This window comes from Acartia tonsa, chromosome 13 (genome assembly GCF_053477335.1).
Source record: "Acartia tonsa isolate MP-2025a chromosome 13, ASM5347733v1, whole genome shotgun sequence".
NCBI lineage: Eukaryota > Metazoa > Arthropoda > Copepoda > Calanoida > Acartiidae > Acartia > Acartia tonsa.
This window is the reverse complement of record NC_137272.1, coordinates 29,193,249-29,317,709: the sequence shown is the minus strand read 5'-3', so window position 1 is coordinate 29,317,709 and position 124,461 is coordinate 29,193,249. Positions and strand designations below refer to the sequence as shown.

Here is a 124,461-nt window from a genome sequence, read left to right as displayed (position 1 = left end):
TTAGAGCCTCGCTTTTGTGGATGTTGCTATACTTGTTTAAGAAAAGTTTAGCAGCCTTTCTATAAACAGCGGAGAAAACACAAATTTCCTATAAAAGATATGTTTTGTTAAGCAGTACCAATAAACCGAGTGCCAGCCCTAATAAGTGGACCTTTATTACACCTTGAAATTGAAATTTTTAAAAGCGAAGCTTTTCTATAATTAGGGTCGGTCCGTCCGTCCGTAACGGATAGCTTTTTTCGTCAATTTAGGCATGTTAGAATTGTCCTATCGATTTCAAACTTTGCATGGTGATTCCTGTAGAAGTTAGGTACAAGTTAGAAAGCGTAGCAACTCTATAATCATTACCAGAATGTCCGTACGTCCATTTTAAACATGTTGATTTTTTTTACATTTTTAACAACAAATTTGCATGTGACCTTATATTCCGATTGGTCTGATTCTTGGTATACTGATTCCTGGGACAACAAAGTACAATATTATAAGCGAAGCAACTCTATGATCAAGTCCTAAAAATGTAAGTATGTCCATAAACATTATCCTGTATCAAGCAGTTTTTAAACAAATTTACTTACAATTTTGCTTTGACTCTTTTACATTTACATTCTGATTATTCAGTTCTGACATTATACAAGTGTTAATGTCCGCTTGTCCTACCGTTTCAGATCTTCGCTTTTATGGATGTTGTCATCCTTGTTAAAATTAAATTCTTTTTTTTGCTTATTTCGATATTTTTTGATATTCTAAAAGAATGTAATTTATTTTTGTTCCTTTTTTATTTTGTAAAATACCTATTAATCTATCAGCCATGTAGCTACTGCTGTTATGTCAGATGCACGACATTTATTATTTGTATTTCTACCGAAATTAATAATTTTATCATCCATCAAAAGTATTAGTAGGGTAAATGCCCTGGCCCAAAAATGCAATAGTTGGGACCTACTTTACAAGAAGCTACAATGTAAAGAAGAACCATATCGGTTTGGCGGTTAGAGATCCTTCGAAACAGACAGACACAGATCCTGTTACTTCAATATAATAATAATACAGTATTTTGTTAATACAATAACAGCACATTAAACTGCCAGGGTTGTAGCAGGGGTTACGGGGTATATCCCAAAGAATTTTTGATATTCATATTTTGTGTGTCTAGGTATTTGGAAAACTATTTCGACAATTTTAGTGTGCAGCGAAATACACTTCCAGTTGTACACTGTAAAAAGTTTTTTCCCTGGATCTAATGGCCGTTACATTGATGTACATCCCCAATGATGATACACAAAATTACCGCGTTTGTAGATTAAAATTAGTGGTTGAAGCGTTTGATCATTCAACTTAAATAATCAACCAATAAAAAGTCTTCAAAGTTGCTAGGCCAACGAATTAGAAAACGTTATTATTAAACTTTGGGGACTGGTGTAATAAACAGCCCATTGTCATAATCCTTTTTTTACTGTATGGCTTTGAAACCGATTAATATCCACTGAATTAGAACCGGTTCTTGGCCATACTGAAAAATCATGTATAGCATCGTATTTCAGACAATTTTCTACGTATATTAAAATAAAAATCATAAAACTATCTGTATTTCTTTCTTTGTATTTCTCTTTCATTTTCTTTAGTGTAATAAAATAAATCTCTCTACTTACATTTTTTAGAGTGTACCTAAAAATACCTTGCTAAATTTTTTACATCAATTTTTGGGATCGTTTAATCGTACACACAAGAATGACGTTCTGGCATTGCAACTAATATTATATACCAAAGTAGTTGGTTGTATGTTTTCAAGATATCTTAAACGGCTAAACATAGCATACTGCGCCACTAGTTTCTAGAGACAGAAAAATAGCATAAAACCATTCCAAACGTTTGATATAAAAATGAAACAGGCCAAAACCATCAAAGGGCCTAAATGAAAATCGATTCAGTAGTTATTAAAATCTTAAGCTACAGACAGAAAAAGGTTAATACTTTATATATAACTATTGTCTTCGCCCCTAGCCTCTAGGGGCTTCGCCCCAAGAGGTGATAAAAAAAAATTTGGGCGAAATACGTAAAAGGACCAAGGAAAAAATAATAGGGGGGGATTTTTTGTTTTTTTGGGGGGTTGGGGGTGTCCCATCCCCCAATAAAATAGCCTAAAACCACCTCAGGACCAGTAGGTATATTTCCTGAAGAGTAGAATCCGATCGATTCAGTGGTTACCGAGATCTTAAGGGACGGACAGACAGACGGACGGACAGACAGACGGACGGACAGACAGGCAGACGGACAGACAGACAGACGGACAGACAGACATCGTTCTACTTTGTATTATAGATAGGATGTAGCAATAAATAAAAGTAGCTGAATTATTATCGACACACCATCACTTTTATCAATATTATTATTCACCTTTAATTAAAAGAACCCATGGCTGACTTTATATCGACAGAACACTATTCTAATGAAATTATGACGTCATAATAGTTATTTCTTGCATCGTATTATAAACAGCTTTCCGTGGATATTAAATGTACAATTTTTATATTCGTAGAAAGCTGGATATAATACGATGCTAGACATAGTTTTTTCGTATGGACGAGAACCGGTTCTTATCCACCGGATTCGAATGAATACGAGAAAAAGTTATTACAATATTTTTAGCTGTTTTCAGTGAACTCCTTAAAAATGTTAAGGTCATGGTCGTTGCAGGTGCTGCTTCCCTGTTAAGCTTAGAGCTATCAGTTGACATTCTGCAGATTATGTCTACACATAAAAGTGGTCATAATTGACAAATAACTGACATGAAAATTTAAATATTTTACATTTTTGCCAACATAAGAGAAACATTAAAAGTTCTTATAGAAAACAATAGCTACAATTCTTCTATATAAGTAACAGGATATTGTCTGTCTGTCTGTTTGTAGCCAAAGATCTCGCTTAACTCTGGACTGATACGGTTCTCACTTACAGCGAAGCTTCCAGGAAAGGTTTATAACTATTTTGGGAGATCGTACCTCCCCCCCCCCCCCAGTCCCGTTAGTGGTGAGCCACCCTGATCTGGCTCACCACTAAAATGATTTAAAGATCCAGCTGTAGTACGAAAGGCCTCTATGAGCTTATTTGCTACATTCTCACCGACGTACGTTATTATGATTATAATCTTAGGTTAATACCAGCACTAAAGTTTAACATGTCTGCCAAAAAGTAAAAATGTGAAAAATTTGTAGAATCCAAGTTATGATCATTAGTTTTATTTATACTAGCGGCTACGCCCCTAGAGGCTTCTAGGGTCACTTAAATTGGGGGAGGGGGGTTGAATTCGATTCACAATTATAAGGAAAGCCTATTAATGGTTTTATTAAGGGGTAAATCATTTCTTCTATATTACTCAAAAAACTTGGACTCAACGCCGCGTCATAACTAAAGACGTTAAAAAAGGTTGTTGCTGCTGCTATGTCAGGTATATGACATAAATAGCTAATAAAGGGGGGGGGAGGTGATTAAAATAGGCGCAACTTATTACCATGCACGGTAAGGACTTCCATGCAAGGGTTGTGCAATCAAAGGGTTGGTTGTCTAACGGACGTTTTACCATATAAGCATTATAATGCACAGCGCATAGCTTGTAGGAGAAAAGACACGACCTGCAAGAGAAAAGACAGAGGTTGTATTACAAGCTGTATTTTTTCTCTTATAAGCTCTGTCTTTTCTCTTGCAAGTCGAGTCTTTTGAGAGGCCAAAATCCACAAAAGACAGAGCTTGTAAGGAAGGTTTGTTTGAGAGATATAGCAAAATTAAGATCTCGTGGAGTATCCCGTCCTAAATAAGCTATCTGAGGCTTTGCATTCTATGAGGTTATATTCTTTTCAGGGCTTGGCAGCCGCCTGTAAGCCTCAGGGAAATCAACATTTTGCAGTTTCAAAATCAACGATAAGCGTAAATTGGTACCAAAAAAATGACGTCATACAATAAAGTTGACCAATGAGAGGCCAGTATACACTGTAATTGACCAATGGCAAAATATATACTCGCCTCTCATTGGTTATTTTATCGTATGACGTCATTTTTTTGGGTGCCACTTTACGCTTTCTCACGTTAAGTCAAAACCTGACCCAAATATACTTATTCCTTGATCTTTTAACATTATTGGGGAGAGAGAATCATCATTTATGATGGAAGGGGGGGGGGGGGTTAAGTGAACGAACATTACAACCCCCAAGAAAATTGCTAGTTTAATTAAGTAATTGATCTAATATTTCGCGACAGAAAAATATTTTTCTTAAAAATCACCAAACTTTTATTATATATAGTTATATTATTGTTCGCTAGGTGTCTCTGTTTTAAATTACAAAATAAAAAAAAATCATTGTATAATAATTCATTAAAAAATGTATTACAATTTTATTATAACAATTATTTTTAAAACCTTTTTCTTAATTTTTTTTCTCTTTTTAATCAAAACAAATTAGAAGTAAGGCCCTGGTTATTTAAATAATTAGTTATTTATGTATGTTTCGGAACGCAATGCCTAGCCGTTCTCGAAATCTTATACATCTATTTATGTAGGTGGTAGAAATAATTCTACTACCAATTAATGTTTTGTCACAGGGAGGGAGGGGACATTGGGCTAAATACACAAGTCCCCACTCCCCAAAGTTTTAAAACTTTGTTCTATTTCTTGCCTTTTTGTGAATTTTTATTGGTTGGTTCCAGGGACTGTGATTCAGCCAATTAATTCCATTTGTAATTGCTGAAAATAAAATAATTTGTTAATTTAAAACTTTTATGTAGCTGAAGGGAAGGGGGGAGAAATAAGGGAAGAGGATTGTGGGTAAATTTTCAGTTAGAATTGTTTGTCAGAATCACATTCCCTAGTCCCTGGTTGGTTCATAAAGTTGAGTGTTCAAAAACGTTTCTATCATTATAATTATAATAAACAGAAGGAGTAATTTTATGTATCATCATTGGGGATGTACATTCAAGAATTATAGCCATTGTCTTATCCCTTTAGATCCTTGGTCAGTCCGTGAATAATCTAAACATATTACTTCGATTCGCACCCAAGCTGTAAATTCAGCTTTTAGTTGTCTAAAAATCACATATTCTATATCTTTCTGTCTAATTATCTATCTCTCTCTCTCTATCTTTATATCTATCTATCTATCAGAATGGGTATTGTTCTCTTGTGTATAGGTGTCCATAAACCACATATTCTCTATCTTTCTGTCTAATTATCTATCTATCTCTCTCTCTATCTATATGTCTATCTATCTATCTAGAATGGGTATTGTTCCCTTGTATATAGATGTCCATAAACCACATATTCTCTATCTTTCTGTCTAATTATCTATCTATCTCTCTCTATCTTTATGTCTATCTATCTATCTCTCTATCTATCTAAGATAGATATTGTTCTCTTGTGTATAGGACTGTGTGTCCATAAACCACATATTCTCCTCTTTCTGTCTATTTATTTATCTATCTCTCTCTCTATCTTTATGTCTATCTATCTATCTCTCTATCTATAGGATGGGTATTGTTCTCTTGTGTATAGGTGTCCATAAACCACATATTCTCTATCTTTCTGTCTATTTATCTATCTATCTCTCTCTATCTTTATGTCTATCTATCTCTCTATCTATAGGGTGGGCATTGTCCTCTTGTATATAGGTGTCCATAAACCACATATTCTCTATCTTTCTGTCTAATTATCTATCTCTCTCTCTCTCTATCTTTATGTCCATCTATCTATCTCTCTAACTATAGGATGGGTATTGTTCTCTTGTATATTGGTGTCCATAAACCACATATTCTCTATCTTTCTGTCTATCTATCTATCTCTATTTAACTATCTATCTATGATGGGTATTGTTCTCTTGTGTATAGGTGTCCATAAACCACATATTCTCTATCTTTCTGTCTAACTATCTATATCTATCTTTATGTCTATCTATCTCTATCTCTCTATCTATAGGATGGTTAATGGTTATTGTTCTCTTGTATAGAGGTGTCCATTAACCACATATTCTCTATCTTTCCGCTAAATATCTATCTATCTCTCTCTCTCTCTCTATTTTATGTCTATCTATCTATCTATCTATCTATAGGATGGGTATTGTTCTCTTGTGTATAAGTGTCTATAAACCACATATTCTCTATCTTTCTGTCTACCTATCTATCTATCTATCTAAGATGGGTGTATTGTTCTCTTGTATTTCAGGTATCTAAAGGGATACGTCAATGGCCAGTTTTTTTTTACGTGTAACTACAATTAGTGGTTGAAACGTTTGGACACTCAACTTAATGAAGCATCCAACCAAAATTCAATAACCAGTGTAATAAACAACAGTTCATTGTCTCCTTTCTTCCTGGTTGTATATACATAGGTGTCCATAAACATACTATTGTTTTAAAACAAGGATGACAACATCCATAAAAGCGAAGAACTGAAACGGTAGGACAAACGGACATTAACACTTGTATAGTGTCTAAACTAAATAATCAGAATATAAAAGTATAAGAGTCGACGCAAAATTGTGAGTAAATTTGTTGAAAAACTGCTTGATACAGGATAATGTTTCTGGACATACTTACATTTTTAGGACTTGAATATAGAGTTGCTTTGCTTGTAATATTGTTCTTTGTTGTTCCAAGAACCAATATACCAAAAAATCAGATCAAACGGATAATTAGATCACATAAAAATTTGTTGTTAAAAAAGTAGAAAAATCAACATGTTTCAAATGGACATACGGACATTCTGGTAATGATTATAGAGTTGCTACGCTTTCTAAATCATACCTAACTACTACAGGAATCATTATGCACAGTTTGAAATCAATAGAACAATTCTAACATACATAAATTAACGAATAAAAGCTATCTATCTCGGACGGACGTACGAACCGACCCTAATTATAGAAAAGCTTCGCTTTAAAAATGTTCCTTTAAAACTGCAATATTTTGATGAAATAAGATTCCTGACCATCACCAAGAAGTGCTGGAAAGTGTCATGTGTGACGTCATCATAAAAATATGTCTATAATGGAGGTAAGAGAGGAAGAGGGAAAGGAAACCCCTAAAAAAGAGATTGGACTTATTTTTATGACGTCACACATGACACTTTCTAGCGCTTCCGTCAACAATTTAATTTAACCTGAAATGAATTTTTAAAGTAAAATATTTTGTCGTTGTAAATTTTTGGGATGTAACCAAAGGAAAATGGGTATAAAAAGAAAAAGGTTGCAAGAAATATTTCACTTGTAGTTGTTTGCCACAATGCTTTTCATCATTTACTTGAGATGGACTTACAGACATATTAGTTTAGAGAGTAGATTTGCTAAATTAATTTGATAAAACCCAGAGAGAGAGGGGACAATGGGCTGTTTATTACACTAGTCCCCAAAGTTTTATAATAACGTTTTCTTATTCGTTGGCTTAGCAAATTTGGGGACTTTAGTGAATTTGAGTTATTTGCTTCATTGGGTTGAGTGCTAAAATGTTTTAACCCAGGAATAAGGTATAACCAACAAGGGAATTAAATCTAAAATAATATTTGGGGGGCAAATGGAGAGGTCGTAAATTTTACGGTGTGTTGCCCCCCAACGACAGCTGAAAAACACTTATAGGTTTCGTGATTTTTTTCCGAATTAATTTCGTTATTGGTATGGTTTTAATAACAAATTTTAATGTTAGGGGATTTTCCTCAAAGTTCCTAGCCATCACAGAAAATAAACCTAATTATTTTGAGAAAAAAATGAAGATCAGTGGGATATTTTTTGTTTATGCCTGACCCCTTCAGGGCTATCCTTTACCAAATATAACCTAACCTGACCTTAAACAAAACACACGAAAAACTACTCCTTCCTTTATTTTAAATAAATTAATAATAAGGGGAGGGGTTGGGGTTGTGTGTACAACTATTTATTCCTTTTTCACAAATCTTAAAAGTACAAGACGCCTAACTTATTGACGTACAAACCATTATAGTTATAGAGTAGCTTCGCTTTTAGAAAGAGAACAAGGATGACAACTTCCGTAAGTAATGAAGCACAAAAAATGGAATGGACAAACATGAAAAGATAAAATGTATTTTGAAGCATGACATTCAGACAGGCAGACGGACAAAACAATATAAAAAGTATGCATATGTCATAGGAATCATCACTAAAAATTTCAGTTGTCTATCTTGAATAGCAGATAAGAAGATCACATTTCCCTTTTGCGTTACGGACAGATAAAGTAAATTATAGAGTAGCTTGGCTACTAAAAAAACGAAAGAAAAATGTATTTAAAAAGATATAACAAGATTTGTTGGTCAGATAATGTCCAATTGTCGGTCTCTCTTTACAAGTCTATATTTAGCTTTGCATCTCAGGGATCTGAGGGGATAAGACAATAATAAATATGTTATTACTTAGGTCCTACCCCAGATTTTCATATTCTCTAGCAAAGTGAAACTTGCAGTGGGTCAAAATAACGATTTCATCCTTTACCCCATCACCTCCCATTCTAATGGATAAACGAACTGACCAATAAATGAGTTTCATGTTAGCAAACTAAAATGACGACAATTTATGTCATACTATCCACATCCATCAAGACAATAACTTGATTTACACCCTGTCTATTATGGTTAACAAAATTACCCCTTCTGAAGATATATTATATCCATCCAAAGTTTTAACACTGGCATTTTTGGAACAATAAAAAAACTCAAAGTTTTTAAGCAATAAATTAGTAAGTCTGCTCACAAAACTTTGGGTACAAGTATAATTTATAGTCCAATTGTATCGTAACAGATAATACAACGGCCAATTTATTGACGGACATCCCCAGTGATGATACACAAAATTACCCCATCTGTAGATAACAGTTAGGGGTTGAAATGTTTGTACAATTAACTTAATGAAACAACCTAACGCCAATTAAAGTCCCCAAAGTTGTTAAGTCAAAGAATGAGTAAAAGGGTTTGAAAAAACTTTGGGTACCATTATAATGTTCAATGTCCAAGGGATCGGCCAATTTATGAACGAACATCCCCAATGATGATACACAAAATTACCCCTTCTGTAGATTACAATTAGTGGTTGAAACGATTGAACACTCAACTTAATGAAACAACCTAACGTCAATTAAAGTCCCCGAAGTTGTTAAGTGAACGAATGAGAAAATGTGATTTAAAAATCTTTGGGTACCATTATAATTTAGAGTCCAATGTCCAAGGGATCGGCCAATTTATTAACAAACATCCCCAATGATGATACACAAAATTATCTCTTATGTAGAATTAGAAGTTGAAACGTTTGTACAATTAACTTAATGAAACAACCTAACGTCAATTAAAGCGTCCAAAGTTGTTAAGTAAACGAATGAGAAAATGTGATTGAAAAAACTTTGGGTACCATTATAATTTAGAGTCCAATGTCCCCTCCCTCCCTGGTTCCTCCTACCCTTTGTATCGAATGCTCATTGTCTAAAAACTTTTAATATTGTATAAACTTTGGTATTTTTGAGGGTTTTTTTGGTTAGTAGCAATGATACTCTTCAAGTGACGCCTGTCTGTCATTTTATCTGTCTGTCTACGTTTAATGTAAATCAGAAACCTTTACATGACCTATAAACAATAAGAAGCTTTAGTGTAAAGGAGGTCTATTTTAGTGTTCTTTTATTACACACAGACATCCTGTTATTTTATGTAAAAGGATAAAATACTTCAAATGTTTTTTAGCAGCGCTTAATTACTAAAGCTGAGCCATCTAAGATATATTAATCAACAATGAAATAATTTTAAATATAATTAATATTGAAAGGTTGCGTGATTTTTAAGTGAAAAAAGTATCCTATATTAGTGTTTATGGATGTGTGTGTTGTAAAGTTTCCCCCTTCCCTCTGCCTACTGGATGAACGGCCCGACCAATAAATGACAGAGGAAATAGCAAGCTAAATTGACAAACCCTCTGAATAAACATTAACAACCCCTTATTTATAGAGTAGCTGCGCTAATATAAAAATAAGACAATTAAGCTTATAAATATTATTGATTTTTACATAAAAATAATGAATAAGATACAAAAATATTAACATACAAATTTTAATTAGCAAAAAAATACATTATTATATTAAACCTATAGGGGGGGGGGGGCAATGGATTTTATGTAAAGGATACTACACCACTAAATTCGTGCCTTCCTTGGTTAGCTTAAAAGATTATGATTGGGTGGTACAAAGTAACCATTTCCAAACTTTTCCACCAATAGTTTTAACCAAAAAAAGGGGCACTTTAGCTTAAAATCAGAAATTTAGGGTGAGATTAAATTATAAACCATTGGTACCGAGCCTAGTATTATGTAAAGAAAAACACATTTTATAAATTATTTTAAAAATGTAAAATTAAGACTAGACTTTTTTCATACCAACATGAATAGTGTAAAAAGGAACTAAAAATTGGAGGATTTTTAAAATTGGATTGGCACATTTATAAATTATAAAATAATAAGTGTATAAACGTACAATATTTTACATAAGTATAAAGTCTTTTGAGATATTAATATTTTCCAATAAAACAGAATTTTTTTGATACCTATCAAATTATTTAACAATTTGTATAATCATTTTTTTAACAGTTCAAAACCGGTTTATTTCCAATGAAAAATAATCGGTTACCACGAGCTGATGTGCAGCATTTGATATTTTGCACAGGCTAGTCAGGGCAGAATTTGCGGCTACCAGTCACCTTCATCCGCCAAATCGTCGACCTGGTTTCTTCGCAAAGAACTCATCATAACGTCCTTCACCTAAAACAAGAAAGATCATGTGACGATTGGGCATAACATAGATTTAGTTTTAACACTATATAAGGTCTTTTTTGACAATAACAAACGTTTTTTGACACTCAGCCTTCGGCCACTCGGGGCTATCAAAACTGATTTGATCTTAATATTTTTCATTTTAATATCCGCGGAATGCTGTCTAAGACATGATGCGAGAAATAACTATTATCTCACCTTGGGCTTAGGGTCATCCTTGATCTTGGTCTCGATGGCGCCCTTCTGTCCGAGCAGGTATTCGAACTCTTGTTCTGTCAGGTTAACCCCACGGAACTCGAAAGGTCCTACCATTTGTGACTTAAGAGTTCCCTGAAATAAAGCATTTATTTCATACTAAATAGTTTTTTTTGAGAACTTACACTAATGAGGGAAGAAAAATAGCCTAACACCATCCAAATAATCCTTATATAAAAGAAACCGCTGAACCAACATGGTTCTCCTTTACAGTGTAGCTTCACATAGGTACTGGACGGGTTCATGACCATCCAATTTTTTTTTCTTTTTAAAACAAAAATTGAGTGGGGGTCCACTTCCCCCCTTCCTTGAACCTGTAGCACACACAGAGTCATATAGGAGCGTAGCCGCTAGTTTAAAACTAAAATAACAATACCATTCTGGAAACTATGTGAACTTTTTATAAAATATAGTTAACGAGATCTTAACAGACAAAAAGAAAAAAAACCTTACTGCTTTATTGGAAAAGGAAAAATCTACTCTTATCAAACAAAACCTTACCGAATTGTAAACAAAGATGGTTGGAAGATTTTTGTCAGGATAATTGGGTATACATGTTGTTGAAATAGCCCTGAAAAAATAATCATCATCAAAGTTTTGGGTCTTAACTTGATGGAACGATTCTACCTAAAAATGAAGTAGAAGGTACGTATTTAAAGATATTTGTATTTAAGTTAAGTTTTTAAGACTAAAAATAGACCGAAAAGTTAGTAATATGTCCGAGTACAACAAAGAGAGGGGTAGGTTTCTGGTAAAATCTGTAAAGGTTATGTGTTATAAGTAAAAAACAGTAGTAGAACGATAATAATTTAAGTTACCTTTTCAAAAAAAATTGTTGTCTATAGTTCTTTTCAATAAGAAATGCACATATTTAGTGAATATTATCGTTCTACTACTATTTTTAAGCCTTAAAACACACACCTTTACGGATTCTACCAGAAACCTACCCCTCTCTCTTTCCAAAATAACCAACCCTTTGGCTAACAGCAAAATACTAAGCAGTACAAAGTTATGAGTTGTAGGTAGGTACTTACTTGAGAATTAAAAACACCCCCTAATAGGTAGGTATTTGAGAACTAAAAACACCACCTAGTATATAGGTACTTACTTGAGAATTAAAAACACCCCTAATAGGTAGTTACTTACTTGAGAAACTTGACTTCAGGAAATCTTGGAGCTAATCTGCCCATGTACTCGTTGATTAAGGCACAGAGGGGTATACCCTAAATATATGGATATTATATAGATCTATCAAGTAGATAGATAGAAATAAATGTAAGTTTATGAAAACAAAAGGTAGATGGATAAATTAAACCTTTTAGTCTTGACAAATTAACCATATCATTCAGGATTGAAATTGCTAGGACGATTCTAACGTACCTGTTTATACAAGTGAAGTACAACCATGATTCCCTCGCCTGCCTTGTTCACTTCCTAGCAAAACGGATATATTATTATTAATTTTTTAGTAGCTCAGCTACTCTTCTATTCTTTTGTACGTAGGTCCTTCAATGAATAACTTAAAATGCCTGTCTGTTCTTATCACAGTCTCTATGTACTGTGTAGGTTTGTCTTTCAATCAATAGTATGTTTATCTGTCTATTTGTCTGTCTGTCTTTCTGTCCATTTGTCTGTCTGTCAATCCATATGTCTCTAAATCCATCTCTCTGTCTATCAATCTCTCTGTCTATCCATCTATATATTTATCTATCTATCTATCTATCCATCTGTCTATCCAACTATATATTTATCCAATTATCCGTCTATAATACAGCTGTAATTTCTCTAACAGTACTAAATCTAGCTCTATTCATTTTTTACTCTATTAATAGTATGGATTTTTGTCTGTCCATCCATCTATCTATCTATCTATCTATATCTGAACATAGTCAACAGCTGTAATTTCTCTGACAGTACCAAATCTAGCTCTGTCCATCTAAGTCTTCATTAATAGTATGTCTATCTGTCCGTGTGTCCATTTGTCTGTCTTTCCATCCATCTATTTATCTATCTATTTATCTATACCTGAACGTAGTCAACAGCTGTAATTTCTCCAACAGTACCAAAAGAACCCTGTCCATCTTAACCTCTATCAATATTATGTCTGTCTATCTGTCCGTCCATCTATCAAACTATCTATACCTGAACATAGTCAACAGCTGTAATTTCTCTGACAGTACCAAATCTCGCTCTGTCCATCTTGGCCTTCATTTCTGCTATTCTTTGCTGCCTACAAATATTTTAGTATACTTAATATTTTAGTAGCGGTGCTCTTTATCTTATATAATACTAGCGGTTGTGCTCCTATCATCTAAGGGTTAAGTAAGAGGGCATTAAAATAGCCTAAAACCAACCTCACGAGATTGTTTAGTCCTTTGACACTGTACATAATTATTATTTGATTGATCTGTCCTTAATTTTTTATTCATATTAAATTTTTTGTTTGTATATGAATATTTAATACCTGTATTATAATACTGTTATTTTTTTTACTTGTTATGTGTGTCATAAAATAAATATCTAATCTAATCTAAAAGAATTAAAATCCGCCAGACGTTAGCCTTTACTTTTCCAACTTTATGTTCGATTCAGGGAAAATAGACCTACCAAGGGTTACTCATGCCAAGTAACATGCCATAATGAAATTCGAATTCTAAGTTCCATTAGCGCACTGATTACGAGATGGTTGCATTAAAAAAAAACCTATAGAAGCTAGAATTAATAGAGCGAGATTTAATGGATGGACATATAGACAGACAGACATTAAAAAGATAGATATGCAAACACATTAAAAACAGACAGGCATTTTAAGTTATTCTACGTGTTAACTATTGATGCACGTAAAAAAGAAGAAAAGTGTAGCTGAACTACCTACTAAAATTAGAAATAAAAAAGTATTCATTTTACCATTTGCGCACTGATTACGAGAAGGTTGCATTAAAACTCCCCCCTTCCCCCTATCTATCAATCCATCTATCTATTACCTCATCTGCAAGAGTATTTTTTCTTCTTCCTCGTCTTCAAGTTCATCCAGTTCATCTAGGTCCATCTCATCAAGATCTTTGGCTACAAACAGATAAATATATAGATAGATAGATAGACACTTAGATTGATAGATATAATATTAATCACAATTTGAAAATAAAAGGTAAGATAATTTGATAGATAGATAGTTTGTAAAGTTCATCTAGGTCCATCTTATCAAGATCTTTGGCTACAAACAGATAAATATATAGATAGATAGATAGATAGATAGATAGACACTTAGATTGATAGATATAATATTAATCACAATTTAAAAATAAAAGATAAGATAATTTGATAGATAGATAGTTTGTAAAGTTCATCTAGGTCCATCTCATCAAGATCTTTGGCTACAAACAGATATATATATATATATAGATAGAAAGATAGATAGATAGATAAACACTTAGATTGATAGATATAATCACAATTTAAAAATAAAAGGTAAATCATCAAGATCTTTAGCTACAAACAGATACACATATAGATGGATAGTTTGTAAAGTTCATCTAAGTCCACCTTACCAAAATCTTTTGCTACAAACTGATAGATATATAGATAGATAGATAGTTTGTAAAGTTCATCTAGGCCACTCTCATCAAGATATTTAGCTACAAACAGATAGACATATAAATAGATAGATAGTTTTTAAAGTTGATCTAGGTCCATCTCATCAAGATCTTTGGCTACAAACATATAGATAAATAGATAGATAGTTTGTAAAGTTCATCTAGGTCCATCTCATCACGATCCTTGGCTACAAACAGATAAATATATAGATAGATAGATAGTTTGTAAAGTTCATCTAAGTCCATCTCATCAAGATCTTTAGCTACAATCAGATACACATATAAATAGATATATAGTTGTAAAGTTCATCTAGGTCCATCTTATCAAGATCTTTAGCTACAAACAGATAGACATATAGGTAGATAGGTAGTGTGTAAAGTTCATCTAAGTCCATCTCATCAGGATCTTTAGCTACAAACAGATAGATATATAGATAGATAGATAGACACTTAGATTGATAGATATAATCACAATTTAAAAATAAAAGGTAAGATACTTTGATAGATAGATAGTTTGTAAAGTTTATCTAGGTCCATCTCATCAAGATCTTTGGCTACAAACATATAGACATATAAATAGATAGATAGTTTGTAAAGTTTATCTAAGTCCATCTCATCAAGATCTTTAGCTACAAACAGATAGATATTTGTAAAGTTTATCTAGGTCCATCTCATCAAGATCTTTAGCTACAAACAGAGAGACATAGAAATAGATAGATATAGTTTGTAAGTTCATCTAGGTCCATCTTATCAAGATCTTTAGCTACAATCAGATACACATATAGGTAGATAGATAGTGTGTAAAGTTCATCTAGGTCTAGATCTTTAGCTACAAACATATACACATATAGATAAATAGTTTGTAAAGTTCATCTAGGTCCATCTTATCAAGATCTTTGGCTACAAACATACAGATATTATAGATAAATAGTTTGTAAAGTTCATCTAAGTCCATCTCATCAAGATCTTTAGCTACAAACAGATAGACATATAGATAGATAGTTTGTAAAGTTCATCTAAGTCAATCTCATCAAGATCTTTGGCTACAAACATATAGATAAATAGATAGATAGTTTGTAAAGTTCATCTAGGTCCATCTCATCACGATCCTTGGCTACAAACAGATACACATATAGATGGATAGTTTGTAAAGTTCATCTAAGTCCATCTCATCAAGATCTTTAGCTACAAACAGATAGATATACATATAGATATTTGTAAAGTTCATCTAGGCCACTCTCATCAAGATCTTTAGCTACAAACATATAGACATAGAAATAGATTCTTGGATTGATAATTAACTATTAAATGGTAAAATAATTTGATAGATAGATAATTTGTAAAGTTCATCAATGTCCATCTCATCAAGATTGACATACATAATTTTTTCGACGGGCTATGCACCCATTTTACCACATTATGGAGAAAGACAAGAGCACAGAAGTCCATGTGGGGGGGGGGGGGAGGAAGAAAAGAATGTTATAACCCCCTCAAACTTTAAAACCTTTATTTAACCCAACTTCAAATTTTAAAATAATATTTAAAAATCTCTCTCAAACGTTTAAACCCCCCGCTTTACTCCCCTCGAAAAAAAGCTTAGTCTCAAGAGTTAAACTAAGGCTTTAGATTTGTTTTTAATGCGTCTTACGATTTTGATTCAAGCATTGGCGTAAAAAAAAAAGATTACCTCCAGACTTCTTTTTAATAGTTTCTTCCAACATACTAATAATTTGGTCTTCTGTCATCTCATCCTTGATAGATAGATAAATGGATAGATAGATTATTAGATATATAGATGGATAGAAAGATAGACACTAAAACAAATAGATAGATAATTGGATAAAAATTGCACAGTATGGCAGGTGTCATATGAATAAATCCTTTTCTTTGAATAGGGTCTAACATAAACGAATGAGGGGAACTGAAATCATATACTTCTTATTATAACATGAACCATCTATCCCATTTTCCACACTGAAATCTCTACTTGTATTATCTGTAGTTCTAAAATTGTCCGCTAGGCGGTGCAAACTTTTTATTATTCTTTAAAAATCTTACTAATCTAACTGATTTTCCAATAGTATTCTGTATTTACATTAATGAAATTGCTGTTTGTTAAGTTATAAAGGGTTTAATCTAATGCTTAAACTGTCTAATTTTCAAGTATAAATATTATTTTAAGTTAGAATTTCTAATATTTATGCTTTCATAGCCCAATCATGCTGAAATGATACACCATGGCGCGTCAATTCTAGTTCTGAACTCTAGATGCGACAGTCGTGGAGTAGAATTGATAAAAATATAACTAACATACTACAGAAGGGAGCCCTATTTCAATGTTCAGTAAGAATTGGGCCAATATTTGAAGCTGACTTTTGATCAGCAACTTTACTGCAAATAAGACCTTTTGATAGCTATTGATTTAAATGCATTATTGACAATTTTATTTGGAATTATCTTAAAAGATTTTGATGTTTAGTCGTGGGGCCATATCTGTTATTTGTGTGTACCTTAAAAATCCTTTCCCCTCGCTCCTAAGAAAGTCTAAAACCTGCCATTAGTGACTAGTATTTCTTATTTTATTGATAATTCACAAACTTACCTATGAAAACATAGTTCTTTTTAAATTGATAACAGTTACAGAATGAATAGAAACAATACAATTTGTTGCAATGATGCTTATTTTGGACTAGTTGAAAATGACAATAAAATTTTTTTATTGAAGTATTTACCAAAAAAAGTTATAAAAACTTGGTGAGCGGAAAAATTGAATTATAGAGTAGCTCCTGTTACCTTTTTCGGCTTTTCTGGGATGATTCCCTTGGCTCTGAGGATGTCATTCCACTCAGTGTCTTCATTGGGGTCCTGCATTTTGTGGCTTAGGTTATGTTCTGAAAAAATGATAACAAGAATGACAACATTAAAAGCTCGTCTATCATAAAAAAAAGAAATATTAAAAACGAAATTAATGTCAATCTGTAGAAAATTTTAATTTTATATAGATGTAATTAAACGGAGATGCTAAGCTTACAACATTAAAAATATGTTAGTGAGATAAGGGGGGGGGGGGAAGTTTGTACAGTTATAGGAAATGAAAATTCAGTACCAAATTTTGCCTTGGCCGTTTGGGCCTGTTTTTAAAGTTATCAACCTAATTCTTTTTGTAAGCTCTCTTATATGAATGGATCTACCTGTAAAATTTTGAAAATTGAATTTTGGGACTTTCCCTCTAGGAGCTAGTGGGGCAAAAGACCCCCCAAACACTAAAATATTGAACTTATGAGCTTATTTTTAAAGATATCGAGCTGATTTTTTAAATGGAACCTTTTATTACATAGATGAGTTGAATAGCCACCCCATATTTCATTTTTGCACTTTACTTCTAGAGGCTTTTGGGGTAAACCCCCCCCCCCCCAAATACAAAATTTAGAAGTTTTGAGCTTACAAGCCCCTAGAGGTAAAGTGAAAGAATGAAATATGGGATGGCTAATCAACTCATTTATGCAATAAAAGCTTCCATTTAAAAAATCAGCTCGATATCTTTAAAAATAAGATCATAATTTAAAATTTTAGTGTTTGGGGGGGTCTTTTGCCCCACTAGCCCCTTGAGGGAAAGTACCAAAATTCAATTTTCAAAGTTTTACAGGTAGATCCAATCATATAAGAGAGTTTACAAAAGGAATTAGGTTGATAACTATAAAAACAAGCCCAAACGGCCAGGCCAAAATTTGATACTGAAATTTCATTTCCTATAACTGTACAAACTCCCCCCCCCCTTAGTTTATTACCTATGGAACTAAAAAATAAAGCTAGACAGACGTTCTTATAAAGATTATATGGTTACTTAGGTAGCTTTTAAAATTATATCTCAATGATATAATCCTCAATCATAAGCATAAGCAAAGTTTTAAATCTAAAGGGGAATTTTAACTATCCCTGATTTTAAGATGCCTAAATTTTTTCATTTAGAAGATCAGTTACTACTTCCAGACAAAAATCGAGCAATTAGAGTTTAAACTATAGTAAAATTTTGCTTTAAAATTGTGTAACTTGCGTGAAAGTCCTCCGGCCTAGCTTAGGTAGCTGGGTTCATAATAATGCTATGAGTCATCATTACTAATTATAATTATATATTTATGTTTTATAGTAATACAATCTTATTTTACTATTAAATTAATAAAGTAATCACTTCTAGATTTAAAAAATGATGTAAACATTATCAAAACAAAGAAAAACTGAAATCAAAATCATTCATTACATATATATTTCCCCCCTCCGCGCTCTAGTAACCCTTATCAAAATTAAATGGAAAACGCCCTTATTTTCATGTTTTTAGGGGCGTGCAGGGGCAGGGTGGACACCCTCCAAGCGAAAAAAGTGCATATATCCCCCACATACAATTTCAATTTTAATTAGATTTTAAGGGGGGGGGGAGGGTTCATAAAAAATTGCACACTCCTCAGTAAAGCAAAACGCAATTAAATGCTTCTAACAAAATACATAAAATAATGATATACCAAACTAATATATACAGAAAATTACAATAATAACTAAAAGAAATTTATTCTAGAACAATTTACAGTTTTAATTTAAATGGCAAAAGTCCAAAATTGTAATTCTAAAATTAACTCATGTTTTTAGGCCGATTTTTGTCTGCTATAGTAAGGTTTATAAATAAAGGGCTTTCCCTTTCCTTTCATAGACTATTAATAAATATAGATTGTCTACAATATTAATAAGTTTCATAGACAATTTATTCATACAATAAAAAAATAATTCACAGGGGAAAAATTTCGACATGCCAAAACTTTTTTATGTTAAAATTTTTTTTTTTTAATAATTTAAATAATTGAAAGGCACTTATATGGGCGAATACCGCTATTCATTTTTAAGGGATAGTTAAACTCTTGCAAATTATCCAATTTATGTATTTTAAAAAACAGATTAATCATTAGATTAAAAATTTAAATGAGCAATTTTAAGTTTAAAAAAATATTATTTTGTTTTATCTTTATTTCCCCCTTATTTACAAAATGGCTAAATATACATAATATGGTCATAAGTTTTACTGTAAGTTAATCCCCCTGAATCCAATTTTTTCATGTGTTTTGGGGCAAAATATTACTTCTGATATGAATAATATATCCTAACATAAAATAACCAGTTTCTTTGCCTCAAGCTTCTCAACCATTTTTCACATCGAAATTGCGCAAAAAAATTTGGGAACACAAAAGAAAAAAATCTGGGAAAATTAATGCAGAGAAAAATTTGCCGCAAAGGGCAAAGTGTACACTTGTCTAATGTCAACCATCATCAGTCCCAAAACTTGTAACTTCAAAACAGACAATAATTTTATAATCACGTGTGGCGTAATAATTATTATTGTTGCCTTATTATGCGTATTGTTATTGCGTAATTATTAATGCTGTACCTGCTGCTGCTATGTCAGGCACCTTTGTGCCTGAATAGTAAAATTGATGTTTACTCAGTGATTGACAGTTTTTAGTTTTGTGATACTTTTACATTTCTCGAAACCTATAGCTACATCGAATTTTAGTATTATTTGTTTTTAGGTTTAACCAAAATTCTCTTTTATGTGATAAAGTATTTATATATTGTATAAAAGTTTAAAAAAGAAAATACGTTTTAAAGTTAATATTAGTAATTTAACTTACATTAATGATTATATATAGGTATAACCTGTTTTTAATATTTAAAGATTTTCTGTTGTTGCTAACCTGGTCTTGTTAAATGAGTGTGTGTAAGGTAGTCATTGTTATTGCTTTAGAACAGGCATTCAAACTTTAATATTTGTACAATCTAGCTTCATAAATTTTTCAGACATCAAAATGAGCTTAGCCAGGTCCAAGGTATTTGGACTGACTAGACAGTATATACATCAACAGGCCACAACTTCAGTTCTTATTTCAAGGTTTGTGTCGATCTCTCAGTTGTTAGACTATTATTGTTGATGTCTCATAGAAAAAAATGATCGTTGATTAGGTGCTTATATTGAAATATAAATAGGTTTTAGAATTCTGCACTAGTACCTAAAGTCCAAGAAAGCCATTTTCCAATCCCAATATGCCTTGACATAAATTCACTGAAATATTTTAAATTGACACATGACCGTTTGCCTACTTGATCTTTAGTTATTGCTTCCCTGTGGGTCTACATAAACTATTAGATTTACTTAATGTTATGCTTATAAGATATTGAATTATTGTCTTAGAAATCATCATTATGGATATCAAATCAGATCGATAATTTTTAATTGTCAAAATATCTTTATCACAACATGTCTTACATGAATGATGATTGTTATATAATTCAAATCATGCACTTGAATTAGCTATCTGCAATCGACAACCAAATGAATAAACGGACGGAGGGATTGTCGCTCTTAATGCAAAAAATCTTTGCTTCTCCTGAGGACAAGGGTTTGACAATATTCTTTATATGATAAAATTATAAGGACATACATGAATTAATATTAATGCCTAACTTTATAGTTCTGAAATTTCGTAATTATTAATAAATGTTTTCTTTACTGTTTAGAAATTTTTGTGCTGCTCCTCCATCATATCAATACATTAAAACAGAAAAGACAGGAATTAATAACTTTTCGTTATTATTTCAATAAAAAAAGGGATTTCCATAAAAACAATGTCTTTTTTTATAACTTGTTTTAATTTTTGCACATTTAAACTTGAACACACATAGATAGACCATGTAATTTTCAAAATATAATATTGATAATACCCAAACTTAATCGTCCCTAACTTTCTAAATATGAATTACTTATGTCATTTTAAACAAAAAACTTTTTAGTCTGACTGTCTGTCAATAATCAAGAACTTATAGTTTTACTTCATCTGCCAACAATTAAAAAAATAGTAATGCTTTGAATTCCTTTGCATTGTTTGGCCCTTAAGGCCTTTAAAACTATGGTCTGTTTGTCTTTTTATTTCAATTTAAAAAGACATCATACAGTAATGTTGTATATTTTATTATGTGTTTAACAATTTTTTAGTAGATGTTGAAACTAACCCATGATATCCTATTTAAAACTATACATTATACTTGACAGCTTACTTCATTGATTAAATATATTTTTTATTTTACTCTCTACCAAAAATATGATAAAAAGTAAATAATAAAGTTATGTTAAACCAGGAACTGATGGAAGAGTGGCTTTAATCCAACTAAACAGACCCAAGGCAAAAAATAGTTCCAATAATATTTTCTTTTGAAGTATAGATGATAATGAGGTTGGGGACATTTAAAATTTTGTAGATTATGAAGGTACCTAAAGATTAAAACATGTTTTCTCATTTTATAGCTTAAAAGTGCTAAGTGGTAGTGGTACTCATATGTAATCTTAATTGGCTGGTACAAACTAGAAGTGTTCAATCTTTTTCACCATTAATTTCATTCAACATAAGGGTTAATTTTGCATATAATGATTATAATCCAGGTTCCTGGTACATGTTAATTAAGAACTTTATTTTGAAAGGCTTTGAACGCTCTCTGTGATGGACTTATGACTGAATTAACACAAGGTAATTAGCGGAGCTACTTTGAATATTTTAGGGCCTGCTCTACCTATTCTAAGTTTAACCAAACAATTCTTCTCACCCTAGGAATCATGATTTTAAAAATCTAGTTAATACGTCATAATATGTGCAAAATAACTTAAAAGAATCAACATATTGAACATTTTCAAACGCTATCTTTACAATCACAAAACTACTAAATTCGTATCTTCCATTGCAATAAATAAGTTTTATTTTATTTTTCAGCTTTGACTGCCTTCAACAATGATAAAACCGTTGGCGCCATTGTCATTACTGGAAGCGAAAAGGTTAAGTTTTATTTTATTTAATACTAGCATCTAGTATTCGAATGGTCTGAAAAATAGCCTAATACCATCCCAAGATTTAAATTCAGAATATGAACTATGTGAAGATTATCTAAACTAGTGAACCCAATCGGTTCAGTAATTTTCAAGATCTGAACCTTCTACAAAAATTCCTTACTTTTATGTAATAAGATTGAATCTATAATTTTCTTTGATGATTTTCTTGAATGAAACATTAATTCTTAATAATTGCTAAGATAACAATTTTGAATATTATTTGCATTAAGCGAAGATAAAGATAAAAATCAAGTTTGTAACATAATTGCAAGAAAATGAAGAAGAAAAACTTATTGCAGGGACTTTTCATCTTTCTTTGTCCCTAGGTCTTATCTGAATTACTAAAAGAGGGAAGGTTGGACCACCTGAATGAATTTTAGTTTTAAAAAAGAAAATATAAACGTGGATTGGGGGGGGGGGGGGGTAAAATATTTCTAGGAATGATTTCTCTCTCCAAAAATAAGAAAGAAAAAACTTAAAGATACAAGCGGACATCCTGTTACTTTTAAAATAGCATTTCTAGAACACCTGCCATATATAGGCAAAGGACTATGTAATAATGATTAAACTTTGGTTAATGTGTTTTTGACATCCTCTGACAGAGATCTTATGTTTATCAACTACTAGAACTTAATATCAGTTTATCTTTTAATACTTGTGTAAATATATGAAAATATACTGTAATAATTCTTAGTATTTTTTCCCTGTTGTTTCAAGGATTAGGGGATCAGGGATGAGAATATTTAAATCTACAATCCTTTTTTCCTCCAGAAGTTTTTGCATCTAAACAAAGAATTTCACACAAACTCAGATATCTAAAGGGATAAAACAATGGCAGATAAATTGATGATGATACATAAAATTACCTACCTTTTTGTAGAGCACAATTAGGGGTTGAAATGTTTGGACATTCAACTTAATAAACCAACCAATCAGAATTCAATAAAAGGCCCCAAAGTTGTAAAGCTAACGTATAAGAAAACGTTATTACAAACTTTGAGGACCAGTGTGATAAATAGCGCCCAATGTCCTCTCCCTCCTTGCACAACTTAAGAATGAGAGTAAGATTGATTTACCGTCCATTGTCATATCCCTGGGATTAACAGAATTGCATTTATCCCAGTTCTTGAGAAAACAAGGTCATAGTGTAAAACAAGGATGATAACATTTATGAATGTGAATCTTAAATTAAAACGGTTAACATTTCCACAATTCAAAAACAATGATTTGATGTTTTTTTGGTAAAAGGGTAAAAGCTGAATAGCTGTCTTGCATTTACTGTCAAAGCTGTAAGAGAACGGATTTGTTTTATTATGTGTTTTTGTGCAAATTGAAAACCTCTCGGATAAATACTAGAGCAGCTTTCATTGCTATGCACAATACTTTTCGTTCAAAAAATAATTGCAACCCAATCAAGTTTTAAGTTCTTAAAATATATATTTTTTACTATACTCGTATTAGTCATGTGTTCAGTATGATCCCGTGAACGGCTGTAAAGTTAAATTGAAGTGTTTACTACACTTTCATCCCCAATGATGATTTTTTAGATTAATATTGGCTTAAAAGTTTAACACTGCCAAATTTCCCTAAGTTTGTAAGGTGACAAACATGAAAGTGTCAAAGTCAAATTGTTGGCTTGAGAAAAAAGAAAGGAACAGACCAATTATTTATAATATCTGCCGCAGTAGACTGAAAGCAACCTTCTGTTCTGGCTCGACCTAAAAATGGACAGCCGTTAGATTGGACTGCACAGAGAGTGTGTTAAAGTTAATTAAGGTGCTACTAGTATTATATACAGTCCAATGTTTCTTCTCTAAGTCTATCCCAAGGTTGAGAATGACTAGTGTCCTACTTTCAATTTGATTTAAAATGTACAATTTAGTGTATAAATTATGATTATTTCTGTGTTTTTATCAATTTTACGCAAATTCTACATAATAAATGATAACAAAAAACAAGCATGATTATATTCCCAAAAGTATTGTAAAAATAACTTGCCTTTTATCGTTCTTAATAGTTGAAGTTTAAATCTGATTTTGATTAGGCACTTGAAATGCTATTTTTAAAGTAGTAAGGTTTGTTGGGTCTTACCTACCGATTGTGCTCTTTTTTTATTGAAGGTTTTAATACCTCTGGGGATGGTTTTAGGCTATTTTATATGTGAGTAAATGTAGGCTATTTTTACGCCCTCAATCCACCCAAATGCTAGTGATTTATAAAATAGCTATTCTTTTTGTGGAAGATAAGAAATTTTGTTCCTACGCCGTATATACTGTTTAAACTCGTAATCGTTAGATAAAAGTTATTTATCGCATCGGTTAAAAGACTGTTTTACGCGGATAGTAAAATTAAAATTAAAAGATTAATTCCAGATTTTTATTTGTTAAGCCGTTTGAGCGACCCTAAGTAACATTAGATGTATTTTAGGCGTTTGCAGCCGGAGCCGATATCAAAGAAATGCAAAATAAAACCATGGCGGAGAATTATACAACTGGATTTCTAGGTAGGTAGCCATAGCGGACGTATGGACGTGCGGATATATCTTTTTTTTATTAGAGAGAGGAGACACTTTAATGTTTATTTCACATGTCCCCAAAGTTTAAAAATAACGTTTTTTATTTCGTTGGCCTAACAACTTTGGGGAATTTTATTGAGTTTTAATTAGGTAGTTTGTTCATTAAGTTAGGTGTCCAAAATTTCCAACCATCAACTTTTGTGTATCATCATTTTAGATGTACATCAATTAATCGGCCATATCTTATTTTTTAGATCCCTGCTATATTTAGACAAAATTTGGTACCCCAACAATAATATTTTTATTTTCCTAGGGAAGGTTACGCCTCCCTTCTTGCTCCAATTTCTCTATAATAAGCTCAGAGCCATAACGAGCTTTGTTTATCGGCAAAATTGTGAAGCCATTGGTCTGGTCAAGATATTATTATCATTTATACTATAAGCAACGCCCCTAGTGGCCTCCAGGGGGCCTTAGAAGGAAGGGTCACCTTCTACTTTTAATTTTGATAGGAAAAAGTATTGGTTGGTAATTTTTTTCAAACTCTATTTGGGGGTTGGTGGCACCCGCCCTAAAAATAGTTATAAACTTGCCCGGGACTTATGAGAAGCAACACTGTAAAGGAGAATGATAACGGTTTAGCGGTTAGCGAGATTCTTTGGTACACACAGAAGACGTCCTGTTACTATTTTTTATACGGATGACAACACACTTAAATCTTGATTATTTTAGAATACTGGGAGAATGTTTCTAAGATGAGAAAACCTGTGATCGCTGCTGTGAACGGTTATGCTCTTGGTAAGAATATATATAGTAGCGAAGCTACTCTTTAAATCACTTTGTCTGTCCGTCTAAAACCCTATGGGTGTGATATGATTTTCTCGGCTGCTATTCAAGATAGAAGGCTGATTTTTTGTGAAGATTCCCTATACAAATAATAATCCAGTACATAATTTTCTTTGACCGCCAGTCTGTCATTTATGGTACAAGAAATATAGATATTTAACACACAAAAAAATGAAAGCATCAACAAATTCAACATATCCATCTAAGGGATAGTTTTGAGGTAGTTAATATGTGTGATTTTATCTATCTATTTATCTGCCTGTCTGTCCATCTGTCTGTCTATATTATCTATCTATCTAGGAGGTGGTTGTGAGGTAGCTATGATGTGTGGTATTATCTATCTGTGTGTCTATCTATCTCAATGTTTCTATCTAATTATCTGTCTATATTATCTATCTATCTAGTGATATTATTTATGCTGGTGAAAAGGCCAAGTTTGGTCAACCTGAAATAACTATCTGTCTATCTATTTGTCTATCTATTTATATATCTATCTGTCTATCTATTTATCTATCTATCCATCAAGGTGGAGGGTGTGAGGTAGCTATGATGTGTGATATTGTTTATGCTGGTGAGAAGGCCAAGTTTGGTCAACCTGAAATCACCATTGGTACAATCCCAGGTAGTTATTTCAACACCTTTTACTTAACCTCAGCGATTCGGCTTGTTTTCGAGGAAGGATCTAGGTATGGTATTACCCCCCCCCCCCCCCCCCCCCCCCCGACAGCGAACTATGAACTCTGGCCGCAGCGCTCGGCTCCCTAGCCTGCCTAGCCGCAGCGCTCGGCCCCCTTGCCTGCCTAGCCGCAGCGCTCGGCCCCCTTGCCTGCCTAGCCGCAGCGCTCGGCTCCCTAGCCTAAAACCTAACCTAACCTAAAATAGTTGTTCGTCGGTAGTCGGGGGGGGGGGGGGGTACAAAATTGAAAAAAATTGATAAAAAATTTTCTAAGAGGATAACGCCGAAAATGTTATTATAAAACTTTGGGGACTAGTGTAATAAACAGCCCATTGCCCCGTCTCTCTGTTTTAAAGTGGCTGGAATAAATATAGGATGTTTGGATCCCAAGTCCCTAAAATGGACCCACAGGAACTCAGTGAAAGAACATTCCAAATATATTATTAATGGGATAAAAAAAAATTTCTGAGGAAAAAGATAACTCTAAAGTAGTTATATCGTAATAAAGTTCCTCGCTCGTATTATTGGAAAAGTCTCAAGTTACTCAATAAATATGAGTAAATATCTCAGTCTGTCAGAAATTACTTTTAAAGTTGGACAATTATTGTGTCTGAAAAACCATCTAGGGTAATAAACCTGTTGTAGGTGGAGTTTGTGTATATGCATGTCCTCCACTAAGATCAAGTAAAAACCTTCAGGCTGAAAACTTTGGTGTATCATTTTTCTCCTTAAGGCTCTTCAAATCTATTTTTTGTATTTAGGTGGTGGTGGCACCCAGAGACTTACCAGAGCTATCGGAAAATCCAGGTATTTGCAATATATAGAGTTTGCTTCGCTCCTCCATATTTTATATTGTATGCACATCTTACAATTTTTGTAATTAGTAATGGTAGTATCCTAGCTTGAAAAATATCCTTATATAAAAGTTACAGGATAACTGTTTGTGTGTGTGTGTCTGTCTGTCTGTCTGTCTGTCTGTATCAAAAGATATTGCTAACCGCTGGACCGATATGGTTTCTCTTGTACAACGTAGCTAATGATCCTGGGAAGGTTTATGGGGAGGGAAGGTTCAACCTCGCAGGAGAATTCGCCCCTATTAAAAAAAATACCTTACCACCAAAAAAGTGTTAATTTAATAAAAGTAAAATTGAAAGTTAGGGAAAGAATCGTTCCTGTAGTCTTAGTGATATTTATCAGCATACAAAAATTTGACCTATTTTTTTTTTACAAAATTGCTATTTGTATTTATTCATGGAAATTTGAAACTGTATGTGTATGTATATAATATTACACCTAAATAATATATAATCGTCCATTATCTTATCACTACCCTGCTGCATGCAAAATTTATAAAAAATACTTATTTAAATAAGTATTTTTATTATAATAAAACAAGTTCTCTTTTGTTCGTTTAATTTTATTTATTTATACAGATGTTATGATTATGACAAATATAAAGTGACGTAACAAAAATACAAAAAAAATCTAACAATTTTAAACATATATCCCAGAGAAATTTCATTTCCGCAAAATAGACTAAAACATGCCCAATTCACTTGTTCCTAAGAATTTTGATTAGACCCCTTGGATCAAACTTCATTACCTCACACTAAAAAAAGATTACCTACACATTAGAAAATTAAAGTTTAATAAATCCTCTTATTATTATATTTTGAAATTGCGATTGTTATATCCTATTATTAATAGTGGTAAGGTTTTTTGTTCGAAGCTAAAGATCTCGAGAAAAAAACTGGTCTGAATTTATTGTACTTTCAAAGAAGGTTTATAAACGTCTTGCGGTGGATTTAGGCTATTTTTTCGAGGCATGGGGCGAAGGAACTAGATCTTTTATACATTAATATAGACTAAAACACTTGAATATATGAGATGAAACAATATTATTATTTATTTATCTTTTATTTTGGTAAAAAAAAACAGTTGTGTTCTGTGATTTGTTTTAGTAAAGTGTTACTTAGATTGTACATTAATAAAAATATTATTTCATTAGCAATAAAGCTACAATTTAACTTTGTTTACCTATGTAAGAAATGTGAAATAACCAATTCTCTGATGGACAGTATACGCGTGGTATATCTTTTAACGAAATCTTGGTAGTGGAGTGTATGATTCTGCGGCCAAACGTTATACAGACCCAACCCTTTGATTGAACGACCTTTGTCTTAAAATCATTACCTATTTAGCAGTGCATAGTAGTTAGTTGCGCCTATTTTGGCCCACAGCATTTCCACCATTAATTCGCGTACCTTACCTCCAGTAGTAGATAGAAGATAAGGTACGCGACATTAATAGTGTTAATGCTGTGGCCCAAAACAATCTAAGATTAGCCAAAGGATTCTCACTTCTAGTCTCCGTGTGCATCCGAGTCCTAACTTCAGAGAATCATGGCTACAACAACAACAACAACAGTAGTAGATAGAATCATGTTAAAAGTCTTTGCTCGTGTGATTCACTCCGTTGCTAATAAAGATAGACAACAGCTGAAATATTTCTGTTTAATCCTCCAACCGCTCAACATTTCAAAATTTTGTCCTTCCATAATGCTAAAATGGAAATTCTTGTTTTTGGTAAATGTATCATAATCAGTGTGTACAAAGTTTGAAAATAATATGAGAATTTTAACATCCTTTAAAGTACTTTCAAAGCTGTCTCTTCCGCCTTCAAGGTGGATTTACGTGGATTTACTGCCACGCCCTAATAAAAGGAAAAAATTTATTTTGCAAACGCAACAACTTTTTAACTAATCACAGGAATGTATCTTCTGCAAGGGATCCCCTTTTAAAGGATGGTGGAAAAAATTAAATAAATACCTATGTAGCAGGGGGGAAAAAAACTCGAAAAATGTTTGTGAAGTGCAAAAAATGAATGAAATAAAGAGTACTAAAAATATATTTCCTTTTTTAACCCCTCTTTAGGGTAAAACCTGGGGTGGGGTGAGGGTTAATGAATATTTTGCAGCTGGGGAAAAAAGAATCTTGTGCAGAATATACATTATACACCCTTGACTAACCATTTTTTACCTTAGGGCCATGGAAATGAACTTGACCGGAACCCCTATTTCTGCCCAGGAGGCCTCTGACTGGGGCCTGGTTGCCAGAATCTTCCCTCCAGGTACAAATATTAAACCTTATTTTCCAATATTGAAAAAAAAAATTATGAAAGAGTTAGGTAGTCTGTTTCTAGGATAATTCTTTTAGTAGTTACCCTCCCCTCCCCCCTTTAACAATTACAAATTAGCCCTAGTCTTACCCAAAACCTTTTTAAGTTGTGGACTCTCAGTCTAGCCGTTTACGATATCTTATTGGACACACGTACATTGAAATTGGTTTACAAAATCTGTTTCTTTTTAGCATCTAGATGATATTTATAGAGACTTTGTCAAAGCAATTTCTAACCCATCTCTATTTGATTACTAATCTATTTATCTTTTATTAAGAGTCTTTAGTTGAAGAAGCCATCAAAAAGGCTGACAAAATTGCTTCCCACTCCAAAATCATTGTTCAGCTGTGCAAAGAAGCAACTAACGCTTCCCAGGAATGATTTATCAAAATAATATTTTTATTTAAAAATCCGTAAATTGATATAGAAAATCTTTGAATTTTTAAAATACAATTATTTATAGTTACCTATCCATCGTATTATACCTAAACAGTTTTTCGCTGATAGTAAATTAAATAAATATAAAACTAATTCTTATTTTGTTAGCCCCGAACGGCTGAGGTAAGGCTTAGAACCGGTCCAATCAAGTGAATCAAGTGGATATTAATCGGTTTGCAGACTCTTAAATCTGTTTGAATGACGACCTCACGTAAAATAACCAAGTTTTATTATAGCTGCGCAAATATTTTTAAGATGTCTAAATGATAAAACATAAAAAAAATCAGGAATTGCCACTGCAAGAGGGTTTGAGACTTGAGAAAAGGCTCTTCCACGCCACCTTTGCCACCAATGACCGCAAGGAGGGCATGACCGCTTTCGTAGAGAAGAGAAAGCCCGCCTGGACTGATAGCTAAAATGGTCATGCCCGAGATGATTAAATAAAACTCATATTGTGCCTCCATATTGCTAAGAGATAGGACAACGGATAATGAATTAATCTACCTCCCCCAATTTTTGTGCCATTTGGGGCTATTCAATGTTTTTTGGGGGATAAAAGGGACTTGGATTGATCACCATTGTTCTATCTCTGTCTGTTTATCTATTTTTTTAGTTTGTTCAATTTTATGGCCATTCTGTTGCTAGTCTTATATTCAAAATAGGGATGACAATCCGGAATCCGAATGTTTCGGATTAATCCGTTAAACAAGAAGCTCCTAAAAGGATCTCGGATTGTTATCCCTGATTTAATCAATGTTATTATGTGATATTTGTAATGTAGAATCCTGTTTTAAAATCATCAACAGCATTTTAATATGAGAAAAATGAATTTTTAATTCAAAAGAATTCGGTGGTGCTATTTTTATTGTGAGAATGATTTTGTATTAAAAAATGAACATTTGAAATACTCATTATTTCAATTAATACCTATTTAATTTTAATCATTAAATAATAAATATATTTAGGTATTTTCTGGGATTGCGGGACATCGGGCTTTTAATTACACTGGTACCCAAATTTTTAAAACAACGTTATCACAATCTTACTTATTGGCTCAAAAACTTTGGGTACTTTTATTGAAATTTGATTGGTTGGTTCAAACTTGTACTGTCCAAATTTTTCACCTAATAATTTTAATTTACAGAAGGGGTGATTTTGTTTATTATCAAAAATAACTATTTTGACACTTAGTTTGGAACCAACCCATCAAAATTCAGTAAAAGTCAACAATAAGAAACCGTTAATATAAAACTTTGGGTACCACTGTAATTTACAGTCCATTGTCTCCTCCCTCCCTGACCTAACCTAAACATATGTGCAACTATTTTCAGACAGAAGTGAATATAAATCTAAAGACCTGTGTCTGTCTACTCAACTGAACACAAGGAATGGGTATAATCAACACAGATTAAATGTTATTTAAACAAGAAAGGGGGGGGGGGAAATGTGGTGACTCGTCACACGACATACCAGCAATTTTATTTTGGATGCTACTCCCTTAGTTTTAGAGATAATTGGATGAAATCTTTTGGGCTGGGTCACCAATTACCCCAACTAGTGGTATCTTTAAAAAAAAACGGCGGCGGGACCGCCGCTCCCGCCGTCCGCCGCCGTTTTCCGCCGCCACCAAAAAAAATTTTTTTATTGCATTTCTCGCCGAATTAGGCAATTTGGAATCATTTGAGACCATGTTATTTTTTTCAAAAATTTTCCCCTTACAAGCAACCCTGCGGGGGGACTTAGTCATTTTTTTCAAATTCTCGTTTATGAAGGTATATCTTAAATACAGTATGCTATTCCTTTAGTTTTAGAGATAATTGGATGAAATCTTTTTGATTGTGTCACTAATTACCCCAAGTTTTGGTATCTTTAAAAAAAAAACAGCGGCGGGACCGCCGCTCCCGCCGGCCGCCGCCGTTTTCCGCCGCCACCATAAAAAAAATTTTTATTGCATTTCTCGCCGAATTAGGCAATTTGGAATCATTTGAGACCATGTTATTTTTTTCAAAAATTTTTCCCCTTACAAGCAACCCTGCGGGGGGACTTAGTCATTTTTTTTCAAATTCTCGTTTATGAAGGTATATCTTAAATACAGTATGCTATTCCTTTAGTTTTAGAGATAATTGGATGAAATCTTTTTGATTGTGTCACTAATTACCCCAAGTTTTGGTATCTTTAAAAAAAAAACGGCAGCAGCACCGCCGCTCCCGCCGTCCGCCGCCGTTTTCCGCCGCCACGAATTTTTTTTTTTTTATTGCATTTCTCGCTGAATTAGGCAATTTTGAATCATATGAGACCATGTTATTTTTTCAAATTTTTTGGGGGCGGTGGCGGAAAACGACGGCGGCGGATGGCGGGAGCAAGGTTGCTTGTAAGGGGAAATTTTTGAAAAAAATAACTTGGTCTCATATAATTCCAAATTGCCTAATTCGGCGAGAAATGCAATAAAATTTTTTTTTTGGTGGCGGCGGAAAACGGCGGCGGACGGCGGGAGCGGCGGTCCCGCCGCCATTTTTTATTTAAATATTTACAAAAAAAATTTTTACTGACCTACCTAAAAAGATTTTGTTTCAATATCTTTAAAAGCACAGGAGTAGCACTGAATGTACCTTGATAAACGAGAATTTGAAAAAAATGACTAAGTCCCCCCGCAGGGGTGCTTGTAAGGGAAAAATTTTTTGAAAAAAATAACATGGTCTCAAATGATTCCAAATTGCCTAATTCGGCGAGAAATGCAATAAAAAATTTTTTATGGTTGCGGCGGAAAACGGCGGCGGCCGGCGGGAGCGGCGGTCCCGCCGCCGTTTTTTTTAAAAGATACCAATAGTTGGGGTAATTAGTGACCCAGCCCAAAAGATTTCATCCAATTATCTCTAAAACTAAGGGAGTAGCATACTGTATATAAGATATACCTTCATAAACGAGAATTTGAAAAAAATGACTAAGTCCCCCCGCAGGGTTGCTTGTAAGGGGAAAAATTTTTGAAAAAAATAACATGGTCTCAAATGATTCCAAATTGCCTAATTCGGCGAGAAATGCAATAAAAAAATTTTTTTTGGTGGCGGCGGAAAATGGCGGCGGACGGCGGGAGCGGCGGTCCCGCCGCCGTTTTTTTTTAAAGATACCACTAGTTGGGGTAATTAGTGACCCAGCCCAAAAGATTTCATCCAATTATCTCTAAAACTAAGGGAGTAGCATCCAAAATAAAATTGCTGGTATGTCGTGTGACGAGTCACCACATTTCCCCCCCCCCCTTTTCCATCGCTTCTCGGGGGGGGGGGGGAGGGGGGCGACCACCCTCGTTATATAGTTTGGCTTACAAATTAAGATATTCCTTTATTGGAGCCACTTTTTAGGAGGTTTTTATTACCCTCTCATAATATAGTACAAATTCTTCCCTGGACCTATGAGAATCTTCACTGTGAAGGAAAGCCATATCGGTTTATAGGCTAGTGGGATCCTTTTCTACTCACAGACAGACATCATGTTACTTTATAGTTCAGGATTTAGTTTTTATTACACACTATTATCCCCACCCCCTTAGGATCTGAAAGCCTCTCCGACAGTACGATGGAGGACAATGAGTACGAGAGGTTGGAGGGTGTTGGAGTCGTGGGCTCCATGACGGCTGGCGCTTTGGCCGGCACAGCCGAACATCTTGTCATGTATCCTATAGACAGTGTTAAGGTAAACAGATAGATAGATTGACATTATAGATTAAGACAAACTTATTATTTTATAATAAAGTTAACCTTTTATTTGCTCTGGACACTTGTGATTTTTTGGATTTTAATATTAAGCGCATGTCCCAACTCTACCAAAAAAATGTCAGGAGAAAATATAGGTAAATTTTTTTAGAAAAGAAAGTTTGTCTCAAATGATTCAAAATTGTCTAATATAGCGAAAAATCGCGGGAAAAAATCGGTGGGATCGGCGGTTCGGCCGCTGTTTTTTCACAAATCTACGTGATTCCCCATTAACCAAATTTTAGAGTTCTACTCCTATTTTAAAGTCTTAAAACACATACCTTTAAGGAACTCTGCGTAAGCTACCGCCCCTTTTATTTTTTGTTACAGAATAGCCATAAGTTTGAGATATTAATGAACTTATTTTTAGACCCGAATGCAGGCATTGATGTGTGAGAAGAAGGTGGCCCGTGGTATCATTAACAATGTAGCCATCATGGTTAGGGAGGAGGGAGCACTTAGACCCCTGCGGGTGAGTTTTATTCTAATGGTTAGGTAGCTGTGGTATCATTTACAATGTAGCCATCATGGTTAGGGAGGAGGGAGCACTTAGACCCCTGCGGGTGAGTTTTATTCTATTGGTTAGGTAGCTGTGGTATCATTAACAATGTAGCCATCATGGTTAGGGAAGAGGGAGCACTTAGACCCCTGCGGGTGAGTTTTATTCTAATGGTTAGGTAGCTGTGGTATCATTTACAATGTAGCCATCATGGTTAGGGAGGAGGGAGCACTTAGACCCCTGCGGGTGAGTTTTATTCTTGTGGTAAGGTAGCTGTGGTATCATTAACAATGTAGCTATCATGTTTAGGGAGGAGGGAGCACTGAGACCCCTGCGGGTGAGTTTTATTCTTATGGTTAGGTAGAAGGGCTTTGAGACCCTATACGTGTTACTTTTATCTTTATGTTTATTTAAGTACCTCTCTGATATTTGGAAATTGTCATTCTAGAATTTCCATCTATCTAGGGTGCCACAATTGTTACAGCAGGAGCTGGCCTGGCCTATGCACTTTATTTCTCTTGTTATGACAAGTATCTATCTATCTAGGGTGCCACAGTTGTTATAGCAGGAGCTGGTCCGGCCCATGCACTTTATTTCTCTTGTTATGACAAGTATCTATCTATCTAGGGTGCCACAGTTGTTATAGCAGGAGCTGGCCCGGCACATGTACTTTATTTCTCTTGTTATGACAAGTATCTATCTATCTAGGGTGCCACAGTTGTTATAGCAGGAGCTGGCCCGGCCCATGCACTTTATTTCTCATGTTATGACAAGTATCTATCTATCTAGGGTGCCACAGTTGTTATAGCAGGAGCTGGCCCAGCCCATGCACTTTATTTCACCTGTTATGAACAAGTTAAGGTAAGATTTTTGGAATTTTTTCCGAATTTTTTTTATTAAAAACTATTAATATTATTGAAAGATTATTTACCAAAGCTACTCTAAATGGAAATTTGAAAGAAAAAATCTTAAATTGATTGACTTTTTATTTTTTATTTTAGGAATGCAGTTCTTAAAATACTCTATGACATTTTATCTTTCAGAATATGTTCTCAAATAAAAAGTTGAATAAGTTGCCAGACTGGGTTGGCCACGGTACTGCAGGCGCGGTGGCAACACTTTTCCATGACGCCATTATGACACCAGCTGAAGGTAAGCCCGAATTTTAATGGGACACCTGCCATATAATACTTACATAAACTTGGAATAGTGTATAATAGAGAGATCTCATGAGAAAGTTAAGCAATGATGATAAACAAAATTAACACTTCTGTATATTGAAATTACCATTTAAATATGTTCGTTAAGTGTGTCCTTAAAATTAGATCCTACGTGAAAGAAGTATAGTACACCATTAAAAGCTGTGATGTTTCAAGCATCTACGCAGTCTATCTATGTCCCTATCTTTATATACACAACTATCTAAAACTCATTATTTATCTATTTTTTAAAGAATGAAACAGCTGTTTCTTGGGTCACAAAATATAAAACAGCTGATTCTGACGTCACCAATTATAAAACAGCTGATTCTGACGTCACCAATTATAAAACAGCTGTTTCTTACGTCACAAATATTAAAACAGCTGATTCTGACGTCACAAATAATAAAACTGCTGTATCTATTTCAGCTGTAAAGCAGCGGATGCAGATGTGTTGTTCCAAGCATCTGCGCTGGTCAGCCTGTGCAAAATCCATGCTGAAGGAGGAGGGAGGCCGGGCATTCTTCAGATCATATACAACACAGCTCAGCATGAATATTCCTTTCCAGGCAAGTTCTACCTTAGTAATAGTCATTCTTGAATATTTAAATGATTTTTGTGTTGCTTCTTAAGAATAAGATAGGTTTCTCATTTTAGTGATATTTTTTCGAAACTTAGAGGATTGTATATTTTTTCAGTAGGTAGGGGAAATTTGATTTTCTTTGCTGCTATGTAAGAAAAATGGCTGAAATTGTTTAAATCTTTTGACTACTTTTGTCTTACCTTAGTGATATTATTGGATTTCTAAAAAAGAAAATGTTTTTTTACTCGGCTAGTGTTAAAGACAGATAGATGAGTTTTGATAAGATTCCTATGACACTGTCAGTACATTTATTCAGCTTTTCTTGACATTATATTTCCTTTTACTAGTGGCTGGAACTCTAGCAACATTTAGGGGCTTTGTTTTTGAAGTAGTAAGAATAAGGCAGAAAAGTAGCTTAAACCATCTTAAGACTAATTTTAAAAAATGGCCTAAATATCCCGGCACCTATGTAAAGCTTCCCTAAAAGGCATAACTCAATTTGTGCAGTAGTTATTAAAAACTTAAGCGTCAAGCAAAAAAAACTTATTCTTTTACATATTATTATGACTCGTCAATAAATGATGTTGTTTTATTTTTTAGGTTGTTGTATTTATGACATATGAAAAATGTAAGAAAATTTTAAATCCAAGTGACACACACGATCCAAAGTAAGTATGAGTTCATTAAGATCTATGTTACAGTTAGGGAGGGAGCGGACATTGAAATATAAATTACACCAAGTTTTATAATCACGTTTTCTTACTCGTTGTCTTTGGAGTCTTTAATTGAAGTTTGATTAATTGGTTCATTTAGTTCAGTGTCCAAAATGTATGATCTTTGGGGATGTACATTAATTTATCGCCCATTGTCTTATCCCTCTAGATTCCTGGGTATACTTCGAAGCAATCTAATGGAGAAATGCTAACATATATGTTTATTTTTAGATCTCATTTGATATCCGGCGCCATTGCAGGAGCTGCGGCCGCAGCGCTCACAAATCCACTGGATGTTTGTAAAACACTTTTGAATACACAAGTAAGTTGGATATATCTAAGCGCTCACAAATTCTTATAGTTAATGGGTCACAGTATTGGAAATAGGATACGTAGATATTGTATAAAATTCTCGCCTACCCTGATAAAAGGTTACTTCTAGCTGGATAAAATAACAATACCCCCATCCATCCTCTATACTCCAACCCCTCCCCTACTAATGGAGGAACGTACTGAATAATAAATCAGGACAATAGTAGCAACCTTAATTGACGGCAAAATTAACCCTTTCATTATATCCAAATATTATAATTAATTTTCATAGCGCTTATTGATACTCATAGACTGAAATACATTATTTTTTTTTGGACGGCTAGCCGTTTACGAGATCTTTTTGTTCTAGGAACCTCAACTTTTGCGGGAGCTTAACAAGCCTAAGATTGTGGGTATGATGGCAGCTATGCGCACAGTTCATCAGGAAATTATATGCATTACATTACAAGCACTAGACAGACGGACCAATAAGGTTTTACCGGCTCTCAACATTCCATTTTTAAAAAATTGGAACGGTATTTTTTTATATGGTCGATTTTTCTGAGGTGGGAGGAGTATCTCAAAATAGTTCAGAACCTACCCTGGGCCTATAAAAAGGTTATTTGTAAAGGACAACCATATCGGTCCAGTGGTTAGCGAGATCTTGCAACACAAACAGACAACATACTTTTACTTTTCTTTAAGAATTCCAAATATAACGCATATTATAAAATGAACAGGTTGCTGGTATGCAAGGTTTCTTTAGGGGCGTGAGGGCCAGAATTCTTTTCCAGGCACCTTCCACTGCCATCTGCTGGTGTACATATGAAGGTAGGTTGCAGTGTCAGCCCATGACTTACAAAAAATTTAAAACACTTAAATATGCACCAATTGGGTGAGGTGATTGCAAAAGTAAAAATATCGAATTAGTGTGTAGAGTAGTTCCGCCACTTCTATATTTCTTTTCTATTAATGGATAAGACAATGGAAGATAATAAAATTACCCCTTTTGTAAATTATAAATTTTGGTTGATAAGTTTAGATACTAGGTACTACTTTGATAAAAAATATCGTTTTTAATACAAAGTAGCTTGATGTCTGTCTGTTCGTCTGAAGCTTAAAATCTCGGTAACCGCTGAACCAAATTACTTTTCAGGGAATATACCTATTGGTCCTGTGGTGGTTTTAAGCTTTTTTCTTGGGGGATTGGACACCCCCCCCCCCCCCAATTAAAAATTGATTAAAAGATTGAAAAGAAAGCGTTATGGATAACCCATGAAATTATGGTTCGCAGCAGCAAAATATGTTTTTTTTTAAATTACCTCTTGGGGCAAAGCCCCTATAGGCTAGGAGCGAAGCCGCTAGTACGTCTATAAACCAATAAATAAGATAACCTGTGGATACCAGTGTAATTTACAGTCCAATGTCCCATCCCTCCCTGATAACATTATTTTGTTTCTAGGATTCAAACATTTGTTAACCCTGGAGAAGACGCTGGAGTCCAAGTACGAGACATTGCGCGAGATTAAGGGGGTGGGTCCACTGGCTACCTCCCTCCCAGAGGATCATGGACATCATTCTTCTAGGGATGCAATGGATACTTGAATAATCTAGTAACTTTGTGGCGTGCACAGGAATTAAACCATATTGGTACAGGAACTATTATTTTATGCAAGATTTTAAATAGACAGGGCAATTTTATCACTTTTCAACCTAAGATAATAACCAACCAATTCTTACGGACGTAACACCCTAATTTCAGAAAAGCTGCGCTGATAAATTGGCTGGATCTAAAGGGTAAGACATTGGCCGATTAATTGATGTATTTCCCAATGATGATAAACAATTGGGTAGATTACAATTAGTGGTTGAAATGTCTGGACACAAAACTTACTGAACCAACCAATCAAAATTCACAAAAAGACCCCAAAGTTGTTAAGTCGATGAATAAAAAAGCGTTATTACAAAACTTTGGAGACTAGTGTAATATACAGCCCAATGTTCCCTCCCTCCCTGAAGATTATTTAAGTATCCTTACTACAGAGGTGGAGTTGGGGGCGACAGTAGTAGTAGTAGCAAGGGGGAGACTGGAGGCCCCCGCCTTTGGGAAACCATCACAGATAGACCCAGACCTTTGAAGGCATTGGAGGTCAGTATCAAACATATTTTACTATTGTTGGAAGGTCCTCTTAACATACATCATACATGAAAGGTACACTTTTGTCATTTTTAAATGTTAAAGTGTTTGCCTGAAGTTAGCTTTATATAGTAAATAGGTAGACCAATTAAGTAGTGCTTTTCATGGAAGCTTTATAATTGTAAAGTTAAGTTATTGTGCAGGTAAGGAGGTAGGAAGCGCTAGGTCTATGTCTTATTTTATATTATTTTAGCAAGGTATAGTAAGTCATGAAATTATCATATCTATTGGACAATTTTTTAATGAACATATCTTATGTAGGTATGCAGTCAAGTTTCAAACGACCCTTTACAGTATTTATATTTAATTTCTATCTTTCTTGATACCTACCTATATATATCTATCTATCTTTCTATGTTAGGTATGGAGTGAAGATTCTAGCCCTCCCCTAAAGTATGCAGATGGATCTATCTCAAGAACTAAATGATTTACAACCAGGTATACATATAATCTCTCCTTCATGGACGGACGGACGGACAGACCAAGATAAAGATTAGATTCTATTAATTTTAGACATCTAGCCAAAGTATATTTAAGTAGCTATCCTTATTCTATGCATCTATCTATCTTTTTTAGCAACCGAGATGATTTATTTACACAAAGGAAATCCAAACTCCACCATAGGGTAATGGAATTTCGGACATCTATCTATAATAACAGCCAAGAAAATAAATTTTGTTTCAGGTGAAACAAGTAGTTTTATCTTGGTTGTGAAGAATTGTAGACACTGAGAGACTGTGAGCACAATGAATCTTTTCTTGATTGTTTGATTGATTGATTGATGGCTAATTAATCAATCAATCAATTAATCTTTTCTTCAATATTTACATCAGATAGTCATCCTACAACATAAATACAGGTTCCTATGGATTATGATTCTGCAGTATCACAGTACATACCAGCCTAGTTATGTGCTGTGATTCTTCTGTGACATTACTCCTCAAGGAACCATAAGCCAAGTTAATCTAATGCTAATTTAAAGGGAGACTGGATTTATGTATTTTTTTCTTGATCTAAGATTCTAGTTCACTTAGAAACAATCTAGAAAGATAATACATACATGATCTGCTTTGCATATTTAAAAAAATTACACTTTTGGAAATAAAATTTTAATGGGGCTTTTGAAGACCTTTAAACTTTTTCTAGGAAGTTTCTTTATAATCCAGTTACTTTGATTATGAGATGCCATCATAAACCCAGTCTCCCTTTGTCAACAATCAACAGTAAAAAATCACATGCACATTCCTCCCAAACATAACAAAAACATTGGATAATTTAATTGTAATGTTCAATCAGCCAAAACATGTTGTTTTCCCCAAATATACATAAAGTAAAAATAATCACATTAAGTAATATAAAATGAAGTTATCAAAATGTTTGTAAAAATTTTCTACTGCAGATTATTTTGATACAAAATATCAAAAAAAATTATTAAGATCTTTTTTTTTAAAGTGTTAATAACTATTATAAGCTTGATGCATCCTCTCTTCTTGGGTCCTCCAACATACATTTTTGTTGAAAAGGTCAATTAATGTCCAAATTAAACATGAATTATTAAAAAAAATTTAATAGGTACATAACACTACATTCAAAGGATAAGTTTAATTTAATTACAATTGTAATTTGAACTAAATTATTAATAAAAGCCATTTTTTTGAGGCCCGACAAGATATTGAAAACCATGTAACCTCAATCTGTACATAAATAGATTCAAGTGTCCTTAGTGGTTAAGACTTTTATAATTATTGTTTTTGGGAGAATTTTCATTTTTTTTCTTAACACCTGGGCTAAAAAAAATTTATGATTTTTTTTTGCAGCAATCACTATTTTTTATGAATCTATAAATTTTGATTCTTATGTTGATTTATTAGTTTTTTGGCAGAAATTGTTGGCTTTTGATGTTAGTAGTTTGTATAATGTAGGTATGCCCCTTTGATTGGAGGCATATTATTAACACACCTGGCTTCAATAGATTATAGGTTTTCAAATAGGGTATATCACAACTTAACTTTTGTAAAAATTAGGAAATTTAAGGTGATTCTCATGAAAAACAGCCATTAATCTTCATTTTGGATGTATTACTGTAAAAACTTTTTATCAGAAATTTCAATTTTGTTTTATCTCTTGATTTAAATTTATCAAACAAGGATTTGTACATTTTTTCTTCCTTTTTCAAGATTTTTATCTGTTTTCATACTTAAAATGTAAGTTTTTGTGTTGGGGTTCCCTTAAATTGTCCAGAGTACAAGATTTAGAATTATTAAGTAGGGTTGCTAAAACAAATTAGGGAAAAACCTATATGTTATTGAAGGTAGGTGTGTTGTGGGCTCAATGTGTAATTATCATTACTATAGTCATATAGAAGGTTGTAATACAGAGATATTAAATCTTGCTGTAAAATGTACAAGAAAGAAAAATTACATGTTAAAGTTTTTATTTTAAAAAATACTGTAAATTATGATCCTATAAACAAATTCTATGAAAATTAAGATGTTATCATCCTGGAAGGTGGAATAGTTATATATCGCATCGTATTATAGACAGCTTTCCGCGTATTGTAAAATGAAAAATTAAAAGATCACTTTCAGTTTATTTGGATATGAGGGGCCGAAGGCCCGAGCCACATAAATTAGAATTGAATTTACGATTTATATATTTTAATATTCATGGTAGATTAGTTATGATACTATACGATATATGACTTTCCAATATGGCTCAGAACTGGTTCTAATCCAGCGGATAAAAATCGGTTTCTAAGATGTAACTGGAATAAAATATTAAGGCTTTCCAATAAAACCTATAACAATTTTGATGTAAGGTAGAATTTTGTTTTACATTATAATCATTTTATATCAATTTATTGATGATTAATTTGATGTACATAATCTGAATGATTATATTTAGCACCTAGAATTTAAGTAATATTTGTAATAATAACCTTCATATTATATGTATGGATACTGGAATTTACACACAAAAAAAACAGGGGAGATGTTTCGTCTGAAGTAAAACTTTTTTGCCCCTATTTTCTGTTTTTATTTTTGACTGGCAGAAAAGTTGGAGAGAATTAAGTTTTTCTTCAGATAAAACAATCCCCCTCTGCGAAGAACATTCACTCTGATGAAAAAAAATCAGGAAACCTAAAAAAAAGATTTTGCATCAGAATTTGTTGGCGGATTTTTTTCTTAAATAAATTGTTATTTTTGGATCTGATGCAAAATCTTTTTTTATTCCTGACCGTAAGATGAAGAAAGACATTTCTAGATATTGTTATGATTGTTATGTTGTTATGCCAGTGTGCAAAAATATTTTAGTCATGTACAATTAATGTCCTTGTCATGTGGGCCTAACCATGACACTAGACACAGCAGGTTAGGTGTGGCCAGTTGTTTTGGTCATGTTGTTGTCAAAAATTGAAGATTTTTCAGCCAAAAAAGCTAAAAAAAGATATCAAATGCTATCAACAAAATGATTTTCTTTTAAAATGCATATGAAGTCCGTTAGTTTTTTTTATGTTTGATCGTGTAATTGACCATAACTTTGTCAAAAATGCTTAAAAAATTTTTATTTCATATTTTTCCTTGAAATATAAAGTTTAGTTGGCTAAAAAATTCTTAGTTAAACTGGTGAATTTTTTCTGTTCTAGTGTCATAGTTAGTACCACATAAAAGAACAAAAGTGACACTTTTGGAGCTCTTAAGGAACATTTTTGTCTATTTTAATCATATTTTCTTACGAAAGTATAAAATATAAATATATATACAGGGTGGGGCAAATAAGACCGGACAAATTCTAACTTCTAAACAAATGATCATAAAATCGTCCATTTTAAGGATTTTATTGAATTTTAAAAACTGTCAAGCAAAATAGGTATATAACTATTAGATTATTCAATAAAATCGCCGCCAGCCTCAATCACCGCCTTCAACCGCCCCCTGAACCGCCCGCAGGCCCTGGTCACCATGTCCCTGTCCAAGCTGGCGAATTTCTCCTTGATGGTGGCAATGAGGGAGGTCTTTGTTGTATAGGCACGTCTATTGGTGCATGCTTCAAAGTAGCCCCAGGCCCAAAAGTCCATTGAATTAAGATCGGGCTGCTAGGAGGCCCCATTTTCTTAGGAACGTGAGTAATTGCAGGATCCAAATTCACCCAACTTTAACGCTAACCTTTGACACGGAGGCTCTTATTTGGACCACAGTAGAGCTGGAACGACGTTCTATACCTTTTTGGAAATGGCATGAAGATTCAGCTACGGTTGTCAGCGCAATCCATAGTCTAAAATGAGTTTTTAAGTTCCATATGGGTCTCTAACGTCGAGAACCGAGAAATTTTCATGATTTCACACAACTTTTAACATCTCAAAATCTGCCACGTTTCACTTTGCCGGAGTACTACAGCCAAGCCACTTTATATAGAGAGCTCTAGTATCCCCAGCAAGTTGCATAACTCTACCTCATCTACAGATGTGCTGAGATCCGATTTAGTGGACCCTAGTCGAGGATCCAGATTATTCCACCGGCGCATTTCGAATCTGCCTTGTTGAACATAAGCGCGGCCAGCTCGGATTACGAGCCCATAATCGTCCAAAGATTTTTTTATGCTAAAAGGTAATTACCTAAGCTTTTTGTAGTGGGGTAAAACGTCCTGATTGGTCAAGTAGTTTTGTTGCCATGGCCGTTTAAAGTTTGTCCGGTCTTATTTGCCCCACCCTGTATAGTTAACAAAAGGTTGTAAAAATAGATAAAAGGTTGTTAATAAGTTAAATTTAATTTTTACTGTTAAGAAACCTGTAGACAAAAGTTGTCCTGTTAAAGTTCCCAAGTTGTCCGTCTACCAAATTGTGATCCAGTACAAGATTTTTAACTTATTAAAAATTATATAATTATTAATTATGTATATTAATGTATTAAAACACACTTATTTTTTCAGCCAATTTAAGAAGCATTAGAAGACATTTTTTTATAAAGTAGTGAAAAAAGTAGCATTTTTTATATATATATTTAAGTTTTTTGGTCAAGATTATATCGTGCTTCTAAGATTGACGTCTAAAGGGAGGGGGGGGGGGTCAAAGGGATGTTTACCCCCATCAAATTTTTAAAAAATACATCAGCAAAACCCTTCCTTAAACTATTGAAAACCTTATCCCCCCCCCCTCTAAATAAAGCTTGGACGTCCTGGGTGCTTCTTGTCCATTTTTAACTGTTATCTCTTCTATTGGCTGAGAAATTGTGTAATGGTTAGTCCAGATGTGATATCACATATATGAACACACACACATGCATGCATTGTAGTAGACTTACAGATACACCAACCTTTAGCTCATATAACTATATCATATATAGTTTGGTAAACATGAAGATGCATAAAAATTATAAGATACCCCAAAATTTAAAGGAAGTCTACAGGAAGTACACCGCTTTAACTGCTGTAAGATGGCCACAAATAGACATAATACCAATTCATCTCTCTAAAATGTCAATAACTTTTTTGTTATTGAAGCTTGGAGGCTTCTTATTTAGGGCATTGTGTCTACTTGTGGCATTCCTTCAGGAGTTAGGGTAGTTTTCTGCAGGCTTCCTTTAAAAAGCAACTTACAGTTTTTGTTAATTTTCAATTTTTATGCATCTTCACTAGATACTATTTTGTATGTATGCTTTATAGCACATGTATATTATATAGATATATGGACTAATATATATTTTTTAAAGAATAAAAAAATGTTCTTGATACTAAAAGGAGCATAAATATTTCAGAAGAAAAGAATTTACTATGTGTGCTTGGTTTGGTCAAGTTTAGACAAAAATTTAGGTAAGAAGAATGATAAAAGCTGGGATAAGACAATGGTCGATAAATTGTTATACATCTTCAATGATGATAGACAAAATTCCTTTTTCTGTAGATTAGAATTAGTGGTTGAAACGTTTGAACAATAAACCCAAAAAATAAACCAATCAAAATTGAAGTCCAAGGGTGTATAATGAAACGTTAAACATCTAACCTAATGAATCAACCATTTAATTAAATTCACCAAAGTCTCCAAAGTTGTTAAGCCAACGAATAAGAAAACGTTATTATAACTTTGGAGACTAGTGTAATAAACAGTCCATTGACCCCTCTCTCTGGATATAAGAAGGGAAAATTATCGCATCGTATTAAAGACATCTTTCCGCGGATATTAAAATGAAAAATTATAAGATTAAAATCTTCGGCTCCTTTGTGCTTACAAAATAGGTATTAATATTATGATTTTATTTATATGTGAATCTATAATACAAAGTAGAATGATGTCTGTCTGTCCGTCCGTCCCTTAAGATCTCGGTAAACAAAAAATACCCCCCCCCCCCCCCCCATTTTTTTTGTTTATGGGGAAGTTCATCACATAAAACTACTAGCAGCACTGCAGTAGTACTTATTTTTTTTTAAAAATTTTTAATTGCCTCTTGGGGCCGCTAGTTCATAATAAACTTTCCATAATAATTTTAAAACTTGAAACTTGTTCTAGTCCATTGGATATTAATCTGTTTCTAATCCATACAGGAAATGTTTTTCTGTTTCTACTTTGCTAGGGTGCCTTAACAATACTAAAAAACGCAATATTTGAATTAAAATGTTAGATTTACCCTTTACGTGGAGACATAAAATAGTAATTATGACTTGTATTTTAATCTGCAATTTATGTCTCTTTGAACTAAGAATAGTGTTCGATAATATTTCTTGCTGGGTGCGTACAGTACATAATCCTTAATAAATATATAAATGATACATTTTAGTATGAATTAACAATATTTTTATAATCGGTGCGTTCCCTCGAAGTGCCTTGCGAGCACAGAAACACCTCTTCTCCCCAATATTTAAAAAAAAAAAAAAAATTTGGAGGGGGAGTTCGTTCTTGCTATTATGCTTATCCCCATCCCCTGCCGGGCTACCCTGGTCAAAATGTAACCTATTTAACAAGATCAAAAGTAAAATACAAATAATTCCACTGTCTTTTGATCTTTTTGTTTTGAATACAAAGTAGAACGATGTCTGTCTGTTTGTTTGTAGCGAAGGAAATCGCTAACCGCTGAACCGATCGGGTTCTCCTTTACAGGGTAGCTTCCCATAGGTCCCTGGAAGGTTTTCTTCGAAGTGGGACACCCCCAATCCCCCTAAAGAATGAAAAATACCCCCCCCCCAAAAAAAAAAAAAAAAATATTAAAATAGTGGGGTGGACTAACCCCCCCCCCCCCAAAAAAAAAAAATCAAACCTCTTGGGGCCCAGGCCCATAGAGGCTAGGGGCGAAGCCGCTAGTTTACGATATCCCACTCAGAAAACTTATTTTTTAAAGGAAACATTGAAGAAAAGAATTGATGAACGAAGACAAAAAAAAGATAAAACTTAAATAAAGAAATCATATCAATCCCAAGATGAGCTTTGTGAAGGCTAAGTCTACATCCAAGTCTCGATCCCGCGAGCGCAAGGGCTGCTGTTTTCTCTGTGATAGAGAGACCAGTATCAAGTGTACGAGCTGTAACCAGGCATTTTTATCAGCTGATTTTAAAAAGTAATCTCGTTATCAGAAAGATTTAAAAGTATTTTATGGTTTTTATTATGGATCTTAAGGGATAAGACAATGGACGATAAATTGACATTAATGTTCAAAAGTACAATCTTCCTAGAAATAATAGGAATTCTTTGTAAAGTTTGGAAAACATAATCAAAATTCATTAAATGTACCTAAAGATTTGAAGCCAACGAATAAGATAAAACTCTTGGTACCAGTGTACCATTCAGTCCAATGTCCCCGTCGTCTCTGGGATTTAAGTTTTTTAGTAGCGAAGCTACTCTATAATTCACTTTGTCCGTCAGTCCGTAACGCTATGGGGGAAATGGGATTTACTCAGCTCCTATAAAAGATAGAATGCTGAAATTTTTTGACAACATTCATATTAATAAGGAGCACAATTAACTATAAAACATTAATGGTGGTCGGAGCGCTTTTTAGCAGGTTTTAGGCTATTTTTGTATTTTTCACATTTTTCTCCATATCTTTGGTGTTTATGGTCTGATTTCCAAATTTTTTCAGTTTTAGAAATTAAATTAAATTTCCTATCGTTTAAAGAAAACAACTATGACGGTCAGACTACCTCTAAACAGGTTTTAGGCTATTTTTGTATTTTTCACATTTTTCCCCATATCTTTGGTATTTATGGTCCGATTTCCAAAATTTTTTCATTTATAGATATTAAAATTAAATTTTCTGTCATTTGAAGAAAACAAGTATGACAGTCAGACTACCTTTAAACAGGTTTTAGGCTATTTTTGTATTTTCACATTTTTCTCCATATCTTTGGTGTTTATGGTCTGATTTCCAAAAATTTTTCAGTTATAGATATCAAAATTTAATTTCCTGTTGTTTAAAGAAAACAACCATGACAGTCAAACTGCCTTTTTGCAGGTTTTTGGCTATTTTTATTTTTTCCCTTATTTTTCCATTTTAATTATGTATATAGTCCGATTTAAAAAAAATTTAAGTTAAGCATATAAAAATTGAATTTCCTGTCGTTTTAAGAAAACAACAGTATTCCCATCCATGAATTTTTGGGCTTCGCTACTTATGGATGTTGTCATCCTTGTCTTAATTCAAACGTCATTATGTAGTTTTTATGAGAACTAATATTGTTTTTATTTGTACATTAAAAATTATTTAAATTCAACTGATCTATAAAATCCTAGGTGTACTATTGCTCCCAAGAACATTACATATATCACAGGAAAATTACAAATAAAAAAATAATGAATTTATTATGTTAATAAATGGTTATATGTATATTTTTTTTGTGTGTGATAAAACTATTTACAGAAAGGTAAACATAAATCAACGTCATTAACAACTATTTTTTGTGGAATAATTCATTATTAGTGATAAAATATCTTACTTTTTTTACTTATTAAACCATACACATCGTTAACCTCCCCCCTTTTTCAAATGAAGAAACTTATTCTTCAGAGGGTATTACTAAATATTACCTTAATGCATCACTCAATGACTGACTTAATCAGTAGTCTTGTAGAAAAGCTTTGCTTAGTAAACTAGAAAAGGCTAAAAGAAATAAAAATTTATTAACAATCATAAGCAAATATAAAAATATATACAAATACCCATTTGAATTAAGCTTTACTTTTTCTTGTAGCAAAAATCTTGTCTGACAAAGCATCAAGCTTCTCTATGAACTTGTCATGTCTTTGTAGATTGGCATAGTCAATGGTTGACAAAGTATTTGATATAACTTCACAATGATCAATCTCTAATGGATCTTTCCATTGTAGCAGGATGATTAAATATGTCAGGATGATTCCTCCAAGAGCTGTAAAGGTTGTGCAGTCTACTGTGAAAAATCCTCCAGCTTTAAAACCTAGAAAAATTTGCTATCTATTTGTTAGGATTGGTACTCAATTTGTCCGTCTGTTTGACTGACCTACTACTTCTAAGCTTTCAAAGATAGAGATATGTTTTTATTCTGTGCAGATTCCAGAATTATACCTGTTTCAGTTTCTATCTCATATATAGCTAGCATCAGCTTCTTGTATTCAGTCTTATCTGTGTCTTCAACATCTAGAGCTTCTTTCCTACAATCAGAATGATTTAGATTACCTCAATTTCTTGAGATATCACATATAATATAAAATTCCACCATTACACTTTCCGTATTGAAAGTTACCCAGAACTACAGATTCACAGAAGCCAATTAACAAATTTCTCAGAAAAATCTTTTTTTGATGGTGAAGAAATAAAACATATGCTTACCTGAGAGTGATTGCATGTGCTTTGAATTGATAGTATGTCTGTTCTGCCACCAGGGCTATGTAGTACAGAATCAGCAAGGCCAGGATGGAGTATGTCAACATGAAGGTCGTTGTTGGCCAGTAGTATTCATCTGGGCTGGTAAAATTATAGAATATTAAAAGCCCTTTACAAATAGATTAGAAAAATAGCTAGAATTTATTTTGTTATAAATTTTTACCTATGTTCAAAAAGAATGGTAAGAGCAGTGAAGTACATTGTTCCAATCAGCATGAGGCATTCTGTGATAAACAGCATCAGCAACATTGGGCTCCACATTGTTTTCAGCTGCTTAAATCTTTTGATGTACTGGTTGCAATCATCACTCACCATCCTAAAAGACATTTTTTGTAATATTTTCTTGTAAAAGAAAGCACTGACGATTTTCTTAGGTTTCCAATTTTAAAGTTTCTTGTGGTTTTGGTTGCAGATTTTTTTACTTTTCGGAGGTTTAGACTGGTGATATTTGCCTTACTTTCAACTTTGGCCAGAGATTGTCCAAAATAAGATTTCTTTTGTAGAATATGTTGCTAAAGTCTTATAAATCAAGATTGATTAATGACAAATAAACACTATAAAGTAAACACTTCTCACTTACCCCAAAGTCTGATTGCAGCTGCTTGCAAAGGCAGTTCCAGGTAGCAGTGAAACAATGGTAACTATAGCATCTGTTATTATTCCAAATATAAAACCCAGCATGCCTTCTGGTGTGTAGGATAGGGTTCTGTACTCACAAGGACAGAAAAAGTGGCTGAATATTATTAACAGCACTGACACTGATAAGTTAGTCAAGATTATAATTCTTTATGATTTAGATTTTTTATTAAATAAAAGTATACAAGGAGGATTTTGCAGCACATATTTTTGTCAGTTTGTTTTGAAGTAAAGAAAACAAATTAAACATTTTAACATTGTTAAAATCGTGGTAACTTTCCTACAAGAATAAAGCTGTAGGTGAATGGTTGGGTTACAGGTGCGAATGGTTCTTGAATAATTGAAAAATCTGCATAGCTGATGTAAAGTAAGGAAAGAATGATTGGAACACACTTACTCACTATCAATACATGAGCTACGAACAGCACATAGATTTCAGTCATGCTCTGTTAATGATATATGTTAAATGGTAAGAAATTAATTTCAATTTTAAAACAAATAAGGTTAGTGTTACAGTTATGTTTGAACAAAAATTTTATTGTGTGATGGTGTTATGGGTAATTTTAACATATTTTCCTGGTGTCCAATGAGGTATTCCAAATCTATTGGATAAGCAGCATATTTCATTGCCAATGAAACAGCCAGACACTCTAAAAACAGTAACATTTATAAGTCTTGAAATAATCCATGTAAATAATATAAGATAAATTCACTGCAGTGAAAAAGTGCTTTCTTCATGATTATTTATTTGAAATATATTTTGATGAACATGGCACCTTCTTCAGTCTAAATAAATTAATGTATATGCTACTATTTTTCAATCATACTGCAGAAACCTGACCAAGACATTGTACATTCTACAATTAACACACAGAAAACTATTTAATTCTTAAATTACCTATAATTAAAACAATCCATCCCAGGGCACACAATTCATTTAACAAAGAGGATCTTCCATGTATTGGCAACAGTCCTGTTCTTTGATAAAGTAGTAAAATATAGGGAGAATGACTTTCCCCCAGTGAGGAATAAAATCTTCTAACATATGACAATCCTTTGTGGATCATGGTTTTTCTAAAACTGACTTTAGTTTAGATACATCACAAACCATAAAAAAGCTTATCGCTGAAACTGACTTTAGCTTTGGTACGTGACTATCTATAAATAAAAGCTTATATAAAATGATTGAATACATTTGTAGGTTGATTAATGCTTGGGTTGTGCTAGAATTTTACAGGAATCATACAGACCTAATCTAAAATCCTTGCTCAATAAATATTATATCAAGTTTTTTAAGATATAGTCACACTGAAGTTTATAGTTTTAGGTTAGTATATCTTACTGAACACAAAAAGTTTTTGTGACAACCCTTCTGCAATTTGCCTTTATAAATGATTTATGGCAGAGGTTATAAAACATTATTATATGTTTGTTGTGAATGTTATGTATATGTGTTGATATAAATAAATTGTTGATTTCCTACATATTTGATTTGGCTCTTTATAATAATCATCAAGTTTTAAAGGCTTTGTCAAAGAGGTTACAAAGTAATAGGGTCTCTCTGTGTCAGTCACAACATAGCTGAGAAATGACTTAATTGGATGTCAAATTCCCAACTGACATCATGCACACTACTATTACAATTTTCACGTTTTTCCTTTCATCTTAACATCAGATACTATTGTGTAGTATTGATTACTTGTAGCTCCCTTGAGACAGTAGGTCAAGACATAATGTACTTGAGCGTAGAGCTTGATAGTCCTTGTTGCTATACAAAAGGGTCTCGTCCTTCTCCATGACTACTTAGGTTCAAACAATGGCTACACACACACACACATTTACTACTGATTTTAATGTAGATTTTAATAGTGATAACATAGAAAGAGCACAATTACAATTTGAGCCTAAGTTTCGTGTTTTAAACTATAATTCATCTATAATTCTCTCAATGAAAGGGGTGTTGTTTAAAGACATTAGGAAGCTAACATGAAAAGTACTTGACATAAGTGGATAAAAATATCCTTCATTTATTTTTACTATTTACTTTCCAACTAGATATTTTATTATTTGTCGTTCGTTCAGCATGTACTCATTTTTACACCTGAGGTGGATTCTTAAAAACCTTTGCCCCACTAAAATGAGTTTCCCTCACTAAAATAAGTGGAGAAAACTAAAATTTTAGAGGGGATAATTTTGCCCTACTAAAATTTTAGTGGGGCAAACTGATTTTAGTGGGGCAAAAGTTTTTTTTAAGAATTCACCTCTGATAACAAGGATGATAAAATCCTTAGGTATTTTTTGTAATACTACTTTAATAAGATTCATTAAACAAAAATAATCTGTGAAGAAAAGATATGTTTTATGTCTTATTCTATTATTTGTTGTGTAAAATAATTTTATTTTATCATCAATAGAAGATTGGTATTTGTACCAGTCCACCATACCCTATATTGTATCTTCTATGTCTTAGTTATGTTTTTTTATTGTTGATGATATGAGTCTTGCTGTATACTAGATCTTACAGGACAAGTAAATACATACTTTAATATGTAGGGCTTTAAATATTAACAAAAAGAGCGTTTTTTCCCCATATTCCAGTCAAATGCGCTTGTTAGGTCAAGCTGTACTTAATTTTGACTAAATACATAGTTTAATTAAATGCATAATTAAGAAAGGTTTGACATTATAAACACATTTGACTGGAAGCTTGCACCCAATTTAAAGGCGAAAAAATTACCTTCTTATTGTGTTATTGCCTAGAAAGAAAAAGTTATTCACAGAAAGGCTTGATAGGGCTGTAAAAATGTTACCATGTTGATTAAAAGTACACAAAATAACTGATAAAATCTGCTTATATAAGAGAATTGTAATTGTTCATACTTTTCAAAATGGTTTTTATACGTATTGATTTATTGTGTTATACCTGTTTTATGGGCCAAGGCATTTCAACAACCCTCATTCTTATTTAAAGTACTAATTTAGTTTCCAATGATTACAATCATTGCATTGTAATTGTTCATACTTTTCAAAATCAGATAGACCAATCAAAGAGCTATTTAAAAATTAAGATAGTGTTTAAGCCAATCAGATTCTTTCAGACAAACTTACAGTTACCAGGGAGCTATTTTAGAACCAGAACAGTACAATTGATATTTAACCAATAAGAATTAATAAGACTTGTATTTTAATTTGTAAAACTTTGGACAGGCAACAGAACTATTGCTTCCCCTTCCGTGTTGTTTGGAAACCAGGTATGATTTTGTATTTAGTGGCACAGCCATTCTACAATTGGGAGTGTCTTTACCTCTGTGATGGAGAGATATGATTTTCAATTTAGACTTGTTAAAATCATCCTATCAAACTGTGAGTTTAAAAAGAAAAGTAAAAAAAAAATTGGGAGAGGTACATTTCTTTGAAAGGTCGATTTTTCTTATGAGGGCCGTCTTATCCTCCCCTATTATTAGTTATAAACCTTCCCTGGACCTATGAGAAGCTTCGCTGTAAAGGAGAACTATATTAGTTCAGCGTTTAAAAGATCCTTCTGTACATGAAAACAGACATAAATTCTATTTTATTTAAGGCAGGGATTTAAAGGAATAAGACAATGGCCTATAAATTGATTTACAACTACAATGATGTTACACAAAATTAATTTTATTGTAGATTTGATTTAGTGTTGGAAATGTTTCAACACTCAACTTAATTAATCAGCGAACCAAAATTCATCGAAGTCCCCAAAGTTGTCGTGCCAACGAATAAGAAAACGTTATTATAAACTTTGGGGACTAGAATAATAAACAGCCAATTGTTCCCTCTTTCTCTGATTTAAGGAAAAAATGAATCTTATCTATCTAGGCAAGGGAAAATGTACAGTGGCCAGCAGAGACATAGAAGCTATGGAATTAATCCTATTTGATTCTGCCTTGGTGGTTGGGCCTCGCAACATCACGGAGCCTGTAAGTTTTTACCATTTAGTGGGCCCCGCACAATTCGTTTTGACTAGCTACTCTATAATTGACCTTTTGGTTCTTCTTACGTTTTTCAATAATGGAAAGTTAGCTATGTTAGTTTGTCCATATATATCTCAATTAGACATAAATAAATCAGTTTCATCAATATTTAATTGTTAATTTTAAAATTTTTGTTCTTTACAAAGCTTCTTAATATTTAAGGTAAAATTTTTAATAAGGGGGGTGGGGTAGATATACCACACTTTTCTGGGATCTTGCTGGGTCAAGTATCAACTGTTGGGAATATCAAAGGATGACTCCATGCAAAATTTGAGCCGGATCCGGCCAAAACCGGCCGTGAATTTTATGAAAAACCGGTTTTTTCCGGTTTTTAGGGGGTATCTGTAAATCGATTCAGCTGGAGCAAAACCGGTTAGAGGTACAAAAAATTTTACTTCACATGAAATTTAGCCAATGCAATTGCCTACAAAAATGTACTTCATCATAAACTTGATTGGACAACTCTTTCCCCTCCTAAATGTCCATTAAAACCTCGGAAACGGCAAAAATCGCCAAAAATCACGCCTTCGGCGGCAAATAACGGCTAAACGGTCAGCCGGAGGCGAATGAAACATAAATAAAGAAATGTCTGCCTCAAAAAGTTGTTCAACATCAAAAAAATGCTTGAAGTCTCTAAAACGACTCCTTCCCCTCCTTTAAGGGGAAAAACTGAAAAAACGTGATTTTCAAAAGTATGCCCACTTCGTGGGTGTGGGGGGCACTGAACCCGTCACCCCAGGGTCACCAAATATAAAGTCTAGGCGGCCCACAATGCTGAATTTTCACCAAGTGAAAGTCTTGTGTCATTATCTCTTATGAGAAAAAAGTTATTAATTAATTAAAATTTCAAATTGTGATTTTTTGATGGATTTCTTTGATGAAATGACAGGCCGGTCAATTTTTAGGCCATTTTTTGCGGTTTTTGGGCCGTCACGCCCAAACGGTTTGAGATAATCTCACGGGACCTTTTGCCCGACCTAAGCCTGGTTATTTGTAAGGTCTAAGAGAAAAAAAATCCCGGATTGGATGAAGCACGACGTCGCTGTGTGCCGTCAAAAATCGCTGGTCGGCTCATTTTGCCCCCTCAAACCCTCACCTCGTGCCATTTTTCTGTGTAAAGATAATTATAATCTTTTGCGTAAGTCTGTTTTTTTTTCCTAGACCTCACAAATAACCAGACTTAGGTTGGGCAAAAGGTCCCGTGAGATTATCTCAAACCGTTTGGGCGTGACGGCCCAAAAACCGCAAAAAATGGCCTAAAAATTGACCGGCCTGTCATTTCATCAAAGAAATCCATCAAAAAATCACAATTTGAAATTTTAATTAATTAATAACTTTTTTCTCATAAGAGATAATGACACAAGACTTTCACTTGGTGAAAATTCAGCATTGTGGGCCGCCTAGACTTTATATTTGGTGACCCTGGGGTGACGGGTTCAGTGCCCCCCACACCCACGAAGTGGGCATACTTTTGAAAATCACGTTTTTTCAGTTTTTCCCCTTAAAGGAGGGGAAGGAGTCGTTTTAGAGACTTCAAGCATTTCTTTGATGTTGAACAACTTTTTGAGGCAGACATTTCTTTATTTATGTTTCATTCGCCTCCGGCTGACCGTTTAGCCGTTATTTGCCGCCGAAGGCGTGATTTTTGGCGATTTTTGTCGTTTCCGAGGTTTTAATGGACATTTAGGAGGGGAAAGAGTTGTCCAATCAAGTTTATGATGAAGTACATTTTTGTAGGCAATTGCATTGGCTAAATTTCATGTGAAGTAAAATTTTTTGTACCTCTAACCGGTTTTGCTCCAGCTGAATCGATTTACAGATACCCCCTAAAAACCGGAAAAAACCGGTTTTTCATAAAATTCACGGCCGGTTTTGGCCGGATCCGGCTCAAATTTTGCATGGAGTCATCCTTTGATATTCCCAACAGTTGATACTTGACCCAGCAAGATCCCAGAAAAGTGTGGTATATCTAGGGTGGGGGGGAGTTTGTAAACTTTCACGCAAACCATTATCGCTGAATGAAATTTACAATATTGAGGACTAATACTTTGTATTTGAGGTAGAGTAAAAAATGCAAAACTTTACACCAACCTTTAAATTGGCAGTTTGACGGCTGACCGGCGGCTGCCGAATTGCCGTCAGGTGCAATTCCTGATTTAATTTGCAACTGTAGTTTCACTTTATACGTGAAGGTCTACAAACTTCCCCACCTATCCCAACCATGTTACTTTCATTTTAATCTGAATATTTTAGCATAGAATATATTAGAAACATAATAATATAGAATAGACATTATGATACTAGAATAAATAATTAAAATGGAAATTGATAATACATAGACAGAAAATATTTACTTTAAATAATTTTTGCTAGGGGTGAATTACAACTAAAAAAAAAGTTTTTTAGGGACAAATGTTTAAAAGTCAGTCTTTTTTTTCATTTCGAAGCTATGTTTAAATAGGCTTTCCTATTATTGAACTCAGTCGCTCAAGAAACCCACTCAAAACTAAGAAGTAAATATTTTCTGTATATAAAATATCCAACACATCAACAAAGAATAACTTATTTTGCAATTGGATCACCAATGACACCACCCTCCTAATTTATAATAGTAACAGGATGTCTGTCTGTCTGTGTGTACCGAAGGATCTCTAAACAATTAACCGATATGGTTCTACTTTACAGTGTAGCTTCAGATAGGTCTTGTGAAGGTATATAACTATTTTGGGTGAGGGTACTACCACCCTCCAAAGAGAAATAAGTACTGCTTGAGGGCTCCACTATCATAGAAAACATTATAGGCCTCAAGGGGCGCAACCGATAGTTATATACTAGGGAGGAGCTTTTAGATTATTGGGGAGGGGGGGGAGGGGTGTTGGCTGATATTGGTGCTCCAATTACAAAATATGTAATTTTTATACTAAAAATAGGTTATAAAAAATGCATTTTATGTATTAGGTGGCTGGACTAACTTTAGAACCAGTAAGTCAGTAAATTTTGGTGGAAGTCGAATTTTTAAAACACACCCTTATGGTGGAATTAATTACTATTACACTTGGTAGGTATGGGGTAAGATTCATTTATTGTCTTATGATTCTGTGGATGCGAAAAAGGTGCATGATATTATTGCATGTCATGGCAAATAATTAGCGTGTTTTTAATGAAAGCTTTTAATTTCTATATTTATGGTTGATCTGTTCATACGTCTACGACAAAAAGCTTTAATTGTTTCAATTAATTTGATGATTCCTGTAACAGTTTGGTACAATTTAGACAGCTTAGCAACTTTATTATTTTTTTTGTTACATTTTACATATGATGTAATTATCGAATACACTAGACTTTAATAGAACATGGATTCCTTGGACTGGACAGCTAGGAATAATTTTTCAAAAAAAGCACCTCTATTAAAGGTGTAAAAAGTTCCATATTAAGCATTTAGGACTTAAGCAATATATTCTGAATATTAAATGTAATGTTACTCTCCGTTATTTGTTCATGTCTGATTTGTCGAGCTTCGCACTTATGGATGTTGTCATCCTTGTTTGACCTGAACATATTTATATTTTTTCTGTCCCCATAGTCTATTATTTCGTCACGATATTAAGGGGACATAAATTTAACAAATGTCCCTATAAAATGTATTTAAGTTTCGTTTAAAAAACATTTGGGATACCCAAATTACCCTTAAACATTTATATTCATTAGTCTTCTAGTTTTGTCTTTGTAGTTTGATGTAGTTTTGTTGTATTTAGTTATTATTGCATGAAAAGTTTTAGGGGGGGGGGGGGGGGGGGCTTGTGTATATTTTTATCCCTAGTTTTTCCTTATGTATTTTATTTTTAATATCTGTTTTTTATCCATTTATTTTATGTTACTTTACTTACAAGAAATGAAAATGATTTTTATTGTTTTTTACTCCACTTTAAGTATTACCTAAGTATTTTATAGTTTATTGATTTCTGTATTGTAAAAATAACAGCATGCTTTCTAGGGTTGTCAAATTGGGCATATTTTTGATTTTGGGCGGCCCAATTGCCCAAAAGGGTTTTGGGCGCCCAAAAGTGGTTTTGGGCACCCTTTTTGGGCAAATGTCGTAAAAAGCATATAAAAAGAATATAAAATAGCCAAAAACCATACCGAGACTTATTATTAGAAATAAAATAGCCTAAAACCATCTCAGGACCTATAAAAGCTCCACTGGAAAGGAGAACCATATCGGTTCAGCAGTAAGCGAAATCCTTCTGTAGGAGTCTAGATACAAAAAAAGCTTACTAAGGGGGGAGGCGGATGTGCCACTTTTTAAAACCAAAACTAAAAGTCAACAAAGGAACTCAACTAAAAAAAGAGTTACAGGTCTGAGATTTTGCATGGCAGTTGCTTTATAGGGGTACAATATTATATGGAACTGTGAAGAAACGGCGGCGCAACCAACGAAAACCGCCGTTTCCCGCCGAAATTTTTTTTGCAATTTCTCGGCGGTTTTCGGCGGTTACGCCGCCGTTTCTTCACTGTTCAATATTGTAACCCTAAAAAGCAACTGCCATGCAAAATCTCAGACCTGTAACTCTTTTTTAGTTGAGTTCCTTTGACTTAGTTTTGGTTTCAAAAAGTGGCACATCCGCCTCCCCCCTTTGTATAGTTAACTAGCGGCTACGGCCCTAGAGGCCTCTAGGGGCACTTGATGAGGGGAGAGTCAAATTTGATAACCCAATTATCATATTAGATTTGAAAAGAAAAAGTAAAAAAAGTTTTGGGGGATAATAATATTTTTTTTTTTTGGGGGGGGGGGGTTGCCTCCCCCCATTTTTATTTTTAGTTTTAAAAATCTAAAAAAAAATTTGGGGGGGAGTGTAATTTTTTTCTAGGGGCGATTTCTCTTAGGAGGGTTGTGGTACCCTCCCCCAAAATAGTTATAAACCTTCTCAGAACCTATGAGAAGCTACACTGTTAATGAGAACCCGATCGGTTCAGCGATTAGCGAGATCCTTCGGTATAAACACACAGACACACAAACAAACAGACACACATCCTGATACTTTAGTGTAAGGATATCACCCAAAAAATAGGCCCGCCTCCCTCCTCTTTTTTCACACCCTCCCCTTTTTCTCTCCCCCCAAAAGGACCTTATTGGGCGGCCCAAAACTGCCCGCCCAAAATGACAACCCTGATGCTTTCGTATAGCAGCAAACTACATTTTGATTAAGGGGGGGGGGGGTAAAATGTGGTGACTCGTGCCACGACATACCAGCAATTTTATTTTGGGTGCTACTCCCTTAGTTTTAGAGATAATTGGATAAAATCTTTTGGGCTGGGTTAGTAATTACCCCAACTAGAGGTATCTTTCAAAAAAAAACGGCGGCGGGACCGCCGCTCCCGCCACCCGCCGCCACCAAAAAAATTTTTTTTTTTGCATTTCTCGCCGAATTAGGCAATTTGGAATCATTTGATACCATGTAATTTTTTTCAAAAATTTTTCCCCTTACAAGCAGCCCTGCGGGGGGACTTAGTCATTTTTTTCAAATTCTCGTATATCAAGGTATATCTTAAATACAGTACTTCTCCTGTGATTTTGAAGATATTGAAACAAAATCTTTTTAGGTTGGTAAGTAAAAAATATTTGAATTAAGAAAACGGCGGCGGGACCGCCGCTCCCGCCGTCCGCCGCCGTTTTCCGCCGCCAACAAAAAATTTTTTTTTTTGCATTTCTCGCCGAATTAGGCAATTTGGAATCATTTGAGACCATGTTATTTTTTTCAAATTCTTGTATATCAAGGTATATCTTAAATACAGTACTTCTCCTGTGATTTTGAAGATATTGAAACAAAATCTTTTTAGGTTGGTAAGTAAAAAATATTTGAGTTAAGAAAACGGCGGCGGGACCGCCGCTCCCGCCGTCCGCCGCCGTTTTCCGCCGCCAACAAAAAAATTTTTTTTTTGCATTTCTCGCCGAATTAGGCAATTTGTAATCATTTGAGACCATGTTATTTTTTTCAAAAAATTTTCCCCTTACAAGCAGCCCTGCGGGGGGACTTAATCATTTTTTTCAAATTCTCGTATATCAAGGTATATTTTAAATTCAGTACTTCTCCTGTGCTTTTGAAGATATTGGAACAAAATCTTTTTGATGGGTCAGTAATAAATATTTGAATAAAAAACAGCGGCGGTACCACCGCTCCCGCCGTTTTCCGCCGCCAAATTTTTTTTTTGCATTTCTCGCCGAATTAGGCAATTTGGAATCATTTGAGACTTAGTCATTTTTTTCAAATTCTTGTATATCAAGGTATATCTTAAATACAGTACTTCTCCTGTGATTTTGAAGATATTGAAACAAAATCTTTTTAGGTTGGTAAGTAAAAAATATTTGAGTTAAGAAAACGGCGGCGGGACCGCCGCTCCCGCCGTCCGCCGCCGTTTTCCGCCGCCAACAAAAAAATTTTTTTTTTGCATTTCTCGCCGAATTAGGCAATTTGGAATCATTTGAGACTTAGTCATTTTTTTTCAAATTCTTCATCATATTATAAATATCTTAAATTCATTCAAGGCTTCTCCTTTGCTTTTAAAGATATTGGAAGAAAATTTTTTATGGATCAATAGAAAAATATAAACATAAAAAACGGCGACAGTAACGCCGCTCCCGCCGTTCACCGCCATTATCTGCCGCCGCCACAAAAAAATTTTAATCATTTGAACCATGTTACTTTTTTAATATATTTTTTTCCCTTATAACTATCCCTGCGGTTGGACTTACTCATTTTTCAGATTCTTGTTATCTAGGTATAACTTAAATTCAGTACTTCTCCTGTGCTTTTGAAGATATTGGAACTAAATCTTTTATGTTTGGTCAGTAAAAACAGATTAACATAAAAAACATTTGGCGATCTAAAAAAAAATATTAGGAGGCGGAAAACGGCGGCGGACGGCGGGAGCGGTGGTCCCGCCGCCGTTTTCTTAACTCAAATATTTTTTACTTACCAACCTAAAAAGATTTTGTTTCAATATCTTCAAAATCACAGGAGAAGTACTGTATTTAAGATATACCTTGATATACGAGAATTTGAAAAAAATGACTAAGTCCCCCGCAGGGCTGCTTGTAAGGGGAAAAATTTTTGAAAAAAATAACATGGTCTCAAATGATTCCAAATTGCCTAATTCGGCGAGAAATGCAAAAAAAAAAATTTTTTGGTGGCGGCGGGTGGCGGGAGCGGCGGTCCCGCCGCCGTTTTTTTTGAAAGATACCTCTAGTTGGGGTAATTACTGACCCAGCCAAAAGATTTTATCCAATTATCTCTAAAACTAAGGGAGTAGCACCCAAAATAAAATTGCTGGTATGTCGTGGCACTAGTCACCACATTTTACCCCCCCCCCTTTGATGAAAAATACTATTTTCTTGTATATTATACATGAATTCTTTGAATTTTTTATGTGATAAACCCAGGGATCTGAAGGGATAAGACAATGGACAATAAATTACAACATCCCTAATGTTGGGTAATATATTACCCCTTCTATAGATTAAATTATTGATTGAAAAGTTTGGGTACAAATGTAATTGATAGTCCAATGTCCCCTCCCTCCTTATGTAGAGACCCCGTAAAACTTGGTGTTTTGTACATTTTGAAATATTCAAGAATGCTAAAATACCATGTACAACCAGTTAATTACTTCAAAGCGTTTGATGTGAATAAATAGATAAAAATTGTAAAATAAGTTTTATAAATGAGTTATTAGCTTTCATGGGTGTTTATAAATGGATCTCTACATTAATCAAATCTCCCTCTTAATGATTTGTTTATATGCATTTCTCCAGAATGGCTTTGAAACCGAGTAATATCCGGTGGATTAGAACTGGTTCTCATGCAGCCATACTTAAAAATCATGTATAGCAGCGAATTACAGACAACTTTTCATGAATATTAAAATAAAAATTATAAATTGATACTGGTTTTGTTAGCCCAAGCCTTCGCCCGCTAACAGAACTGGTTTTAATTTTATGAGTTTTCATTTTAATATCCACGGAAAGCTGTCTATAATACGATGCGATAAGTAACTTAGAAATATGAACATAAACCTTTTTCTGATTTCAATCGTGTGTATCTATCTTCTATATTGAGATTCTACGGGATAAGACAATGGACTACAAATTGATGTACATGCCTAATGATGATGAACTTATTATCCATTCTGTAGATTAGAAATTATTGGTTGAAAAGTATGGAAAGAGTCAGTTTGTACAGAAACATTTGATAAAAGTATCCAAAGTTTTAATGCTCATTCAGGAAAGAAGGTGCTTTTAAAACTTTGGGTACCAGTACGATTTACAGTCCAATGTCTTCTCTCCCTAATCTATATTATATATAAGCAAGGGGTAAAGAAATATATAGGGTAGCCAAAAAAAATATTAACAATATTCAGAGAATAGAATATGAATTATTAACATCTCTTTTCTTACCTGAATTCCAATTTTGGCTTTCTTACATATTTCTTTATCCCAATAATGATTTTATTAAAGTCAAGTTCTTATTAGGTTTGTTTGGAGTGCGGAAAAACGGCGGCTAATAATTATTTTTGCGGCATATGCAAGTTCCCCATGTGCGGCGAGTTGTGTCAGGTATCTAATTTTCTATTTATCCCCTGACTTTTTTTTTGGGGGGGGGGGGTGGGGGAGGAGGTACACCTAATAAGATTGTATATGAAATGGCAAAATTCTACCTTATTTGTAATAATATGCAGGGCATAAATCCATTTTTTGTGAGTTTTAGAGGTTAGGGAGGGGTTACACCCCCATCTCATCCTCATAACTTTTTTGTGTTAACATTAGGCTTGTACCACTTCTCCTCAATGTTTAACACCTATCTTGTAAAGAAACATTGACTTTCAGCACGCCTTTTTTGATTAACACAAAAAAATGTGGCATTTGTGTTATAATAAGTTACCATTTTATAAACAGGAGTGTTGGCATAAATCACAAGATTAAAATATTAACAATATTCTAAAAACAATTTAGCACCACTAAAATTGTTCACTTGCTGATTTGGTGACTTAAAAAAATAAATAGCCTGAAACAATCCCAGAACCGTTGTAGGAAATTCCCTAAAATCATCAATTTAATCCTTTATGTGGTCAGCGAAAACTTGATGGACCAACAAATGATTAAAAAATCTGTATATTACATTAATTTTCAGGTTGGAAAAATGCACCAAATGGAGTGTGAGTTACTGAAGAGCTTTTCTCCCTCCATCGATAAAGCTAAGGTATAAAATTGCCTTACCTAATTGTAAAAAAGTACAAAATGTCAGGTATATAATAAGAGATATAAGTTTTCCGGAATTTTAATGTAGGGAGTAGATTTGAAATCTGCATCAAAGGGAACTATCCGCGAACAAGAGCAAGTGATTCTAAGCACCTTCCAGCATTGATCCATAGTATTTTTTTAGTGAATATACTAGGTTTATGTTTAATATTCGGTTTATTGACTATAAAGTTGGATTTTACCATGGTTTTATAAAAAGGAACTTTGAAATGTAATATCATTAAATGCTTTGTTGAGTTCAAAGTACAAAATAAAATAACACGACAGAAAAGCATCAAATGCTGTATATTGCAAAAGTACTTTAATTAAACTGTTTACGATATTACAAGTTATAATTTTTTTTCTAAATATACATTTTTAATCAAATTTTTGTGTCAAGCTTTTTTAAGAACAGTTTGAACTCATCAAAACATTTAATGATATTGCACCAAAAAATGCTTTACTTTTCAAAGTTTTTTTTTCATGTAAAATCATGGTGAAACCTAATTTTCTAGTCTATAAACCAAATATTAAACATAAACCTAGTATATTCACTAAAAAAATACTATGGATCAATGCTGGAAGGTTCTTAGAATCACTTGCTCTCGTTCGTGGATAGTTCCCTTTTAAGGATTTTTTTATAAAATTCGTTTTTTTGTAAAATTCTGTATCTAAATGCGAAAATACATTTTAAGTTAATTAATTTTGACCAATAGGATAGGTGGATTTTAAACTACCTGCGCTCTAATTGGTTGAATGATGTACGACATCTGTGCAACCTGGGAATTTGTAGGAGGGTTGCATCCGCCCTGCTTCAGCAGGCAGCTCCGATGGACAAGGAACAGGCATGGTTAACATAGTCTGTGGACAGCATTTTAACTTTGAAATAGAAGAAGAACATCTCAGCTATGCTTTCACAAAACTAAAAAAGAATTTATGTTTTGTAAAAGGATAATATAAAAATTAAAATATAAAATTTTAAAAGAATAGATGATAAAATAAGTTTGTAAAGTATTACACTATGGAATAAACTTGGAGCTTAAAACATAAAATACATATACAATAATAAATTTACCTCTGGGGGTATATTAAGTTGCCTGGGTTGGTAATTTTACTCAAACACACTGCGCTCGTAATGACTAAAAAGGAAAAGAGCATGCAGTTATAAAAAAAGAATTTTTTTTTAAAAATTAAATATTTTTTCTTTTCTTTTTATCAAAATTTAACTATCTCTGGGTATTTGAATTTGAATTTTTCTTTATTAAATATTTACCAGAGAAGGGTAAGAAGGCTGCTATGCCAACATAAAATATCAGGTACAGCACAACAAACATCTAAATTGAATAATATGTTTAGGCTAAGATTTTAATGATATAAAATTAATGATAAAAAAAATACATTTTTGTTTGATTATTACCTAATAGGTACACAGTTAACAATTATTTGACCAGCTTTTCAGGTACACAGCTTGTAGTCTAAATATTGATTTCTTTAAGGACACAGTAACAAATTATTAAAAAGTTTATAAATGTTCTTTTAGGTAGGTACTATAGGTAGTTACCTTGATTCTTATGCAACCAAGCACTTCTTGCAATAAGATAGATTAATTTAATGCAGCTACACAATCTTTCATATGGCAGTCACATTCTAAATTAATAACAAAATTTGATAATTGATCAATTGAATTAAAAATTAAGGAATTTTTGTATTACATTTTTTTATAAGAAAGCTTACTTTTCATTTTCCTCCTTAGTCTTGAGCCAGCTATGGAACATGAGGTGGCTACACGGAGTTAAAAATTGAATTATCTTTCTGAAATGGTTTGATAAGTTTTAAAATTTTGCTTAATATTTTTTGTAATTTAAACAGAAAGAAAGAAAATATATAAAATAATTTTACTATAACATCTTCATGGTACAGGCAGGATTACAGGTACAGATGAATAGTTGACCAGGAGGGGTACTCGTTTTCTTTCCTTAACATTGAATTTTTAGGTTTGTGGCTTAGCCAGCACAACATCCAATCAGAGCGCAGATTTTTTAAATCCACCAATCACAGATGCCAAAATTAATTAACTTAATTTGTATTTCCGCTTTTAGATAAAGAATTATACAAAAAACGAATTTTATAAAAAATCCTTAAAATTTGATGCAGATTTCAAATCTACTCCCTACATTAAAATTCCGGAAAACTTATATCTCTTAGTATATAAAGGGATAAAACAATTGTCGATTTATTGATGTCCAATACATAAAATTATTTGTAGATTACAATAAGTGGTTCAAACTTTGGACACTCGACTTAAACACAATCTCTTATCGATGGCCTAAAACTTTTTTAAAATTTTGATTGGTTGCTTTAAACTATCAGTATCAAAAAATCTATTTTATAAATTTTGCTCATTCATGATTTTTTTGTGCTTCGCTACTTGTAGATGTTATGATCCTTGTTGTTTAGGTGTACCAATGGATAACTCCACTACGTCTGTTGTTAAGAATGTCTGCTAATACCAGGGTTCACAGGTATAGAAGCTTCTGATTTTGATTGAATAGCCATAGTTTCTTTTAGAGTTTTTACCTTAGACTCCTGGAGTAGAACGAAACACTTTTGTATTGTAGAATATTATTAATTTCATGAGAGCTTCTTTTTATTACATCACCTTCTGTAGCAACCTGTTATTTTTTGCTTGGGTTCCATGTAGTAGACTATTAATCTTTTCTTGTAGTCATTTTGATCTTTACTTGTTCTGTAAATATAAGAGCTTTGTGTTTGTGACGCATGTGATGGTAACAAATTACCTACAAAAGAAAAAAAAGGAATTAATTGTAGGTAAAAAAAAATAAATTAAATGAAAATTTTTAAGTGTAATAATATTTGCTTAAAAAGGGAATTTATTTTTACAGTGTGAAATTACTGAGTTGAGTGAAAATATTCAAAAGTGTAATAAAAATTTCATTAATGGGGATTTATTCTTACAGTGTGAACAAAATAATTTAAATGAAAATATTTTGAAAGTGTAATAAAAATTTCATTAATGGGAATTTATTTTTTACAGTGTTGAATTGACGAAAATTTTAAAGAGTAATAAAACTTTTAACATGGGATATTATTTTTATAGTGTGAATAAAATCAAGTTTAAAATGGAAAATGTTAAAAGTGTAATAAAATTTGATAAAATTAGGAAATATTTTCTTACAGTGTACAACGAATTTCTACAGTGTATGTTAGGATGGCCGTAATTTGTAAAAGCACTGATTTGAGAAATAAAGTTAAAAGGAATGAAAAAATTAAAATGGTTACATTAATTAGAAATAAAGCTTTGGTCTATTATTGGTTTCGGTTTCTTTGACTTTTTAAAATGTTTATGGAAAATGAGTAAAAAATAACTTACATGGCTCTCTCTCTGTGTAAAGATTTGTTCCCAGATTTCTTAAGAATAGCAGTTCAATTTTCCCCCACAGGGCGTTGCGTGGGTCGGAGATATTTCCTTGATGATGGTAGCTTAGATGTTAATCTTGGGGTTCTGGAGAAGCTTGATCTAAAAAGATATCTTATTAGTATTTTAAAGATATCATTGTTATCTCTTTAAAGTATAGATTATTAAATGGCATTGTGGACATTTCTTGAATCTTTCTTGTTATTTTAAAGATAAGTACCTTCATTTCTTAGTGTGTTAGCTATCCTTCCACAGTAAGGTACACTAATTATAGCTTCAACTTGGTGTCTGCTTGATAGGCTTGTTTTCCGCTCATATCTCAGATTGGGTTGGTTGGTTAGTTAGGGGACTTTTGCCGTTAGGGGACTTTTTCCGTCATAGACTTGTTTAGCCTGTTTTGGTCACCACCTAAACAAGGATAGTATTATTTAAGCCAGGTGTAAGTTTTGTAGGTTAAAATAAGAATTACATTTACTCAATTTCCCGAAATTACTTCACTTTTGCTTTCCACTAAATGTTTCTCACTTTTCAGTTTAGGTTTATTGTTTTTCTGTTGGTTATATCCTCTTACTTTTAAACATTTATTATTAGCAGTTTGACTTTAGCAAAGTAGTAGATATCAATGTATTTTCTCTAGTTTCAGTTACATGAATAATAATACAAAAACGTACCTTTTTTGGCCACCCTAATTATAATTGTATATTAATTTTTCATTGGTTAAAAAGTTTAGTCTGAAATTAAAAAGAAAGCTCAATTGAATTTCATTTGATTTGACAGTGCATATACTTTAGACATTTTAGAGACAATTATTTTCATTTTAGAGTACTAATATAATCATACATTTTCTGCTGTTAAGGGGAGTAGGTTAAAAAGGGTAATAAAAGATGGAATAAATACTTTAGTAATTACAAATTATAATCGGTGGCATGTAGAGACTCTTCTTTGTAGACTTAATAGATATTGTAGACTTGACTCTTTCTCTAATCAGATTCTCTTTGCCACTTAAACTCAGTTAATACTGTTGACTGGATTCACTCTCATCGGCTTCGCCCCTTTCTTGCTAGAGTATTCCAGTTTCTTCACCCCTTCTTCTATCTTCACCCCAATTTATTAATTCTTGGACTTGTGTAGCTCAACTGTTCCCAAACGTGTCTAAATAACAATATTTATGACACACACGTTACACCTTCGCCGTTTTTGTATATGGCAGGTGTCCAAGAATAAGTCACCTTGGATATAAAAACTTCCAAGGAATCTCTATTCTTATGCAATTAGGGGGATATAAATGAAAAAAACAGTAAAGTTCCCCCAGGATAAAAAATATTCATACGGTATAAAATTATCTATCTAATTCAAGTTTACTTCAAGTCTTTAACATAACAACCACAGTAAACGAAGATAGATAGTAGACATAGATACAAAGATAGCAAGACATCTAATTATCAATCTATTTCAGACAAGTACAATTCTTACAAGATTGCAACGCGACCACAGTAGCGGAGGACGAAGCTGTACTGGCTGAAAATACAGATATTCTCACTTCTTTACTCAAGGAATACATGAATACCAACATTGTCCTATCCCTTTAAGACATAGAGAGTAGGAAGGGTTGGGAAATAGGGCTGGTAATTACTAGTCTCCAAAGTTTTTAAATGAAGTTTTAGGACAACAACTTTGGGGACTTTTAATGAATTTTGAGTGTCCAGACGTTTCAACCACTAATAGTTAAATACAGAAAGGTTATTTTTTTGTATCATCATTGGGGTTGTACATCAATTTATCGGACAAAAAAACTGAATTTTCCATAAAGGGGGGTAGTTTTGACACATTTGCGTGAACGGTGAGTACCCTAGTGAGTATAGTCTTAGACGTACGAGTTAAAGGTTAGGTTATCTGGCCAAAAGGTTTTCATTGGGTATAGGTTTCGCGATTTATTTCGAATTTATTTCGTTGTTGGTATAAGCTGATTCAAATGTCGTAATATACAAACAAAAATCTTCGTCTGCTAGATAAACCTCTTAAAGTTGAATGGATGGAGGAAAGTGTCTGATTGGACATCTAGGGCAATACATCTATTTCATGTTAAAACTACCAAAGGCCGAACAGTTGAAACAGTTTACAGAAGAAGATTTTCTTTGGGTCAGAGGCAGGATAAAGATTCTTATTTTCAACTATCTTATACTAAAAAGTAGTAAGGTTTTTGTCTTTCCATTGAGATCTCGCTAAATGCTGAATCGATTAAATTATCTGTTTTAGGCAAGCTATACATATGACCTATAAGGTCAGTAGTGTCTGTATATTCTGCACGGGTTATCCTGCTAAATGGGGGGGGGGGGGGGGGGTAAATAAAGAGTTTTGACAACATTTTTTTTCGATTTATTTCACCAGCATTGGGGAAAACTTATGGAAATATATTTAAATTTTTCCTTCAGCTTTGTTGAAAAAATAGGAGGGGGGGAATAAATATTTTGCAGCCGGGGAAAAAAATAAATCTTATGTAGAATATACACCCCTGATAAAGGTTTTAATCTATTTCATTCATTAATGATGATAAGCCATGGGGAAGCCTTTAGTTTAGTAAATTGTATAGAATCTTTGCTGCCAAACAGGTGTTTTGAGAACGAACTGTTTGATGTTTGGAGAAAAACGGATGCGAGCCCTTTTCCCCCATTTCAGCTTAATCAACCACAGCTGCAGAGCAAATGCTAAACATACTGTTTACATACAGGTTTGAATTGTAGAGCATCTTTTTATTAACTAGAACATGTTTGTCTGTCTGATAGGGAATGCAAAATTCTCCCAGTTGAAATTTGAACAACCATAGCTGCAGAACAAATACTAAACATACTGTTTACATACAGGTTTGTATTTTAGAGCATCTACTCTTAGAATGGAATATGTCAGTCCATCTGTCTGTTAGCGCGTGAGTTAACTGTTCCCCTACTACTGTTTCATTAACTTCTTTTTAAACAACAATTTTTGTCTCAAAATACCTCACATACGGATATTTTGATAGGGTAGTTCTTATTAGGAAAGCTTTTTATTTTCAATGGAATGGTTTTAGACCATATTCCTTGTCAATTTTCTTTCGGAGCAAGTCCTAATTTTTATAAACACTTAAATTTTATTTTATTTTTTTTATTTTAGAACAAAAGAATTGCTGTAACTGCTCAAACAGACATTAAGGAGGGAGAAGAAATTGAAATAAACTATGTTGCTTTCATTCAGGTATGAAGATAGATAGAAATATGGATATATAGATAGATAAGATAAATAGAAAATGAATTAGGTAAACAGGCATTAAGAGGGGAAAGAAATTTAATTAACTGTGTTAGTTTCTTACAGATAAATGAATACCTAGTTGGATTGACAATTATTTTTTAGACAGACATCCATTTTGTAGGAGTTAGAAATTAAATTGATAGCCCAAAACATGCCCTTGGTTGAAGATCGATCCAGCTGTTACAGATAACAGACAGACAGACAACATCCTGTTCTCTATGTTAAAAATACCAGGGAGTAAGGGAGGGGACAATGGATCGAATATTCAATTTTTAGGAATCTCAGGCTTTGGGTACTGGCTTAAAGGGAATGTGCAAGAATTTAGCAGTTTCTGAATGACTTAATGCCGCTAACTCGTTAATTAATTTTGAATATTGCAGACAAGTATTAATAAACTTAATTTGTTATGGTGTGGCTGGTTTTAACATTTTTTTCTCTCCAGAAAATATCATTTCATAGATAAAAACTTTATTGTGATATTTGTTTAATAAAAAATCTAAGAATCCAATTAAATTTTGGGTTATGGGGCTATGGGTTGAACGGGTTCCAGGGAGATTTTCCTAGTTATTAATTACATAATGGTTACATCAGTCTGATGTGCTGGTAATATAATTTTCAAATGAATGCTTTTTTCTTGAAACTTTCTTCTTATTTTATTGTTTTCTGTGTTGTTTTAACTCTCCCTTTAAAATTTCCTCCATATTTGCTGGATTAATCTGGATTTCAAGGTCTTTCAGCAAATACTCTTAAATTGAATTGATTGCCCATCGTCCCCTCCCTTACTCCCTGTAAAAATACACTTAAAATATTTTTTGATAATTATTCATGTTTTAGGGAACATATAAAAGAAGACAAAAGCTGAAAGAAATTTGGAACTTTGATTGTGTTTGCACTCGTTGCAAGGAACCAACTTTTGAACATTAAAACCTCTAGAATTGCATGTATATTTTACAACTAGGTTATGTCAGTATATCTGACCAACATATTGGCTTTAGGTAATAGGGATCTATAGAACGGGAAGGCTATTAAACTTTAGGACATGTCTGTATATTTTTTTCTCGTATTTATTCGAATCCGGTGGATAGGAACCGGTTCTCATCCATACGAAAAAACTATGTCTAGCATCGATAATATCCATCTTTCTACGAATATTAAAATGTACAATCATAAGATTAAAACCACCTAAATAAAGCCTCGGGGCTAAAAAAAACTAGTGTTAATCTTATATTTGTACATTCTATATCCACGGAAAGCCGTTTATAATACGATGCAAAAAATAACTATTATCCACATGCAAATTTTTATCAGCGGGACTGTTATAACATATCTAAATATTGTGCTTTTTTAAAAATAATCTAAAGTTGGTAACTGGTATTTGAAGGACTCTACTGAATTAAACTCCCATCTGAGCACACTGAAATGCCCTAAATGTGATGAGGGAGGAGGGTATATGCTGATGGACAACCCGCTAGCTGATGACCCCTCTTGGGAATGTAAGGTAATTGCTATCTATCTATACATCCTTTCTTATCGATAACCCATTTGCAAAACGGGATAAGACAATGAATGCTTAATTGATATACAAAAACATCCCCAATAAATATACAAGATTACCACTTATTGAGATTAAAATTGAAAAATTTGGACACTGCTTGTTTGAAATTAACCAATCACAATTAAATAAAAGTATCCAATGTTTTTATCCAGTGCTTGATCTTTAAATCATTTCAATGGTGATCTAAACCACCCCGCGCGAAATTTCAGCCAATCACAGCGGCACATTTTTAAAATACGCTGCTGTGATTGGATGAAATTTCGCGCGGGTTGGTTTAGATCACCATTGAAATGATTTAAAGATCAAGCTCAGCAAATAATATATCGTGGTTATAAAACTTTTTGTATCAGTAAAATTTATATTTATGACCCTTCCCTCCCTGGTTTTATATGAAAAAGGTCACTTGGACGGCTAGAGAGAGAAGAATTGAACACTAATTTGCCTCCCAACTTTTCTGCCTGTCAAAAATCATACTTTATTTTAGGTGCATAAGTTTAAGATCTCACAAACTGCCTATCTGGAGATGACACTTGCCATTAAAGATCACTTGTACGGCGAGAGAGAAGTGAAAACTATCCAAGATATGGAAAAAGATCTTAAAATGTACCAGGTACTTTCTTCTAGTATTGAAGCCTCTCTATGATACGAGTCATACGTGTGGGGTTAAAGGGGTGTTTACTTCCCTCATTACTCCCGCAAAATTAAAAAGAAAAAAAACATTAGATAACCCCCCTGAAACCTTTCAAACACCTCATTTTACCCCCCTCAAAATAAGAAGCTTGGACTTCTTAGACCACATTTAAATGTTTAATTCGTTCAACATATTTGTCAAACAAATCAAGTTACATGTTCTTTAAATAGACAAATAGAATAATATAAATCTTCCAAGGACCTATGAAAAGCTACTCCACAAAGGAGAATAATAACGGTTGAGCGGTTAGCGAGATCCTTCAGTACAAACAGACAGATGGACATCCTGTTACTTAATTATCAGGATTCAACTTTTTCAGGAATATTTGCACCCCCAGCACCATTTGTGCATGCTGTTAAAAAGAGACATCATCAAAGCATACTCCAGATTGGGACTTAAGGATGTTGACCGTCAAGATTTCCTGCGCATCAGAGAGTTATGTCAGGTTAGTCTATGTATATTCAGGGATAAGGATGAAGTCACTCTAATTTATATTAGTATTTGATTTCCGTTTGATTGATTAGCCATAGTTTCTAAGGGTTTGTATTAGGTTGAGACACATTTGTATAACATCCAGGGCCAGGTCAAGCTCCACGTTCAAGTGCATTATGACTTGACCCGCTATTTCATGACAGCTACTCATTATTACCTCACCCTCTCCAAATAGTTTGTATGTTATCTTTCATCAAATTACTGTTAGGTTTTCATTCAAAAGTTAAAAATTTTATGACAAATAATCTTATTTCAGGAAAGTTTAGATGTACTTGGACTAGTGGATCCTGGTTACCCAATCTGGAAAGCTGACACTTTAAAGGTAAAATTATATAAAGTAGTTTCATGGGAGGGGAGAGGGGTAATAATACTCCCAAAAATCATTGCACCTCTGTATCCTGATTACTCAATCTGGAAAGCTGACACATTAAAGGTAAAAGAGGGGGTAATAATCCTGAAAATCATTGAATTCCACAAAATAACTTTAACCCAGGGATCTAAAGGGATAAGACAATGGCAGATAAATTGATGTACATCCCCATTGATGATACACAAAATTACCCCTTCCGTAGATTAAAATTAGTGGTTAAAACGTTCTAAAACTCAATTTAATTAACCAACAAATCCAAATTTACTCCCCAAAGTTGTTATTCAACGAATAAAAGAACGTTTTTATAAAACTTTGGGAATAGTGTATTAGAAAGCCAATTGTCCCCTCTCTCTGTGACTTTAAACCATTCTTTTATCCATTTTAAATCTATCCTAGGATCTGGCCGCCTGTGAGATGAACCTGGCCCGTGTTGAGTTTGAGGGGGGCCTGATCCCCCGCCCCGAGTTTTTGGAGAGGGTTAAGAACAGCATGAAAATAGTGGAGGAGGCGAGCAAATGTAAATCTAATGTCACCATTAAAAGGTAAATTATCATTAAAATAAAGTATCAGGATCTGTCTGTACCGAATGGTCTCGCTAACCGCTGAACCGTTATGGTTCTCCTTTACAATGTAGCTTCTTATCGGTCCTGAGAAGCTTTACATCTATTTTTGGGGAGGTTACTACCACCCTCCAAACAGATATTGCTCTTAGAAAAAATAACTCCCCAAAGAAAGCGTAGCCGCAAGTTATTTAGATAATTGTAGAGTAGTTGCGCTTTTAGTATTGTGTTAAACTCTTTATATATTTAGAAAATTTGATAATGGTGAACCGCTAACTGAAGAAACTACAAAACTCAACAATTAAATAGTTAGAAAATACTCATAAATTGGCCAAAGCCTTAAAAGAAGATATTAAAAAACACTCTTAATTTGTCAAGAGGAGATGACAATGAAAATTTAATAAATCTACAACCTTTCTTCCCCTAGGTAATTATTTACAAGATACCAAACATGTGTCTTTTATAATCATTCAGGGAAGATTAAATTATCTCCTATTGTCCTATCCATGAAATGACCAAAATTTACATTAACGTAAATTTCCTATGGTAGGAGTTATGTCTTTGGTAGAATTTAATAATTAGGGGGAAAAGAAAGGATTTTGATTAATTTAAATGCTATTGCCACCCGGCCCCCACCCCCTCATAAGAAAAATAAGTCAGTTTTTAGTGATTTTAGCTACCTAGTCAATTAAATCAACGTAGTAACTCTTACCTAAAATTGGTTATTATAGGCTATGTATTCACCTTCGCATATTGTCGCATCTACATAGTGTTTCATATTCGCTAAAAAAAACATACAAGGGATCTTTAGGGTTACGACAATTGAAGGATTAACTCTGTTCACACTCTAATTACGATAAACAAAATTAAACCTTCTTTAAATTAAAAATATTTTTAAAAAAATTTGGACATTAGAAGTTTGTACAACCCATTCCAGTACTCAAAAGTTTTCTAGGCGATTCAACGAATAAATACTTGTGTTCATAATACTTTAGATTGCAGTTTGAATTTAAGTTTAATGTCGTTTCCCTTACTATATACCTAATATATGTCATGAGTAAAGGAATAGGGCAATAACAAGTTTGTGCTGTTGTAATAATATGTCTTTTCTGATGATTTTATGTGAGGAATTGAATACACACCTTACAAAATTTTAAAAATCCAAGGAGAATTAAGAAAGTTGTTTATCTTTCATTGATGTTTTCCTGTTATTTGATAATACATTTTCCAGTATGCCTTCGAAACCGACCTATGTTCATACTGGAAAAATATGTATCGCTTAGTTTTATATCCAATTTTCTTCGAATATAGAGAAATGTACTATCATAATATTAAAATCAGTGTTTTAGCCCGTGCCTCTGGCATCTCGGGGCTAAACGAACTGGTTTTAATATTATAATTGTACATTTTTATATCCGCGGAAAGCTGTTTATAAGACGATGCGATAAATGACAATTATGTAAATACATAAGTTTCTAGTCATTATTGGTAGAATTATTTATTATTAGAATGGATATAGAGAATACGTGGATATTGTACGAGATTCTTGCATACCCTGATAATATGTTTCTCCATGCTGGCTAATATAACGATATCCCATCCCCCCTCCTCCTCCTTATAACTTCCCTCTCCTGATCATGGAGGAACGTATTGACCAATATCCGAGGACCATATTATCAACCTAAATTGACGACTAAAATTCCCCTGTCACAATATCCACCTAGTTTTTATCCATTATTAGACTGAAATAAATATTCTATATTAAAAAGTAAATTAAAAATAAAATTATCAATGCAACGAATTTCTTTGTTACATAAGCCATTTACCTACATAATTTTTTGTAGAAAAATATTTAGTTAATTTCTAGTCTTAGTTTTTCTAAAATGAATTTTGTATTGTTTTTTTTTTTTAAATTCAACTTTTCTTTGTATCAGAGTAAAGTATATTGTTTTTTATTGTAATAGTTTTAAATAATACTCATTTTGAAAACCCTTTTTATATAAAACCTAGAATCTCTGATTTTTATATTTATTTCTTATTAAATTCCTTTTTTTCAAAGTGTTTTGAGATATTTATCTTTAAAAAGTTCGGGTATAGTCCCTTTCGTGGCAACGCCCCTTAAGGGGCGATTCTTTGTTTTTTTACAGTAGCTTTTCGTCAATTTATAGCCCCTGCCGGGGGCTTTAACCCTGCGGGGCCTATTGCCTAACCCACAGGGGCAATCACCTAACCCAATATAACCTAGCCTAAAATAATCTCTAAAAAGTCATTTTAAAAATACGACGAATCGCACCTTAAGGGGCGTTGCCACGAAAGGGACTATTCCTAAAAGTTCTTGAAAACTTCACTTTAAAATTAATTTAAGTGCCTTAGTCGTAAAAGATACCTAATTTGTGAATTGTAACTTGATGGTGCTATATACAGTAAAGTCTTCAAGGAAAGGTTAATGCATGATAAATTAATCTTCGTCCTAAAATGCTAAATGTAGTTTTAGATTATTGTTAGGAAAATTTGGACTCTGTAGTTTATATTATAATATTTAATAAAAGTCCCCAAAGCCAATGACTGTGAGAACTATGGGGGACCAGTAGAATTATCAGAAAGAGTGGACTGTTTATTACACTAGTCCCCAAAGTTTTATGATAATGTTTTCTTATTCGTTGGCCCAACAACTTTGGGGACTACAGTAAATATTGATTGGATCATTAAGTCGAGTATTCAAACGTTTCAACAACTCATTTCAACCTACTGAAGGGGTAATTTTGTGTATCATCATTGTAGATGTACATCAATTTATCGGCCATTGTCTTATCCCTATTCCTCTAGCAATGCAAGAATTTTTGGAAAGATTAATTTATCATCTATTGAACTATCCTTGTATGTACTTCTACAGGGTGGGGCAAATAAGACCGGACAAATTCTAACTTCTAAACAAATGAACATAAAATCGTCAATTTTTAAGATTTTATTGAATTTTAAAAACTGGCAAGCAAAATAGATATATGACTATTAGATTATTCAATAAAATCGCTGCCAGCCTTAATCACCGCCTCTACCCGCCTCCTCAACCGCCGGCAGGTCCAGGTCAAAATGTACCTGTCCAAGCTGGCGTAGTTCTCCTTGATAGTGGCAGTGAGGGAGGTCTTTGTGGCATGGGCACGTCTATTGGTGCATGCTTCAAAGTAGCCCCAGGCCCAAAAGTCCATTGAATTAAGATCGGGCTGCTGGGAGGCCATATTTCCTTAGGAATGCGAGTAACCGCAGGATCCATTTTCGCCCAACTTTCAAGCTACCCTTATACACGGAGGCTCTTATTTGGACCACAGTTGAGCTAGAACGAAGTTTTTTACCTTTTTAGAAATGGCATGAAGTTTCAGCTAGGGTTGTCATTGCAACCCATAGTCTAAAATGAGTTTTCAAGTTCAAAGTGGGTCCATGAAGTCAAGAACCGAGAAATTTTTACGAATTTTCACGGTTTTTGATGTTTTTTACATCTCAAAATCTGCCTCGTTTCACTTTGCTGGAGTACTACGGCCAAGCCATTTCAGATAGAGAGCTCTAGTCTTTTCTAGTGTCTTACTTATGTATCTGAAAGTATCCCCAGCAAGTTACATAAGTCTACCTCACCTACAGATGGGATGAGGTCCGATTTAGTGGGCCCTAGTCGAGAATCCAGTTTAAACTACCGGCGCATTTGGAATCTGCCTTGTTGAACATATGAGCGGCCAGCTCGTTGTACATGGCCATCTTCGTCCAAAGATTTTTTTGTGCTAAAAGGTCATTACCTAAGCTTTTTATAGTGTGGTCAAACGTCCTGATTGGTCAAGTTGTTTTGGCGCTATGGCCGTTTAAAGTTTGTCCGGTCTTATTTGCCCCACCCTGTATATTATAAAAACTATGCCAAAGATTTAAAAAAGAAATCTCATACCTACCAAAGAAGAAAAATATTTTGTAAAAATTTTGTTATTATTATTTGATACAATTTTATACCGTTTTTTTTATTAATAAATAAAGTAAGTTTGTTTTATAAATCATATATATTATTTTCTTTTTTTTCAGACATATATAAATGTTAAAATGGAGAATAATTTCTGTAGCGACGCTTTACAAAATTAATTACCAACCTGCATCGGACGGACGGACGGACCTTTATTTTAAGTGGATATAGAACGCGTGGATATATTGACGGGGGAAATTTTGTCGTTAATTTGAGTTGCAAGTGAGGATCTCATTTATTGGTCAGTTTGTTTATACAATAGGAGGAGAGTTGTACAGGGGTGTATATTCTACATGGGATCCCCGGCTCAGGGGGGGGGGGGGAATAAAACTAAAAACATTTTTTCCATTCCCCCCCCCCTCCTTGGTGAAAAAAACTAAAAAAAATGTGTGGTAGGAGGGATAAAATAAATAAAATAGAGTTCTTAAAATATTTTTCCATTTTCCCCCTTACTTGGTGAGAAAAAACTAGGGGGGGGGGGGGGAAATATAAAAATTTTAGCCGGAGAAAAAAAATAAATCTTGTGTAGAATATACACCCCTGGAGATGTACCATCTTATTAGAGTACATGAAAATCTGGTGCAACATCCAAATAATAATATATCGATTAAGATATGACTCATTTAGTACATCTATTGCACCATAGTGAAATATTAAAAGGAGTGTTGCAGACATTTCTTTTTTAGTTTCGTCACAGTGTTAATAAAAATAATAAGCACAAAAAATAAAGTTAATATTTGTATTTAGGGAAAAAACAAGGATAACAATATCCATAAAAGCAAAGCTCAATAAACTTAATATTCAAGATTAGTTAGAAGTATTGACAAAAAAATCGAATTAATCCATTTCAAATAATTTTTCAAATCTTAATTGGATGGTTCATATAAGCAGTACCAAATAATTTTAACCTCCAAGGGGGAATAATTTTGTTTATTATTCATTGGGGATGTAGAATAATTTATTTTTAAAAGCGAAGCTTTTCTATAATAAGGGTCGTACGTAACGGATAGTTTTTTCGTTGGCATGTTAGAATTGTCCTATCGATTTCAAACTTTGCATGATGATTCCCGTAGAAATTAAGTACGATTTAGGAAGCGTAGCAACTTTATAATTGTTGCCAGAATGTCCGTATGTCCATTTTGAACAAGTTGATTTTTAACTTTTTTAACAACCTTTTTTTAATCATCTGGTTGATCTGATTTTTAGTGTACTGATTCCTATTACATTAAGGTACAATGTAACTGTTATAAGCGATGCATCTCTATAATCAAGTCCTAAAAATGTCAGTATGTCCATAAACAGTATTCTGTATTTAAGAAGTTTTGCAACAAAACGTATTATATATTTTTGTCATACCTTATATATTTATATTTTGTATATTCAGTTCTGACACTCTACAGGAGGTTCAGAGCTTTGCTTTCATTGATGTTGTCATCCTTGTTTCAGATAGAAAGATAGATTTTAAAATGTCAAAAAATACTGTAATGGATGAAAAAATGTCCCAAGCGACAGAAAAATGCGTAGAACAAACAGAACAATCTGCAGCCAAGTTGACAAAAAGATCGTCGGAATCACCCAAAAAAGACAAGAAAAAGAAACCAATAACAAGTTTTCCTCTGTTTGATAAAAAATTGTCATCACATTATTTTAGGTAACATATGGATAGGTTAAGGGAAGATAAATGAATATTTTTTACCCCTATTTAGTAGACTCATTGATATAATGTGCGTTTAAGAAAGACGGGTAGACAAAAAGAGTTTTAGAATACCTAATAAAATCTCATTTCTATTGAATAAATATCTCCCAATAGTGTAAAAGACGAACTTACGGACAAAGTGTCTTATAGAGTAGATTCTAATTTATTAAGAGAATCCTCACAAGAATTTTCAGCCGTCTATCTGAAATAGCTACCGAATGATTAACATTTCCATAAAAAAAATCTCCTTTCTATATGACAAACCAACGGCAACAGATGCATATTTCTTGAAGAAATCTTCACAAAGAATCAGCTTTCCATCCATAAAACAGCTACTTTAAATCAAATCTATATTTTTATTTTAGGAATGCGAAAACAATATTAAGCCTAGCCAATTCTCAAGAACCAGGCGCGAAATCAATCATTTTAGAATATATTTTCAAAGAACTTGGAATTATTAACAGAGTCGACCCCCTCCTGTTAAAATTTTTGCTTTAAAGAGAAAAGTGGGGGGAGGGTAATTTTTTTCTAGGGGCGTTTTCTAAAATAGTTTTAAACCTTCCCTGGACCTTCAAAAAACTAAATTGTAAAGGAGAACCATATCGGTTCAGCGGTTAGCCTGATCCTTCGGCACAGACAGACATATAGACATTCTGTTATTTTATATTTGGATGATATCAAAAGAGCAAATATAGTTTTCTTCAACCCAATATGGAAAAAATCCGCAAATATAAAATTGATTGTTCTAAAGATGACACAGAAAATCCAAATGTTGAAGATATAAAACCTACTACCACTACTACTACTGAACAAAATCCTGCTGACAACGAGACAAATCAAGATTCAGGCTCCCTGTTGAAGGTATTTGATTCAGTAGCGAAGCTACTCTGTAATTCACTTGTGTCTGTTCGTTTGTCAGTCAGTCCGTAACGCTATGGGGGAAATTGGAAGATTCTTATGACAGTAAAACTGTGTTTATGACAGTAGTAAAGGTGTAATTTTGGCAGTGGATAAAAAAATATTGCCATAAATACAGCTAAAAACGAAATTGACAAAAACACACCCACTTTTTGTCAAAAACAGTGGTTGTATTTTTGATAGTGGTAAAAGTGGCAGCACCGACCCCTTATGACATGTGTGAATCTGCTGTTATACAATGCAGTGTTGTCCGTCTGTCTGTTGGTTATGTTAAAAAATCATGGACTCCTTGTCGTGAATTTTTTGCATTTTGCATATAATCTTTCTTTTTTTCTTTGTTATGGAAACTGAGCAAACATCTGCTTTATAACTCACTTTGTCCGTTTGTCCATTCCATGTTTTTTTTGTGCTTCGGCTTCGCTATGGATATTGTCATTCTTCTTTATCTTGCTATTGCTGCGCTACTTATTAAAATAACCATTCTTGCTTTATTCATCTCATCGCATTTGATTCCCACGTTCTCTTATTCGTTGACTCAATAACTTTGGGTACTTTTTAAAACCTGGATTCCCATTTGGGATGCAATGTACATACATTAATTTCACGTCCTTAACCTTATCCTTCATAATCTCTAGATTCATGATGATAAAATTGATCAATGGACAGGGGTGTATATTCTGCACAAAATTCATTTTTTCCCCTGCTGCAAAATTTTTTATTTTTTTCCCCTTTTAGTTTTTTTCCAGCAAGGAAGGAAATGAAATGGAAAAATATGGATATAGAATATGTGGATATTGTGAGAGATTCTCGCATACCCTGATAATGTTTCTTTCAACTGGCTAATATAATAAAACATTACACCCCACATCCCCTACCCAGACCATGGCGGAATGTTTTGACTAATATATGAGGGCTATGTTAGTAACTTTAATGGCGATGCTACAAAAGACAAACTCTACAAAAAACCAACACCTACAAAAGACCAACTCTACAAAAGACCAACACCTACAAAAGACCAACTCCTACAAATGACCAATGCTGAGAGAGACACAGATCTGTGGAATAAGCCTAAAGAAGTGGCTTCATTCCTGCAACTTAATAACGAGACTTGATGACAATCCTGATACAAGAGAGAACGTGGCTACAATCATCATCAATGACCAATGCAACTCTACAAAAGACAAACACCTACAAAAAACCAACATCCAAAAATTTGTAATGCTAGAAGGTCTAAAGCTGCGAATGGTCTACTGTTATATATGTATTTATCAAATGAAAAAAATGATTGCTTTAAATAGATTATAAACGACACAATTACGAGAATAAGCAGAAAATTAGTTTTTTTTTGTATCAATGTAATGAAATAATTGCATGAAAATCTTCTAATTTTAATGATACAAATCTTAAATCTTCTAATTTTAAGGATTAAAAATCATTACATTCCAACATTCTGCAACGAATGGTAATCTTTTGATGAAATGGCAGAAATATATTGCTTTATTAATAAATTTGATGTTTATATAACAATATAGTTGTATCAATTGATATTTTGTATGGGTAGACCTTGTGTAGGTGATGGTCTTTTGAAGGTGTTGGTCTTATGTAGGTGTTGGTCTTTTGTAGGGGTTGGTCTTTTGTAGAGTTGGTTTTTTTTGTAGCAACGCCACTTAAATTGACGACAAAATTCCCTTGTCACAATATCCACGTTTATTATATCCATTGATTTAACCTGTTTTAGTGCTCATACTGTCAAGTTTCATTTGAAGAAGCTGCTGAACACAGAAACCATTATAAACAAGACTGGCATAGGTAGATATTTTTTTGTGAAGATTCCCTATACCAATATGTAATCTACTTTGTCCGTTGGTCTGTCACAATTAAGTAATGCTACAAAACATAAATTTAAAAAAAATACATGAGAAAGGTTCGTGATGTTTTCCTTATACTAAATCTATGCTTATTTTTACAAATGCTCATTAAATATAGATCTCTTTTTGTTTTTCCCATCCATGATTTTTTTTTATTTGAATAAAAATAAAAAATCTCAATTTTGGGGGTTGCAAATTCATTTGCTAGAGGTAATCACCCCTTTACCCCACCCCTCGGACGATCCTGGCTTCGCTAATTATTGATGTTGTCATACTTGTTTACTGTTTAGGTACAATTTGAAAAGAAGTCTGGAGGGAAAACCGCCAGTTCAAGAGTCAGAATTCGACATTTTGATTGAGGTAATAAAAAAATCTTCAATTTTTTTAACTCCCCCCCCCCCCAAAAAAAAAAATCAATGGCTTGAACAGCAATTCCCCAAGAGGAGAGTGTGAGACAAGGGGATTGCATGTATTCACCCTACCGCATGCCACTGTTACTGACTTATAACAAACTCAAAAAAAGTTCATATATCAAATGACTTTTTAAAGTCTAAAAACAAATCCTACCCATATGATATTACGAGATGAGAAAAATATCTATTATAATAATCTTCAATCTTTTCATCTTCCAAATCACACGCCAGTGTTAATGACTGATAAACCAACTCAAAAAAGAAAGTTTTACAAGCAAATAACAAAGGCATTTGTTAAGTCTAAAAACAAAATTCTACCCATAATACGAGGAGGTGAGAACAATGTCTGTTGAAATAATCATCAACCCTTTTACCCATAGACGTTTATACGGTGGGAGAGGGAGGTAAAGAATGTTTACCCCCTCTTAAACTTGAATATCTTTTTATCCTCCAAAAAATAGCTTGGACGTCCTTGCTTTAACCCCTTTATATTTACTTTGTTGTTTAGGGTAAAGATGCTGATACACTGTCGATTTCTGGTTCAGACACAGACTCAGATCAGGTATTTAAAATTGTTAAGGGGGGGGGGGGGGGTGTACTACACCCTGCATTTTTGATTGATTGATTAGCCATAGTCTCTTAGGGTTTGGACCTAAGTAGTCATGGAGTAGGCTGAGACACTTTTGTATAGCCACTAGGGCTATCAAGCTCCACGTTCAAGCACATTATGACTTGACCCGCTATCTCATGAGAGCTACTCATTATTACCTCACCCTCGCCGAGTATGGCACCCTGCATTTAATATATTTTGGTTTTAGAATCAGTAAGCAAGGGCATCTTCTCAATATCTCCCTTTTTATATATTTTAGTCCATTCTCTGAGAAATTCCTCTATATTTTTTTGTGAATATTCTCCTGAGTAATAAACAGAACTTCTATGTATATAATATGATTTTTAAATCTTATTAATGTTACCATCCATGATATTTTTACTGAAAATTATTACAGTACAAACTGCATCGCTACTATTTTTTTACATGCTACTATAGGTGACTCACCTAGAAGAATCTAAGGGGACGTGAGGGAGGAGAAGTCGCCCCTCTATTTTCCATACTAGTTAAAATCCTACTTAAAAATAGTTGAAATAACATGCCTGTCAAGCTGTTTTCAAGATCTTACATCACAGACACAAAAACAGACAGACATCATATCCAGATACTTTTATATAAGGATTGTACCTAATTGTTTTGATGATGTTTCAGGAAGAGGATGGATTTTTAGAGTTGCAACGAAATCCAAAATTCTTTTTCCAAACCGGTTCTGGAGAAATTCTTTCAGTATATAAAACTGCTTTAGGTAATGCATAAGCTTTTTAGCAGTTCAACTTCTCTTGTAATTAAGGGATCTAAAGGGATAAGACAATATGACCGATAAATTGATGTAAATCTATAATGATACACAAAATTACCCTTAGTAGATTAGTAGTTGAAAGTTTGGACCTTCTTATCAAGTCACCAAAGTCGTAAAGCCAGCGAATGATAAAATGTTATTATAAACTTTGGGTATTAGTGTAATAAACGGCCCAATATTCCCTTCATCCCTGCTAAAAATACAATATAGTCGTGTGTCTGTCTGTCTGTCCGTCCGTAACAAGTCTACATTAACATGAACCAATTAAATTAATAAAGAATGATTATTTATTATTTTTTTATATTTTTGTGCTTTGCTTCTTATAGATGTTTTCATCCTTGTTACTTTTTAGTTGACCCCAAGAACAAACTTGTCCAACCAAGCGACGAACAGCTTCTGTCTTTAATAGGTACTAGTTATTTATCACATCGTATTATAGACAGCTCTTCGCAGAAAGTAAAATGATTGATTTTTGTTTTGTTAGCCACAAGGGGCATAAGGCCCTGGATAACAAAACTGTTATTAATTTTATGATTTTTAAGGCTGAGAACCGGTTCTAATCCATTGGATATTATTTGGTTTCGAAGTCATACTGGAAATAATTATTCTATCCTTACTATTTATCTATTAAATTAAAAAAACGAATTTAAGTTTCGCTTTTTTATTTCATCTATCTATTCATCAATTTATCGTTTTTCTGTAAATCCATCTATCTATCTACTATTTTCATCTTTTTAGACAAAGAGGACTGCAGTTGGGCAATTTTTATGGTCGGTGGGGGACATTTTGCTGCAGCTATTTTTAAAGGAATGTTCTTACTTTAATTCTTTTTGTTAGGTTAGGTTCAGTTAAATAAATAAAACTCGAAGAGCTGTTAGTTATTAGCCAAAAAGATACTTATTTTAATTTGTAGTTGCGTTTTCGTGGGCTATTTATAGGAAGCCCATACTATTTTTTATTTATCTAAATCCGATTTTATATTATTATTTATCCAAATCTGGTTCTGAGCCATAAATAGAAATCACGTATCGCATTGTATAATAGAGAATTTTGCAAGCAAATTAAGATAATAATCACAATACTGTAATCAATCTTAATCTACTTTCAATTATAGTTTTAACGAAAAGGTTTTTTAAAAATATTTTTTGGGTGGTGAGTGGATTTCTTTTGAAGGATGTGTGTCCTTCCTCCAAATAGCTATACATTTTCTGTAGACCTATAAGATTCACTACAAAAGACCGTATCGGTTTTTGCCGCGACAGAATCACAGACAGATAGACACACAGAGACTAACTTATAATTTACTAACATCCTGTTATTACTACACAAGAATGAACATTGCCTGCACAAAACAGGCGGCGAAACGGTTGTCCACAAAACCTTCCACAGCTACACAGTCAGGCGCAAGCAGGGCGGCAGCCAGGGAGCTGCGGACAACAGGTTTTAGACCATTTTTTTTAGCGAAGCTACTCTATAATTAGAGCACAAATGAAACCAAATGTGACAAAAATTCTAAGAAAGATTTTATTCAGACTTAGTGACTGCTTAATTTGTAAAGGTTTGCTGTTATGGATGTTGTCATACTTGTTTTGAAACCATTTCAGGCCATTAATATTGCTAGTAATAAGAGATAAGACAAATCCCCATTATGAATAACAAAATTACCCCTTCTGTAAATTAAAATCATTAGTTAATTTGCATAAAGACCAAAACAGTTATAAGAAGCCAAAGATTGAATCATCATATTTTTAAAACTTTGGGTACTAATATCTCCTCCCTGCCTTGCCTGAAATCCACAATTGACCTATCCCTATTAAGGTCCGGGGCACACAAGAGCGCTGGAGCCAGCCTCAGAAGATACAATGAACAAATGCACATTCAACATATACAGGTTAGCTTTGCTTTTAGTATCTTTTTAGTTCAGAATTTGGTCGTTAGGTTTCGCATTTTCATTCTTATGTAGGTATTTAGTTGCGCTGCGACTCTATAATTAAAACATGTCCTCACGTTTGTTTGTTAGTCTAAGAACGTTTTTTTTATGTAATTGAACACATACAACTCATGTAAATCCCCGTCACAAGGTAGGTTTGCGCTGAAGTTCAAAATTTGCCCGCTAGGAGTCTCGCTATTATAATAGATTTTAAGAGAATGTCCCAAATCCCATCCTAATTTAGAATTTTAATCAATTGTTAGTGGTTTTTATTTAAATTAAATAATTCAAGTTTGATTCTGATTCTTCTTAATGAAAATTATGTTTAAGTTTTTAAGATTTCTAAATAAAAATAAATTTATTTTTTATTATAAATTGGGCCGTTATGCTGAAATGATATATCACAGCTACCCTGGCTAAGGTCTGGGCCCCTAGCAAGGAGGTTGTGAAATAGATATGAACAGATGATTGAATTCATAAAACCTTGCGTCATCGCCTAAGCCCAGTAGGACGTTTGACTTATATTTGTAGCTGGCATTTTAAAGGCTAGCATTATATCTCTTAAACGGCTGTTCTATGTATTCCTGATAAAAAGACTTTCCAGCCGTTTGAGGGATCTTACTTGCCGTAAATACAGTCACACCTCATGTTTCTTTAGTATCTAAAAGCGGTTACGCACCAAGGGTTACTTTAGGGAAGAGAGATGGGTTGGGGTAGATCCACCCCCTACTTAACATTTCAGACTTTAAAAATCCAATTAAAATATTTTTTTTTGGGGGGGGGGGGCAATTTTATCGTCCCAGCATATGTGATATCTTATGCTACATTCAGGCAGAAAGTTAAAAATCCTGTTACTTTTTTCAAAAGGATGTTAAAAGAGTCAAGCCGTTTAATATATCTTAACTAATCATAAAATTGTTCAGGACATAACAAAACAATGGGAGAAAGAGTTGCTCGCGTGTAGCCTGATTTTTGTGCGCGCTTCCAGCTACTCGAGAGCCACACTCTTCCAGGGAAAAACACCAGCCCTAAAAAAGTAAGTTTTTTTTATGAATTTATTTACATACTAGCGGCCTCTAGGGGCTTTGCCCCAAGAGGAAATTTGGTGGTTCTGCGACCACCAAATTTTAGTGGATTCTTTGTTTTTTGGGTGAGTTGTAGCTAGCTTAAAACCACCAAAGGACAAGTAGATGTATTCCCTGAAGAATAGAATCCATTCGGTTATGTTGTTACCGAGATCTTTAGCTTTAGACGGACCGACAGACAGACATCAAGTTACATACCTTACTGTCCAAGAACATTCCCTGGACCAATGAAAAAGTCTCTCAATGTCTAGTCCAGTCGTTAACGAGATCTAAACGGACAGTTAGAGAGACAGACATCATATTACTTAAGTATATTGGATATGAAATCATTTGATAAGTATTAATTTTCAAGCTGTCTTATTAAATTGAACGTGTTAGTAAATAATGCTTTTTGACCGATTTTCAGCCGCTTTTTAGACGCTATAATATTTTTTTTATAGATCAGACCCGCGGCTACGAAGTGTACCATTTCCAACCAAAAGAGCAACATTTAGGTGAGTTATTGTTTATGCTTAGTATGTACGTCCCATTTGAACAAATATTTCGTAAAGAAGGATGACAACATCTATAAAAGCGAAGCTCTGAAATGGAAGGACAAACGAACATTAATACTTGTTGAGTGTCAGAACTGAATAAACTGAATATTAATGCACATGTCTATACAAAATTATAAGTAAATTTGTTGCAAAACTGATTAAATACATGTTACTGTTTAAGGACATACTGACGTCTTTAGGACATACTGACGTTTTTAGGACTTGATTATAGAGATGCTTCGCTTATTGTTGTAATAGGAAGCAGTATACCAAAAATCAGTTGAATCGGATAATTTTAACATACAAAAATTTGTTGTCAAAAAAGTAAAAATCAGCATGTTTTATTAAAATGGACGTACGGACTTTCTGGTAATGATTATACAGTTGCTGCGCTTTCAAAGTCATACCTAACTGTTAAAGGAATCACCATACAAAGTTTAAATCGATCGGACAATTCTAACCTGTTTAAATTAACGAAAAAAGCTAACTGTAATGGACGGACGTATGGACCGACCCTAATTATAGAAAAGCCCCGCTTTTAAAAATATATCAAATTTCAAGAACCCCCCTTACTAAGAATTTTGCTACACAAGTTCATGGGGGTTTTACTATATGATGGGAGAGGGGTTGTCAAAATATTTTAAACAAAAATTTGGATCACGTCGGATATACAAATGATAGTGTTAAATAAATGAATCCGATTTATTTCCGTTGGATTATAACTAATTCTGATCTAAATAAGTTTTTGTTACCCCGAGGAGCCAAAGGCCCGGGTTGACAAAACTGGTTTTAATTTGATAACATTTTCATATTTTATCCACGGAAAGCTGTTGTCTCGTTGAGGCAGGATTCACCTTCGTTTTAAAGTCATCTAGAGAAGCCAGAACATTATCCGATTATTATGGGATAAGTCCTAAATGTGAATAGTAATGGGTTACTCTTGTTCATGCGGCAGACATAGCAGCCGTTAGTACCACGTCTAACGTCTCTAGTATGATTTACCAAATCTTACCTCTCTTTGTACATTCATTAGACTTGATCCAAAATTTTCTTTGTGTGCAACTCCCCCCCCCCCTCTTTTTTACCTCTACTTCTTAATTTTTCAAACAATTACCTCTATTAACTCCCCCCCCCCCCCACACACACACACCCTCCTACCCCTTCGCGCAATAAATCTGCTACTTTCTGAACCCCTCTCCCCATGTAGCCCTTAGGCCAGCAACTTTATTTTTATTACTTCTTTCCTTTAAATTTAGTTTTAATTTTACTCAATAGGGTGTTTAAACTTTCCTATTTTCGGCAATGAACTATATTTATAGGCAATTTAATTATCCTTATTTCTATGTTTAAGTGAGGTAAAGCGGGTCTACGAAGCCCTCAGCAAAGTTGAAATTCTTCAAACCATCCCCATTGAAAATTTAAACAGTAAATCCAAGGTAGTTATGTTTTATAGTAGCGAAGCTACTCTATAATTAGGAAAAGTCCGTACGTCTTCTGTCGCGAAGTTTTACTTATCTGCTTACCCTATAGCTTATTACTATAAGGTCTGTCGGTTTGTCTGTCTGTAATGCTTATATTTATAATATGCTCATATATTTAAACATGTTTTTCAATGTTACTACTCTTGAGAAATGATACCTTTTAAGATATCTTTATATAGCAATCATCTTATTTTTTATTGCTTCTTGTGTTGAGTTTAGCGATTTTAGACTTTTTTTATTATTAAATATCCTTTGATTTTATGCAGAGATGGGAAAAAAACCAGGTTTTTTAAAAAAGATCAAACCAGTGTGGTTTATTTGGTTTAAACCGGTTTTTATTGGTTTTTATTAATAAAAACCAGGTTTTTTTGGTTTTTTTAATAATATCCAAATTAAAGTATTCTAATTTAGTATAAAGGGGTAGTTTCACGAAATGCATTTGAACTTAATTTTGTGAACCGCATATTTTATCCTGGTTAAATGGTTAAACTACATTTATATGGCATATATTTGAAAAAATTTCAATTTTCTACCACATAGTTTTTGAAATATCAAGATTTGAAAATCGTCTTTTTAAATTGCATATATCACAAAAAGACAATTTTCAGGTCTTGATATTTTAAAAACTACGTGGTAGAAAATTGAATTTATTTCAAATATATGCTATTTAAATGTAGTTTACCCTATTAACTAAGAAAAAATATGCGGTTGACTAAATTAAGTTCAAATGCATTTCGTGAAACTACCCCTAATTAGTATAAAGATTTAAACTATTAAAAGAATTTTGAATTAGGTATTTATGTTTTTGACTGTATTTTTTACATTATAAAAAGACTAGCGACTAGGCCCCTAGAGGCCTCTAGGGGCACTTGAGGAGGAGAGAGTCGAATTTAATAATTGAATTTTTTATTTTATATTTTGTAAGAAAAAGTAAAAAAAAAAAATTTTTTTGGGGGGGGGGCGAACATTTTTTTTTGGGAGGGTTGCCCCCCCCCCTCATTTTTAAATTTAGTTAAAAAGTTTTAAAATTTTTTTTTCGGATGGTGGGTTGGGGGTGTCTCACCCCCAAAGAAAATAGTTATAAACCTTCCCGGGACCTATGAGAAGCTACCCTGTTAAGGAGAACCCAATCGGTTCAGCGGTTAGCGAGATCCTTTGGTACAAACATACAAACACACATACAAACATCCTGTTACTTTATTATAAGGATATAACTGGAAAGATAGACCTTTGTATTAAAAAAACCATTTAAACCATCCCACCTTGTTTTTTTTTGGTTTTTTTAGCTTTTTTTTTTGGTTTAAACCACTTGATTAAAACCACGTGGTTTTTATTTTGCCATCCCTGATTTTATGTCTTAGAAACTAAATATTATTATACTATTATTCAATTTAGTTTTAAAGCAAAACATAATCAAATTTGGGGGGGGGTCACTTGAGGTGGGGGAGGGAGGGGGGATTGTCTGAATAAAACACTCTGCTATTTTCAATATTAGTTTTAAAAGAAATAAAAGGTATAAACTTTCCCTGGACCTATAAGAAGCTTCATTGCAAAGAAGAACCATGTTGGTCCAGCGGTTATAGCGAGATCTTAAGCTGCAGACAAACAAACATCCTGGTACTTTTATAAATACTAGCGGCTCTAGGGGCACTTAAGGTAGGAGGGGGAAAAGTCGACCTCATCCCATTTTAAATTTGAGTTTCAAAAGACTAACATAAATATTTTTTGGGGGAGGGGGGTGAAGACACCCTCCCCAAAAATAGTTTAAAACCATCCCAGGACCTATAAGAAGCTTCACTGTAAAGGAGAAGAATATCGGTTCAGCGGTTAGCGAGATCCTTCGGGACAGACAAAAAACTTTTACTACTTTATATGATAGGATACCTAATTAATATTATTTTAGAAGGCGGCGCCAGTAGCAAATGTTGTTAGATCAAAATCTAGAGAAAGTAAACAGCGAGAATTGCCTGGTTATGATATTGTACAAGGTAAAGACTGTTATACTTCTGTATTACTATTTACTGTTCTTTTTTAAAGGCTTTCCTATGATTAGAGTTGGTATGCCCGTATGTTTTTTTTTTAAATTATTTTAAGCATGTTGAAATTGTTCTATTGATTTTAAACTTTGCAAATTATGATTCCTGTAACAATTACGTATAATTTAGAAAGCGTAGCAGCTCTGTAATAATTACCTGAAAGTCCATGTTGATTTTAACGTTTTTAACATCCATCTACATAAAATGTAATTATCCTACTCCTTTGAGTTATGATATTTAATCCTAAATATGCATGTCTTAATTTATTAGTCAATTTGCAACAAATTTAAATATTCAGCTCATAAAGTGTTGAACTCAATTTTGTAATGAAAGAATAAGTCTTTACAGTATGGCTTTGAAACTGATAATTATCCCTTGAATCAGAACCGGTTCAGAGCCATACTGAAAAATCATGTATCATAGTGTTACAGACAATTTTTCCATAAATATTAAAATAAAAATAATAAAATCAATACCAGTCATTCTTCTGAATTTTCATTTAAATATCCGCGGAAAGCAGTCTATGATACGATGTAAGATAACTATTCTTGTTATCTATCCACATGGATTTACATTTTATATTTCCCGCCTTTTTCTCACAATTTGTACTTTGTCCCCCTTCCCCTTTTTTTGTTCCCTCTTGATTCATCTCCAAAAGCTGCACTATAACTAACGGCTGCTTGGTAGGTATATTTTCATAAAACAGCGAATTTTTCGTTCTTAATTTTTGCCAGCTTTTTATATATTTTTGTGTTTAAAAATAGCAGTTGCGTTAGAAAACTGACGATAAAGTTAGTATCGACTGCTGTATTATGTTGCTTCTTGAAGAAGTATATGCAATAAAAGGGTCGGTTGTCTCTCAAATTGACTCTTTTTTTGTCGGGGAAAATTTTCTAACTTGGTCTTTAAATTAAATTCTTAACCAATTTTCATTTCTACCAGTCATAGTCAACAAATATTTCTTTTTAAAATACTTTAAACAAATTGCTATAAATTATTTGTTTTAAATCATACATTGTTGTATGAACACTCGACATTCCATTGAATCTCGTTTGTGATTGGCTAATTTTTTGGTAATGCCGCTCTCTGATTGGTCAACTGTTTTTCAGTAATTTGGTAGATTTTAGTTTGCGATTTAAACACTAGGTGGCAATTGTGTTTGTCTCATTTGCTTACAATTCTTATATATGATATTACTTTTGTATTTTTATTATGTTATAAGTTTTGAAAAGTATATTAATGCAATTTACAACATTTAAATGGCCAGTTATTGAAATTTTAAATGCAAAACTAATCAAAATCTTTTTGCAGTTTAACTGTACATTTTCCTACCCTCTTCTAGTCAGCTCAAGCCTTCCACACATACCGAATAAATCTTTCGCCTTTTACTAAAGATTTCCGTGTATGGGGGGCAATAATTGAGAATACTCATATTTATCTTAGGCCATCAGCAGATGGCTACTTATACAATTGAATTCCTCTATAAAGATTAGAACTGTGTTGTTAATGTTTCTTAAAATAGTTTAAAACCTGCTGCACAGGACTAATTTAAACATTTCGAAACTAGATCTAAATATATGCTCATTATTCAGATAATAGTTTATTTAATTAACAAGTATCCATAACTGTGCGTTGTTATAGAGTTAAGCATTTTTGGGGCCAAGGCATTTCCATTATCAAAAGCGTTCATGTCTTATCCATTAAGATACCTGGTAATAGTTTTTTTTCCTTTTAGAAGAAACTGAGAATGCTGAAAGACTTGGTGAAAAATTAGAAAATTTATCTGTTGAAGAAAAAGATGCCTTTGAGCAAAACAGAAGCCCTAAAAAGTAAGTTGTTAGTAGCGAAGCTACTCTATTTCCAATGTCCGTCTGTCTGTCTGTCTGCCGACTGTGTTTAGGGGCTACGTACAGTGGCGTGCGAACCGAAGGGGGCATTTGGGGCAATCGCCCCCCCCCTAGCCACCGCCCCTCCTGCCCCCCCCCCTAAATGTTGAAAATGCCCCATTTTGCCCCCCCCCCCTGGTCAACAAAAATGCCCCTTTTTGCCCCCTACCCCACAAAAAGCAAAACTATCCCAGTTTCCCAAAAAAAGATCAAGAAATACTCAACAACAAAAAATTTTGGCGCTTCGCGCCAAACAGACATTTGCTATTCATTTAACCTACCAAATTTTTAAATTAGTGTAGAAATTAGGTTATAATCTCTTTTCACTGAACATAACAAACCAGGTAATAGGAAGTATTTTATTTTGTATAATATAAACTTTTTACCAAAGAAATTTTGTACATCCCCAATGATGATACACAAAATTACCCCTTATATAGATTACAATTAGTGGATGAAATGTATGGAAACTCGACTTAATTAACCAATCAATCAAAATTCCATTAAAGTCCCCAAAGTTGTTGAGCCAACGAATAAGAAAATTTTATATGAAATATTGGGGACTAGTGTAATAAATAGCCCAAAAACCCCTCCCTCCCTACATATTTGAAGAAAAAAATTTGCGCTTCGCGCCCTTCCAAATGGTTTCTGCTTTTTATCACATTGTATATTTGTTTTTATTTCTATAAAAACATGTTTAAACAACAAATATTTAATCAAAAAGTTATTTTGTATAAAAAAGAAACAGCGTTGATATTTATCTAAGCCTTTTTCTCAACACTCTATGTCTGTCTAAATGAATAACTATATATGATGTCATTTTATTTTCAGGATAAGTTTATCATTTTTTTTGTGTACATACCCTTACAAAAAGACATGTTTTTTATGGCAATTTTCATTAAAAACCCTTAAAACTAACTACACTCTATATTCCTAACTTGATAAAATACTCCACTCTTGTTGTCTTTAATTGATTTTAGTTCAAAGGGGGAGTAAATATTTTTAGGTGCGCTTCACGCACCGCCCTTATAAATCCTTGGAAACACCACTTAATCAAAAATTAACAGAGTTTTAAAGTGCCATTTAAAGAGGGTAGGATATGTTGATATAACTTTTTAGCTTCTCTATAATTCACTATGGCTGTCAGTACGTAATGCTAAGGGGGAAATGTGATTTTTTTTAACTGCAATTAAAGATAGAAGGCTAAAACTTAATGTTAACATTCCCATCATTATGGAGTATAATTAACTATTAAAAATTCATGGAGGTCGGACTGCTTTTCAGGGCGTTTTTGGCTATTTTTGTATCTTTTAAATTTCGGGTATAGTCCCTTTTGTGACATTGCCTCTTAAGGTGCATTTTGTCGTATTTTCACAGAAGCTTTTCACCTATTTATAGCTCCTGCGGGGCCAATTGCCTAACCCTGCGGGGAAATCACCTGACCTAACTTAACTTAGAATAACCTATTAAAAGCTTTAAAAGCTATTGATCCATCTCAACCCAAGACTACTTTATCAAACTAACATCTTTGTACAGGCCATATATATATTTCAATAACTAAGGTTATCATTCTCAATCGTCCTGTAAAGGAAAAAAAACACAAATCAGTAAATAATACATACAAAAAGTCTATTTTTAAGAATCTGAATAAGATATTTAACGTTTCTTTTTTTCTTTTTGATTTGAAGAATTTTAGAGATGCATCGCATCTTTATAAAGGGTTATGTAATTAGAAATGCTGTTGAAATTAAATTTTCATAATTCATATTAATAAAAACACATACCTATAAACTTTTTTGACATTTTAAACATATTTACACTCCCGCTACATATCTATTTATGGTCTAACAGCAGACCATTTCAAAACAAACAAAAAAACAGCTGAAAGAAAGGTTGAAGATTTTGAATGGGCGTAGCAAGAGGGGATTGTGGTGTGGTTGTTATTTTCATTTTTTTAAAAACATTGCAACTGCATTTTACATTCTAATATTTAATACAGGGTCAAATTTACGAATATAATATTTTTCTCTAGATAACAAAATCCAAGGGTCATTACTCTGCACTTGCTCTAATGGCACCATTTGAAAATCATTGGGCTGGTGTCCATTAGAAGAAAAATGAATACCTACAGCTTGGTTGAATTTGGTTTAATGGAACTGTTATGGGCATTAAATCTATCACAAATACGATTTTTTGTTTTGCCAATGTACTGTGGTTTTAGTCTACAATTGCCAGATTGTTTAACACATGTTATACAATAAATTACATTAGAAGATAAACAATTCATACTAGAGAGAATAGGAAATTTTTCATTTGTTGTTGATGATGTTAAATAATTTGCAAATCTGGGTGAATGTTTACAAAGATTACAATTTCTATTACAATGTTTAAAACCAATCTTTTTTCTCTCTGATTTTCGATCATTTAAAACAGGAAGTTTGGCTCGAATTAAATATTCTCTGAGATTTTTTGGCCTAGTCCAAGTAATCATTGGTGGGTGGGGAAAAATTCTTTTTAGTCTAGGATTTTTTACCATAACTTTCCAAAATCTAAAAATTATATTTGAAATAGAGGGTAAACGGGGGTCATATTGTAAAGATAAAACTGGGCGTTTTATTTCAGATTGCTTAGCAACTTTTTGTAAAGCAACATTTCTATCAATAATTTTCACTTTATCAAAAGCTTTTGTTATATAATTAACTTTATAACCACGTGATAAAAGCTTTATTTTCAAACAATCTAATTTGTTTAAAAAATCTAAATTTTCACTGCAAATACGTTTTAAAAGCTACTATGAAAATAAGACGAAATGCCCCTTAAGAGGCGTTGCCACAAAAGAGACTATACCCCAAAGTTTTCCATATTTCTAAGAGATTTTTATATCTGTGGATGAAAGGACAAGTAATTTTTTTTTTATTTTTTACATAGTTCTTTATATCTTTGGTTTTTATGGTACGATAAATTTTTTTGTGGATTATAATATTAAATAAAATAATATTTCTCGCTGCATGTTTCGAACATCCAGTATGTAATTTACTTTGACTGTCATCACACAACATACAGGAAAAAGGATTTGTGACTTTTTCTACCTAAAATATATATTTATTTCAACAGATGCTCTTTAAATCTACCTGTCTGTATTCTTATTAATGATTTTTTGTGCTTTGCTAGTTAAAGATGTTGTCATCCTTGTTGTCATACAATAAAGAAATATTTAAAATCAGTTTTACATATTAGGTTAATTTTTGGTAAATTATTTCCAAAATGAGTGTTTTTATCTCCCCCCCAAAAAAAAATTTTTAATGGGGTTATTCATCCTTACTGCTGAGATTTTATAACATCCCCTTCCACCCATAAAAAATGTTTTGTGGTGGGGGGGGGGGGGGGGGAAGGTTAAATTATCTTCTGTACTTTTTTTTCGAAGATGCTTTTTAGCTCCCTTCCCTTCGGTCATTGCAGGGTGGGGAGAAGGGATGGGGGAGAAGAGATGGAGGAGGGAAGAGATGTGGGATATAAATGGGAAATAGGGATGGGGAAGAAGGGATAAGAACTAGAAGGCCCATAATCATATATCAAATAATCATAATCCCACCCCTTAAAACGCCCTTATTTAAAATTAGTATATATAATCAAAATGCCCCCTCCCCCCCTAAATCAAAGTGCCCCCCCGGGGCACTTTGATTTAGGGGGGGGCAAAATTTTACAAAATCTTCAAAATGCCCCCCCCTAGACAAAGTGCTTCGCACGCCACTGGCTACGTAATACCATATATATAAAACTAGTGGCTGCTGCCTAGCATCTAAAGGCTTTGTATTTCAATATCTAGGATATGGCAAAAAATGGCCTAAAACCATCCCAAGACATAAATCCGGAAATAAAATGGCCGAAAACCATCCTGGGACATATTTGAAGATTCCTTGAAAAGGAGAACTAAATCGGTTCAGCAGTTAGTGAGATCCTTCGTTACAGAGAAAAAAAAGCTTATTACTTGATATAATAGGATATAAATATGTTGATTGTCCGACTGTCTGTTTGTCCAGTAAAACATCTCTAACCGCTGGATCAATTGGGCTCTTCATTTTATTCACACAAAAAGTTTGTCATATACAGTTGAATTTCTTAATTTATTTTTAATGCTTGTATCATTTGATTTAAAATAACTAAAGATTAATAAAATCGTTGAATGAATAAATGTGTCTGATATATTTATTAGGAGATAAGGACTTAGGCTTTACACCCTAAGAAATACTTTTTTTGTGGGTCTTGTACAAATACATACTATTAGTTCTTTATATATATGCAGTTCAACAAGGGTTATTATTATAGAAATTTTGAACAAAAAATGGTGCACCTTTTTAAGGCAAATAAAACAAACCTTTCCTGTAAAGCATAAATCATTTAGTAATGCCATTTCTGAGTTATTAATGTCCAAAAATACATATGTGAGTGAGTTAAGGCTCTGTATCTATCTATTTATTTTGAAGAATAATATGCTTTACAAGCCTACCTTGAAAGTTTTATCAAAATAACAATATTTATTTCAGAGAAATAGCAAAATATATGAATTGAACATAAAAACAATGTAAAAAGTGGAACTCATAAATGTTTAATTTAAAAAATAATGAATTTCAATTTTTTTTAAACATTTTAATATTTTGCTATTTTTCTATAAAACAAGGATGACAACATCCATAAAAGCGAAGCACTAAAACGGTAGGACAAACGGACATTAACAATTGTATAGTGTCAGAACTGAATAATCATATATAAATGTATAAGAGTCAAAGTAAAATTGTAAGTAAATTTGTTGAAAAACTGCTTGATTTAGGATAATGTTTATGGACATACTTACATTTTTAGGACTTGATTATAGAGTTGCTTCGCTTATTACATTATACTTTGTTGTCCCAGGAATCAATATACCAAAAATCAGATCAATCGGATGATTAGATCACATAAAAATTTGTTGTTAAAAAAGTAAAAAAATCAACATGTTTAAAATGGACGTACGGACATTTTGGTGATGATTATAGAGTTGCTACGCTTTCTAACTCGTACCTAACTATTAAAGGAATCACCATACAAAATTTGAAATCGATAGGACAATTCTAACTTGCCTAAATTAACGAAAAAAGCTATCCGTTACGGACGTACGGACGTACGGACGGACGGACCGACCCTAATTATAGAAAAGCTTCGCTTTTAAAAATGGCGGACTTTTACAAACTTCCTAGCTTTACTCACAGATATTACTAGTACCTTCCCCTTTTAACAACTTTTATTCTGTTTCCCCAATCCTACTCTATGGCGACTTCACTCTTGTTAAGTTTCCGCATTTTTTACCCCACTCCCCTTTACTACCATCAAGCAAGCTTCCATGCTCTGTCTGTCTTTCAGACACTGCTACACTGGGCGCTAATTTTGTCTAGACAGAAATGAAGTGCCCTGATTGGTGGAAATTTTACTGATGCATAGCTCTTATTGGCTCCGACAATTTTATTCATATATTGCTTCATGAAGATTTTAGTTTATATACTAAACGCTAGGGAGAGTATTGTTCTAAAAGTATAGAACATTTAATGTTTTCCAATTAAATTAGAGACAACAAAAGCATTTAATATTGATAATACTATTATTTCAAATAGATAGCGAGCTAAAAGAAAAAGATATTACCCAGATTTAAAACAAAGAAAGATAGTTTCAAATAGGTTTTAAATTGTACGATTAAAACATCATTGTCAGGTATCGCTTCTCGGCCTTTTGGCTAAGATCAAAGTGTAGTATCTGTTCTTATCAGCTTAATATCTGATACGGGGACCATGTGTCCCCTTCGATATTAAACTCATTTTTGTCAGGGGATGAGGACTTGGAGCTTGCTCCAGCCTTGTCACGGGTTGGCCTGGTATTGCAGTACCGCCAGGATCGGCCCACTTCCCCGCTAAATAACTTGAAATCAGTTTCTGAATTTTATTAAACACCAAAATATCCGCTATGGAATTCGTCAATCCTCATTTATTGGTCAGTCCGTTCATCTCGTAGTAGGGGTAGATGGAAGGCATCGTTATTTTAGCAAGCTGTGAGTCTCACTTTATTAGAGTACATGAAAATCTGGTGCAACATCCAAGTAATTTTAAATCAATTATTGTACAAATTTCAACCTTTAAAGATGATTCCTGTAATAGTTGGGTATAATCTGCAAAACATTTTAACTCAGATACCAATAGATTATTTGTCAATTTAGTTAAAAACTGAAGCAATTGTCATATTGATTGTCATATAGGGTGAATCTTAGGGCGATTAGGAACAATATTAATTATTATGTAAAAACCCGATGCACAGCAAGAACTTAATGACAAAAGATGTTCTTAGCTTCGCTACATACACATTTATGTGTTTGTTGTCATCCTTGTTATTTTAGGAAAACTAAAAAGAAAGCTGGTAAAGGCGAAGAAGGAATTGGAGAGAAAAATAGTCAAAATGAAAAAGCGAGGTAACACAATTTTATTATCGAAGCTACTCTATAACCTAAGAGTATGTGTATGTTCGTTTGTCCACCCATTAAACTTTTCCGTTAGTCAAAAATAACAGTTTTATGTGGAAATTCAATTAATTTATTAATTTAAAGCAAAAATAAGTTTGTCTGAATGCTGATTTTTTTTGGAGATTTACTAAAATAAAATTTATAATATAAAGCTAATGAATTAAGTTATAATAGCCGGTTGAAAGATATTAATGGATAAACAGACACACACTTAGATATTCTATTACTTTAGATTGACTATAGAGTTAGAAAATCAGATGCTAACAGCTGTGAGAACGGGTAATACTAAGCTGCTAAACCAAACATTGCAGCTGCTAGAGGTAAAACTAAAATGATATACTTTTCCCCAGAGAGGGAGAGGGGACATTGGGCTTTTTATCACACTAGTCCCCAAAGTTTTATAATAAGTTTTCTGATTCTTTGTCTTCACAACTTTGGTGACTTTTATTGAATTTTTAATTGTTGGTTCATTTTGTTGAGTGTCAAAACGTTTCAACCCCTAATTCTACAGAAGGGGTAATTTTGTGTGTCATCACTGAGATGTACATAAAGTTTGAGAGCCCTGACTTTTCGCTGATGCTATTTAAGTTAGATGGCTGATTTTTGTTACTTAATTCGTCCGTCCGTCAGTCCATTTTGCTACAGTTTTGTCGTGGAAGGAGGGCAGTAAAAATAGCATAAAACCATCCCAAGACCTTATTATAATTAACAAAAAAACTATCCTTATAAACAGCTAACAGGATATCTGTTTGTCTTTATATATGTAGCGAAGAATCTTGATAACCGCCGAACCGACATGCTTCTTCTTTACAGTAAGGTTTCTTATACGTCTATTTGGGGATTAATATTTTGGTGGTAAGAGAGATTTTTAAAAGCGAAGCTTTTCTATAATTAGGGTCGGTCCGTCCGTAACGGAAAGCTTTTATCGTTAATTTAGGCATGTTAGAATTGTCCTATCGATTTCAAACTTTGCATGGTGATTCCTCTAGTAATTAAGTACGATTTATAAAGCGTAGCAACTCTATAATCATCACCAAAATGTCAGTATGTCCATTTTAAACATGTTGATTTTTTTACTTTTTTAACAACAAATTTTTATGTGATCTAATTATCCGATTGATCTGATTTTTAGTATACTGATTCCTGGGACAATAAAGTACAATATTATAAGCGAAGCAACTCTATAATTAAGTCCTAAAAATGTAAGTATGTCCATAAACATTATTCTGTATCAAGCAGTTTTTCAACAAATTTACTTACAATTTTGCATCGACTCCTTTACATTTATATTCTGATTATTCAGTCCTGACACTATACAAGTGTTAATGTCTGTTTGTCCTACCGTTTCAGCGCTTCGCTTTTATGGATGTTGTCATCCTTGTTTTTCAATTCTTCAAGGAATAAGTTTACATAAAGACTATTATGTGATTATATTATTTTACTTTAGGAAGAATTTACTGGAGTTGAATTAGAAAAAGAAAGAGAATCATTTTTAAATAAAGGCTTAGGTAAGTCAATCAAAAAGACTTTTCTTTTTTTCTTTCTCTCTCTCTATCTCTCTCTCTCTCTCTCTCTCTCTCTATCTGCCTCTCTGTCTTTTTCTCTATTTTCTCATTCGAATAATCTTTATAGTAAGCTTTTCTACTACTGAAAGAAATCATCCTTGTTTTTAGATTCTTGATAGTTCACTTGGTATGTCTTTGCACACGTCCGTCCGTCCGTCATTCGTCGGTCTGTCAATTAGGCTGAAAGGAAATTAAAACCTGTGAAATGTTTCTCGATCTTTTCCAATAAGTTTATTTTTTATATATGATCACAAACATCTGCTCCTTAAACCCATTTGTTTGATTTTGTTGGGGCTTTGCTACGTATGGATGTTATCCTTGTTTTGTATCCTAGGTGACCAGAAATTGACGTACCTGCATTTTGCATCACAAGCTGGACACAGGTGAGGACATTATACATTCTAGAGTTGCTACGCTTTTGTGAAATAACAAGGATGACAACATCCATAAAAGCGAAGCACTGAAACGGTAGGTCAAACGGACATTAACACTTGTATAGCGTCAGAACTGAATAATCATAATATAAATGTATAAGAGTCAAAGCAAAATTGTAAGTAAATTTGTTGAAAAAACTGCTTGATTCAGGATAATGTTTATGGACATACTTACATTTTTAGGACTTGATTATAGAGTTGCTTCGCTTATTACATTATACTTTGTTGTCCCAGGAATCAATATACTAAAAATCAGATCAATCGGATGATTAGATCACATAAAAATTTGTTGTTAAAAAAGTAAAAAAAAAATCAACATGTTTAAAATGGACGTACGGACATTTTGGTGATGATTATGCTACGCTTTCTAAATCGTACCTAACTATTAAAGGAATCACCATTCAAAATTTGAAATTGATAGGACAATTCTAACATGCCTAAATTAACGAAAAAAGCTATCCGTTACGGACGGATGTACGGACGGACCGAACCTAATTATAGAAAAGCTTCGCTTTTAAAAATACGATTGCTAGCAGGGAGGGATGGGACATTGGACTGTAAATTATAAACTTTTAAAAACTTGTTCTAAAACTACTCATATGTAATTTTGATTGTTTCACTGCATGATAGACTCGAAATAAAGTATTACCAAACTTTACCAATAAACTGTAAACAAATATGATAAATATACAAGCAAAATAACAAGTTAATGTTGAATTTCAATTCCTTCTCGTCCCTTCTTAAGCATAAAATGAATTTGAAAATTTTGAAAATAGATTTTAATTTCCTTATAAGGATGTTGTTTTTATATGTCGTCTTTATGACAGGTAAATATTTTATAAATATATTTCTTAAATTATATATAAAAGAAAATAATATACAATAATATCAAATTAAATTAAAAGTATTTCAACTTGTTTTATTTTTTTTGGTACTAAACTCATCCCTGACTTGAATGAGAGAAAAAGTTTATTTTGAATCAGATTGCAGAAAGAACATAATAATAAAAAACACAATAGTCTCTTTGTGAGTTTAAATTTATAACATTATTTTTTGTTAATGAATTAATGAAAATTATTTTGTTTAAAATTTGACTAAATGACATCTCGTATAATATACTTTACATTCCATCTTAAAAATAAATCTGTAAGGTGTATATATATGTTTAGATATCTGTAAACCACCAATTTATGACTATTGATTTTTGATCAGCTGTAGGTTTCAATACTAGATGTTTTTTTAAGTAGCGCAGCTACTCTAAATCTAGAGAATAAATCTAAGTTTGCTTAGAATTTACTTTTAGGTGTTTTAAACATTGTAAATTAAAGATTTTATTTTAATAATTAATATTTTACAACAATATCTTCTAAAAACTGTGATGAAGTTTGATAAAATTACGTTTATTTTGCAAGCTTGTTTGAAAATATTTCATTATTTTTATAATTCTGACAAAATAGATTTTCTGTTTAAATAAATAACATAGCCACAAAAAGGTTTAAGTAGTTATTGAAATATTCTATTACTATTCTTGCTAATTAAATATTCGTTAACTATGTTTAATTTGCATTTTTAAAATAGACAAGAAAAATATCCTACTTAAATGCTAATTTTATGAAGTTATCTTAAACCTTTTCCAAAAGTTTGTTTTATAAAACTTTTTTATTTTTCATTGATTTTATTGATTATATAGGTTAAAAATATCAAAAGTATTTTTCAAAGGCTCTAGATAAATTTTGATTAATTTCTATTTTTGATTTTTTTAATTTTTTTAAAAATCTGCAAGAATATGCATGTCTATTCAAAGAATAGATTATATAAAAAACAAAATTAAACATATTCAGGCTATCAAAAAGAAAAAAATATTCTTTTTTAACCATTAAATCGCAAATATTTAAAATCATTAGATTTTAAGCTTATTTTGCATGGAAACACATTTTTTCAGTTATTTTTTCTCAACAATGGATCTTAAATGATTATTACTGAAAACTTTTATAAAAATGTTATTATCCAACACTTCAAATAAAGGAAATAATTGCCGTTTGCAAAAATGTGTGCAAAAAGTTGCCAATATCTCGTTAGAAGGGACTTAATGGATTTGAATTCTTACTGCTTATGAGTTAGTGGACTATAAACTATTAGAAAAGTATCACTTTAAGGTGAAATTTTGAGGGTCAACTTTTTTTCTTTTAAAATTCGCAGTGGTTTGGTTCTAAACTTTATGTGCCCAAACCTTTCAACCAATATTTTTTTCGACGTTATCCTCTTAGAATTTTTTTTTCAATCCTGAAAATTGTGGTCCAAGTAATAATAAATCCATTATTATCCTGTATTTGTTAATAGGCCTTTAGTGAAGCTGTTACTGGAGCTAGGGGCGAATCCTGCGAATAAGGACCGAGGGGGTAGAGTGGCCTACATGCTGGCTAAGGTACTTTTTATAACTTGCAGAAAAGTCAGAGGCAAAATAGTTTTTTCTTTAATTTAAATATACCCTATTTTCATAAAAAAAAACAATGCTACTCTTTATGAAATAAGTAATGTATGTCTGTACGTTCGTTTGTCTATATCCAAATTACTGTTTTAGTAGCGAAGCTACTTAATATTTTAGTGTAAATGTGAATTTCTATTATTTTTTGTGAAGATTCCTCAGAATAAATATTCATTGTCCGTCTATTTGATTGACTTCTGGATATTTTATTTATTTTGTTTTAAGGATAAAGAAACAAGAAATGTATTTATAACAGCAAGAAGCAACTTTCCAGACAGGTATAATATCAGTTAGAATTGTCCTATCGATTTCAAACTTTGCATGATGATTCTTAAAACAGTTACGATTTAGGAAATTTAGCAACTCTATAATTGTTACCTGAAAGTCCGTTGATTTTTAGCTTTTTTGAGAACAATTTTTATGTGATATAATTATCCTATTGATTAACCCTTGCCCTTGCTGTAGATGACAAGTATTGGTTGAAACGTTTGGACACTCAAATTAATGAACTAACCAAACAAAATTATTAAAAGTCTCAAAAGTTGTTATTAGTTGCTAAGCCAATAAAAATTCTAGACCTTTGGGGACTAGTGTAATAAACATCCCATTGACCCCTCCCTCTCTGATGTTAATCCTTTCATATTTTAGGTATGACTGGAAGAAGTCGCTGGTACCCGAACCATTGACCCCAGAACAAATGCAGCATAAGGTAGAATAACACTTTATTGTTCTTTTTTAGTAGTTAAGCTATTCTATACCTCACTTTGTTAATATGTCATCAGAAATCCTTGCCTTTACATTATAGTAGTTAAAAGAGTTTGGGGGGGGGGCGGGGGGGGTTACCAGGGACCCATGAGAAGCTTAACTGTGAAGGAGAACAATATTGTTCCTGCGATTAAAAAGGCCTTGCAGTATAAAATACAAGATAGATAGAGAGGTATATAAGGAAAATATATGAAGTTATAGACGGACGTACAAATATACAGAGTAGCTGCGTTACTTAAAATTATATTTCTAGGCTGACAAGGACAATGAGAAAAAGAAAGCAAAGCAGGCGGAGAGAAAACAAAAATTAAAAGAGAAAAAAGAGCAAGAAAAAATTGAGAAACAGAAAGAAGAGGTATTTTTTAAAAATATTATGATAGTGGTTCCCCTACCCTCCTGATTGTTTTGATAAAAGAAATTGGTGGAAAAGAGAAGACATTTTTTTCTTTAAAATATTAGTTTAAATCACCGCAGAACTAAAAAGTGGAGCCAAATCGGTTCAGCGGTTACACAGATCTTAATCTTCAGACGGACACACATACATCATTCTTTCCATTTTTAAAAAATAAGTGGGCGTAGGTTCTTTTTCCCTGTTCCTAATCCTAGTTACCGATATTATAAAGAGGGGGGAGGGGGGTCTTTTGTGTCCTTTGAGATCTCGCTAACAATTGAACCGAATGATTGCCCCATTTTAAGGAATCTTCACTAACTACTGAACTGATTGAGAACTCCTTTTTCAGGAGGCTTCATATTTATCCCAGAATGCTTTTAGGCTATTTCAATTTGAAAGTAGACCTTAATAGGGTTTGAGGCCATTTTTCTACCCTCTTACTACCCTAGATGCTAGGGGGGCAACTGCTAGTTTTTAGCTATTTAACTGATACTAAAAATTATTATAGGAAAAAAATCGATATTTGGCTTTATCTGACCGGGAAAAGCGGGCGCTGGCGGCTGAACGGCGGATCCAAGCTATGGCGGGCACGGCGATTGTGCTCAACAGATGCTTCCAGTGTGGCGTGGATATCACGGGAAAGGTAATTGTTGGAGATTCCCTTCAAACTCAAAGTAAACCATAAACATACTTTTGAGTAAAGAAGGATGACAACATCCATAAAAGCGAAGCTCTGAAACGGTCGGACAAACGAACATTAACACTTGTATAATTATATTGTCAGAACTGAATAATTAGAAATAGAACATAAATGTATAAAAGTCAAAAACAAAATTGTAAGTTCAATAATACAGGATAATGCTTGATGACAAACTTACATTTTAAGGACTTGATTATAGAGATGGTTCGCTTAGAACATTGTACTTTGTAGTTCTAAGAATCGGTATTCCAAAACTCAGATGAATAGGATAATTATAACATAGAAAATTTGTTGTAAAAAAATCGGTATGTTTGAAATGGATGTACGAACTTTCTTGTAATGATTATAGAGTTACTGCGCTTTCTAAATCTTACTTTACCGTTATAGGAAGCATGCAAAGTTTAAAATCGATAGGACAATTCTAAACTGTTTAAATTAACGAAAAGAGCTAACGAACCGATCCTTATAATAGAAAAGCTTCGCTTTAAAAAGATTTCAAAAGCAGTTCTTTGCATTTTTGTCTCTTAGATAGGCGTTAATGTTTTTTTTGTTGATAATATTTAAATTCGAAATAAGCAAGTTTAAAAAAAAAAAACAATGCTTTCCCTACAAGTGCATAGCGATCACAAAAAAACATTTGAAATAAATTAAAATAACCTGACCTAAAACACATATGTACACATAATGAGCTATACTCCCCCCTTTATTTTCAATTTAATTCAAAATAAGGAAGTGGACAGGGGGTTAATTTGCTCGACTAGGAATGTTCGGGGAAACCGCCAATAAATCTTGTTTTATTTCAGGTTCCGTTTGTGTACGACGATAACAACTTTTGTACGGTCAACTGTGTCAAGAAACATAGAACAACAAACCCTTAAACAGAAAAATTTGTATTGGTGTGAATTAACTTCAGCATATGTATCACATAATTCAATCATTAGAATCGCATATTATCACTACGGCACAAACTACTTCTTCGTTTAATTAAATAGCCCATATTTTTATATGATATTGTGTCTTTTTGCGATTATAAAACTCTGAGTAGATGTGATAATATGCAGAGGTGAATGCACACTTAAAATCTTAATAGAACAATTTAGCAATGTAGCATTTTTAAAATAAAATAAATACAATTTACTCAACGTCCAATAAGGGAGGGGGAGGACTTGAGGATTAATAATTTAATACCCCCCAAATGACAGGATCTTTAAGTATCAGACAATGAATGTTAAATTGATATACAGTAACACCTTCAAAATAAGACTTTCTGTTGATTGAAAGCATTTGTGCAAACATTTGGACAGCCCACTACAATTAAAGTGCCCAAAGTTTAAAGCCAAGAAAAAGGGAACATTTTGATAAAACTTTGGGTACCAGTATAAATTTCAGTCAAAGGTCTTCTCTATCCCATGGGCTGGATATTATGACTTTCTAAAAAGTGTTACAAAGGGCAAGATTTAGTAATAATATGTTATTCTGATTATTTGATAATGTGATACAATCGTGAAAATAAATTAAGTATTTCGTCTTATAAAATTTTGTGATATACGTTATTTAATTACTTAAATAAATAATGTTGGATGATTTTTCTTTCTTGAACAATCAAAGTGTTGTACTGTTAACCCTTACACATCCGGGGGGGGGGGGGCTCGCTCCCCCTCTATTTTTTTCTATATCATTTTTTTGTAGCTAAGATAGAGTTATACGTCGGCAAGAGTTGATTTTATAAGGATATCTGGTCTGTGTCGGTCATGGTGTCCGGTCAGAGTCGGTTTGATGGCACCAAAATTAGAAAAAATTCTAAATATATCTTAATTTCTATATTATGACTTTTGTGTATAAGGTAGAGAACTAAAATTTTTTTTGGTGAATACTTCGATATCTATGAACATCTGAGAAAAGTGGTGTTATGTCCGTTTGACCGCCCCCTGACCGATTTTATGTCCGACTTATACTAAAGACATATATCATTAATATTGTGGCTTCTATTACAGCTAGAGACCTATATTTTTTTGGTAAATCCTTGACAAATTATGAACTTACGTGTATAGTAAGGTCATGACCGTTAGACCACTCCTTGACCGATTTTCTATTTCCTACCTGTAATTTTGCCGTTTTAAGCTGCCAGATGTCGAATTTTTAAACAGCTCTCGACCAGCCAATTTTTTTATGTAGTCTTTTATTGTGATCATAAACACATAAAATTATTAATTGGCGCCGCCGAAAATGGCGGTTCCCGTTATTTGCCGTTTTTCGGCGTTGTTCAGAAAAAGTAATTTATGAAAATTAAAAGTTCCACCTAGGGGCACTCGATAACCCAATTTTTTTTTTAGGGGAGAACTTTTTATAAAGGCGATTTCTCTTGGGAGGTTGGTAGTTTCCTCCCCCCAAATTATTAAAAACATTCCCAGGACCTATAAGAAGCTACTCTGTAAAGGAGTATTATAGCGGTTAGCGAGATATTTTGGTACAAACAAACAGGCAGACAAACTGTTACTTTAATATAAAGACTGGATCTAGCAAGAGTGGATTAATAAATCCTTAATAAATACAACCCACAAAATGATCTGAGCTGGATCTTTAAATCGTTTAGTGGTGCGCTGAATCAGAGCGATCCAGTTCACCCCGGTTTGGCGCTGCAATATCACTCTTTGAGTGCTATTGCCGCGCCACTGGGCGCGCTGATTCGCCCATTCCATTTTGATTTAAAGATTGAAATCAAATAATATCTGGGTGCGCCGAACTGGATCACCCTGATTCAGCGCACCACTAAACGATTTAAAGATCCAGCTCTGGATGAATGAATTCATGCTTGAATCACTAGGAAACTATTATTTTATTATTTCATAAAGTAAATTCATAGGTATATTTTCAATGAATTATTTTTCTTGCACAACTTTCAATGCAAATCAATGCTAGGTATACATTAAAAATTTAGTTTTTACAATTATTTTAATTTAATTTTGTTCGATAAAATTAAATTTTAATTCATTTTCTTAACACCTAGCGGAATTTTTTAAAACTAATAATTAATCATATAACATGTATTAATCATAAATGGATATAAAATACGTAAATATATTAAAACACTTGAAAATTTGTTGTTAAAAAAGTAGAAAAATCAACATATTTAAAATGGACGTACGGACATTCTGGTAATGATTATAGAGTTGCTACGCTTTCTAAATCGTACCCAACTACTACAGGAATCATCATGCAAAGTTTGAAATTGATAGGACAATTCTAACATGCTTAAATTAACGAATAAAAGCTATCTATCTCGGACGGACGTACGGACGGACGGACGGACGGACTGACGTACGGACGGACGGACCGACCCTAATTATAGAAAAGCTTCGCTTTTAAAAACACCACATTTGCCATAATAACATATATTTTACGCAAAAATCAGTTGGAACAGAAAAAAAGGTAGAAAAATATATGGGCATCAAAATAATGCAGGAAAAAACATGAAACAAGAAATAAACAAGAAAAAGTTTACTTAAAATTTCGTTACATTTTGAAGGATCAATACATTGTTCCCAAAGTTTTATAAACACATTTTAAACTTTGGGTACTTAAAATGAAATATGATTGATTTCTCCAATCCTAGGTGTCCAAACTTTTGAACCAATAAATTTAACCTGAAGAAGGGATAATTGAGTTATAATTGGGGATTTAATGTAAACTTTTGCTTGCTTAAACCATGCTGTGATTGATATCAACAAAAAAATTTAATTATTGGTCTGCTTTACATATTAATAAATTATGTTCCTGGAACTAATTTATAATAAATATATCTCTCATTTATTCATTTTTTTTTACATAGATTATCAAATTGTTTTATTTGTTGTACGGGTCAAAATTAACAAAATAAAATTATTCTTGGTTTTTTATGTGTGATTTTGTGGTTTAACTTTTCAGTTAACTGAAAATTTTATTTTTGAATTAAAAACTTTCTTTAATAAATCTATTCCATAGATCACTTTAAAAAACATTTTTTTTTAAATTCGCATCTTACTGAATTAATTTTTTTTTTGTAAAATATAACCTTTTTTGAAACATTACTTTCTTTATATTATTAAATAAATGATTTACAACATTTTGTACTTGAAAATTAATACATAAGTAAATTAATGAAATAAGTAACATTTATAATTTTCATGATTTTTTTAGTTTTGCCATATTAGTTGCTTCAAAATTATTTTAAAAGATTTTTTTGCAAACATTTTGGAAATTGTAACAAAAAAAAATTGTATTTGGCAACTTTACATGAAAAATGATGATTTTTAAACAACATGAAACATATATTATGATATATGAATGAAATAACAAATAATTTTCCCCCCAAAAAGTAATTTTATTTTTAATTTTCATGTTTCCCGGTTTTTTTTCTCAAAGATTACAATTACTTTTGCATAAATAAGAATATATTTTTCACTTTTTCATAAATATTTTATTTACGGTGGCTTTTTAGTGCTTTTTAACTCAAAAGTTTATATAATCACTTTTATAGTTTCTTTCAATACAAAAAACCAGTATTTTCTGTGAAAGTTTTTTTAACATTTTTTTCTGCATTTATTAGCAGTCGTCTTTATAGGGTTAGGTTGGAATTAAACCCTTTAGGGGGTTATTGTTTTATTTTGAAAAAAAAGAATTTTTTTTTTCATAGCATGTCTATTTAAAGATTTTATAACAAAACATTTTTATAAAATGCTTGTTACTTTTCTTTAAACTTTTTTAACGGATTTTTTTTTTCAAAAAAAAATCTTCCGTTTTTTTCTCATGAACCGCCATTTTTTAAGGGGTGATGGAGTTCAGCTTGTTCTCTTATACGGATGGAGGGGGCGGGGCACCACCTGAGGACTGTGTTCCTGAAAAAAAATAAAAAATTTATTTGGGGGAGCATTCTTAGTCTTACTGAGACAATGGAAGATAAATTTTTCTTTAGATAGGGAGGTATACTTATTTCCCCCCAAAAAAGGCAGAAATTTAATATTTTGATAAGAATAAGCAAAAGCTTTGGTTTTTACTTTAATTTTTTTGTCTATTAGGGTTTTAGGTATACAGGTTTTAAAAATTTGGACACTAAATGTATAAAACATTGGAAATAGGGGGGAAGGGGGGAGAATGGTTCAAGAGACAAATGGCCTTGTAAATATGTTCCTAAGTAATAATTAGATCATGATTTATTGTGAGGGGGGGGGGGGGGCCGGGGGGGGGGGGGTAATTTCGGCCCTTTATTCACAATGTAAAAACAAATTATTAAACATTGAGCGGAGAACTTAGATATATATTTTGAGCATTATAATTTTTTTTTGGGGGGGGGGGGGCGAGAGGTTTGCTGTTAGGGGAGTAGCAGTCACTTATTGGAGACTAAACAGGACATTAAAAGTGTACTATTTTCAAATGGGGGGAGAAAGGGTTGCGGACCAAACTGGCCTGTAAATATGTAATGCATAATACCTATGAGATCAAGTGGTTTGAAAGTGGTGTATGAAACTGTATTTCTGGCATCAGCTTCATAACATAAAAATAATAAGGGTTAGGTAGAGTCATACACAGAGAGGGTTCAGGAGCCCCGCATGATGCAATTCTGAAGCACCGCAGGGGCTAAAAGCAGCTGTAATCTGTCTCATAACAAAAAAACACAAAATATTTAATACATACAAACGCCAAAATGTAATCGGAGATGCCTGGAGTTAAACTCTAAATATTAAGTAATGTTCAGACGTACGAAAAGGGGAATTATACAGTAGCTTTTTAAATGATACAAACCTATATCTTTTATTAGTAGCGAAGCTACTCTATAACTAACCATATGTTTGTACGTCCGTCTATAATTGAATTGAATTGCTCAGCTGTTAAGATAGAAGGCTAAATTTTTTCATGTCTAATAAACATTTACTCTGTAAAACATGTCCATTGGTCGGTCTGTACTGCTCTGTGGGCAAATAAAGAGCTTCCAATTTATAAATATGTATGACCGCCTTTTACACTATGCTTAAGCAAAAGAATTACATAGTGATATGTCATTTTCTCGGCTGGTTTTTAATATAATTATATAAAATTTTAAGCAATAAATTAAATAACTAAGCAGCACTTCTATAACTTACTTTGTCCGTCTGTCATAAACTAACCTCAGACAGATGAAACTGGTAGCAAGGGAACCAAAAAGGACTTATTTTAAATTTTAAAATGCGCCGACTAGCGGCCAATTTTTGAACTACAAACCTGGGGGCAATGAGACTGGATTATAGAAATTTTGAACAAAAAATGGTGCACCTTTTTAAGGCAAATAAAACAAACCTTCCCTGTAAAGCATATATCAACTTTAGTAAAGCCGTTTCTGAGTTATAAATGTCAAAAAAACACATGTGAGTAAGTTAAGGCTCTGTATCTATCTATCTATTTTGAAGAATAATGCTTTACAAGCCTGCCTTAACAGTTTTATCAAAATAACAATATTTATTTCAGAGAAATAGCAAAATATATTAATTGAACATAAAAACAATGTGAAAAGTGGAACTTTTAAATGCTTAATTTAAAAACTAATGAATTTTAATTTTGTAAACATTTTCATATTTTGCTAATTTTCAACAAAAAAAAAATGGCGGATTTTTACAAACTTCCCAGCTTTACTCACAGATATTACTCCCACCTTTCCCTTTTACAGCTATCATTCTGTTTCCCCAATTTTACTCTATGGCGACTTCACTCTTGTTAAGTTCCCGCATTTTTTACCCCACTCCCCTTTACTACCATCAAGCAAGCTTCCATGCTCTGTCTGTCTTTCAGACACTGCTACACTGTGGGCGCCATTTTTGTCTAGACAGAAATAGAGCGCTGTGATTGGTGTAAATTTTACTGATGCACAGCTTTTATTGGCTACGACAATTTTAACATATATTGCTTCATGAAGATTTTAGTTTATGTACTAAACGCTAGGGAGAGTATTGTTCTAAAAGTATAGAACATTTAAAGGTTTCCTATTAATTTAGAGACAACAAAAGCATTTAATTTTGATAATACTATTATTTCAAATAGATAGCGAGCTAAAAGAAAAAGATTTTATCCAGATTTAAAGCACATCAAGATAGTTTCAAATAGTTTTAAAGTGGATGATGAAAACACCTATCATCGGTATCGCTTCTCGGCCTTTTGGCTAAGATCAAAGTGTAGTATCTGTTCTTATCAGCTTAATATCTGATACGGGGACCATGTGTCCCCTTCGATATTAAACTCATTTTTGTCAGGGGATGAGGACTTGGAGCTTGCTCCAGCCTTGTCACGGGTTGGCCTGGTATTGCAGTACCGCCAGGATCGGCCCACTTCCCCACTAATAAATTTGGAATCATACGGTCATTTTAGTATGAAACGTTTAATTATCGTTTATCCTATGTATGGAATTTTTGGCTATATTGACATTGGAAAATTAGTCGTCAATCCTCTTTTTGGTCAGTCCGTTCATCTTGTAGTAGTAGTAGGGGTGGATGGAAGGCATCGTTATTTAAGCAAGCTGCAAGTCTCACTTTATTAGAGTACATGAAAATCTGGTGCAACATCTAAGTAATTATAAATCAATTATTGTACAAATTTTAACCCTTAAAGATGATTCCTGTTTTTGTTGGGTATAACCTGTAAAGCACAGCAACTCTAATGTCAGAAGTTTATTTGTCAATTTAGTTAAAAGCTAAAGCAATTGTCATATTGATTTTTAATAGGGTGAATCTTAGGGCGATTAGGAACAATATTATGTAAAAACCCGATGCAGAGTAAGAACTTAATGACAAAAGATGTTCTGAGCTTCGCTACATAAACATATATGTATGTGTTTGTTGTAATCCTTGTTATTTTAGGAAAACTAAAAAGAAAGCTAGTAAAGGCGAAGAAGGAATTGGAGAGCAAAATAGTCAAAATGAAAAAGCGAGGTAAGACAATTATATTATTGAAGCTTTTCTATTCTAATATATGTATGTTCGTTTGTCCGCCAATTAAATAACAGTGTTAAATTCTTTAGCTGTAAGATTCATAACATAAAGCTAAAAATTTGATTTATTTACTGTTTTAAGAGATACTAGCGGCTACGCTCCTAGAGGCCTCTAGGGGCATTTGAGGAGGGGGAAGTTGAATTCGATAACCCAATTTCTTATTTTAGATTTGAAAAGAAAAAGTAAAAAAAAAATCCGGGGGGGAGTTTTTTTAGTGGGGAGGTGCCCTAACGACTATAAGATTTATAATTTATAGCTTAAAAATTTTGTTTAGTAGTCGTTTGAGAGATATTAAAGGATAGACAGACAGACAAACAAATATACATTCTATTACTTTAGATTTACTATAATAGAGTTGGAAAATACTCCTAATAGCTGTAAGATTTTTAATATATAGCTTCAAAATTTAGTTTATTGGCCGTTTAAGAGATATTAAAGGAGAAACAGACACACACTTAGACATTATAATACTTTAAATTGACTATAGACTCAGAAAATCAAAATTAAAAGGCTTTAAGATTTATGGTGTATAGCTTTAAAATTTGGTTTATTTGCTGTTGAAGAGATATTAAAGTAAAGACATTCTAATATTTTAGATTGGCCATAGAGTTAGAAAATCAGATGCTAACAGCTGTGAGAACGGGTAATACTAAGCTGCTAAACCAAACATTGCAGCTGCTAGAGGTAAAATAATATAAAGGCTTCTTTTCGCCAGGGAGAGAGGGGACATTGGGCTGTTTATTACACTAGTCCCCAAAGTTTTATAATAATTTTTCTGATTCTTTGTCTTCACAACTTTGGTGACTTTTATTAAATTTTGTTAGTTGGTTCATTTTGTTGAGTGTCAAAACGTTTCAACCTCTAATTGTAATCTACAGAAGGGGTAATTTTGTGTGTCATCACTGGGATGTACATAAAGTTTAAGAGCCTTGACTTTGTTACTTAATTCGTCCGTCCGTCAGTCCATTTTGCTGCAGTTTTGTCGTGAAGCTTCCCTTAAAATAGAAAACAAAAGCGCTAAAAACCTTACTATCCTTATAAAAACCTTACTATCCTTATAAAAACCTTACTATCCTTATAAAAACCTTACTAACCTTATAAAAACCTTACTATCCTTATAAAAACCTTACTATCCTTATAAAAACCTTACTAACCTTATAAAAACCTTACTATCCTTATAAAAACCTTACTATCCTTATAAAAACCTTACTAACCTTATAAAAACCTTACTAACCTTATAAAAACCTTACTATCCTTATAAAAACCTTACTATCCTTATAATAACCTTACTATCCTTATAAAAACCTTACTATCCTTATAAAAACCTTACTATCCTTATAAAAACCTTACTATCCTTATAAAAACCTTACTAACCTTATAAAAACCTTACTAACCTTATAAAAACCTTACTATCCTTATAAAAACCTTACTATCCTTATAAAAACCTTACTATCCTTATAAAAACCTTACTATCCTTATAAAAACCTTACTAACCTTATAAAAACCTTACTATCCTTATAAAAACCTTACTATCCTTATAAAAACCTTACTATCCTTATAAAAACCTTACTAACCTTATAAAAACCTTACTATCCTTATAAAAACCTTACTATCCTTATAAAAACCTTACTAACCTTATAAAAACCTTACTATCCTTATAAAAACCTTACTATCCTTATAAAAACCTTACTAACCTTATAAAAACCTTACTAACCTTATAAAAACCTTACTATCCTTATAAAAACCTTACTATCCTTATAATAACCTTACTATCCTTATAAAAACCTTACTATCCTTATAAAAACCTTACTATCCTTATAAAAACCTTACTATCCTTATAAAAACCTTACTAACCTTATAAAAACCTTACTAACCTTATAAAAACCTTACTATCCTTATAAAAACCTTACTATCCTTATAATAACCTTACTATCCTTATAAAAACCTTACTATCCTTATAAAAAGCTAACAGGATTGATATCTGTTTGTCTATATATATGTAGCGATTGATCTCGATAACCGCCGAACCGACATGGTTCTTCTTTACAGTAAGGTTTCTTATACGTCCATTTGAGGATTAATATTTTGGGGGTAAGATAGATTTTGGATCTACTTCAGTTCACGGTAAAATATTGCTGGTAACGAATATTGCCAAAAATCTATGAATTTTAAAGGCCGCTAGCTTCCAAACGGCTGAACGTACAGATCATACCCACACACCATTTTAAGCGGCACAAGAGAGCATCTAAATAATCTGTAATAGCTAAGATCCAATGATGCACAGGGAAAGCTTCACTGAAGAAAAAAACGCGTAAAATAGGTCTTTTTCGCGCATTTCTCTGGACTGCGAGATAATTATGCATTATTAATTTATGGCTATTCCAGATTATTAATAGGCCTTCTTATGCCGCTTAAAACAGTTTGCGGGCATGATCTGTATGTTCAGCCGTTTGGCAGCTAGAAGCCTTTAAAATTCATAGATTTTTGGAAATATTGCTTACCAGCAATATTTTACCGTGAACTGCAGTAGATCCTAGATTTTTTTTCAATTCTTCAAGGGATAAGTTTTCATAAAGACTAATCTTGTTGTGATTATATTATTTTATTTTAGGAAGAGTTTACTGGAGTTGAATTAGAAAAAGAAAGAGAATCATTTTTAAATAAAGGCTTAGGTAAGTCAATCCAAAAGACCTTTCTTTTTTTCTTTCTCCCTCTATCTGCCTCTCTGTCTTTTTCTCTATTTTCTCATTCGAATAAACTTTATAGTAAGCTTCTCTACTACTGAAAGAAATTATCCTTGTTTTTAGTAGCGAAGATTCTTGATAGTTCACTTGGTATGTTTTTGCACACGTCCGTCCTTCCGTAATGCTAAGTGTTAATTGTGATTATCGCGGCGGCTATTGATAGACGGTTGGTTTTTTTTTTATTTGGGGGGGGGGGTTGAGCATCAAAAGCCTATAATTTACTTATTCGTCGGTCTGTCAGTTATGCTCAAAGGAAATTAAATCCTGTGAATTGTTTCTCGATCTTTTTCAATAAGTTTATTTTTATATAGTATATGATCACAAACATCAGCTCCTTTTACCCATTTGTTTGATTTTGTTGGGGCTTTGCTACGTATGGATGTTGTCATCCTTGTTTTGTATCCTAGGTGACCAGAAATTGACGTACCTGCATTTTGCATCACAAGCTGGACACAGGTGAGGACATTATACATTCTAGAGTTGCTACGCTTCGTGAAATAAAATACGATTGCTAGCAGGGAGGGATGGGACATTTTGGATTGTAAATTATAAACTTTTAAAAACTTGTTCTAAAACTTTGACTACTTATATGTAATTTTGATTCTAAACTTTATGTGCCCAAACCTTTCAACCAATATTTTTTTCGACCTCTTAGAATTTTTTTTCAATTTTGAAAATTGTGGTCCAAGTAATAGTAAATCCATTATTATCCTGTATTTGTTAATATAGGCCTGTGGTGAAACTGTTACTGGAGCTAGGGGCGAATCCTGCTAACAAAGACCGAGGGGGTAGAGTGGCCTACATGCTGGCTAAGGTACCATTTTTAACTTGCAGAAAAGTCAGAGGCAAAATAGTTTTTTCTTTAATTTAAATATACCCTATTTTCATAAAAAAAAGCAATGCAACTCTTTATGAAATAAGTAATGGATGTCTGTACGTTCGTTTGTCTATATCCAAATTACTGTTTTTGTAGCGAAGCTACCTAATATTTTAGTGTAAATGTGAATTATTAATATTTTTGTGAAGATTCCTCAGAATAATTATTCATTGTCCGTATATTTGATTGACTTCAGGATATTTTATTTATTTTGTTTTAAGGATAAAGAAACAAGAAATGTATTTATAACAGCAAGAAGCAACTTTCCAGACAGGTACAATATGTTAGAGTTGCCCTATCGATTTCAAACTTTGCATGATGATTCTTAAAACAGTTACGATTTAGGAAATTTAGCAACTCTATAATTGTTACCAGAAAGTCCGTTGATTTTTAGCTTTTTTGAAAACAATTTTTATGTGATATAATTATCCTATCGATTATCTTTTACTGTAGATGACAAATATTGGTTGAAACGTTTGGACACTCAAATTAATGAACCAACCAATCAAAATTATTAAAAGTCTCATAAGTTGTTATTAGTTATAAAAATTCTAGACCTTTGGGGACTAGTGTAATAAACATCCCATTGACCCCTCCCTCCCTGATGTTAATCCTTTCATATTTCAGGTATGACTGGAAGAAGTCGCTGGTACCCGAACCCTTGACCCCAGAACAGATGCAACAAAAGGTAGAATAACACTTTATTGTTCTTTTTTTATTAGCGAAGCTATTCTATGCCTCACTATGTATGTACATTGTCCATACGTCATCAGTCACCCTCGACTTAACATTATAGTAGTTAAAGTAAATAAAACGAAGGGGGAGTGGGGTTGGGACGTATTCTCTCGGGAAGGTGAAGGTACTCTCCCCCAAAATAAATATAAACCTTCACTAGACCTATTAGAAGCTTCACTGTAAAGGATAACCAAATCGGTCCAGCGGTTAATGAGATCCTACAGTACCAACACACAGACGGACATAAACAGATATATATCCTGATACTTTTATATAAGGATATTTTATGAAGTTACAGACGAACTTAAATTATAGAGTAGCTTTGTTCTTGAATAAAACCAGAGAGAGAAGGGACAATAAGCTGTTTAATAAGTAGTCCCCAAAGTTTTATAATAACGTTTTCTTATTCGGTGGCTTTACAACTTTGGGTACTTCGGTGAATTTTGGTTGGTTCGTTCATTAAGTTGAGTGTTCAAACGTTTCAGCCAACAATTGTAATCTACAGAAGGGGTAATTTTAATTCAATTTATCGGCTATTGTCTTATCACTTTAGATATAATATATGTTTAGGCTGACAAGGACAATGAGAAGAAGAAGGCAAAGCAGGCGGAGAGAAAACAAAAATTAAAAGAGAAAAAAGAGCAAGAAAAAATTGAGAAACAGAAAGAAGAGGTATTATTTCTAATATAGATAGAGGGTGCTTTCCCTTAAAGTGCTTGCTAAGCAGTGAAAACTCCACCCTGATTATCTTTGAGAAGGTGGGAGGTAGTTATTTTTCTTAACCCTACGTGGAACCCTTACAATATTATGGGAGGGGGGAGCTTTTGTGTCTTTTAAGATTTCGCTAACCACTGAATCGAATAATTTCCCAATTTTAGGAAATCTCCAATAACAACTGAACTGTTTGAGAACTCCTTTTTCAGGAGGCTTCATATTTGTCCCAGGATGGTTTTAGGTTATTTTGATTTCATATTAGACCTTAAGATGGTTTGAAGCCATTTTCCTACCCTCTTACTATCCTAGATGCTAGCGGCGCAACCGCTTCTTACTAATTGTTTAATTAATCTTAAATCGAATTTTCAGGAAAAAAATCGTTATTTGGCTTTATCTGACCGGGAAAAGCGAGCGCTGGCGGCTGAACGGCGGATCCAAGCTACGGCGGGCATGGCGGTTGTGCTCAACAGATGCTTCCTGTGCGGCGTGGATATCACGGGAAAGGTAATTGGCAATTTACATACTAATTAAGTATCATATAGAGAATCCAGAGCATCATCCGCATGTAATAGACCCAAGGATATTAGGTTAAGTAACATCCAACCAACCCTTCCATTTCACGACCTTTGTCTGAGAAAGCCTAATGAGTTGAGCCTTTTTATGGGCCAAGGCGTTCCCCGTACATCTTACTATTTATGTCGCACACCTGACATAGCAGCAGTAGGGACCATTTTTAACGTCTTTAGATATGATGCGGTGTCGGGCCGTTATTCGAACCTATCACCTCCCGGACGACGAGCTGATGCGTTATGCGTTGAGCCACAGTCGCGGGTTACATACTATTTAAAGTGGACCATAAATAAACCTTTGAGTAAAAAAAAGATTTTCTCGTATTCATTCGAATCCAGTGGATAGGAACCGGTTCTCATCCATACGAAAAAACTATGTCTAGCATCGTATTATATCCAGCTTCTACGAATATAAAAATGTACAATCATAAGATTAAAACCAGTTTTTGTAGCCAGTGCCTTCGGCACCTCGGGGCTAGAAAAGCTGGTTTTAATCTTATAATTGTACATTCCTATATCTGCGGAAAGCTGGTTTTAATACGATGCATTTTCGTCTAATATAGAGGTTTTGATGTTTTTTGTTGTTAAATTAAAACTGCGCGAGTAAGTTTTAAAAAAGTAATCAATGCTTTCCCTACAAGTGCACGGCGAGCACAAAAACCCCTTCAAATAAATAATTGAAGTAATCCCACTTAAAACACATTGATACACATAAAGAGCCATACTCCCCCCTTTATTTTCAATTTATTTTAAAATAAGGAAGGGGACAGGGGGTTAATTTGCTCGACTAAGGATGTTCGGGGAAACCGCCAATAAATCTTGTTTTTATTTCAGGTTCCGTTTGTGTACGACGATAACAACTTTTGTACGGTCAACTGCGTTAAGAAACATAGAACAACAAACCCGTAAACAGAAAAAAATTTGTATTGGTGTGAAATAACTTCCGCATATGTATCACATTATTAAATCATTAAAATCGCACATTATCACTACGGCACAAACTATTTCTTCGATTTATTAAATAGCCCATATTTTTTATTTGATATTGTGTCTTTTTGCGATTTTAAAACTCGGAGTAGATGTGATAATATGCAGAAGTGAATGCACACTTAAAATATAAATAGAACAATTTAGCAATGTAGCATTTTTAAAATACAAGAAATAGAATTTACCTAACGTCCAATGACAATGAATGTTAAATTGATATACAGTTTGTTTACCCTCTTTCTGTCGATTGAATGCATTTGTGCAAACGTTTGGACGGCCTATTATAATAAAAGTCCCCAAAGTTTGAAACTAACGAAAAGGGAAATTTTTAAAAAACGTTTGGACGTCTAAGATTTTTTTTTGAAGGGGGGGGGGGGAGGGAATTTATTATAAAAACTAAAGTTAATTTTTTTTTTTTTTGGGGGGGGGGGGTAATCTTTTTACATATAGGCATGCAAGGAAGTCTAAACTGTTTTTATACTGGTATAATAAGTCCAAGGTATCCTCTCTTCCAGATTATTGTTATCTATAATACAAAGTAGAACGATGTCTGTCTGTCCGTCTGTCTGTCCGTCTGAAGCTTAAACTGTTTTTAACCTATATTAAAACGTATATAAAAAATATACTATGACACCAGTAGAATGAGACTGCAGAGCCTAAATTTGAATTAAGTCCCCAATAAACTTTTTTGGGGGATTTAAATATTAATTTTTACTGTTGCCGTGATCATTTTGATCCGAGCAAAAGGTCTTTTTTTTATTTGGGTAAAATTCGTAGCTTTTAGAGTGTTTTGCTTCATAAATATTGTATTCTGGTATAGAGTACAATTAGGCCTTATGATTTTACTATAAAAAGTCACTAAAAAGTTAATTCATTATAATATATCAACGAATTAACATTAACATGTTTGTGTTCTCTCACTTATTTTAAAAACATAAAAAAAATGGCTGAAAAGGGTTAAATGACAACAAATGTTTATGCAATACAACAAATTTATTTTTGTCACATATACAAATGTGTTATAAAATAAGATTATTCAAACTTATCTTTTAAAATAATTTTAAAAAGTATGTATCTTTTATGTTTACGGTTTTCATTCTTTTCATTTTAATTAAATAAAAAATATTTAACTACATTGGAAATAAGTCACTTTGTGAAAACACTCTTATTTTGAATTGTAAAGAATTATATAAAACAAGACTTCTTATTGGTCAGATTTCAGAATTATTTGTATTATTGTAAATGTTAGATTTTTCAATGAAATTAATTGTTTTGGAAAAAAAAATTATTTCCAATGAACAGAGTAATGTTTTTTTATTGTATCAATATAAAGTGAATTATATAAAAATGTTCTGTAAGCCACAATATTACCCGAAGTAAAAAAAAAAAGCTTTTGCTTCGGTCAAAATGATTACAGCAACACTAAAAATTAATTTTTAAATCCCCCCAAAAAAGTTTACTGGGGACTTAATTCAAATTTGGGCTCTGCAGTCTGATTCTATAGGTGTCCTAGTATATTTTTGACCCCCCATTCAAAAATAGGTTAAAAACAGTTTAAGATCTCAGTAACCGCTAAACCGATTGGGCTCTACTTTTCAGGGATTACACTTACTGGTCCTGTGATGGTTTTAAGCTATTTTCTTGGGGGTGGGACACCCCCAACCCCACCTAAAGCAAAAAAATCCCCCACCATTTTTTTTCCCTGGTCCTTTTACGAATTTCACCTTAATTTTTTTGTGATCTCCTATTGGGGCAAAGCCCCTAGAGGCTAGGGGCGAAGCCGCTAGTTTTTAAAAAAAGAAGTGTTGCAAAGGCGAAGATTTTGTTTTTGTGGTTGTAATAATATATGATTGTGATTATTTGATAATGTTATAAATTCGTATAAATTATTGCACTATACTTTTTTTAGTAATTAGTATTATAAATTTTTGTGATATATGTTACTTAAATAAAATATTTTTGGACGAGTTTTCTTTCTTGAACAATCAAAGTGTTGTACTGTTAACTTTTACACATCGGGGGGGGGGGGGCGGCGGCGACGACGACTCCCCCTCTAGTTTTTTCTTTGTCATTTTTTGTAGCTAAGATAGAGTTATATGTCGGCAAGAGTTGATTTTACAAGGATATCTGGTCTGTGTCGGTCATGGTGTCCGGTCAAAGTCGGTTTGATGGCACCAAAATTAGAAAAAATTCTAAATAAATCTTAATTTCTATATTATGACTTTTGTGTATAAGGTAGAGAACTAAAAAATTTTTTGGTGAATACTTCGATATCAATGAACATCTGAGAAAAGTGGTGTTATGGCTGTTTGACCGCACCCTGACCGATTTTTTGTCCGACCTATACTATAGACATTACCCTGTCCCGTTTTAGAAAAATTTTGTTAAAATTTTTGCCCCCAGCCATAATATGGTTGATTTATGCAAAATAATGACCCATGCAAAATATTTTTTCTGTAATGCAAAAATTGCGATGGTACAAGCACTGCAAAATTTTTAAAATTTGCAAAAAGACCTGTTTTTAAAGCTTTTGTGCCATCTCAATTTTAAAGATTTTTAAAAAATTTCAATTCTAGTGTGTCAAAATAAACCTGAAATTTACCAAAAAAAAATGGGGGCAGTCCCAATTCTAACATATGAAGGACAAAGGTGTAGCAAGTAATCTTTCAAAGTAAAAATTGCCAGATTTCATACACAAATAATAGGGTTAGGCCGGATTGGATGGATACAGATATCCGGCTGATCTATAATTCTGGATATCAAGTATTTAGGTTTATATTGACACACTAGAATTGAAATTTCATAAAAATCTTTAAAATTGAGATGAAACAAAAGCTTTAAAAACGGTCTTTTTGCAGATTTTAAAAAGTTTGTACCATCTCAATTTTAAAGATATTTACGAAATTTCAATTCTAGTGTGTCAATATAACCCCAAATACTTGATATCCAGAATTATGAATCAGCCGGATATCTGTATCTATCGATTCCAGCCCAACCCCATTATTTATGTATGAAATCTGGCAATTTTTACTTTGGAAAATTACTTGCTACACCTTCTTCCAATATATGTTAGAATTAAGACTGCCCCCATTTTTTTTTGGTAAATTTCAGGTTTATATAGACACACTAGAATTGAAATTTTGTAAAAATCTTTAAAATTGAGATGGTACAAGAGCTTTAAAAACAGGTCTTTTTTGCAAATTTTAAAAACTTTGCAGTGCTTGTACCATCGCAATTTTTGCATTACAGAAAAAATATTTTGCATGGGTCAATATTTTGCATAAATCAACTATATTATGGCTGGGGGCAAAAATTTTAACAAAATTTTTCAAATCCGGGACAGGCTAATAGACATATATCATGAATATTGTGGCTTCTATTACAGCTAGATACCTATAATTTTTTTTTGGTAAATCCTTGACAAATTATGAACTTACGTGTATAGTAAGGTCATGACCGATTTTCTATTTCCTACCTGTAATTTTGCCGTTTTTAAGCTGCCAGATGCCAAGTTTTAAAACAGCTTTCGACCAGCCAATTTTTTATGTAGTCTTTTAATGTGATCATAAACACATAAAATTATTAATTGGCGCCGCCAACCGCCGAAAATGGCGGTTTCCGTTATTTGCCGTTTTTCGGCGTTGTTCAGTAAAAGTAATTTATGAAAATTAAAAGCTCCACCTAGGGGCACTTGAGGAGGGGGGGAGTTGAATTCGATAACCCATTTTTTTTTTACGGGAGAACTTTATTATAAAGGCGATTTCTCTTCGGAGGTTGGTAGTATCCTCCCACCAAATAATTAAAAACATTCCCAGGACCTATAAGAAGCTACTCTGTAAAGGAGTATTAAAGCGGTTAGCGAGATATTTCGGTACAAACAAACAATCAGACAAACTCTTACTTTAACATAAAGACTGGATCTAGCAAGAGTGGATTAATAAATCCTTCATAAATACAACCTACACAAAATGATATGGATGAGTGAATTCATGCTTGAGTCACTAGGAAACTATTATTTTATCTTACTATAATACAAAGTAGAACGATGTCTATCTGTCTGTTTGTTTGTCGCAAAGGATCTCGCT

The 124,461-nt window shown here is 33.1% G+C and overlaps 7 protein-coding genes, 3 long non-coding RNA genes and 3 other non-coding genes across 25 annotated transcripts; 8 read left to right on the top strand and 5 right to left on the bottom strand.

The window, feature by feature from the left end:
- Nucleotides 1-10,006: 10,006 nt before the first annotated feature.
- viaf (viral IAP-associated factor) lies at nt 10,007-17,578 on the bottom strand. Its single transcript, XM_080181150.1, has 9 exons — nt 17,435-17,578; nt 16,329-16,392; nt 14,033-14,114; nt 13,191-13,278; nt 12,429-12,482; nt 12,195-12,271; nt 11,550-11,619; nt 10,992-11,123; nt 10,007-10,781 (listed from the first exon to the last, which is right to left on the bottom strand). Exons 1-9 carry the CDS (start codon nt 17,510-17,512, stop codon nt 10,710-10,712), a joined length of 717 nt encoding a protein of 238 aa, XP_080037276.1. The 5' UTR covers nt 17,513-17,578; the 3' UTR covers nt 10,007-10,709.
- Nucleotides 17,579-19,983: 2,405 nt separating this feature from the next.
- On the top strand, nt 19,984-31,545 carry Echs1 (Enoyl-CoA hydratase, short chain 1). Of its 2 annotated transcripts, XM_080145857.1 has the most exons (13): nt 19,984-20,573; nt 21,200-21,255; nt 21,821-21,861; nt 22,158-22,203; nt 22,444-22,505; nt 24,987-25,062; nt 25,804-25,869; nt 26,218-26,231; nt 26,458-26,539; nt 27,355-27,400; nt 29,637-29,722; nt 30,048-30,149; nt 30,500-31,545. In XM_080145857.1, the coding sequence occupies exons 1-13, from the start codon at nt 20,491-20,493 to the stop codon at nt 30,622-30,624; spliced, it is 885 nt and encodes a 294-aa protein (XP_080001983.1). In that variant the 5' UTR covers nt 19,984-20,490; the 3' UTR covers nt 30,625-31,545. The 2 variants fall into 2 exon arrangements, with proteins under 2 accessions (XP_080001983.1, XP_080001982.1); XM_080145856.1 differs by lacking the exon at nt 26,218-26,231 and having other exon boundaries at nt 26,444-26,539.
- mfrn (mitochondrial iron transporter mitoferrin) lies at nt 31,517-42,862 on the top strand. Of its 5 annotated transcripts, XR_013873973.1 has the most exons (16): nt 31,517-31,600; nt 33,753-33,895; nt 34,325-34,426; nt 35,243-35,314; nt 35,497-35,605; nt 36,082-36,221; nt 36,836-36,903; nt 37,180-37,270; nt 37,631-37,706; nt 38,002-38,091; nt 38,723-38,846; nt 39,304-39,409; nt 39,819-39,895; nt 40,142-40,980; nt 41,117-41,965; nt 42,177-42,862. XR_013873973.1 is itself a non-coding variant. In XM_080145847.1 (14 exons), exons 1-13 carry the CDS (start codon nt 31,597-31,599, stop codon nt 39,882-39,884), a joined length of 1,191 nt encoding a protein of 396 aa, XP_080001973.1. In that variant the 5' UTR covers nt 31,517-31,596; the 3' UTR covers nt 39,885-39,895; nt 40,291-40,439. The 5 variants fall into 5 exon arrangements, 4 of the variants coding, with proteins under 4 accessions (XP_080001973.1, XP_080001977.1, XP_080001974.1 ...); XM_080145847.1 differs by lacking the exons at nt 41,117-41,965; nt 42,177-42,862 and having other exon boundaries at nt 40,291-40,439; XM_080145851.1 differs by lacking the exons at nt 31,517-31,600; nt 33,753-33,895; nt 34,325-34,426; nt 41,117-41,965; nt 42,177-42,862 and adding an exon at nt 34,554-34,608 and having other exon boundaries at nt 40,142-40,439.
- Nucleotides 42,863-44,152: 1,290 nt separating this feature from the next.
- LOC145304091 (SET domain-containing protein SmydA-8-like) lies at nt 44,153-70,923 on the top strand. Of its 4 annotated transcripts, none has more exons than XM_080145853.1 (15): nt 44,153-44,360; nt 44,699-45,265; nt 46,786-46,975; nt 48,174-48,212; nt 53,144-53,186; nt 53,791-53,891; nt 56,904-56,927; nt 62,473-62,556; nt 63,131-63,199; nt 65,695-65,759; nt 68,130-68,227; nt 68,772-68,819; nt 69,283-69,401; nt 69,821-69,901; nt 70,790-70,923. In XM_080145853.1, the coding sequence occupies exons 3-15, from the start codon at nt 46,865-46,867 to the stop codon at nt 70,877-70,879; spliced, it is 972 nt and encodes a 323-aa protein (XP_080001979.1). In that variant the 5' UTR covers nt 44,153-44,360; nt 44,699-45,265; nt 46,786-46,864; the 3' UTR covers nt 70,880-70,923. The 4 variants fall into 4 exon arrangements, with proteins under 4 accessions (XP_080001979.1, XP_080001978.1, XP_080001980.1 ...); XM_080145852.1 differs by having other exon boundaries at nt 44,153-44,423; XM_080145854.1 differs by lacking the exon at nt 44,153-44,360 and having other exon boundaries at nt 44,560-44,803; nt 45,092-45,265.
- Nucleotides 48,609-50,033, bottom strand: LOC145304352 (uncharacterized). The gene is made up of 4 exons (XM_080146220.1): nt 49,463-50,033; nt 49,246-49,380; nt 48,982-49,067; nt 48,609-48,853 (listed from the first exon to the last, which is right to left on the bottom strand). Exons 1-4 carry the CDS (start codon nt 49,624-49,626, stop codon nt 48,609-48,611), a joined length of 630 nt encoding a protein of 209 aa, XP_080002346.1. The 5' UTR covers nt 49,627-50,033.
- Nucleotides 64,009-64,978, bottom strand: LOC145304166 (uncharacterized). Of its 3 annotated transcripts, none has more exons than XR_013874005.1 (4): nt 64,655-64,978; nt 64,511-64,571; nt 64,313-64,376; nt 64,009-64,159 (listed from the first exon to the last, which is right to left on the bottom strand). It is a non-coding gene; the product is annotated as an uncharacterized LOC145304166 (long non-coding RNA). The 3 variants fall into 3 exon arrangements; XR_013874006.1 differs by having other exon boundaries at nt 64,009-64,376; nt 64,655-64,712; nt 64,799-64,978; XR_013874004.1 differs by having other exon boundaries at nt 64,009-64,376.
- Nucleotides 65,982-67,484, bottom strand: LOC145304112 (uncharacterized). The gene is made up of 4 exons (XR_013873981.1): nt 67,345-67,484; nt 66,894-67,081; nt 66,629-66,775; nt 65,982-66,035 (listed from the first exon to the last, which is right to left on the bottom strand). It is a non-coding gene; the product is annotated as an uncharacterized LOC145304112 (long non-coding RNA).
- A 387-nt stretch (nt 70,924-71,310) lies between the features above and the next one.
- Nucleotides 71,311-73,960, top strand: LOC145304144 (uncharacterized). Its single transcript, XM_080145906.1, has 6 exons — nt 71,311-71,453; nt 71,995-72,120; nt 72,521-72,646; nt 72,950-73,015; nt 73,460-73,605; nt 73,874-73,960. The coding sequence occupies exons 1-6, from the start codon at nt 71,406-71,408 to the stop codon at nt 73,926-73,928; spliced, it is 567 nt and encodes a 188-aa protein (XP_080002032.1). The 5' UTR covers nt 71,311-71,405; the 3' UTR covers nt 73,929-73,960.
- Nucleotides 73,961-79,067: 5,107 nt separating this feature from the next.
- Nucleotides 79,068-120,341, top strand: LOC145335076 (tRNA endonuclease ANKZF1-like). Of its 3 annotated transcripts, none has more exons than XM_080180788.1 (26): nt 79,068-79,271; nt 79,682-79,725; nt 80,068-80,177; nt 81,973-82,043; nt 82,393-82,462; nt 83,024-83,077; nt 83,777-83,870; nt 84,277-84,333; nt 84,663-84,732; nt 85,281-85,364; nt 85,743-85,815; nt 86,778-86,890; nt 87,380-87,433; nt 88,827-88,911; nt 90,860-90,944; nt 92,728-92,821; nt 113,619-113,690; nt 114,347-114,434; nt 116,362-116,422; nt 116,902-116,950; nt 117,224-117,308; nt 117,593-117,645; nt 117,999-118,059; nt 118,677-118,778; nt 119,190-119,324; nt 120,224-120,341. In XM_080180788.1, the coding sequence occupies exons 1-26, from the start codon at nt 79,087-79,089 to the stop codon at nt 120,296-120,298; spliced, it is 2,124 nt and encodes a 707-aa protein (XP_080036914.1). In that variant the 5' UTR covers nt 79,068-79,086; the 3' UTR covers nt 120,299-120,341. The 3 variants fall into 3 exon arrangements, with proteins under 3 accessions (XP_080036914.1, XP_080036915.1, XP_080036913.1); XM_080180789.1 differs by lacking the exons at nt 113,619-113,690; nt 114,347-114,434; nt 116,362-116,422; ... (5 more) ...; nt 119,190-119,324; nt 120,224-120,341 and adding exons at nt 99,297-99,368; nt 99,652-99,739; nt 100,867-100,927; ... (5 more) ...; nt 105,568-105,702; nt 106,563-106,657 and having other exon boundaries at nt 79,069-79,271; nt 80,077-80,177; XM_080180787.1 differs by lacking the exons at nt 113,619-113,690; nt 114,347-114,434; nt 116,362-116,422; ... (5 more) ...; nt 119,190-119,324; nt 120,224-120,341 and adding exons at nt 99,297-99,368; nt 99,652-99,739; nt 100,867-100,927; ... (5 more) ...; nt 105,568-105,702; nt 106,563-106,657 and having other exon boundaries at nt 79,069-79,271.
- On the top strand, nt 92,337-92,453 carry LOC145305075 (U5 spliceosomal RNA). The gene has a single exon (XR_013874502.1). It is a non-coding gene; the product is annotated as a U5 spliceosomal RNA (small nuclear RNA).
- On the top strand, nt 98,623-98,814 carry LOC145305061 (U2 spliceosomal RNA). The gene has a single exon (XR_013874493.1). It is a non-coding gene; the product is annotated as a U2 spliceosomal RNA (small nuclear RNA).
- LOC145335078 (uncharacterized) lies at nt 109,136-112,013 on the bottom strand. The gene is made up of 3 exons (XR_013885130.1): nt 111,994-112,013; nt 111,226-111,279; nt 109,136-110,633 (listed from the first exon to the last, which is right to left on the bottom strand). It is a non-coding gene; the product is annotated as an uncharacterized LOC145335078 (long non-coding RNA).
- Nucleotides 112,905-113,096, top strand: LOC145305060 (U2 spliceosomal RNA). The gene has a single exon (XR_013874492.1). It is a non-coding gene; the product is annotated as a U2 spliceosomal RNA (small nuclear RNA).
- Nucleotides 120,342-124,461: the final 4,120 nt, after the last annotated feature.

What these genes read in the sequence shown, in the direction of transcription:
- LOC145335076 (XM_080180788.1), top strand. Translation starts at nt 79,087, where the DNA reads ATGTCAAAAAATACTGTAATGGATGAAAAAATGTCCCAAGCGACAGAA. An exon ending in AATTCGACATTTTGATTGAG is followed by an intron (nt 82,463 to 83,023) that starts GTAATAAAAAAA and finishes TTTGTTGTTTAG; the next exon opens with GGTAAAGATGCTGATACACT. An exon ending in TGGCCTACATGCTGGCTAAG is followed by an intron (nt 117,309 to 117,592) that starts GTACCATTTTTA and finishes TTTTGTTTTAAG; the next exon opens with GATAAAGAAACAAGAAATGT.
- Echs1 (XM_080145856.1), top strand. Translation starts at nt 20,491, where the DNA reads ATGAGCTTAGCCAGGTCCAAGGTATTTGGACTGACTAGACAGTATATA. An exon ending in ACTTCAGTTCTTATTTCAAG is followed by an intron (nt 20,574 to 21,199) that starts GTTTGTGTCGAT and finishes TTTACTGTTTAG; the next exon opens with AAATTTTTGTGCTGCTCCTC. An exon ending in TGCCAGAATCTTCCCTCCAG is followed by an intron (nt 29,723 to 30,047) that starts GTACAAATATTA and finishes TCTTTTATTAAG; the next exon opens with AGTCTTTAGTTGAAGAAGCC.
- LOC145304352 (XM_080146220.1), bottom strand. Translation starts at nt 49,626, where the DNA reads ATGTCTTTTAGGATGGTGAGTGATGATTGCAACCAGTACATCAAAAGA. An exon ending in ACCATTCTTTTTGAACATAG is followed by an intron (nt 49,381 to 49,462) that starts GTAAAAATTTAT and finishes TAATTTTACCAG; the next exon opens with CCCAGATGAATACTACTGGC. An exon ending in TGAGATAGAAACTGAAACAG is followed by an intron (nt 48,854 to 48,981) that starts GTATAATTCTGG and finishes AAATTTTTCTAG; the next exon opens with GTTTTAAAGCTGGAGGATTT.
- LOC145304144 (XM_080145906.1), top strand. Translation starts at nt 71,406, where the DNA reads ATGCTGATGGACAACCCGCTAGCTGATGACCCCTCTTGGGAATGTAAG. An exon ending in AAGATCTTAAAATGTACCAG is followed by an intron (nt 72,121 to 72,520) that starts GTACTTTCTTCT and finishes CAACTTTTTCAG; the next exon opens with GAATATTTGCACCCCCAGCA. An exon ending in GCATCAGAGAGTTATGTCAG is followed by an intron (nt 72,647 to 72,949) that starts GTTAGTCTATGT and finishes ATCTTATTTCAG; the next exon opens with GAAAGTTTAGATGTACTTGG.
- mfrn (XM_080145847.1), top strand. An exon ending in AAACACTTTTGAATACACAA is followed by an intron (nt 37,271 to 37,630) that starts GTAAGTTGGATA and finishes TTTTTGTTCTAG; the next exon opens with GAACCTCAACTTTTGCGGGA. An exon ending in TATGCGCACAGTTCATCAGG is followed by an intron (nt 37,707 to 38,001) that starts AAATTATATGCA and finishes AAAATGAACAGG; the next exon opens with TTGCTGGTATGCAAGGTTTC.
- LOC145304091 (XM_080145853.1), top strand. Translation starts at nt 46,865, where the DNA reads ATGAGCTTTGTGAAGGCTAAGTCTACATCCAAGTCTCGATCCCGCGAG. An exon ending in GCTAATACCAGGGTTCACAG is followed by an intron (nt 65,760 to 68,129) that starts GTATAGAAGCTT and finishes AATCTATTTCAG; the next exon opens with ACAAGTACAATTCTTACAAG. An exon ending in AGATTTTCTTTGGGTCAGAG is followed by an intron (nt 68,820 to 69,282) that starts GCAGGATAAAGA and finishes GCTGCCAAACAG; the next exon opens with GTGTTTTGAGAACGAACTGT.
- viaf (XM_080181150.1), bottom strand. Translation starts at nt 17,512, where the DNA reads ATGCAGGACCCCAATGAAGACACTGAGTGGAATGACATCCTCAGAGCC. An exon ending in TCCCAGAAAAGCCGAAAAAG is followed by an intron (nt 16,393 to 17,434) that starts GTAACAGGAGCT and finishes CTATCTATCAAG; the next exon opens with GATGAGATGACAGAAGACCA. An exon ending in AGGATGACCCTAAGCCCAAG is followed by an intron (nt 10,782 to 10,991) that starts GTGAGATAATAG and finishes TTCTTGTTTTAG; the next exon opens with GTGAAGGACGTTATGATGAG.